Raw genomic sequence first — 144,179 nt, 5'->3', positions numbered from 1 at the left:
CATTATACTGCCTGACTGAAACACAATGTCAATTGAATTGAAACAAAAACTGTTCAACCCTTCACATTTTATTCAATTACACTGCATGCTTTTATAAAGTCCAGTATTATAGGGTGAGATTTTTCTTATTAAAAAACATGTTGGGTTGGATTAAAGATATGTCCATTCATTTTAATGCATAACACCCCCCCCCCCCACACACACACATTAACAAATTTGTTTGTTTATTTTTCTGTCTTACTGTAATCTGTTATTGCTTTGCAATATAAAAAAAGTTTAGAAAATAGCAAGAAGAGGCAGCGAAGGTCCCCAAAACTCGTACTGTAATACCCAACACCAATAATTGTTTTCACAATACAGAGAGAATATATTGTAATTATTGTTGTATGCACTGTTTGCATGTGTTGCTGCTGCTGTGTGCGTTTAAGTAGCACTTGTACTAAGGTTTAGAATTACCTTAACAGCTATCAAATTACGTTAGCCCATCTGTAGCGTTTGCCATTATGTTAGTGTTAAGCTAGCAGACATATTGTAGCCGAAATCATATAGTTTGTTTGAACATTATTTAAAATGGATACTCTAAAAGTGTTTTTTAACACGTTTAAGTGTGTTTTGATCAATTAAAATGGTTCAATGTGTATGAAAACGCTAAAAGTATGACATTTTTTTTTAATGGTGTCTTTAGATTGCAGCTACATAGTAGGTGGGTCTAGAACTGTAGAGCCGAGCTGTTACCATGCAGTTTTGATGTCATCATGCCCTATGCTGTTCGCAACCACCAGGGGGCATATTCGTTCCAGATTAACCCGCGTTCTACTCCTCAGTGAAAAATAAAATCAATATCTTTTGACTTCTCCGATTGGCCAAAGATAGCTGGGATAGGCTCCAGCTATCAGCCGGCGACCCTAGTCAGGATAATCGGTACAGATAATGGATGGAATATCTTTTGACTTTTTTTGCCGAATCAGCACAGTGATGTCAAGGGGTCACTCGGCCATGACAGTCCCAGGCGTGATTTAAAGACAACAAGTTCACAATATCGTTAATCATGCCTGACACTATGTCACAAATCCCGCTGCATGCTAATATTCTGGAGGCTAATACCGTGGTGGGGTCTGTGGTGCTGATATTTTACGTCGGCGATAAAAAATTCTCCACCGCAGGTTTTTACAGGATGTTTCTCGGCTGATCCTAACTTTCTGAGTCATTCCGCTAATCATAAAAGAGCCGCCAAAAAAACGGCACTGCACAAACCACACAAAAAGCTTTTGCAGTGCAAGAATGGAATCTGTACACCAGACAATGAATTCTAAAGAGAAGACATTTGAAGTCAGATTTCCTTGTTGTTGTTTTACATGCGGGCAGTTGGACAGTAGAAACAATGGGGGACATAAAAAGCTTTTTATATGATTAAAAAATGGCAGAGCAAAAGGGATAAGTCAACTCACATGAACAGCTTGGTTTATGTCTTCAGCTTGTCTTTTATTGACCTGCTTTAACCCCGCGCACCTTCTCAGCGGCACAGTCATCAAAGAAAAAAAAAGCAGCCCTGACCTCCAACAACGCTAAACATCACTGTCTAATTGAAAAAGAAATGCTGACTGACTGACTGACTGAATAACCAACCAACCCACTAACCGACGTAGTGACCGATTGATCGACCGACTAACTGACTGACTGACTGACTAATTAACCGACTGACCAACATACTGACAGACTGACCAACCAACCTACTAACTGAATAACTTACTGATCAACCAACTGACTGACTAACCGACCAAGCAATCTACCAACCAACCCACAAACTGATCGACTCACTGAGCGACAGACTGACTGATCATCAACATACCGACCAACTGAACAAATGAGAAACCAACTAACGACTGCTTGACTGACTGACCCACTAATCAATTAACCAACTAATTGTCCAATTACCTGACCGACTGATCAACTTTATGACTGACCAACCGACCGACCAATCTACCAACCAACCAACCAACCAACCAAATAACGGGATTGTTGTACAGTATGACATTTTGCCCCCTACAAATCCTTCCCGGCAACAAGTGACATGTAAAAGGTGGTGTTTGTGGCCTTCCAGCCATCCATTTTCTGAGCCGCTTCTCCTCACGCGGGTCGCTGGCGTGCTGGAGCCTATCCCAGCTGTCATCGGGCAGGAGGCGGGGTACACCCTCAACTGGTTGCCAGCCAATCGCAGGGCACATAGGAACAAACGACCGTTCGCACTCACAGTCATGCCTACGAGCAATTTAGAGTCTCCAATGCATGCATGTTTTTGGGATGTGGCAGAAAACCGGAGTGCCCGTTGAAAACCCACGCAGGCACGGGGAGAACATGCAAACTCCACACGGGCGGGCGGGATTGAACCCGGGTCCTCAGAACTGTGAGGCTGACGCTCTAACCAGTCGGTCACCGTGCCGCTGTTTGTGGCCTTTGTATTGTAATTATTCTGGATTCTGATGCTACATTATTACAATATTACAAAGTCCGCTGCCTGTATTGATGGCGTGGGAGGTTTGAGAACACAGGATTACACTACATTCTTTCATTCCAGCTTTTTTGTTGCCTTTTATTGGGCTGTCATGCGAGCGCCTTGTAAAAGTCATTTTAATACAAGCTGAGTGCACTCAGGCAAAAGAAATCTCAGCTGATAGTTCAAGAGCCTCGCATGAACAAAGGCAAATAATACAAACATACACTCACACACATTCCGCTTTTGAAGAGGAGTGGAGTCACAAAAGCTAAACTGACGACGTGAACTCTGAACTCCACTGTCGCGTCTGTCCAAGTCACCCGGGGACGCTTGCTCGCCTCATGAATATACATGTACTCATTTGCATATTTTACACATCACTGCCACCGGGAGGGAAACATTGGCAATTCCTCCCACAAAATGTTGTATGCAGCATGAGAAATTAATTGCACTACCCAGAGAACCTTTCAAGTTCAGAATAATACAGTGTATCAAACATATGCTGTACATTGGAATATAAAGTAGATTGACTTCTAAAGTAGATTGACTTCCAAAGTAATTTTTCCTCATAGGAAATTTTGTAGTCTGTGTTTTACTTTATTCAAACCATTCACATCTGTACTGGCAATGTTTTAAGTCGCATTTGAACATTCCTCACGGTCATAACTTAAATCATGTAACACTGCCTTTGGAGAAGCAGTAGTAGGAGTTCCCTAAAAGTAAAAGCCCTGGAATTCGCCCCAAAATGGCTGTCTAATTGAAATAGCTGACTTCCTTGAGACCTTGAGACTTTTTCATGCATTCTGTTATGGCAGAGATCTACACCAAATTTTGTATTGATTGGTGAAACTGATGTCCGGGACTCATTTTTTAGAAACTTTCTGTGAAGTCTCAAAGTGGCCTAACACGGCTGCTTCAAACCGAAATAGCTGACCTCCTGTTAAATCTTTGACGGATGGCGGGGGGTGGGGGGGTCCTTGTGAGTTTTCATGTATCCTGTTATGATAGACATGTCCATCCAATTTTGTATTGATTGGTAAAACTGGTGTCCTGGTCTGATTTTTATTTATTTTTTCAAACTCTTCGGGGGGGGGGGCGATACTAGGTGAGCTTTGGGGGAGATCCAAACATCCAAAGACCAGACTGGACTTGTATCTTCCCTGAGGCTGAGTGTTGTAGTTACATGTCATCAGCATGTAGCTTCTGCTGCGTGGACTAGGCTGAAGCCCTCAAAGCTAAGCGATAAATTGCCTTTTAAGAGCTAATAAGAGTTGGGCTGGCTGCAGCTGTTTTTCCTGACAGCTGTGATTCGTTATTTGGGAGGCATGTCACTCTCCCCTTTTCTGCCTTTTGAAACGACAACAACAACAACGACACCGATGAGCCTGGAGGTGCAGTGGTATCAGTCTCCTGGGGGGTGGGGGTCGCACTGCCTTTGCAACTAACACTAGCCCGTCTGTGGTGTTTCACATTATATGTTAGCATTAAGCTAGCAGACTATAATTAGGCAAATTATATGGTTTGTATGTGTTGCTGCTCCGTGTATTAAAGTAGCACTTGTTTGTCCACTTACCCCAATCAGGTAAGGTGACAAACAGACCAGTGAGTGAGGTAATGTTTAAACAGGTCAGGTGATAATAATCACTTATGGTAGTTGATGATTAGTCGCGTGAGGTGATGATAAGGTTTTAGGTTAGGAGTTAAAATTTCACTGGTGAGTTGATGAGGTGATGATGACTAGATGGGTGAATTGACATTTATTTAATTGAGGAGTATATGGGTAAGGTGATTATTAGTTGGGTGAGGTGATGGAGATAGGTCAGATGGGGTGACAATTGGTAGGGTGAGGTGAAGAACAGTCCAGTTAGGTGATTTGATGGGTCGTATGATGACGAGACAGGTGACGAGACAATTAGTTATGACAGGTGATGATTAGTCAAGTGAGATGATGTCTGGACAGGTGAGTTGAGACAGATAACATGATGATTGAATGTGGTAGGCAATTAGTAGATGGGTTGCATGGATTAGCTGTGTTTTGACACGTTTAGAAAAGTATTGGTTGACGATGAGACAAAATAATGATTGAAGGGGTTTGGCAATGTGTTGACGGTTGATTAGTTGTATGTATTGATGAGTAGTAGACAGGTTTCGTGATGGTGAAGTCCAGTGACCTGAGTAGGAGACGTGTGAGTTCGCATTTAGACAAGTATGCTGATTAGATGGATGAGGTAACGAGTAGATAAGTGAGGTGACAAGGAGTTGTGCTACCTGATGATTAGTCGGGTCAGATGAGGAATAGATGGTTGAGTTGATTGTTGTCTGCTGAGTAGTAGTTTGGTGATGATTAGTTGAGTGAGACGTCTGAATAGATGATTAGTCATGAGCCGATTGGACCGGTTTGGTAAGACAAAGATGCTGATTAGATGGATGAGTTGATGAGTAGATGGGAGCGATAACTTGTAGTGATGATTAGTTGAGTAAGATGAGGAATAGATGGGTGAGTTAATTAGGTATGTGAATTGCTGAGTTGTATATGGGTTTGGTGATGATTAGTCGAGTGAAATGAGGCATAGACAGGTATGTTGACCATGATAAGATGGGGTGATTAGCAGAGGTGGGTAGTAACGCGCTACATTTACTCAAGTAACATTTTCCATAACCTTGTACTTTAAATGCATCGTACGTTTTACTTTTACTTGAGTATTCATGTGAAGAAGGATCGATACTTTTACTCCATTCCAATGATCGACATGCCGGTCACTATTCATTCTTGTGTGTGCGCGTCTATTTTTAGACTCCATCTTCGACTTCCGCATAGGGTGCCCGTTGCGCCAATCTAACATGATCACTAATGTCATTTGACTTCAATTCACCAATCAGACGACACAAGGCAGTCACATGACCGAGCATGTAGCCTTCGCGAGCCAATCAAAATGACAAATTTTTCACTAATCAGAGGACAGAAGGCAGTCCCATGACCGCGCACATAGCCTTTGGGAGCCAATCAAAATGACGAATTTTGGGCGGAAAAAACAGCCGTGCGACTTTGTTTATTTTACAGACTCCAAAAAACAACAGCTTGTTCATGCAGCTCTTAAATTGTGACTGCCCAAACTTGTACATTTCAGCCCACTTCTAACTTGAGAAAACACCTTGCTGTAAGTTGCAGATGTTTCTATTGTTGTTTTGGCAGTGGATATGGCAAAATCAGTCCTATACCTATGGTGTCGCACACGCACAGAAAATGCGTCTGGTCAGCGAACAGCTTCTTCATGAAGTCATTTAAGCGAATAAAGCAAATAATGTTTCTGTAGGGCCCAATGCATGTGTTGTTGGTTTTTGGGCAGTTAAAAATTGAAATGGTGGCAGGTGTGTGTCGACTCCCATATATTATTTTATTTTATTTTATTTGATGTTCATTCTCTGATTTAAAAAAACAACAATCAGAAGTTACTCACAAGTTACTCATTACTTGAGTAGTTTTTTTTCATTGAGTACTTTCTTACTGTTTCTCAAGTAAATATTTGAATGACTACTTTTTACTTTTACTTGACTCATATTATTCTAAAGTAACAGTACTCTTTCTTGAGTACAATATTTGGCTACTCTACCCACCTCTGGTGATTCGATTAGGTTAGTTGATCAATTAACCTCTCAATTGATGATTAGTCGTAAGAACTGCTGATTAGACGGGTTTGGTGGGGATCAGTCTAGTGTGGGGAAAAATATGAAATAACCAGATCTATAAATATACACGGGAGACAAAGGGAGGTTGTTGTATTCATGTTGTGTGTTCACAGAAAGGTGAAACAGGCAATTTGTCGTCTATGTGTGTGTGTGAGAGAGAGAGTATGTGTGTGAGTGATGGCTTGTGTCGGCACAGAAGTGTTATGTGCGTGCGCCAGAGTGTGAAATGAACGCCACCTTCTACCCAACTAGGCCCCTCCTCTGAGCCACACAGCACCGCCACTAAGTCAGTCAGCCAGTGTGTGTGTGTGTGCGGGAGGAGGGAAGGGGGAGAATAGCATTTTCTGCAATTTGACATTTAAAGCAGTGTGTGGAGGTCAGCCCTGGTAGCCTGGCTGTGAGAAAAAATATTGTGCGTATTAGTCACTACGACTCATTTGTGCTGTTAGTGTAGCGACAATCATGCTAACGAGCTCAACGTTGTCTGTTTGCCCCGCCGGTGCTGACTCGCATCAACCAACGGATGGAAGTGAAAGCGAGGAGCATTGGCGGAAGTCATCAATCTTGTTTTGCAGTGAACTCCTGATAGCCATCCATCCATCCATCCATCCATCCATCCATCCATTTTCTTCACCGCTTATCCTCACTCGGATCGCTGGCTGCTTGAGCCTATCCTAGCTATCTTCGGGCGCGAGGCGGGGTACACCCTGAACCGGTCACCAGCCAATCGCAGGGCACATAGAGACAAACAACCATTCGCAATAACATTCAATAACAATTTAGAGTCTTCAATCAACCTACCACGCATGTTTTTGGGATGTGGGAGGAAACCGGAGTGCCCGGAGAAAACCCACCCAGGCACGGGGAGAACATGCAAACTCCACACAGGCGGGGCCGGGATTTGAACCCCGGTCCCCAGAACTGTGAGGCAGATGTGTTAACCATTCGGCCTCCTGATATATCGTGAATTTTCTTTTTGTTTTTGTTTGTTTTTTAATATAGGCAAGTCCGAATTTAGAGTTGGGTGCATCCAGTGTAGTATCATGTTGTCGTCTGGTATTTTTACACATTAACCAATTCAGAGATGTTTAAAATAGTTTGATAACAAATATATTCATTTTCATGGTCACTCAAGTGTCTGAGAAGTGTAAAACTCTGCTTCTTCCCTCACTCTGTGGGAGCCGTGTGGTGTTATGTTACCTCAAGATTGAAAGTTTGGATGTTATTTAGGAGATAGCAAATGAAAATAGGTTAGATACAGTTGAGTAAGCCTGTTTTGTTAAAAATGGATAGCTGTAATGCTTCGGTACAAGGAGGAACGGACGGGTCAGCCTCGAAGAAAGTGCGTGAAGATTCGATTCTGTCTATGAAACTGCTTTGTCAGCTCATCACTGTATTGATTGCATCACTCACCTCAGTTTGGCAAGATGATGTAACAACAGTCTTCTGCTTTTGGGAAGTATTAAAGTTTTTTTTGTCTGGTCGGGGAGCACAGACTTTCTTGTGGACAGCTAGCGACATGCATCTCAATCAATGACTGTAATCATTTAGCGATTTTTCAACAAAACTTTCATCTCCCCCCCCCCCCAAATTACCCTCCTAATTGCTTAGTTCATTCATACTAACTTAGAATACCTTAAATACAAATTATGAGCTTTAACCTGAAAACCCGAAAAAAAAACAAATTTGACTAAATTCACAAAATCTTTTGATTTTGCGTTGTAACTCTTGATGTTGTGACCAAGCAAGACTGAGTAACTTGAAAGTTACTTCAACGTTCGTGGGGGCTTGACTTGACTTGGGACTTGCTTTAAACCGGAAGGTTAAGACTTGAGACTGACTTACGTGTTTGACTCACTTCCACCTCCGATCACAACACATTCTGGCACTGCTTTTTAGAGGGCACAAACACAGAGAAAGGACCTCCACAAAGGGTCGAAGGTGCCCACCGTTAATCAGGAAGTCCTCTGAGAAAATGACAAAAAAGTGCAAGCTCTGCAGATGCCGATCTAGGAACCCCAAAATGTGGGCGAGCATCAGCCTGTGTGCCAACAATGTAAACAACCTGATTGGTGTTTTGCGACAGGAGGGGCGAGAGTGACAGCTGGCCGGGTGGGAAGCGACACGCCGCTATAAAAGGTCAGCCCGTCGTCTGCCCGCACGTCACTTTGAAATGGAAAAAAAAGAGCCAAAGACGGGAAGAAGCAAAACAAAACCATGTGTGCTTACTTTCCACAGCTTTTCCACTCGCCACTGATAGCCGCCATTACTGTCAATTAGCTGCTGGAACATGACTAATAACGACACGTTATGTAAGCCTTGGCTAGCTCGCCACATGGCGGTCCGAGGTGGGACTCTAGGTCTGCGCGGTCATTATCAAACTGCAACATTTGAATCTTTTCTTCTTCTTCTTCTTCACTGCAGTACAGGTGGTCTATATGTTTTCTTGTCCCAACAGAAATGACAATCTGATATACTACAAAGAACCGCATCAGTTTTTTGGACGTTTTCACAGTATACAGGGAAGTCTGAATTTAGTTGCATGCCTTAAGTGTAGTACTATGTTGTGTCACAACGTGTCAGGCAGCACTGAGCACTACTGGAAGGGATGCAGCATAATTAACAACATGAAGAAGAGACAGAGAAGGTCCCCAGCTACAGTGGTGTCATTCGGACAATTTTTTGCTTAGACTTAAACGCAAAAATGTGAGGAATAAGCACTATATATGAACTCAACTCACTTCACACTAGCAGCAGATGAACAAATCATCTGAAAAAGAGCTTTCAAGGTGTTTTTATTGCCTCACTTTTGTTGAAGGTTACGGTCGAACAAAACATAAAACAAAAATAATTGCACACTACATATAGCTTCCGCTTCGGCTAACATGTCCATTTAGCTTAATACTAACACAGAATGGGAATTGCTAAAGTTGAGCTAATAAATAGCATTGTATCGCTATGTTATAACCCTTTATACCCTGATATTTGAACACAAATGGTGGCGCAAAACATGTAGACAGACAACTCTCACATGCATATATTATTTAACCTCTCCCAAAAAAAAATTATGAATATTACTGCAATTTACTGAGGGCCCTCTCATGTATCTGTAACTCTGTGTTATACTGCCCACAGGTGGCCAAGGCGCACATACCAGAAGGCGCAGCAATGCCTTAGTCATGATGCAAAAACTGTTCCTTACATTGTATTATGTCATTACTAAATGTTTTTATGAAGTACAATATTACATAATGTTATTTTTCTCATTAAAACAAACAGAAGCAACCAAAACACCTTTTGGTTTGAGTGGGTGCAGACAGCGATGCGAGACAACAAAAAACAATAACAAAACCCCATCCATCCATCCATTTTCTGAGATGCTTCTCCTCACTAGGGTCGCGGGGGTGCTGGAGCCTATCCCAGCTGTCATCGGGCAGGAGGCGGGGTACACCCTGAACTGGTTGCCAGCCAATCGCAGGGCACAGAAACAAACAGCCATTCGTGCTCACAGTCATGCCTACGGGCAATTTAGAGTCTCCAATGAACGCATGTTTTTGGGATGTGGGAGGAAACCGGAGTGCCCGGAGAAAACCCACGCAGGCACGGGGATTGAACCCGGGTCCTCAGAACTGTGAGGCTGACGCTCTAACCAGTCGTCCACCGTGCCGCCATAACAAAACCCAACAACAGCAATTACAACTACGTGCTTCTGGTAGTTTAAGAGGGAACAGAGCGAGAAGAGAGATAGCAGAAACAACAAATCACTAACACCTTTGATTAATTAGTTAGTCAGGGGACCGAGAGAAAACAGAAGTAAATGCAAAGACAGTAGCAGTAATGACCTCTGGTTTGAGAGGGTGCAGGCAAAGAGATAAGTGACAATAAAAGACAAAAAAGCAATAACAACACCTTTTGTTTTGAGAGAGCATGGACAAAGATAAAAGACAGAAAACCCCCTGAGGTGACCGTGTGGTCTTGTGGGAAGCGTTGGGTGCGTGATTGTGTTTCCCTGTAAAGTGAAATACTGTTCGTATGTTGTGTATGGGCAGCACGGAGGCCAAATTGTTAGAGTGTCTGCCTCACAATTCTGAGGACCGGGGTTCAATCCCCGGCCCCGCCTGTGTGGAGTTTGCATGTTCTCCCCGTGCCTGGGTGGGTTTTTCTCCGGGCACTCCGGTTTCCTCCCACATCCCAAAAACATGCGTGGTAGGTTAATTGACAACTCTAAATTGCCTGTCGGTGTGAATGTGAATGCGAATGGTTGTTTGTTTGTATGTGCCGTGCGATTGGCTGGCAACCAGTTCTGGGTGTACCCCGCCTCCTGCCCGATGATAGCTGGGATAGGCTCCAGCACGCCCGCGACCCTAGTGAGGAGAAGCGGATCAGAAAATGGATGGATGGATGTTTTGTATGAGTCATGTTGCTTCGTCTGTACTGATGACATCTCCTCATTTCATTCAATGTGTTTACGCATCCAACTTTTCCATCCATGGCCCTCTTGTCTCTGTGGCTGCCGCTTCTTCCAAGATGCGTACGCATAACGATTGTCTGCGCGTGGGAACTCCGCTCGTCTTTGGGCGACCGATTTGGGCGTTGTGTGAGTGAGCATCAGTTAAAGCATCTGTAAATATGTGAGTGACATTAGCCTTTATAAACAACAAAGGTGTAAAATGTATTCACACTCTGTACTTACAGTAAGTAGAAGTATGGATACTGGTATAAAAAAGATTCGACTCATTCACTCAAGTAAAAGTATAAAAGTGCAGACCGAAAAGTAGAGTACAAAAGTAAAAATAAGTTTTTACTATCGATGGTATGCAGTACCCGTTTAGATAACTTGGCGGTAATATTTTTGAAACCAATAGCTAGTGTTGGCTCAGTCTTTTCCACAACAACAAAACACAAAGTCACTAATAACACCATCTTGCTTGAGAGGGACAAACAAAGAGATAAGACCAACAAAACCAACAATGGCAATAACAACAAGTTGCGGATCTTCGGCCACAATATATTCCCGGTGGCCACGGCAGCCCCGTTTTAGGCCACCGTGGACAAAATAGGATGGTCGTGAGGCAACGCTGGGGGACGGGATGGGCAAAACATGACGGGCTGTGATTGCCGTGGATGCCCTACGAGATTTCTAAATTGTCAAAACATTTGCCACAGCAGTCACAGTGTGGATGAGAAACCTAGTCGAGTCTAGTGGACACAGCTAAACCTGACTGTACGTAAAAAAGGCCTAACATGATTCGGAAGCTGTCTGTAGTGCGACGAGAAGCATTTAAATCTTGCCGCCTACAACTCTTCTGAAGCTAAGCAAGAATAAAAAACAAAACAAATTGGTTTTACTGTTCCACACAAACAAATGCAAGCACCAACAACATCCTGGAACCTGTACCATTGTACATGGCAACTAGGCAGAGCTGAAAATACCTCTTCCTTGACAGAGGTGATACCATTTCCAGTCAATGAAGTAACGGCTCGGCTTTCAGGATCGCTGCTGAGATCCTGAGGTCTTCGACCTTCAGACAAGAAGAAGGAAGGACGTTCAACAACGTCAGGATTGAACCACGGGAACAGAAGCCCGCAGAGGACAACGTGACGGGACGACATAAGTAGTCTGAGGACCGTTGTTCACACCAGGCCATTGTTAGCGCCAGGTAATTTGTTAACACCAGGTCATACCAAGGTGACTCAAATAATGACTGATAATAGGAGACTGATAATAGAGCAGCGTGATAATGGAGCATCATCCTGATTCGCGAACTCGCACTACATGTTTCACGGGGAGAGCATTCATTCTAGAACGGTCATTTTTGACCCGGCGTAGTTTCGGGGGGCCAACGTCAAGGTCGACCAGTTGCTGAATGGACACACTCGGTTAACCTGATACACGTACACATTCGTGCTATAGTGCAGATTTTTCAAGACCCTGTAAAGTGAACTGAAAATAGCACTCCATAATATTGTAATATTGTACACAAACATATAGTTATATTATGATTAAATAGAACGTAAAGTGTGAAACAGTGCATCCTAATTTATTCATCACAGCTCCTTCTGGTGTATGTGACTTGGCCTCCAGGCGGCAGTATACTCATACATATATATCATGCCGACAAATGAAGAGTTTCAGTCAAGTACCATAAGTGACTCGTTGCCGTGCGGCTCCTCAGAAATGATGCCGGCTTTTACGAAAGCTCGAACAACAGCGCAAGCGGACACGTTAGCCGAAAGCATCTACAATCCATTCACGAATTGTGGCGTAACTCGCCTGGCGCTGCCTCCTAGTCTTAGTAAAGCTGTGTTCGCCATCTGTCATCCATCGCTCACACGCCGCTCGCAACTTCACTTTGAACGCCCTGTTTTCCCTGTACCCTTACTCCAGCGGTTGGAGTTCCTTCGTCAAGCCTCCCGGAATGATGGCAAGCTCCGAGTTATTGCACTCAGTCGAATGGCGACTGTAGCGACGCTTCTCCCGGCTGTTCTTTGATCATTAATCCGTTGCTAGAGTCGCTCTTCCAACTCGGGCCACTTCGCAGTTTGTTTCCGCGGAAACTCAGCTTCGTCTTCTTGACTCGGCGAAGCTCGTTTTCCTGCTTCCTCCACTTGCGAACCATGGATTCGTTGATCTTTTATTTTGTCTCGCGGCTGCTCGATTCCCATGTTCCTCCGCGTAACTGATAGCTTGCAGTTTCAACTGTGCCTCGTAAGCGTGTCTCTTCGTAGGTGCCATTTTCGGGGGTCCTCAGCCAAACCGATGCACATACCGGAACTATATACCTACTGGGGGCGTGTCTTTAGCGTCCTCTGTCACGCGTACCCTTCCCCCTTTAACGTCCGCACGCTATCCTCAGTCACGTCCGCCTTTCCTCTATATAAGCAGCGTGTCGGCAGGAAATGCTCCCAGTCAGTCAAGCGGAGCGCTCATCGAAGTCACACAACAACATTTACAGATTTTGGAACTTGTGCACACATAAGGCGCGCCGCATTATAAGGCGCCCCGCCCATTTTGGAGAAAATGTAAGACTTTTAAGTGCGCCTTATGGTCCTGCAAATACGGTATGTTATGCCGTCACATGTATATTTTTACTCCATAAGCCTGAGAGCGGAGAGAAGCTGTAGGCCAGTGAGTATTATTGTATGCTCTGTTTGTATATGTTGCTGCTGTGTGTGTGTGTGTTGAAGTAACAGCTGTTTGAAGGTTTATAATTACCGTAACATTGATGCTAATTTCAATTAATTTGTCTATGGTGTTTAATTAACTGGGAGTGACATACAGCTTGAAGCAAGCACGCTTGCCTCTTATTTGGAAAACTGTCTTCTTTTCGTTTCCTCAAAGTGATGTTGTACGTTGTTCGTCTTCCATTTCCTGACAGCGAGTGAGCAAGAATACTTTAAAAGTCTGTTTTGATATGGTAAGTGTATTTTATATGGTCTCTCTATGTCTTTCTAGGGTGGGTCTGGAACTTATCTCCCGCAATTAACAAGGGTTCAGTGAAGTGGTAAAGTCTTGACTTGTTGGCTGTTATCTGATTGCTCAGCTCCCGGCTTTGGTGTGATTTCCAAACAGCTGACTCTTGTGTTTTGTGGCATAGAGCCCCTCGGGAATCGTCAACCTTTTGATACCGATGAACTGCAGTCTTAAAAAAAATATATTTGTTTTATGGGAAAACAGCTCGGCATCATTCACTTCTCATTGTTTAGCAATTGTTTCCCGGCCTCCGTTTTATATCAAAGATCGTAATCGTTGCCGGGCGATCAACTCTCGCTCTCGCCAGAAGGTTTGGAGCGTAAAAGATTAATCCCCCTCCAGGCTGAAGCTTTTATCACATCAGCTCGGTCATTTAGGATTTTATAGACATCTTTTACTGCAGATAAAAAAAAACAACTTGTTATTGCGCCTCTTGCGCAGCTCAATCATTTTGAACTGAATTCCAAAATAAGTGTTTTGTGATTAGAAAGTGAGTGAATACAGAATATGGTCAGAGACATGGTACAAACTATCAAGCTCAATTCAAACCTTTGACCCTTCTGGAGCAGATCTATTGTTCGGCTTTAGTGGAGATCTGAGTGACATTCTATATTTGGATAGCTGGATGGATGGATGGACGGACTGACAGACAGATGGCTGGGAAAATGATGGATGGATGAAGGATCGATTAAGGAAGGGAATGGAGGAGAGACAGATTTCTCACAATTGTGGCCTTTGGTTGTGTTGAATGGCAGGCAAGAGGGGAACCCAAGTGCAGGGAAGCAGGGAGGCAAGATAGGGGAGCAGGAGTAACCTTATCAAAGGTATTTATTTACAAAAATGGCAAAAAAGGCACATGGAAAACTCAAAATATTCCATTAACAAAATGCCCTCCCCCCAACAAAATAAACACACGTTTTTACCTTTTTAAATATACAAAGTGACTTTAAATAAAAAACACTGCAGCCAAGGCCAACAGCTACAAGTGAACTTTTTCAACATGTTCAAAAGAGCTGTCAGATAACTGATTGTGATTCACACTGCTCCTGGGATCTTCACGTCCGATCAAAGACAAGACTCATCAAAGCTCATTTGGTTTGCTCAATGAACTGAGTCTTGTGCCTGTCTTGTGTTCCTAGGTTTTGTTCGTTAAAATTATGCGGGGGTTCACTGTACTGTTCAAAACCCATAAAAAATGATTGATTCAAAAAAGAGGAGTTGACTGTACACCATCAGGGACACTGTGGAACTGAACAGTTCTTAGGCTATGTTTACACTTTGTTCCCGGCAGCCACGGCAGTCACGTTTCAGGCCACTGTGGACCAAACAAGATGGCCGCAAGAAAACGCGGCGGGACGGCATGGGCAAACGTGACAGGCTGTGATTGCCACAGATTATTCAACTGTCAATAAAATGTATGAGAAACCTAACCAACTGTAGTAAAATGGGGTGAAAGCAGCAAAAAGTGACAGTTGGCCGTAACAAAACATATCATTCCTGTCGGGTGGAAACCTTGTATGTCCACATTCGGTCAATTGAATATTTTTTCACAAATCTGTACTATTGGTCTGTCCTCACGTCGTCTGTTTTTTACATTTGATTTATTGTATTTTTTTTTTTACACATTATTACCAAATACAGTGTTGAAAATAGCTTGACAACAAAACTATTAACTCTTTTGAATGCTCAACTGCCTGAAAATTGTGAGTTGTGAGGGATTATGTTGCATCAAGATTGAAAGTGTGAATGTTTTTTTTCTCCACAATAAGGAGTGAAAATATACACATATACATACATATACAGTACATTTGAGTAAAGCTGCAGATTAATTTCTGCCTGTTTTACCTTTTAGTTAGATCATCGTTTGCATCACTCATGACTCTAAGACCTTTGAAAAGAAGTTTGGGGTAGGTGATATAACAGCAGTCATTTGCTTTTCTTAAGTATTAAATCCTTTCAGCGTGACAGCGTAATAAAGTAGCAACTTTTAGCATTCAATTAGTGATTGAACATCATTTCTGGGTAGTGTTGTTGTGTTGCTGTTGGTGCGCAACAGTATATGATAACAATATATGGTGTAATAACATCTTAATGGATGATGCAGTTTTTGGTTCATCAAGCAAGATGTCTTTTTTGGATGTCTTCTAGTGATTTTGGAGATGTGAGGATTATGCCCGATAGCAAAGATAATGCATTCATATCTGCAAAGGTCATCTCACGGTCCTTTCAGGTTTTGTCATGTTGTGTGTTCTGCTACAATATGACCCAGCAAGGGAGCTTCATTTGAGTTTGGCGTGGCCACGGACGTGCGCCAAAGCTACTCCAATGTCCAAGTTTCAGCCCTTACAAAATTTTAAAAAAACGTGTCAGACCTTGATCAGATAGTGAGAAATGGGAGGGACTTCATCAGCAAGTGACGGGCTGGGAGGGAACATTCTAGCATCCGTGGTAAACCGCAGACCAAACCATAGTGCGCCTTCGAGCTTCAGGAACTCAACAGCCCATTCCCCCTCACAACCCGTCATGGACCGTGAGAATTCTTAGAATACTTCGAAACATGACAGTCAGACAGAGAGAGAGGGACTGCGGAGTGTGTATGAATGTATGAAACTGTCGCTTTTGCGTGTTTCGGCACAAGAGATGGATTACTGAATTAGAATGAAAACGAACATTAGCAAACATTTATTGAGCAGTAGTAAGTTCCCCCAGCGCTGACTGGCTGGCAGGGAAGCTTCGTTTGACTCTGCCGGGGCCACGGACGTGCTCCCGTCAAACATCCCATCAGACCCCATGCGAAACTCAGCATCCGTGGTAAACCACACCTTTAAACCGCCGGGACTCAGCAGCCCCTTGCCCACACGGCCCGCCACGGATACCCTGATAAAATGTTCAAACTTGAACACAGAGAAAAGAATGGCCAAAACCCATGGCGCACTCTGTTTGGGGGCTGCCGTGGCCGCCGGGATCATAATGTAAACGTTATGGGAAGTCTGGCATGTTTCGAGTGTAGGTTAAAGCAGTCGGCGTAGCGAGGAGCCCCTGGGGTGTCCTCAGAGGGTCTATTCGTGACAGCAGCCCTAAAAGCCGTTGGAACCCATTCACCGCTTGATGGGGCTCAATATTGCGTTTTGTTGTTGGAGCTCACATTGTGTCCCTCGGGCTGCGTACGCTCTCGGATTAATTCCAAATGCTCGGTGAAAACCTTATTAACGAGGAGCAGATAAGCAACTCATATCCTTCTGCGTTTTTTTCCCCCCTCGAACGCCCTAATAATAATTACGTGACTAACGAGAAGGATGAGGAGAATGCTGACTCCCGTCCGACACATCAAGTCCAACCTGGAAAAACAAACGGCCCGACAAATGGACGCGGAATGCACACACACACACACACACACACACATCTGCAAGCTCAGGATGGGAAAAAGAAAACAAATGAGAAAAGCTGAACCACGCTGTTATTAATTACCAGAAGATGAGGAGGAGGAGGAGGAAGATGATGGGGAAGGCCCGAGCCTTGGAACGAGATGCGAGGAGGGATGACAAATCAGCTGTGGCCTGAACCAGTCGGCGGGAATTCCAGGAGCTAAAATCCCAAGATGTATGTGCTGTGAGAGACGCACACACTTGAACACACGTGGCGGTTAAAGCTCACTTTTTAAAACATTCCATAGCGCCTGTTCTCACTCTCTTGCTGTCAACAAATAGGAGACTATCGAATAACAACACGTTAACGAAAAACGAAAGGAACAAGCTGTTTATTTGTCACTCCCAGTTGAAATTCAATGTAAAACTGTTCAACCAAACCTTAGCACCTAACCAAAGTCCATCCATCCATCCATTTTCTGAACCGCTTACCCTCATGAGGGTCGCGGGTGTGCTGGTGGCTATCTCAACTGACTCTGGGCGAGAGGCGGGGTACACCAGCAAATCGCAGGCCACATATAAACAAACAACCATTTGCACTCACATTCACACCTACGGACAGTTTGGAGTCTTCAATCAACCTACCATGCATGTTTTGGGGATGCGGGAGGAAAGCGGAGTGCCCGGAGAAAAGCCACGCAGGCACGGGGAGAACATGCAAACTCCACACAGGCGGGGGCGGGGATTGAACCCGGGTACTGATTATCTTCAACAAAAGTATTCTCTCTTCAGGTCATGTATTCTAATCAGTCAGGTCGAAGCAACATTACAACATGACAGAAAAAATGGGTAATTAAATTACTTTATTGTAATTAAATTACTTCACACAGACTGAAACTTTAGAGCATGATTCGACAGAATGACGGTACAACCTTTAGTGCTAGCACTAGCTCGCTAGGCTACATTACGTTTTGTTCCCTGCTATCGTATTAAAAGGAGGTGAACATACCTCAAGCAAGCCTTGGATTATTGTCCTCTCCCGAGCACTGGTGACAACCAGCACACGTTTTCCCCCATTTTGTTTTTATAATATACCTGACGCGATCCATTGTTGTTGTCGGGGCCGTGGTAACGAGTGTATCCGGTCGCGTTTTGAGTTGACAAGATAAAGCCCAGTGATCGCAAAAGACGGGATGCGGTGGTATCGCAATGCAAGATTTTATTGCAGCAATCTGACATAGTGCATTCGTGAAAGACCAAATTTGTCTTGTAGTCTGATCCGGGCAATACGTGTTGTCTGTCCCACACCGCCGACATGTTTTTTGTTGTTGTTTTTTTTAAACTTTATTGGCTGTCAGATATTTACAGTACTACGTCAAAAGACACTCGACGAGGCTAAAAAGAAACCATCTCTTGTATTCAAATATACTGTACACGATGGCGACGCAGAGTGCATGTCTTTTGCTGAATTATGACATTAAAGCCGATCAGCATAAAATGATAATTATCGGCCGATACAGATCGGAGCGATCGGATCGGTGTAAAGTCTAATAAAAACAATACAATGATTTGCAAATCCTTTTCCACCGATATTCAATTGAGACAAGATATTAATGGTCAGACTGACAAACTTTGTTTTTCTGCAAATATTCACTCCTTTTGAATTTGATGCCTGCAACATGTTCCAAAAAAGCTGGGACAGGCGTATGTTTACTCCTGTGTTACTCCACCTTTCCCTTCAGCAACACTCGATAAGCATTTGGGAACTGAGGACACTAATTGCTGAAGCTTTGTAAGTGTAATTCTTTCCCATTCTTACTTGATGTACAACTTTAGTTGCTTGCAATTGTATGTTGAATCATGACACTCACCTGTTTCCAATTAACCTGATCCCCTGCGGAATGTTCCAAACAGGTGTTTTTTTTTTTTAGCATTGTTCAATTTCTAGCTTTTTTTTTTGCCCCTGTCCCAGCTCTTTGAGAACATGTTGCTGGTATCAAATTCAAAATGAGAGAATATTTGCAAAGAACAATAACGTTCCTCAGTTTGAACATAAAATATCTTGCTTTTGTAGTCATTCAATATTGGTTGAAAAGGATTTGCAAACGTTTGACACGTTTTAAACGGGCGGCATGGTGGGCGACTGGTTAGAGTGTCTGCCTCACAGTTCTGAGGACCAGGGTTCAATCCCCGGGGGCCACCTGTGTGGAGTTGGCATGTTCTCCCTGTGCCTGCCTCGGTGTGAAAGTGTGCGCGAATGGTTGTTTGTTTCTATGTGCCCCGCAATTGGCTGGTTTGTAAAAGGGAGTGCAAATTTGTGCTACAAGACTATCTGATTTTTTTTTCCCCTCTCAAAAAGATTAAATACAAGGTTATAGATCACATTAATGGTGGAATGATTGATCTTGGTCTCATTTCTTTATATCACAAAAAACTGGCATGTGAACAGGGGTGTATAGACTTTTTACCTTCACTGTCTTCTAAGTGGGGTATGTTCAAAAAAAGAGCAACTAAGAAGCCAAAAACAAGTGAGCTCATTGTTGCCGTGCTGGTTTTCCAACCCATTACAGCAGATTCGGGTCAGCGAGCTTGACAAACGATCGGCGGTGGCGTGGCGCTGACCCACGAGTCCAGTCAGGCCCATTCAGGTCCGGTCAGGCCTGGGCCGAGTCGTCATGAATTACCGTCCTTCTATCAATATCCAATTATTTGATCTGTCTGTAGGAGCGCACCCCAAGATGAAGGCTGCAAAAGAAGTCTTTAAATGGCCAATAAAACCACCCAGCAGAGATGGAGTCTGCGCTCCAGTGGCTGTGTTTGGGCCGGATCATCATCATCATCATCATCATCATCATCATCAGGTATTTTCCTCACGGGATGTTATGATTTTACCTCAACTACCTGTTTGGGGAGAAAAAAAATGCAGTTGTGTTGAAGCATCTCAAATATATTCCAGCTGCGAATACCTGATTTATTTGTTCTCATTTCACACGTTCTCTTTATTGCATTTTTATTGGTGAACACATTGACAAATATCTCTCCATCAAAGCATAGAAAACTAAAAGCATGTCATGTTTTTAATAGGCATTCACCACAGCAGTGTTCGGAAGTAACAAAGTAAAAATACTACTAAGTAAATCTACTTAAGTACAAATACTTTATTACTGTACTTGAGTAGAATTTTCATTTACCTGTACTTTACTTGAGTATTTATGTTTTTATTTTTACTTTTTACCTTTTACTTTTACTCCCTACAATGGAAACAGATGTCTGCACTTTCTACGACTTACTTTGTCAAAATGAAGGACACTATAAAACATAACAAAAGACAATGTAATGAATAAACTGGTTTTACAAAGTGTACTGTAGTATTTGTGTGTGGGGTGTGTGCCTTTAAGGGGCATGGCCTCGTAAGTGACATCAGGAGCTGGGTCAGTCGGGCTGGCCCGTGAATTCAGTGTGAGCGTCCTTGCGAGTGTTGTCATTTTGTATTTGTGGGCTTTACTGTTGAATAAATGGGTGAAAGCGCATTGGTGACTGTAGCTCCCCTTGCCCACATACGAGGGCATTACACCGCAGTGACACCTCGACTTAGAAGTTTTTCAAGTTATGAGCTGTTGCTTGGTGTGGTTTTTTTTTTAAAATTTGATATGAGTGAAGTCAAACAAAAAGTTGTCGCTGCACTTTCAGGCGTTTATTGAACTGGACGAATGGTCAGACACACGAATACAAAACGAAAACACTCGCAAGGAGCATGGAGCAGATGCTAACCCTGAACTGACCGCGTGATCAGTGGCCAAGCCGACTGACCCCAAGGTCCTGATGTCACTAACTAGGCCACGCCCCTTAAATGTACCAAAGTGTGTGTGAAATTTTTGGCTCAATTACACTTGATAAAACCGGTTTATTTCTTTACTTTCTCTTTTATTATTATTATTATTATTATTATTATCATCTCTCTCTCTCTCTCTGCGCCGCACTCTACGAGACAATAGACAAGAGATATAACTAACCCATCATGACATGCCCGCCACGTCAATGCGCCACCTTCAACATGCCCATCACGTAGGCACGGGAGGCGTGTCTTTTCACATTGGTCATATCTGTGACCCGGAAATACGTCAATTCCATTCTGTGCCTGCAAACAACAACGACCAATTCTGGAACTAACAGACTTTGTCAATGGCAGTTTAAGTGACAAACTATTTTTGATACATTGTTCAGTCCCGATGGTCCCTTTTATCCAATATCCGTTATATTGGGGTCCATTTTTATCAAGGTTCCACTGTACAGTGCTTTTTTTTCTTTGTAAAAAACATGCAACAAACAAATCTTCTTTTTTGGGGGGATGGAACAGATTAATGACATTCGAATTCCTTCCAATCGAGAACATTCCCACACATCCTACTTGTAGGGGGTTTCAGGTATACAAACACTTGATAAATTGATATCTCCAACACCAACCGCAGCCGGTTGTAAAAAGCCGTGTGAAAAGGCCACGTTATCATCAGTGCGCCGTCACGCTCAGATTATTATGGAAGTGATAAGCAACGCTCAGATCAAACAGACAATAAAAGGAAGGGACAAAAATCTTTTGTTATTCCTGTGACGTACCGGTGTTTTCTATTATGTTGCAACTCCACATTCCCAATCCTCCATATGGGTTTTAAAAATATAAATAACATGTCCAAACGTCTTATAAACACATCACATTTTCCCATAAGGGTTTGAGCATGCAGGGTTTTATAGGGGTCGCTGCTGTTGGCTTGGTGGCGGAATTCAAAAAATAAAATAAAAAATTCAGGCCCCAAAGTCAGTTTCACTTAGCAACATGAAATTTGGTAAGCGTGTCTATTATGAGTAGACCGAAAGTCTTAAAAAATAATTACACAGGAATTCTGCCATTTTAGTTTGACGTGGAAATTTGGGCTCAGTCCCCAAAGTCAGTTTCACTTAGCAACGTGGAATTAAGTAGGCTTGTTTGTTGTGAGTAGACCTACAAAAATGTCTGAAGAAACTATGCCAAACAATTTACACAAGTCTGCCGTTTTAGTTTGAAGCATACATTTGGGCTCAGCAGTGCCCCCTCCAGAATGTTTTGAAAGTTCAGCCCCTGAAGTGAGTTTGCCTGTGCAACATTACATTCGGATTAACATATCTACAATGAGTTGATCCACAAAAAAGCCTGAAAACACACAGGAAGCCGGCCATTTTGGTTTGAAGTGGCCATTTTGGTCATTTCCAGATGTCCTTCAAAGGCCTTGTCTTGGAACTTCATCCATCCATTTTCTGAGCCGCTTCTCCTCACTAGGAGCCTATCCCAGCTATCATCGGGCAGGAGGCGGGCTACGCCCTGAACTGGTTGCCAGCCAATCAGTTCAGGGCACATACAAACAAACAAACAAACAAACAACCATTCGCATTCACAGTCACACCTACGGGCAATTTAGAGTCTCCAATTAACGTGCATGTTTTTGGGATGTGGGAGGAAACCGGAGTGCCCGGAGAAAACCCACGCAGGCACGGGGAGAACATGCAAACTCCACACAGGGGGGGCCGGGGATTGAACCCGGGTCCTCAGAACTGTGAGGCTGACGCTCTAACCAGTCGCCCACCGTGCTTGGAACTTGTCTTATAGAATCGCTATCAGATTTCAACCACGTATACTTGACAGATGGACCATGACAAATATAGAACATTTTGAGATTTGTTTTTCAATGTCTGTTGATAGAATATGAAATTTGATGAGTTGCCATAAAACTCCACAAAGTCAGAGCTTGACTCGTGACTCCTTATGTTTGGATTTCCTTCTAACTCTGTATGCCGCCACTTATTTTCTTGACCTGTGTCACATTTTGGTTTGAAGCTTTAATCACTCTATATTTGTGGATGACTCACAACTGATGGTGGCCACGTTATTTGTCAAATTTTCCATGGAGAAGAAGCTGCTCAGGATGGCAAAAGTGGAAGCGGGGAGGCTTGTTTTCCCAAATCAAACAAATGAACGTGCACAAAATGATACCTCTGCATCTTCCTCGCTGATCAAACTCGAGTCACAGGTGTGAGTTTTATCGACACTGCTTCTCTCGTATCTCTGCAGTTTCTTCACCCGCTAAGGATAATTTCTCCTCTATTGATTTGTTCTTTTTCACATTATTTCTTGGGGTAGAGGTGAGAGGGGGTACTTGGGAAAATGATTGATTTCTTCAAAGAACAAGAGCAGCAGAATGTTCCGCGGGCGTCGCTGCTTACACACACCAGGGAGCTTGTAAAGGGACTTTTCTCTTTGTGTTATGATTTGATCATATATAACACATCATTTTTCATGCCATAGTGTCGTTTTCGAAGTGATCATTTTTATGGGTTTATGCAGTGAGCAAGTACAGCAGGCAAGTTTGAATTTAGATTTGCAGGCCTTGGGGTAGTACCACATTGTGCCACAACATGCCTGGCAGCACTGATCCCCACGTGAATAGATGCAGCCCAATTAAAAGAAAGAATAGGCAGAGAAGCTCTCCAGCTAATCTCCAGTAATAGTCACTATCACAGAACAGAGACAATATATGGCTTTGAGTATTGTTCTTTGCTCAGTTTGTATATGTTGCTGCTCCATTGGTGTTAAAGTAGCAGTTGTTTGAACATTTAGAATGACTGTAACATCAATGCTAATTTCTGTTAGCCTGACGATGGCATTTCACGTTTTACGATAGCATTAAGCAAGCGGAATTTTGTTAGACAGAATTGCACGTATATGATTTGGTTGAACATTTTGGTGTTTAAATATACAATCTTTAATTTTCTCTTGTTTCATGTGTTAAGGGAGTGACAAACACACAACTTGAAGCACGCATGATTTGCCTCTAATTTGGAGAACTAAGCGAGCGAGATTGTTCTTTTCGTTTTGTCACAGTGATGTTCTATGATAGTCTTCCAGTTTTTGACAGTGAGAGAGTAAGAACAGGTGCTAAGGAATACTTTAAAACGTGTGTTAGTCCAAATGTATTTCAAATCTATGGTAGGGTTAAATTGCACTGATACGCCACTGTGAAAAATAAGCTTTAAAAATCCTCGTAAAAGATTTGAGTGGGGTTTTCAGAAAAAAAAGAAAAAGTGAAGGTTTGATTGCACCATTCTTCATTTTTTCCCACTGTTTTGTAAACGGTGGTCAAATTACAGCACCCAAGAGTGGAGATGTGTTGAACTCATCCCATCGGACGTCAATAAACAAAAGTTCATATATTCTTGTAGGAAACCGTGTCCCATGTGTTGTCGGATACATGTCACAGATAATTTCTTGAGCGTTTATGCTAAACAGGCCTTGGTTTGCGTGTTTGTCCCGTTGAGTGTCTTCATGTGTTTCTGCTGGAGTTAAGTGTCTGGAATGTGCTGAACTGGAGTCACGCTGCGTTCACAACAGTAGACAGGAAATTACGTTTATTTCCTACTTGTGCCCTCAACATCCCTGCAAAGATGCTGAGTGACGGACATGACCGACTGCTAATCGTAGCAGAGCAGAAAAACACAATCAGACTAGCTGTTTGGTTGCACCAGAATCATCCGAAACATCCACGTTAATGATAAAGACTGGCATGAGGTGGTAATCAGCATGTTTACGAGCTGGCAAATTCAATTGGTAAGTGAGCTCTTGGATGTGGATTTCACACCTTTTACAGTAGATTCCAGCTTGGAATTGTATTTTAGAAAAAACTGAGTTCCACTTTACATATTTGCTTTGAGCCTGCTGAATGGACATGTGATTGTTGGACAGCGTTCAATCTGATGCTGATGCCATCAAAGCTGAACAAGCGCAGCGTGATGTCAGCCACGCAGTCCAAAGACAATCTCCCGCTCTCCGAAGACAAGCCAAGCCAAGACAAGACAAGACAGCTTCAGCCACCTTGTTGTCACTTCAACACTGTTCAATCCCAAACACCTCATGCTCACTCACACCCTCCGTTTCTCGTTCAACTGTCCACACGCCAGGTCGAACTGCCGCAGTGGTGAGAAGTGTTACTCTCGTTGAGTATATTTGTATTATTATATGTATCTGTACTTTTGAGTACAGCGGCACCTCGACTTACGAGTGACCTAACTTCTGAGTTTTTCGAAATACAAACCATTGCTTAGCCAATTTTTGTCTTAAGTTGCGAGCAAAAATTGGAGTTACAAGCGCTAGATGGTGGCAGCGAACTTCACAACAGGTAGCAGAGAGTGAAACATTCCTCAAAAAATTGGCTTCGTGCTGTTTATTGCCACTCGCAATTGACGAAAATTCTGCTAGCTTAATGCTACACATAATGAAAAACGCTACAGATGGGCTAACAAAGTCAAGACGTTATAACCCTTTAAACAACGGATGTTTGAACACAAATGCTCCAGCAATACATGTAAACCGACCAATATAATGATACCCACGGGCCTAAACAGTATTCTTTATCCTCTCCGAAAACCCACAGATATTACTGCAGCTGACTGAGTCACTTGGTTGTGATGCTCTTCTTCGTGTACTATGTATGTCTGTATTATACTGCCCCTAGTGGCCAAAGTGCACACACCAGCAGGAGCGGCACGCCAATGTACTGTAAGCATGAAATCATGATTTAATGCTTTATAGTCCATTTAATTGTTATAACATTGTTATTATAAAGTACAATGCTGTAGAGTGCTACTTTTCTCATTCAAACCACTTTACACATTTTTTTATTGGTGTTTTCTGAGGGCTGAAACGGAGTAATGGCATTTCTATGGGGAACTATGATTTGACATGAGTGTTGTGAGTTATGAGGGTGGTCACAGAACAAATTCGTCTTAAGTCAAGGCATGTACATATACACATAAGTAAGTAAGTGTATTTTTTCAGTTGTTAACATTAGCTAATTTAGCATTTTTTTGTTAGTCAGTTCACAACTTTAGCAAAGCTACGAGAACACATTGTTACGGTAGCATAAATGTTGCGGCAACGCTAACTAGCTATTACTTACAAAAACAACAGATGCAACATTCAATGTCAAATTTTTTTGGGTGACTTTTGGCTTGACCCAATAAAATTGACAGTAAAAATGAATTTGTACGTTTTGCTTTTTGTACGTAAGTACATTTCAGAGACTGTTCTTGTTTTTTACTATTACTTGAGTAAAGGAGGTGAATAATTACTTCTACTTTTATCTGGGTCTTTTTTATATACAGGGTGTGAGTGAGTACCTTTGCCAACTCATTAGTTGTGTTAAAGGCCAGATCTTAAGCTACATCCAAATCTTTTCTTTTTTTTTTTTTTTTTTTCCTTGTCAGGCAGTACAATATTCCAGACAAACGAGGCGTCTCGCACCAAAGTGTTTCCATCGCCAGCAAGACGACGGCGATGAGGTCTCGAGGGAACAAGATGGATAGCGAAGGTCCGCTAATGGATTGTGGAGTGCGGTGTCTCCGGAGCGATGCCAGGTGAATGTTCTCATTTTACCTTTCACCTCCAAATGAATAGCGTTCTTGCTCGGACACATGTCAAGTTCAACCAGGAAGCACCGAACATAATATAGTGGTACCATGACTTAAGAGTTGAATTTGTTCTGTGACCAAGCTGACACTCGTCAAGGTATCAGTGTAGCCGGATATAATCGCTACCTCTTCGTTAGAAAATTGAAGGAGGCTTCTTTAATGATTGACAGGTGAGACCGTCCAATGATTGCAAAGACAGCGACAGAAATGCAGGCCAATCGCGGTCACACTAGGGAGGCGGGATGAAGGAAAAATATGACGTAAATATGGTACAAGAGAGGTGCATGGATATTAAATATGATGTAAACATGATACATTAGAAGTAGACATACCATTATACATTATATAAATTGATAAATAATATGAATACATTGAATATGATGTAAACATGGTACTTTGAATATGATGATAAATATAGTACATTAGAAGTGGTAGTGTAGAAATATTAGAGGTACGTACATAACAATATGATGTAAATATGGTTGAATGGATGTTAAGTATGATCTAAATATGGGACATTAGAGACATCAAGAGATTAAATATGGCATAAATATGGTACATTCAAGATAATGTAGATATACGATAGAGGTGTATAGACATTAAATGTGATCTAAATATGCTACATTAAATTTGAGGCTAATATCCTGCATTAGTGGTGTACAGAACTTTCCAAAAGATGTAAATATGGTACATTCGATGTACATGCTAAACATTTCATATAAAGGTGAGAAAATAGAGGTGTATAGGACATTAAACATGATGTAAATAAGGTAGAGGTCTATTGTTATTAAATGTGATGTAAATAAGGTTACATTGATTTTGCATAGCGGCACGGTGGCCGACTGGTTAGAGCGTCAGCCTCACAGTTCTGAGGACCCGGGTTCAATCCCCGGCCCCTCCTGTGTGGAGTTTGCATGTTCTCCCCGTGCCTGCGTGGGTTTTCTCCGGGTACTCCGGTTTCCTCCCACATCCCAAAAACATGCATGAATTGGAGACTCTAAATTGCCCGTAGGCATGACTGTGAGTGCGAATGGTTGTTTGTTCCTATGTGCCCTGCGATTGGCTGGCAACCAGTTGAGGGTGTACCCCGCCTCCTGCCCGATGACAGCTGGGATAGGCTCCAGCACGCCCGCGACCCGCGTGAGGAGAAGCGGCTCACAAAATGGATGGATGGATGATTTTGCATACCAAGCTCTTACTGAACGTGTCACAGATGTGCGTTTTCCCATGAGGCTTTGCAATCTGTATGCAAAGGGACACGGCGTGCTTGGGGGGGGTCGGGGGCACAAATGAACGAGGCGCCGTGTTGTCAGCTCTTATTTGTCAGGTAAGGGCTGAGCAGGCCTCCTGTACGTCCACCGGGCAGGAAACACTTGTACCACACATTGCATGATTCATATTCACAGAATGGCGACGCGGAAGGGAAAAAAATAAAGGCAGTGTTTAGACGCGTTAGCATGCGTTTGTGTGATAATGGCTGAGGAGCGGCGAGGTGGACGATCAATGGTGCTTCTTCACGTTGCTGTCGATAAGATGGACTTTATTGGGCAGCAGGGGGGATTCATCCATCCATTGCAACACCGATCGTAACTTCAGTATTACCCGCATATTCACGGTTCACTATTCACAAATGTACCTACAGTGAACTGCCATTTATCGCAAGGGATACATTCCAGATCCACTTGGAATAGTTGAAAATCGGCACTATAGAGAGACACGGGGGGAAAAAATCACTACTTCATTACGCCTACCGACTCTCCAACCGGACCAAAAGCTGTTACTACTTCATAAATGCAAACAACCGTGGTTACGTCATCTTCCCAAACTCTTTTTCAAAGGACTTAGAGCCATGATGAACGTATTAAATAAAACTATGATCTGATTAATAGGCGGGAATTAATCTTCATGCAAACGTAACTTTGTGGCTGACCAGTTCCTTCTGCACCAAAGCAGTACAGCTATCCATTTTTAACGAAATAGGCTTACTCAAATGTATCTGACCTAACTGTTTTCACTCGTTATTGTCTAAAACACATCGAGACTTTCAATCTTAATGTGCCCCGGCTCCCACAGCAGTTTTACAACAGTTGAGCATTCAAGAGCATTAGTAGAATAGTTCTCAAGCTATTCTCAAACTCTGACATGAAATTGTTTAAGAACAGACAAAGTGGGGACAGACCAATAGTATCTATTTGTGAAAAAATATGAAATGGACCATATTTGGACAGACGTTTCCGCCCAACAACAAAGATTTGATATTAAAAATCATTATCGGGAAACTGTCGCTCGCACACCTCTCCAAATTAAAGGCAAAATATGTTTGCTTCTACTGTTTATTTGTCGCTCCCAGTTGACGTTTACGTCAACACTGAGACATAAAACAATTCAACATTGTATATTTAAACGCCACAATGTTCAACCAAATCTTAGAATGAATCCAAATCAGAATTTTGTCTAAATAAAAGTCCAATAGGTCAATGGTAACATAATATGTGAAACGCCAAAAACGGGCTAAACAGAATTTAGCACTGATGTTATGTTAGGAAGTATTAAATACATGTTTCAGCTAACACGGAAGTGTTCGTATGTCCGAAATGTTCATAAGGTGAATTTTTGTAAGTAGGGGAACGCCTTCCTACTGTAAAAACCCCTAAAAAAGGTATGATAGATTTTCTTCGAGTGGGGGTAACATTGTAGGGTTTCTTTTTTTGTCTGGAATCTATCTCCAGATATTTGCTGACAAATTTTGCTAATTGCATATTTTGTGGTCTTTGTGATATGCCTCCAGATGTTGCCAAAGCCTTGTCGAAATAAGAAGTGGTGCCAAGGAAGTATGTTGAAGTGACAAGCTTTGGATGATAGGGAGGAGCTAAGTTTTTCCTGGGTTGTTAGTTGAAGTAAAATAAAACAGCCATTCATATTTAAGGTTAGTGTTGTAAGAAGAGTTTTATATTATAGTAATATTCAAATGTTTTAGGATCATAGCTGGTGTTAGATTGTATATGTGTATAGGCAATTGGAAACATTTTTAGGCGGGTGTCAATTAACCTTGGTCCTACTTTCCTACACTTGCTGGATTCGAGGGAGTAGGAAATATCAGTCTAATTTAACAAAATAAGGTGGTCAAATTATAGTATATAAAATAAATATAACTAAATATATCCATCCATCCATTTTCTCCACCGCTTCTCCTCACTAGGGTTGCGGGCATGCTGGAGCCTATCCCAGCTGTCTTCGGACGAGAGGCGGGGTACACCCCGAACTGGTCGCCAGCCTATCGCAGGGCACATAGAAACAAACAACAATTCACACTCACATTCACACCCACGGGCAATTTAGAGTTGTCAATTAACCTACCATGCATGTTTTTGGGATGTGGGAGGAAAACCGGAGTGCCCGGAGAAAACCCACGCAGGCACAGGGAGAACATGCAAACTCCGCACAGGCGGGGCCGGGATTTGAACCCCGGTCCTCAGAACTGTGAGGCAGACGCTCTAACCAGTCGACCGCCGTGCCGCCTAAATAAATATAAATATATAAAAATAAATAAATATAAAATAAGATTAATACCAAAACATAGTGTTATTATGTTCTTATGTAAAGGTAGATTTTGTGAGGCTTTTAAATGTATTTTATTTAATTTCTACTTATTACAAAGTGTCACGTCAGTCCTTACATTAAAATGTAATAAAATAAACCTGTCACGTGTGGGGAGTAGCTGGACCCAAGAGCAGGCGGAGGCAGATGTAAAATGATGAACAGTTTATTGATGCCAGAGTAGCATCTGCTCCATTTGCACACTGATTGAGGAGTATCTGCAACATTTGCACAATCAACATTGTCCCAGATTATCGTCACTTTAAACCGCATACACTCCTTGACGTCTCGGTGCCCTTTGCACAATGCTCATTGCACCGGACTATTGCGATATTAGCCATTCGAACTGCTCTAAGTGCTAGAGGACTCTGCATCTTTTTGCACAATTGTTTTTTGTCAATGTCTTTCTGTCTCCAAAGTGTTCTGTCAATGGACTGTCTGTTGTTGTACTAGAGCGGCTCCAACTACCGGAGACAAATAAATTCCTTGTGTGTTTTGGACATACTTGGCAAATAAAGATGATTCTGATTCTGATTCTGATTGAGGAAAGCTTATGGAGGTGGTCCCGGCGGTGGCGTGGACAGGTGGCAGGCAGTGGACAGAACAGGTGGCAGGAATTATGTGGGTCAGGAACACAGGGGAACACAGGGAACAAGGAGACAAGAGTTAACAAGGGAAGCGAGGAACAGTATAGCTTACTTGACATGAGGTGGGCCACGGTACTGCTAGGAGAGGCTGCAATACTGAGGCGAGGAGTTCCGGGAACAGGCAGACTTATATACACCGGTGGTGATGAGGCTGACTGAAGACAGGTGCTGAAAACAGAGAGGGGAGGGGGGAGAGAGAGGACGCAAGGCGCCCTCCCGGATCCAATAATGGAGCCGCAGGGCAGTATATGACGAAAACCTCTGGAATGCAGATTTTCAGACTTCCTTTTCTTGTTACTTCACACTTTTTGCCTCCCCGGCGCTTTGCATACGCAAAAAGGGGGAGATTATTATTATTATTATTTTTTTTTAAAGTTAAGCTTTATTTGCTTTGCCTGTTGAGCTTTAACCAGGCAATATGATTATTTCCACCGGGCGTGCAGCTGTATTTGTTTAACCAAAACTCCAATCTGTGTTGGAGATATTTCGTCTGGCGTCGGAATGGAAATCAAATCAGGAGGAACATTTTTTTTTATTTACCACCCGCATGCTTATTATGGAATGTTTGCTTCACAGTACAAATGACACGGCAGGCGGAATAAAATACAAAAAAAAATGAAATGGTTTGTACAAAGTGGGAAACATGAGAGGGAATATTAAATTGAGTTTATTAAGATGAGGTGAAAAAAAAGAAAATACATTACATTAATACCTTATATACAGTAAATATTTGTACACCTTTAGGATACAGTATATATAAATATCCATCCATTTTCTTGACCGCTTAGCCTCACTAGGGTCGTGGGCTGCTGGAGCCTATCCCAGCTATCTTCGGGCGGAAGGCGGGGTACACCCGGAACTGGTCGCCAGCCAATTGCAGGGCACATATAAACAAACAACCATTCGCACTCTTCAATCAAACTACCACACATGTTTTTGAGAGGAAACCGGAGTGCCCGGAGAAAACCCACCCAGGCATGGGGAGAACATGCCAACTCCACACTGGCGGGGCCGGGATTTGAACCCCTGTTCTCAGAACCTTGAGGTAGATGTGCTAACCAGTCGGCCACCGGAAAGTATTCAGACCCACTTAAAATTTTCACTCTTTGTTATATTGCAGCCATTCGCTAAAATCCATCCATCCATCCATTTTCTGAGCCGCTTCTCCTCACGAGGGTCGCGGGCATGCTGGAGCCTATCCCAGCTGTCATCGGGCAGGAGGCGGGGTACACCCTCAACTGGTTGCCAGCCAATCGCAGGGCACATACAAACACACAACCATTCTCACAGTCACACCTACGGGCAATTTATAGTCTCCAATTCATGCATGTTTTTGGGATGTGGGAGGAAACCGGAGTGCCTGGAGAAAACCCACGCAGGCACGGGGAGAACATGCAAACTCCACACAGGCGGGGCCGGGGATTGAACCCGTGTCCTCAGAACTGTGAGGCTGACGCTCTACCCAGTTGTCTACCGTGCCGCCCTTCGCTAAAATCATTTAAGTTAATGTTTTCCCTCATTAATGTACACACAGCACCCCATATTGACAGAAAAAAAACGGAATTGTTGATTTTTTTGTCATTGTCGTCCCGCTGTGTTTGATGATACTGATTGGACTTGATGAGGAAAGCCACACCCCTGTCTATAGAAGACCTTACAGCTCACAGTGCATGTCAGTGCAAATGAGAATCATGAGGTCAAAGGAACTGCCTGAAGAGCTCAGAGACAGAATTGTGGCAAAGTACAGATCTGGCCAAGGTTACAAAAAAAGGTCTGCTGCACTTAAGGTTCCTAAGAGCACAGTGGCCTCCATAATCCTGAAATGGAAAACGTTTGGGACGACCAGAACGCTTCCTAGAGCTGGCCGTCTAGCCAAACTGGGGGAGAAGAGCCTTGGTGAGAGAGGTAAAGAAGAACCCAAAGATCACTGTGGCTGAGCTCCAGAGATGCAGTCGGGAGATGGGAGAAAGTTCGAGAAGGTCAACCATCACTGCAGCCCTCCACCACCCTCAGTGCAAGACACATGAAAGCCCGCATGGAGTTTGCTAAAAAAAACCTGAAAGACTCCAAGATGGTGAGAAATAAGATTCTCTGGCCTGATGAGACCAAGATAGAAACTGTTGGCCTTAATTCTAAGTGGCATGTGTGGAGAAAACCAGGCACTGCTCATCACCTGTCCAATACAGTCCCAACAGTGAAGCATGGTGGTGGCAGCATCACGCTGTGGGGGTCTTTTTCAGCTGCAGGGACAGGGAGACTGGTTGCAATCGAAGGAAAGATGAATGCGGCCAAGTACCGAGATATCCTGGACGAAAACATCCTTCAGAGTGCTTAGGACCTCAGACTGGGCCGAAGGTTCACCTTCCAACAAGACAACGACCCTAAGCACACAGCTAAAATACCGAAGGAGTGGCTTCAGAACAACTCCGTGACTGTTCTTGAATGGCCCAGGCAGAGCCCTGACTTAAACCCAATTGAGCATCTATGCAGAGACCTGAAAATAGCTGTCCACCAATGTTCACCATCCAACCTGACAGAACTGGAGAGGATCTGCAAGGGGGAATGGCAGAGGATCCCCAAATCCAGGTGTGAAAAACCTGTTGCATCATTCCCCAAAAGACTCATGGCTGTATTAGCTCAAAAGGGGGCTTCTACTAAATACTGAGCAAAGGGTCTCAATACTTATGCCTGTGTGATATTTCTGTTTTTCTTTTTTAATAAATCTGCAAAAATTTCAATAATTCCATGTTTTTCTGTCAATATGACATTAATGAGGAAAAAAAGAACTTAAATGATTTTAGCATAAGGCTGCAATATAACAAAGAGTGAAAAATTTAAAGGGGTCTGAATACTTTCTTTACCCACTGTGTGTGTGTGTGTGTATATATATATATATATATATATATATATATACACAGTATAGAAATTTAAATAATTGAACAATTACTGAAGTAATGAAATACTGCATGATACATCCATCCATCCGTCCATTTTGTGAGCCGCTTCTCCTCACTCGGGTCGCGGGCGTGCTGGAGCCTATCCCGGCTGTCATCGGGCAGGAGGCGGGGTTCACCCTGAACCGGTTGCCAGCCAATCGCAGGGCACTTAGAAACAAATAACCATTCGCACTCACACCTACGGGCAATTTTAGAGTCTCCAATGAATGCATGTTTTTGGGATGTGGGAGGAAACCGGAGTGCCCGGAGAAAACCCACGCAGGCACGGGGAGAACGTGCAAACTCCACACAGGCGGGGCCGGGGATTGAACCCGGGTCCTCAGAACTGTGAGGCTGACGCTCTAACCAGTCGTCCACCGTGCCACCTGCATGATACATATACTTATTTATTTAATTATGTATTTATTTATTTAATTTTTGCACTCTTGGTCCTCCACAGTATTCAGGTGAATATAGGTTGAGAAGGATTTGCAAATCATTGTATTCAGTTTTTCATTTTTGTCCCAACTTCACACAACGTCCCAACTTCATTGGACTCGGGGTTTGAATATCAATTCCCGGTTCATTCCAATGTGAAACAATTCAAAAATTTCCCAGCTTCACTTCCCATAGAAATTTACCAGCAACTTTTCACTTTGCAGGAAAATTGTCACCCCTTTGAAACCCTAGCCCCCACCTGCCCCCCAAGCAGTAAGTACACAATAGTGTGATCCAGGTGTCCTTCACAAGGGTCATGTTTAAGTACTTGAGGAGGGTGAAAAGATCCGTTAGGCAATGAATGGCTTTGTCCGACCTTGGTGGCGGTCATCGCTAAATGGCGGGAGGAGGGGAAAATAGTTCCAGTGGAGCGGCGGGATTTATGTAGGCGACAAGTTCTTAACGAGCATTACGCCGGTGATGATGGCAGTCGGTGGTCCCCATAAATAACCTGACGATTGCATATTTTATTGACTTACGATTTATGATGGAAGCGCCAACAGGTGTGAAGGCAGAATAAAACTGGAAACGGACGCCACCTTTAAACCAAAATGGCTGACAATCTGGAGGTTTCCCAGCGTGGGTTCCGTATTGGTTTTCATGCGTCCCTTTCATGATGAACATGTGCGTCACATCTCGTGTCAATCAGACACAATAGTGGCCGGTGCTAATATTGTATCACTCTTTGGAGAAGCTAATGAGTGGCTTTACAGGGGATTTACAGGGGTGTCTTCCAGATACAGTAGTACGAGTAGTACCCCCACAAAGGTAATTATTTGCTGTCATGATAATCATCATGTGTTAGGTGCTAAAATTATAATCATTAAATTCCCTAAAAAGGTCATGTAGTTGCTAGTATAATAAGAATTTAAGGTTTTGTTGATGTCATCATCATGGTAATAATTAATAACATTTAAATCTCCCTGAAAGATAATGGATTGCTGGAATAATAATAATTAAAGCCCGTCCAAAAGATTAATTAGTTCCTCGAATATTAATCATGATCATTAAAGCTAATAGAAATTCGATTTTTTGCTAGAAGGATCATAATTAAAGCCCCCAGTAGGTGACATTGGTGCTAGCGTAATAATCATAACAATTGAAGACCCCAGAAAGCTGATTATTTCCTAGAATGATGAAAATTAAAGCAACTAAAAAGGTGATTTCTTTGCTGTAGTAATAATATTTGTCCCCAGAAGGTCATTTAGTTGCTAGAATAATGATTATAATATTTAAAGCCGGCCGACTGGTTAGAGCGTCTGCCTGACAGTTCTGAGGACCCGGGTTCAATCCCCGGCCCCGCCTGTGTGCAGTTTGCATGTTCTCCCCGTGCCTGCGTGGGTTTTCTCCGGGCACTCCGGTTTTCCTCCCACATCCCAAAAAACATACATGGTAGGTTGATTGACAACTCTAAATTGCCCGTAGGTGTGAATGTGAGTGCGAATGGTTGTTTGTTTCTATGTGCCCTGCGATTGGCTGGCAACCAGTTCAGGGTGTACCCCACCTCCTGCCCGATGATAGCTGGGATAGACTCCAGCACGCCCGCAACCCTAGTGAGGAGAAGCGGCTCATACCATGGATAGATAGATATTTAAAGCCCCCAGAGCGACGATTACTCCCTGAAGTGATGATAATTCAAGCTACGAAAATGATGAAGCCCACCAAAAATGTGATGCAGTTGCTGGAGTAATTAAAAAAAATAATAATTTGATTACTTGGTAGAATAATAATCAGAATAATCAAAGCCCCAAGAAAGGCAGGTGGCCGGGCCTGCACCCAAGGGGCCCGGCCGGGCACAGCCCGAAAGGGTAACGTGGGTCCCCCGTATTGTGAGGGTCAGCTGGGACCGTCTGGCAGAATCCCCTTTCAGAAGGAGTTTCAACTCCCACCTCCGACAGAACTTTGCTCATGTTCCGGGGGGGTGGGGGACATCGAGTCCGCGTGGACCATGTTCCGCACCTCCATCGCTGAGGCGGCCGACCGGAGCTGTGGCCGTAAGGTGGTCGGTGCCTGTCGTGGCGGCAATCCCCGAACCCGTTCGTGGACACCAACGGTGAGGGATACCGTCAAGCTGAAGAAGGAGTCATATCTGGCTTTTTTTGCCTGTGGGACTCCTGATGCAGCTGATGGGTACCGGCTGGCCTAGCGGAATCCAGCTTTGGTGGTCGCTGAAGCAAAAACTCGGGTATGGGAGGAGTTCGGTGAGGCCATGGAGAAAGACTTCCGGACGGCTTCGAGGAAATTCTGGTCCACCATCCGGCGTCTCAGGAGAGGAAAGCAGTGCACCACCAACACTGTGTATAGTGGGGATGGGGCGCTGCTGACCTCGACTCGGGACGTTGTGAGTCGTTGGGGAGAATACTTCGAAGACCTCCTTAATTCCACCAACACGCCTTCCCATGAGGAAGCAGAGTCTGGGCTCTCCTATCTCTGGGGTTGAGGTCACCGAGGTGGTTAAAATGCTCCTCGGTGGCAAGGCCCTGGGGGTGGATGAGATTCGCTTGGGGTTGCTAAAGGCTCTGGATGTTGTGGGGCTGTCCTGGTTGACACGCCTCTGCAACATGGCGTGGACATTGGGGACAGTGCCTCTGGATTGGCAGACTGGGGTGGTGGCCCCCCTTTTTAACAAGGGGGACCGGAGGGTGTGTTCCAACTACAGGGGGATCACAGTCCTCAGCCTATCTGGTAAGGTCTATTTAGGGGTGCTGGAGAGGAGGATCCGTCGGGAAGTCGAATCTCAGATTAAGGAGGAGCAGTGTGGTTTTCGTCCTGGCCGTGGAACTTTTGACCAGCTCTCCACCCTCGGCAGGGTAACTTTTATGGAAAGAATTTCAAGGCGCAGCCGAGGCGTAGAGGGGGTCCGGTTTGGTGGCCTCAGTATTGCAGCTCTGCTTTTTGCAGATGATGTGGTTCTGTTGGCTTCATCAAGCTGTGATCTGCAACTCTCACTAGAGCAGTTCGCAGCCGAGTGTGAAGCGGCTGGGATGAGAATCAGCACCTCCAAATCTGAGAACATGGTCCTCAGTCGGAAAAGGGTGGCGTGCCCTCTCCAGGTCGGGCATGAGATCCTGCCCCAAGTGGAGGAGTTCAAGTATCTTGGGGTCTTGTTCACGAGTGAGGGAAGAATGGAACGGGAGATCGACAAGTGGATTGTTGCTGCGTTTGCAGTGTTGCGGACTTTGTATCGGTCCGTTGTGGTTAAGAAGGAGCTAAGCCGAAAGGCGAAGCTCTCAATTTACCGGTCGATCTATATTCCTACCCTCACCTCTGGTCACGAGCTGTGGGTCGTGACCGAAAGAACAAAATCCCGGATACAGGCGGCCGAAGTGAGTTTCCTCCGCAAGGTGTCCGGGCTCTCCCTTAGAGATAGGGTGAGAAGCTCGGTCCTCCGGGAGGATCTCAGAGTCGAGTCGCTGCTACCCCACATCGAGAGGAACCAGATGACGTGGCTGGGGCATCTGATTCGGATGCCTTCCCGACGCCTCCCTGGTGAGGTGTTCCGGTCCTGTCCCACCAGGAGGAGACCCCGGGGACGACCCAGGACACGCTGGGGAGACTATGTCTTTCGGCTGGCCTGGGAACGCCTCGGGATCCCCCCGAAAGAGCTGGATGAAGAGGCTGGGGAGAGGGAAGTCTGGGCGTCCCTGCTAAAGCTACTGCCCCCGCGACCCGACCTCGAATAGGCGGTAGAAAATGGATGGATGCATGGGTGGAGTAATAAATAATACAACAAATATTTGGCCAAAATCCATGGAAAATCAAGGTTTTCAAACTGCATGTTTGTATGGGAAAGTTTTTGTTTGCCAGACAAACATGTTTGCTTGTTCACAGTGTGAGAGCTAGAAAGAGCAAATGTGGATGGATTTTTTTTCCAGACAGAGAGATTTCGCACACTTTAGTTGGATTTGATTTAAAAATCAATCTTTCCACCACTAAGACATCGCTTGTCTCTTTTTTTCTCGCGTGGATCAAGTATCGGCGTGAAACAAGCAATTTGCTTCCCTCGCTGCTCCATCGCAAACATGATTAGATTTTCCCTGTTATTGACTATTTAAATATTCAACCCCGCTTTGACTTTAAAAAAAAAATCATTCATTATTGTGATGACAACATTGATACTTAGTTCGTCATAAAAAAGACTGTGGAAAACTGCACAAAACTGATGTGTCGAATGGTGATTTAGTTGTTGGAATAATAATCATTACTTTGACTTTGTATTTTGTTGTTGGAATGATAAGAATTAAAGCCCCAAAACAGCGATTGTAGTTGCTGGAATAATAATAATAATCAGAATAATAATCATAAAAATAATAATCATCATCATCATCATCGTCATCATCATCATAACAATATTGATAATAATAGTGAAATCAAAAAACACATGCACACACAAAAACACATGCACAAAACACCCTAAAACAGACACACACACAAACAACACACAAAAAAACACCCCAAAACATCCACACACACACACACACACACACAAACACACAAAAATACACGAACGCACAACAATGAACGCACAAACAAATACACGCAAAACACAAACATGAACACTCATGCAGACCAAACACACAGACAGACAGATAGACACACAGACACACACACACACAAACAAACAACGCACACAAACAACACACAAAAAAACACCCCAAAACATGCATATACACACATGCACACACACACAAAAACATAAGCACACTAGCACATTCACACCAACAAAAGACAGAGACGCATACAAACACACACAATGCACACAAACACACACACACACACACGAAACATAAACATGAACATTCACGCAGACCAAACACAGACAGACACACACACACATACACACAAACACTAAGACACACACACATATAAACACAAAAACAGACCCAAACACACACTCCATTCCAGGACCAAATCCGTCTTCATCAACTCCACCACTCGCGGGAATGTCGTCCTCACCACCACCGCCAGGGCGGTGTGAGGCCTGGGCTGGCTGCAAAGGTTTCTGGGCTCCCTTACAAGCTTTACTTTTGTAAACGTATCCCACAAAACCTTTGCTGAGGTTTTATCGCCACTGGATTAGCGAACTGCGGGGGATTTAATGCCGCAGGTCACCAGGATGACACGTTTGAGTCGGTTCACTCAAGGGCTCTGAAAATGATGTACTCAAACAATGAAGCTTGTGGACTACCACGCTCAGGTTTTAGTGGGATAGCGTTGACTAAGGAGATTAACTTACTTGCTTTCCCATCAAAGGCTGGATTTACATGGCTCAAGTCACACAATTCAAATGTTTTTTGCTCTCATATGCGGAAAGAGGAATGAGATTGGAATCAGACCTCTTCCGAATGTGGATGGAAATCGGAAATAGCATGCCAATGAAGGTGCAACGTCTAGGCACAGGGGCTATATACCCCACCAATACCAGTTTGACGTTGACGTGATACGGTGGTGCCTTGAGATAAGAGTTGAATCCGTGACCACGCTTGTAACTCAGAACAGTCATATCTCAAATCATCTTTCCCAATTTAAATGAATGGAAATGCCTTTAATCTGTTCCAGACTCCCCCCCCCCCCCGCAAAAAAAACAATCAAAATGTTTGTAATTTTTAAAATAAGTTGCACTTTACAGTATTATTTATTTGTAAAAAAATACAATATTGACACTTAAATAAAATGTGTAGAAAAAAGTTTTTGACACATATTTTTACTTTAAATAAATAATAATAATAATAATTATTAATGTAATTATTTAATTACAATTAAATAGATGTGCTGCGCGGCACGGTGGCCGACTGGTTAGAGCGTCAGCCTCACAGTTCTGAGGACCCGGGTTCAATCCCCGGCCCCGCCTGTGTGGAGTTTGAGTGCGAATGGCTGTTTGATTGTATGTGCCCTGCGATTGGCTGGCGACCAGTTCAGGGTGTACCCCGCCTCCTGCCCGATGACAGCTGGGATAGGCTCCAGCACGCCCGCGACCCTCGTGAGGAGAAGCGGCTCAGAAAATGGATGGATGGATGGATGTGCTGCTTCTTCTGGTGTGCTTGCTTTGGCCACCTGGGGGCTATATAATACAGACGTATACATGGAGACGTCTCGGCTCCTCAGTAAGCTGCAGTATTATTAGTTGTTCTTCATGGAAAATAGCGAATATATGCTGGTGAGTATTGTTTTATTATTGTCAATGTGAGATACTACCAGATAGTGAACAATTTGTCAAAATGAGGCTTCAAGCTGTTTATTGCTCTTCCCAGTTGAAGTTCACTGTCAAACTAAACATAAGGTCAGTTTAGCTTAATGCTAGCACACAATGCAAAACGCCCTAGACAAGCTAATGAATAGCATCACTAGTTGCTTAAAGGTTAGAAACCGTACCAACGGATATTTGAACACAAACGGTGGAGCAACACATTTAATATAACAATACTCACAGCCATATTATTCCTTATCCGCTGCGAAGAATGACTAATATTACTGCAGCTTTGTGAGGCGCTGAGACCGTCTCTATGTACAATATATCTGTATTAGACTACCTCCGGGTGGGCAAGGTGCGCACAGCAGAATGATCAGCACAATGTCCATTGCATTATGGCAAAACTGTTAATTTATTTACATTCTGTTTGATTATGTCATTGCTGTCCTTTTTTTTTTTTTTTAAAAAAACATACAACATTATAAAGGTCTATTTTTCTCATAAAAAAACAACAACATTACAAACAACACATTTCAGTTGTTTTTCTTTTAGGGGGAGGCTGGAATGGCACAACAGGGAAAGATGATTTACAAGTGTTTTGAGTTACGAGCATGGCCATGGAACAAATTAAACTGGTATCTATCTTAAGGAACCCCTATATCTTTTGTGTGGGAATATGGTAGACCTCTGTACTGTACTGAATGTTCTGTAATGAAATACCTACATGTAATACATGTTCCCATTTCCTCGATGTTGTCACAGGGCTTTTCTGGAAATGACTTTCTTCAGGCAAAAATGTCCTTTAGAGGGTTATAATCTGACAATTCTTTACTTTAGAGCCCAGTATTGGACAAGATTATCTGTGAAGACTTTCGCCAAGTTTTGGAGGGTGTGTGGGAATTTTTGTCCAATCTCTATTCTATTTAATGCCGATGCTGTTCTTCCACACTAAACTCAATTAAGCATGGCTTCAAGGACCTCACTTTGGAACTGAAAAGGAACTTCCCCAAACCGTTCCTAAGAAGTTGGAAGCATACAGTTGTAGGCACAACCAAAAGGCTGTCATCCAAGCCCTGATCCTGATTAATTGACTAATGGATTAAGAGCTGTGTATCGGTCCTTTTGGTGTCTTTGATGATTTGACAGTTTGGACAGCCTCCGTTGTCGGTGGAGGCTCCTTGGAATGGTCTCCTGGTGATGATGTCACTTCTTATTCAGTGGGAACGCCAGACATCGGGATTGCATTTGAACTCCAAAATGCAAGTCAGATGATCAGCCAGGCTCGCTCCCATTCCATACGCGGTGGCAAAAGTACTAACACGCTGTCCTCAAGTAGAAGTACAGAGACTTCCATCCATCCATCCATTTTCTGAGCCGCTTCTCCTCACTAGGGTCGGCTATCATCGGGCAGGAGGCGGGGTACACCCTGAACTGGTGGCCAGCCAATCGCAGGGCACATGCAAACAAACAACCATTCGCACTCACATTCACACCTACGGGCAATTTAGAGTCTTCAATTAACCTAGCCTGCATGTTTTGGGGATGTGGGAGGAAACCGGAGTGCCCGGGGGAAACCCACGCAGGCACGGGGAGAACATGCAACCCCGGTCCTCAGAAGTGTGAGGCAGATGTGCTAACCAGTACGTTGCCGTGCCGCTCATGTAAAAACAATCCCTTTTCAAATAAACTTTCATCATTGAATTGAAATGAAATGAATAGAAATGCCATTACAGGCTCCCCCCCAAAAACAAAGATTTGTGTCATATGTTTTTAACAAGGATAATAGCACTCTGTAATATCGTACTTCACAAAAACATACAGTAATGACATCATTAAATAGAATGTAAACAATGAAATTATTTCCTCAAATTCAATGAACACAGTGCTGCTCCTCCTGGTGTGTGTACCTTGGCCACCTGGGGCAGTATAATGGAGACACACGGATGTACACGGTGCCGGTCAAAACTCCACACTGAGATGCAGTATTATTATTTGTTCTTCGCAGAGGATAAACAATATGTACAGGTAGCTGTGAGGATGGTTATATTATCTGTCTACACGTGTTGCTCCACTGTTTGTGTTCAAATATCCATCGCTTAAAGAGTTGTTAGACTCTGACACAGATGCTATTCATTAGCCCGACTATGGCGATTTGCATTGTTTTCTTAGCATTATGCTAAACAGATTTATCCAAAGCAAAGATATGTGCGTCTTTCAAATACACAAGTAAACATCTGTTTTATGTTTACTTTGACAGTAAACATCAACTGGAAGGGGCAATAAACAAAATCAGACAAATCTGTTCATAAGAATTGTTCACTGTCTATCAAATCTATCAAGCTGTTGCTTATTGTGACTTGAATTCATATAATCCTGGCATCTCAAATTTTTGCTCTCAAGTCAAAGGGAAAAAAATCGGCTGAATGACGGCTTGTATCGTGATAAACTCGTCAGTAAGGAAGGACACTTGTCTCTGGAAACATCACTGTAATGATAGCACGGTATCAAAGTATTTGAAGTGGGTTACTTCAAACCGCTGCGCTCCCATGGCCGGCGTCCCGTGGCCCCCCTTCCGCAAAGAGACAGCGGAGCCCGGAGGACTTCATTTGTCCCTGCACACTTTGTCCCCAACTCCGGTGGAAGCCATTTGCAGCGTGTAGCTGGTCACATTCCAGCGCTAATGCCTGCCTCGGCTTTCAGCGTAACAAGAGTCAGATGATTGGCTGAGTCACAGTGGATCACGTAGAGCCTGTCCTTCGTCTTAATCTGCTCTCCAGCGGCCTTGGGTTGGCTTCGCTGCGGGTTACGAGTTACACCAAACCGCAGTTTACTCTCTGCGTTCCTCGTAAAAAGGGGAGTTGTTTAGTTAGATGCCTTGATTTAACACCAGTGTTGCTTTTCGCCGAGCATTAAGAAAGGAGGTCACCGGGGAACACAGCAGTGTCCAATTAGACTGTCAAACAGGATGGAAGTTGGATCGTCACGAGGGTAGTAGCGCAGGGACCTTTCCACAGGCTCCCAAAGTTGGAATGAGAATCCATTTTTTTGCCAACGATAACGTTAATATCACTATGCAACCGTTATGCGATAATCGAGATTGGAAGAAAAGCTCCAAGGTTGTCCGCACCAAAGTAACAACACTGCTCCATTTTTTACTGACGTCAACGTGATCCCTATAAATATCAATCTGAGCATGAAGTTGCAATCTTCTGTGACTAAAGTCATATTATTTGTCGAGAGAAACGCCAAGGTTGCCTGCAGCTGGTTTGTTTCAATAAACACTCAGTTTACTGTTGTACTACATTTTAATTGTATTGATTTTACACAGCGGCACGGTGGGCGACTGGTTAGAGCGTCAGCCTCACAGTTCTGAGGACCCGGGTTCAATCCCCGGCCCCGCCTGTGTGGAGTTTGCATGTTCTCCCCGTGCCTGCGTGGGTTTTCTCCGGGTACTCCGGTTTCCTCCCACATCCCAAAAACATGCATGAATTGGAGACTCTAAATTGCCCGTAGGCATGACTGTGAGTGTGAATGGTTGTTTGTTCCTATGTGCCCTGCGATTGGCTGGCAACCAGTTGAGGGTGTACCCCGCCTCCTGCCCGATGACAGCTGGGATAGGCTCCAGCACGCCCGCGACCCGCGTGAGGAGAAGCGGCTCAGAAAATGGATGGATGGATGATTTTACACAAGCCGGCACGTCGCACGACTGTTTAGCACATCTGCCTCGCAGTTCTGCGGACTGGGGTTCAAATCCCGGCCCCGCCTGTGTGGCGTTTACATGTTCTCCCGGTGCCTGCGTGGGTTTTCTCCGGGCACTCCGGTTTCCTCCCACGTCCCAAAAACATGCGCGGTAGGTTGATTGAAGACTCTAAATTGCCCGCAGGTGTGAACGTGAGTGCGAATGGTTGTTTGTTTCTATGTGCCCTGCGATTGGCTGGAGACCAGTTCAGGGCGTACCCCGCCTCCTGCCCGATGACAGCTGGGTTAGGCTCCAGCAGCCCGCGACCCGAGTGAGGAGATGAGTGAGTGAGAAGATGGATGGACGGATGGATTTTACACAACCTCCCAACTTTGGAATTGGGGTTTGTAGAAGCATAAAAATAAAATGGATTGCCTTCAGTGGAAACCACAACAAAAACAATTCAAAATTCTACATTTTAGAGCAGTAACTGCAATACAGGGAGACATATTTTTGGAGGTTTCTAAAGCTTGTACTAATTGTAACTTGACGAGATCTTTAGGTTTTGCATTGTAATATTTCGCTCTTTATTTTTCAGTGCTCCTGAAAAAAGTGAACGTGACAATACAAGGTACGGTTGGACTTGCTTCTCTGCTCTTCTTTTAGTTGTCTTTCAGAGTGACAGCACCATGGCAGTTCATACACATTTGAAAGTACGACAACACTCTCCACGTCACCTTTTGTTAGACTTCTCTAATCAGCGCCGAGGAGATTCCAATTATACGCAATGTTTTCCAAGTGAATTCCAACGAGATGGTCTCACCTGGCGGACTAATAATAATAATATGCACATCTCCACTCTGCTAATCTTTAAAAAGAATATTAGCTTGAATTTCCAAAAGGAGAGTCACATGAGTCTTAATCAGTTTGAGGCTTTTTATGACCCAAACATTGAAAACCTCAAGTGGTTTCATGCATGCGCTAATTAAAAGTCCACAAAAAGGACTGAGATGAGGGGGGGGGGGGGGGAAGTCACAGCCCTCGCAATAAAAGCAATTCCAGATTAAACTTGTTGTCATTCCCTGCACAAGTCGTCTCTTTGCAATCTCTCGCTACTTCTTCTTCTTCTTCCTCGTTATCAGTCCCTGCAGCTTGTCGAGCAGAATGCTGCCGAGTGGACGAGCACAGGTATTGATCTCCGGGGAAGGCGCAAATCGGCGCAGTCTAACGAGCACAAATTGGAGGCAAAAGCTCGGCTGCAGACTGCAAAGTGTTTGCGCACAAAGATGTGGAAAGCCCATGTAGTGAAGCGACCGAGACAAAAGGCAGCATCAAAGTTGGGAGACGATTCCAAGCTTGTAGACAGATCGAAACGGCAGTTTTGTGGCTTTGATTGACTTCAGACGCAGCTGTGATTAAATGGAAAACACTTTGACAATATTTGTACACAGAGAAATGATCTAAGACAGGGCTGTCAAACTGAATTTTGTCACGGGCCACATCATAGTTCTGCTTTCCCTCAGAGGGCCAGTTTTGACTGTGTAAAATTGACTAACATACAAAGCAAAACTCCACGCAGGGGCTAACGACACTAGCGTCGGTGTTGCTGTACTTATAAACTTTTAAACAACTTAAATTTGAACACAAACGGTAACAACACATGCAGACAGACAATATAAAAATAGTTATTGACATATATTCTTTATCCTCTGTGAATAACAACTAATATTATTTCAGTTTATTTTTTAAATCCAGACTGGTAATTGCTAGCATGCTAAGGCTAACGGCGAATGCTAACTGTTTAGCAAAGGCTATTTTCGTTATACAGAGTTTATACCATAAACTCAGTACCAACATATGCAGTTTAAGTCCAGCCTTCCTAAATGAAAATAAAATTTTAGTCGTTAAAAAAAAAAAAAAAAAAAAAAGGTGGGGAGCGGGGTTGGTGTTCAGGGGGCGATTACTCGAGTACTCGACGAAATGCCTATAGGACATTCGATTCTCAAAAGATTCGCTAGTGACAGCCCTAATTATGTGAGATGTTTTCAACTCTTGTAACTTAAGACTTTAAATCGTCACATTTTATTTTCATTCCGTGAGACTTTCTCATACCTTTCGATACTTATGCTTACACAAGACTTCCACAAAATCATGCAAGTTGTCACAAGAATTTCACTAAATTAGTTCTACTGCTGGCGGCACGGTGGGTGACTGGTTAGAGCGTCAGCCTCACAGTTCTGAGGACCCGGGTTCAATCCCCGGCCCCGACTGTGTGGAGTTTGCACGTCCTCCCCGTGCCTGCGTGGGTTTTCTCCGGGCACTCCGCTTTCCTCCCACATCCCAAAAACATGCATTCATTGGAGACTCTAAATTGCCCGTAGGTGTGAGTGCGAATGTTTCTATGTGCCCTGAACTGATTGGCCGGCAACCAGTTCAGGGCGTACCCCGCCTCCTGCCCAATGACAGCTGGGATAGGCTCCGGCACGCCCGCGACCCGAGTGAGGAGAAGCGGCTCACAAAATGGATGGATGGATGGATGGATGGATAGTTCTACTGCCAGAAGTCTGATAGAACTTTATAGCTCCTTTGATATTTACTTATATTTACAATGACACATTTTAATCCATGTTTTGGATTTGTATCCACTTTTGGATGAGGCCCGAGACTGATCTGATGATTTCCGATCGGATTTGTGTCACTTACAACGTAAATCCAGTTGCTTTTTATCTGCTTGTAATCACATAATTTTAACATAAACACGGTGAGAGATATTTACAGTCTGTGAAATGCTTTATGAACTGCGAGTTGGCGCGAGGTAATGTGAAACACTTTTTTTTTTTTTTTCAATACGACAACCTCGTTTACATCGTGCTGTCGTGTTCACCGGCTTCTGAGCATTTGAAGGGGCCGCCTGCTCGCAATCATGTCCGCCATTCGGGGCGCTGTGACTGTGTCTGCTTCCAATTATTAGGGTTGGTCCATGTTGAGAAGGGGAAAAAAAGTGAGGACATTTCGCTCTTTTCTGCAAAAAAAAAAAAAAAAAAAAACCCACAAAAAAAACATAAAACAAGCTAGGGGAAGGGTCAAAAGTTTGCAGAGTTTGACAAAGTGCTACTTTTTTTGTGTTCAATCTCACAGCAACTGGACACGTGGTTTCCTGCCTCCGCGGAGCCGCTATCTTCCTGCATTAATAACGTCCTCAGCTGCTCGGTTCCGGATGACTCACAGCTGTGAATGGAAACAGCCAGAATAGTTTGAAGATGCTGCCACTTGTTCCAGTCTTTGGTGATCACCTCCCAGCCTGGAGGCCTGCAGGTACCAGCGCTTATCTGGCCGCCCGCTGATAAGAAACACATGGAGAGGAAGCGGTGGGAAGTCAGGCTTGAGTTGCGACAGGATAAGTGGGGAGTGGCGGGGAGGGGCCACAGGGTTGCAAACAAGGGGACGCTGCGGTGAAAGGTCCCTCCAGTCATAGGTCACCAGAAGAACACTTCATGCTAACACAGTGCTAACTTGAAGTATCCAAGATGATAATCTCACACACATTTCCATGAATTTCTTTTTTTTAATGGCGTACAAACTTTGTCAACTGTCATCATATTTGACAACACGCGAAACTTCCACTAGGTCGCATGAGACTTCCGCAAATCTCATGAGACTTCCACGCTGAATCTCGTCAGACTACCTCGTTGTTTTTGTGACTTCCTCTAAATCACACGTGACATCTTCAAATCTCATTAGCGCCATTAAATCTCGCAAGACCACTTTTTTTAACATGATTTAAAATTGGCAAGGCTCCCACAAAATCACACGAGACTTCCACAAATCTCGCAGACTTCACATGCGATATCCCCTAAATCACATAAAACGTCCTGAAATCTCACATGACTTTTTCCAACTTACCGTATGTGACGTCACTCAAGACTTTCATTTAATCATGTGAGAATTCAGCAGAATGGTGACTTCCTTTAAACCACAGGAGAGTCTCTGAAGACTTACACTCAGTCTTGGAAGAATTCTGCTCAATTACTTCTTCAGATCTTAGCAGGTTTCTACCACATCACGCGAGATTTCAGCTACATCATGCAAGATTCACGCTAAATCACACAAGACTCAAATCACAAGGCTTTCCCCCAATAACACAAGGCTTCTTTTTGTGCAGGACTTCTTAATATCTCACTTGACTTGCTCGAAGTCACGCAAGACTTCCACAAAATCATATGAGACCTCTATCACACTTCTTCTGAATCATGCTAGACTTCCACTAAATCTGGAGAATTCCGAAAAATCATGAGAACTTTGTCTAAATCTCGCAAGACTTCCACAAAATCATGTGAGACTTTAATAAAAAATCATGACACTTCTTCTAAATTGCGCTAGACTCCCACTAAATCTTGTGAGAATTTCATGTGAGACTTTCTCAAAATCACTTCAGGTCACTCCTGTAAGAATTCTTCCAAATCACTTCTTCGAATCTTCTGACGCAAGATTTACATAATTCTTACAAGACTTATGTAAATCCCACTCCAGAAAAATCAACATATTGTGGCGTAACTTGTATTTTTCCTCCATGCAGTCAAGACGAGTGTGTTCTCCCCGCGACGGTCGATTGATAAATCTCAAGCAAACGTGAAGCGACATGTCGGGGCGTTCTTGAGAGGTGAAGCAGTCGCAGCTCTCGCGCAACGTGACATCATTTTGTACTCCGGCCGACTCATCAGTGTGGACAAGTTGACACGAACGCTCAATCCGGAGCACCTGCACGAGAATGAGAACCGACACGAATGTATGCCAAGAAATGTTCTCATGCTGCAGGAGAAAGATTTCTGTTTGAAACAATTTTCCACCCAGCGCAAAGCTTGCGCGTTCTTTTATGTAAGGCTTGCACAGGAATGTATCAAAACAGATTTGGCCGATTTACCGGAATTTCAAAGCCTGTTGTTTGCAAAATGAGATCAATACGGCAGAAACCTTCCACTCACATTCTGTTAACAAGGCTGAGAAGGAACAGAACTAATTTGATGACAAATATGCTAATGATGTACAGTAGCTTACTGTTGCAAGTATCTCCAGAACAATGCAAGGCATTTTCTCACAAATAATACATGAAAGAGGAAATCTTGCACGATTCAGATGTTTTTCTTTTCTTTTTTCTTTTTTTTTTTTTTTTTTTTTATCAAGTGCACTGTCCAAAAAGCTTGTCCAGGGGATATAAAGTCTACACACCCCTGTTCCATTGCCATTTTTTTTTGTATGTAAAAAAAATGAGACCAAGATAAATCATTTCAAAACTTTTTCCACCACTAATGTGACCTATACCTAGTTCAACTCAATTGGGGGGGGGGGGGGGGGGGAAATACATAAATCTTTTCGAGGCAGGAAGTAGAACTAAACAAATCAAATAATGTAGTTGCACAAGTGTGCACGCCCTCTTATAATTGGGATGTGGCTGTGTTTAGAATTCAAACTGCTGTTAAATGGGAGTCAGCACACACCTGCCACCATTTAAAGTACCTCTGATTAAGCCCAAATCAAGTCGAGATGTTCTAATAAGCTTTTGCTGACATTTTTTTTTTTTTTTTGCTTTCTAGCAGAAGCCTGGAGTTTTTCAAACACATTTTCCCACGTGTTTGGGAGATTTTGTTATGGTCCGATTAAACCAAGGGTGAACGATTTTGCCATATTTACAAAAGCTATATTTGGCGCATTATAAAAAAAGAACACTATACCGACAGTGAAGCGTGGTTCTGGCAGCATCGTGCTTTGGGTTTTATGGAGAAAATGTGTTTTGCCATCCAAACAAATGGGATGTTGACCAGCATCTTTGAATAAATTGTGTTCTACTTAATAGCTTCCACTGGAGAAGCACAAAGCATAAAAGCTAACACATGAGTACTGCAATTTTTCCCTTCCAGAATGATTCTGTTAACATGATAGCACTTTATTCCGCCTCGCGGGTCAACAAGCTCCCTCAGGAGGCCGATTTCCCCTCTCTGGCGTCTCCTTTACAAGCGCTGCGCGGATCCTGTCTTCGTCGAACTAATGAAAAGCGTCGTGAAAGTGACATCGAGATTAATGAAGTATCCCGTGGTTCTACGTCACAGCACACTGGGGCCTCGACTCCACTCCACACTGCTTAACCGCAATGACAAATAACGCGTTTCAATAAAGGTTCAAAGAGAATAAATAAGGAATCAGTATACATTTTCGCATGACAAAAAAATGGTCATAGAAGATTTGAGAATCTCTTGCATGATTCAGTTTTTCATGCAGTTTACAAAAGAACATGAAAATAAAAAGAGAATCATGCTTTTCATTGGACAGGACATGTTGACAAGTGCATACTGTCAGTGTCCACTGAAAAGCTACAAAGCTTATCTGATATATTTTTTGAAATAATAAAAAATCAATACAAATAAATTGAAACATTAAAGGTGCAAAAGTAATGTAAAAACCTAAAACATTGAAATTGAATAATTAATTGATAAAAGTTCAATATGACTCCTTGAATTGTTTATAATTTACAATAACATAATTATAAATTAATTAAAACATAAAAATGAATTAATTAAAGATTACAACTAATTAATACAAAAATTCACATAAAAGTAAAATTGAAAATAAATACAAATCCCCCCAGAAATTCTAATACTAATTAATCTCACAAAACTTCCTTGAATTAATTATAATGTCTGTGCAGTACAATAAAAAATATTTTCAAATAAAATGGAAACATTAAAGCATCAAAATAAGCAGTTCAAAAATAAAAATGAAATTAAACATTTGAATAAAAACAAAAATATAAAACACAAAACAAGAAGAAAAGTAAAATGACTGAAAACTTGAAAAATGTGATAATAAAAATGTTTAAAGTCCCTCTAAAGCAAAAATAAATGGCTTGTAAATTTGACACACCACAGAGAAGTGTGTTGTTGACAACCCTGCCAAATTCAATTTAATGATTAAAACAAATGCCCAGTATATAAAATGAAGCTTCAAAAGTGTGAAAAACAAAGCTGTCCTTTGCGGACATGTCTGGTGAATGCGATGGAACCGCGTCCGCTCAACTGTCAATCAAATACGAGTACTATGACCCAGAAAAATGGACGCTACATGCTGCATCTCTCATATGCCAAAACATAACTACGTTTGAGCTGTGAAAATATATCTGCTTAAAGAATATATCCCACAGGTCGTCGCAGAGCTTTTCCACAGTACGACAACGAGGCGCTCTAAAGCGGCCACACCGGCACAAAGCCCTGATCCACACGCTGGCTATCAAGTCGGAGTTAAAAAAAAAAAAAAAAATGTCACCCTCCTCGCTCTTTCGTCTTTCTCTGCGTGATGTGCGCACACTCACGACCGACAATGAGGCGCTCTAAGCGGTCACGCCAGAAGACTATCTGAAGGAAATATCAATTTTTGGGGTCCAGGCATAGCTAGCGAGACTTATGGCGGGCCCAAGTGCATTCCTTTTTAGCCATGCCCCCAAAATCAGGAAAACTAAAATGGTGAAAACCCGTTTAATGTGACTGTATATCTCCACAATTGAGCGCTACGTCCAGTTGTTCTCAGTCTTTGCATGTTTTCAGCAATTATTTTCATCCATCCATTTTCTGAGCCGCTTCTCCTCACGCGGGTCGCGGGCGTGCTGGAGCCCATCCCAGCTGTCATCGGGCAGGAGGCGGGGTACGCCCTGAACTGGTCGCCAGCCAATCGCAGGGCACATACAAACAAACAACCAGTCGCACTCACAGTCACACCTACGGGCAATTTAGAGTCTCAGTTGAATGCATGTTTTTGGGACGTGGGAGGAAACCGTGGGAGTACCCGGAGAAAAGCCACGCAGGCACGGGGAGAACATGCAAATTCCACACAGGCGGGGCCGGGGATTGAACCCGGGTCCTCACAACTGTGAGGCTGACGCTCTAACCAGTCGGCCACCGTGCCCATCAATTATTTTCAAACATGTCTAATGTATTTAGAGGCAAATCTCTGTATTCACTTCATAGGGTCTTTAATAAATAAAGACATGAAACAATTCAAATCGCTAATTTTCAATCCATTTGACCTTGAATGGAAAAGAATGTATTGTTATCGTCTTCAAACTAATGAAAACGTGTAAAAGTGTCAGCATGATTCATGACGTATCCGGGGCTCCTCGATGACAAATAACGCCTGTGAATCAAGGTTAAAAAACACTTATGGAATAAATGTATTTACAGGAGTATGGCTCCATGGGATGGATAGATGGGGGGTGGGAGGGTTGGAGGAAGGCGGGTGAACAGGGGGAATGGGAATTGAGGATTCATTGAAAACGTGTGTGGTGCAAAATGGCTGAAGGGGACGCTAGCTGAGAAGCGCTGAGCTGGCAGAGGACGTTTTATTTCTTATTTTTGATTGGAGCGGACACATCATCGACTGTCCGCTGGACATTTGTGTGTGTGTGTGTGTGTTTGTGTGTGTGTGTCTTCTGTGTGCGTGTATCGCTTTGATTAAAAAAAAAAATCATCTAATTTGTAGTCAATGGCGTCATCCTGGGCTTGAATCGGTCAATTCTGTCTGACCTTCAGAGGTAGCGATACAGTCGACCAATCAGCCCACTCTCTGAATGTCTGTGTGCGTGCACGTGGGAATACCAAGCAACGCCACACAAGCAACACGGCAAATGTGGCGTGAGCAACAAACACGTCTCTATTGATTATTATGGTAACTGATTATTAGCAAAGCGTTGACAAATGGGATTTGATCAAAGAGCAATTGAGTGCCTTTGAAAGGATTCAAATGTCTTCTAATAAACAAATCATTGACGATGCAGTTGTGGAAATGCACCGATGTCTACGTTTGAACTGCAGACGGTGTTTCGAATGGTTGCATATTAAATCTGTCTCCAGACCTCCTTTTCCCCGTCCATTTGAACTACGTTCATGCAAATGTAACGAAGGTTTCCAAGAGTGGGGATTTTTGTCGGACTTTTTCAACTGCAGCTGTGCAAATACGGTGTGTCCTCAAAGTCCCTATCCACTTCTTTTTTTTCTATTTCATTTTCAAGTATCATTCAGACAGATGTGGAACCGTCCGTACGGTATTTGACAGCTTAGCCATGTGACATTGGAGCAGCGTTGCATGAATTCCATCAAAGGTTTTCCGTCCCCGACTACAGTTCAACACCAGTTTGAGAAGATGAATGGCCTTCACAGTGTTTAGTGTTGTACAATTTACGCTATCCATGTCATCCATCCATCCATCCATTTCCCGTACCGCTTCTCCTCACTTGGGTCGGGTTTCTCAAAATAGGATCTGTTCTCGAAAAAGCACGCAGTGGAAAGCCTCCCGCCGCTGACTAAAACACTGAACCTCTAGAGCAGGCATTCACGCAAAGCCGGGAAAGCTTTCTGCAGTGGAACTCGGCAACCCCAAAAGCTTGAGTCAACGGATGCTTCGGAGCGTTCAAAGGCTTCAAAGGTCAAGATTAAAATGCTCAACAACCCGAAGGTGGAACAGGTCAAGTTTGATTACTCCCGGAAGCATCGGTCTGTCCGAATAATACCTGAAATGAAATAGAAAAAAAGCAAGTGTATCATGACTTTTGGGACAGCCTACCCTTTTGGCTCTATCACGGACGGCCGCATTTGGTCAACTGAAACCCATGATCATGAGTTTTTTTTAATTCTTTCATATTTCCTAGAGTCAAGCGTACACTTTGTGTAAAGTGCTTGAAAATGTTATTTCTTTACGTTTTCTTCCAGATTACACCAGTCAATTGTTTATCGTGGCTGTTACGTTCCCGAACGGCAAAAATCTACGAAGTCATATATTTATTTCATTATTTATATATATATATATATTTAAAGCTTTATGCATAATACAAATGCAAAATATGCAAGTGAGTTTGCAGGTATTATTTTTGTCCACCTGGGTTCGCCATCCTTACGTTCTACACTGGAGTATCTGTGACTTTGAATGTGTGTGGCTTTAAAAGGCAGAGCTTGGCCTCGAGTGACGTGGGAGTCAGCGAATTAGAGTGTAGAGTTGGCTGTTGTTGCCTCAGGATAGTCGTGAGCTGTTAATTGGGTGACGATCCTTGACCACCTGTGGAGGAATTACAACTGCTTCTAACTAGCTGTTAAATTAGCTAACAATGTTTACTTTATTGTGACAGTCCTGCATTGCAGTAGCCACAATTGCACTTTATCTTCTTTTTTGAAATGTGAAATGATCCCAAACTTTGGATATTCTCTGTCTTTTACACAGGCTTTCCTCCTGGTCTGCAGTAACATTCCGGGTGGGAAAATGATCACCACAAAATCCCGCCATGCCGCGAAAACTCTGCAATAAAACAGACAGACGACTGTGCATAATTTCTTAATTTTTAGACGAGGGAGCAATTCATGTGATATTCAAATTTTTTGAAAGAGGCGTATAATTGCTTACTGCACTATAGTGGTGCAAATGAATGACAAACTATAAGAAGATAAGGTAGTACTGATATATATATATATATAGTTTTGCAAAGAACTAGTGTTAGTTAAAAACTTTATCCAGTCAAGGAAGTGAAAAACGTTCCAAATATACTCTGACTATTTGACAGGAAGAATGAGTAGCAATAGTAAGCAAATCCCGAGGATTAAATGAATGAACAATAATTTGGTGGATCACTTTCCATCCGGTCACTTCTTTGGCCACCAAGTGACAAATTGAGTTTTGACATACGTCAACATTGTGAATTGACTGAGTCCCATATCGACTAATTTCATTTTTTTTTTTTTAGCTTAGTTTTGGTCTACAGCGACTCGTTAGGGAAATAAGCAGCTGTGCTCCTGATGCTAAGCAGCGAGTTCAACTGTTCCCCCCCCCCCCCCCCCCCCCCTTCTGGAACCAGCCGTCGACTTCTGGCAAACACGATGGATGACGGCGGCGAAGAGCGAGTCCGACGTTACAGGGTTGTGAAATCCAAACTGAGCTGAGTGGCTGTTGAACGATCCGCATCATCATTAGTTCCATTTTGTAGAAGATTAGCTGCCAGCTGCCGCTCGGAGGCGTCAATCCAATGCTGCCCGCATACCCGCTATATTGGCGAGGGAGGGGTTCATATGTGTGTGTGTGTGTGTGTGAATGACCTTGACAAACAAGGCAATTATTAGCATCTCATTATTATCACCAAGATGCTAAAAATGTTGCTAAAATGCACTTGATCCTTTATTAAAGGAACTTTTAAGAAAGTTTAGTTAAAAAGAGAATTTGGTGGGCATGTTTATCGTGAGTAGACCCTCAAAAAAGTCTCAAAAAGCCACGCATGGAAAGACACAGGCAGTCTGCCATTTTGCTCTTCAGCAAGCGTTTTCTTCTCAGTTTGTCCTTTTCCAGGGGTCCTGGAGAGATTTGGTCTGATTTCTACAAAGTTTGAAAAATTCAGCCCTCGAAACCAGTTTCACTTGGCAACTTGAAATTTGCTAGCCACAAAAAAAAGCCCTGAGAAGTAATGACCAACAGTCTGCCATTTTTGTTGGAAGCCTTCATTTTTGGGGGGGGGGGGGCATTTGTCAGTTTGCAGGTGTCCTTCAAAGATGAACTTGTGTTTGAGTGTCATAGGCTCCCCCTATTGGCAATAAATGTGTTTTCTCTGAGAAATTGCTGATATTGCTTACATTGTTTACACTCCTGCTATATTGTGAATGCTATGAGCAATTTTGTGTTTTTTTACTGTATGCCACCAAGTCCGAATTTAGAGTTATGCGTCTTGATTCTAGTACCACGTGATGCCACAATCTACCGGATGAAATGCGGCCTAATTAACAGCAAGAAGAATAATGAGAAACTTGGTGTTTATTGTTCCCACAGAGCAGAGAGACGACACTGGTGAGGATTTTTGCACGCTCTGTTTGTATGTGTCGCTCCTCTATGTGTGTTAAAGTAGCAGTTGTGTGACGGTTTGTAATTACCGTAACATCACGCTTATTTTCAATCGCCCGTCTATGGCGATTAGCATTATATGTTAGCCTCAAGCTAGTGGACTTTTGTTAGGTGAAATGATATGGTTTGGTGTTTACATATACTATGTTTCATTGTCTTTTGTTTTATCTGTCAGTTAACTTGAACTGGGAATGACAAATAACAACTTGAAGCAAGCACGCCGTGCCTCTTAGAGTTTTTGTTTTCATTTCCTCAACGTTCTATGGTAGTGTCCTATTTCTCGACAGCGAGAGAGTGAGTACAGGCACATAAGAACGACTTTTAAAAGTTTGTTTTAAAAAAGTTTGCATGTAAAATGGTGCTTAAATTCAATATGCATAGAGCAGATTTTGACCCTTTGCGGATTGGTCCGGAATGTGCACCACAGTTTAGCAATCCCTGCGCTCGTAATTGCACTTTTGTTGACTCGTATTGTGCATTGGAATACTTCAGAAAATCCAAAGGGATACATTGCACTCATCCACCACTTTGCATATCTAATTTATGACTCAAATGAGATCACAGTTTGGCACAGTTTTTAGGTGTGAGGAATAAGACCCACCTCCCCAAAACAAATAAATAAAATAAACGTAAGAGAGGAGTCGGGGAAGTGAAGATACATCCGACGAATGGAGAGGGGCATTGGGATTAAAAAAAACGGAAGCCAAGGTGAGATGAAATAAAAGGTGAGAGAGCGATAGAGGCTTGGTTGGCACATAAAGAAAAGATGAGAGGACCTCCTCGGAGAGGAGAGGCTGGAAAATGTAGATAGACACTTTGAGAGAAAAAGGAGGAGGAGGAAGAAGAAGAGGAGGCGGCGAGGAGGATGGGGGACGAGCCAGGCCAGGGGAATGCAGGGGGAGAGAGGGAGTGAGGGAGAAACAGATCCTCGTGCAGTTTGCAGACCGAGCGTTGACGCCGGAGTGAACACACGTGTACACACACGGACACACACACACACACACGCACGCGCGCACATGCCTGAGGAGTGTATGACCATGCTGTACAGACACACACACTGACACGGAGTTAAGCGTCAAGCAGCTATGGAGGGAAGCATCTTCTTCGGTGAGTCCCCTTTTTGTTGTCATTTTCGGAAATGTGTCACACACACACACACACACACACACAAACCTCAAATTGTGTACGTGTGCATGTTCCAAATGAAAGTGTACACCGAGTGTGTCGTGTTCAATCTGGCAGGTGATCCACTTGACTTTCCTTTGATTGTAAGCCCACACCAAAAAACAAAAAAAACAAAAAAAAGCTTCCGGATGGTTCATTTACACAAAGGACTTTTTCCCTTTGGATTATGAACACTGACAGCAAAGCGCGAGTCCGATCCCTGGCAGGCGAGGGTGACCTTGTTCGTGGACGTAATCCCCCAGATTAAAGGCATCTGGAGTTGGAAAGGAAAGGAAGCAAGAACTGATGATGTTGCGTGTGGACGAGAAGGTCGGATTGGATGGACACGTCAATGTTCGTGTTTTTAGTCGGGGGAACTAACTTCAAGTGGTACTATTTGGAAAAAAAAATCCAAGAACAATTCTAATACATTTTATTTACTTATTTATTTACATTTTGGGATTTTTTTTTTGTCAGAAAAGCAATTATTTTAAAATGATGACATCTTTAAACTTTAAATCTTTCAAAAAAAATAATAGTGAAATAATTTTCGACATATAATTGTTTTATTTATACTTTTTAGGGTCTTTTTGTCAGAGGAGCACCTTCATTTAAAAATAAATATTTTCCAAATTTCAAAATATATCCTCTTTGCTCATTTTGAAATGGAATTAAAGTCAAAAATGGCATTTAAATGTCTTTTATTTTTGACATGATTGCGAATGTTAAACATATTCTAATTGCATGAAAAAAGTTTGATTGTATTTTTTTTCTCCATTTTTACCAGAGATTATTTAAATATATATATATATATATATATTTGAAAACCTTAACCATATCCTCATTGCACTAAAATGACATCATTAGATTTTTGCCTGACATGCATAATAATTTTCTAACCTTTCCTAAATCTATCCTCATTTCTTATTTTAAAATTAACATTTAATTTAATTTAATTTAAAATTAATTAAATTAACATTTTCTAAATATTTTTTTAACCAGCAAATCACTTTAGTTTTGTTTTATTATTTTAAAACCTTAATTTTATAAAATTAAATGAAGTTAATTATTTTAAAACAAACACATACTCATTTCACTAAGATGTCATTTAATTATTTTAAATTTTTACTTTTACTTTATTTTTTTTCTTTACTTACTGACCCTTTTTCCTTTTTACTTTTTTTCCCCTCTCAAATGGCGCACTTAAGAAAATATTTTCATTGCACAAAAAGCAAATACAGGTTTTGCATTTTAACTTGAAATATTTTTTTACAGACAAGCACATCCATAGAAAATATAGAATGTCACTAAAATTACTAGATTTATTACCTTTTATTTCTGTGATAATTCTGGGCATTTTTGCTGAAAAAGTGCCTTAATTTTCAAAAAGATCATTCAAAAAAAATGTGGAAATTCAGATTTATTTATGTATGTATTTATTCATCATTTTGAACGGGAATTGTCTTTACACTCTGAGAGCAGGGCAATCGGCCTTTCGCACCGGTAGGCGAGCATCTGCATGTATTTAGTAAGGTAATGCACTACAATGATGAGGAAAATGCGGGCATCAGTTGAATAATAATATTTGTTTGTCAAGTGCGTGTAATGAAAGGAAAATGCCGTGGGGAAAAATATTGCGGCTTGGCGGTTTTGCCTCACGCCTACGGGAAGTACTGTATGCTCTGAGGTCGCGTACAGAGACGCCGATGTAAAACAAGTCCTGTTTTTCAACATCGTAGTGCTTGGTATATAAAATATACTCAGTATTTCCGCCTTCTTCTTTAAGGGTGATATACGGTATACAGTGTACAGCTGTTGGGCTGGGTTTGTATACTAGTGTTCCTCCCAACACTCCCGCCAAGTATGTCCTTTTTTGTGATTTTCTGATGAAGTTGTGGCGCTTCAGATTGAGATTTTTCTGTTGTGATTTCCGGGATGTTTTGGGGAAAATACTTAGTTTCTTACATCGTGGTGAGGATCTAGATCAATTGTGAATTCTGAGAGACAAACATTCACGCAAATGGTATTTTGCCACAAAAATACATGGTGAAAATGCTCATGCCATAAAGCATCAAGCATGCTGAGAGACAACCGTTCATCATCATTGGAAATGCTGAGAGCACAAATGCTATTTTTCATTGGCGCTAATGCCACTGAGCGTCAAGCAAGAATGCCGAGAGACCAGCATTCACGCTGATCGGCTGTGTTCACATTCATTGGGAATTCGGTCGCAAATTGGGATCGCTAAGAGACAAGCTTTCGCACTCCAGTAATCTTATCTCGTGTCCGTGTTTGCCTGCACACCAGAAACGACGCGACGGATCAATCTTTTTAACTTATCTGCAATCAAAGCAGAGTGAAACAAGCGCACTTAAAAAAAAAAAAAAAAGACTCAGCCTTTTATGCATCCTGAGTACTCGAGCGCCGAATAGAAAACGTCGACTCTTTTTCAATTATTCATGCAACAGTTTGTCCTGTGGTTTTAAGACGAATGCCAGCCTTCAAAAAAAAAAAAATGGTGCGCATAAACATAAAAAAGTGTGGCGAGCGGAGGTTTCGGACGCAGTGCAGTGATCTTTTCGGTTTCTCTTGCTCTCATTCAAAAGGGCCCGGAGGAAATGGCTTTGCGGTCGCCGTGAAATCGTCTTCTTGGTTAACCTCAGATTACAGGGCGCGTGTGGAGTGACTGTCAGAGGCCGCCGCGTTTATTAGCCAGACGCGCACGCCCGGTAGATGTCGAGATGCTAACAGCAGCACCGCGCGCAGACCAGATGAGTGTCAGGAAGCAGGAAGACTCGATTTTGCTTTCAGAGTAGTACGTTTAAAATCAGATGTACGTACAATAACAAATTACAAGGAACCGACGTTTATTGCGTTCCAGACGCACCCACGATAGGTGAAAATACGCAAAATAGAAAGATGGTCTGAAAGATCTTTTTCAAATCATTTGACCACTGCCGCACACACACACACGACATTTAAGCAACATCAATACAACACCACCCCGAAATCAGGTTCAAATGCTAATTGATTGCACTTTCACTGATTCAAATGATTCAAATCGACTACGTCGATCAGACCCCCCCAAAAACACTTTATTACATCATATTTCCAAACATTTTTTCAAAGGTCTTGAGTGACGCTATTAATAAAGTCTTGATGTGACTACTCCGTGTAATGGACCAAATGCACACAAACTCATCTTTGCGGCTGAACGCTCCCTTCCGCAACAAAGAGTCCCCACTATCCATTTGTACCAAAGAAGGCTTCCTCAAATGTAGCTTCCCTAACTTCACTGCTTATCATCTACAAAAAAACGGAGTGAGGGAAGATGGAGAGTTTTACGACACTGCTCAGACAGTTTAGCATTCAAGAGTTCATAGATTTGCTCTCGAGCTATTTTCAACGAATAGTATCAAATTGTGACAAAATATGAGACTAACCATATTTGGAATGCGAGATTTCTGCTTGTGTACATAAATAGCAAAATATTCAACTTAGCCATATCATTTCTTCCACCGAAAGCGCTCTCGCTTAATGCTAACATATACTGCAAAAGGCCATAGATGGGCTAACTCAAATTAGCATTGCTGTTACTGTAATTCTAAACCGTCAAACAACGGCTACTTTAGCAAGCATGGAGCAGCCACACATACGAGCAGAGCATTCGAAACACTCACATGCGAATAGTCTTTCACAGTCCAGCCCGGCGCTGCCGCGCAGGTTGCGGCGCTTTGTGGAAGTGCACTGACGCCGTGCAACTCTGAACTGGTACTTGCTTTATATAGTGTAAAAACCCAGAAAAAAAAAAAGAGTTTGAAAATATGTGAAATACTGTAGCTGCGGCTCAAATGATGAACTTCATATGTTGCGTCTGTAATAAACGTATGGCAGCGCAGCGCAGCACAGTGGATCAGTTCTTTCGAGCGGGCGTTTGAACGGGGCGGCCTCAAGCATTACAGGGCCAGACGGAGTGACTTCATTGGCTGTCCTCTACCTTACCCTTCAACATCCACTTATCTGGGCTCAGAGCTGAGTCGAGAGCCAGTAAAAAAAAAAATGTCTGGAGGACGGCGACTGCCATTAATAATGAATCACCTCCCGGCGCTCTCTCGCTCTCTTTCCGTGTCGTGGACTGGAGATGGAGGAGGGGGCGCTGAGAGAGTCCGGCGGCCTGGACACCGATGCCCCCGGCAAACAGAAGAAATCCAATTATGATGAATCCAATTTTGATAGTTATTCCAATGTGATTATACTCCCAAGTGGGCTGATTTCCGACAGACGACTGGCCCTTTAGAGGCGCCTCAGAAGACCCGAAAACTAAGATTGTGTAGCCTAGTGATATTGGAAGTATTTCAGGGGTCCTGAACACAACCCCGCGATAACTCACTCAGTAGCCGCCCCTGGAAGGTTAGAAAAAAACATCAGCCCCCGACACCAGTTTGACCGATCAAGCTGGGGGCCCAAAAGTCTCACCGACCCGTTGCCGTCATTGAACACAGCCAGTTTGGTTTGAAGCGGGCGAAATCCAGTTTTTGGTATTTTTTTTTTTAATACCCAAAACAACCCAATATGGCCAAATGAGCCCTCATCAGACACGGCCATGATATCCGCAGTAGCGACACTGAATCGCAATGCTCTTTTAACGAGGGGATCTCATAACCTGTCGACATGATTCATTTTCTAAGAAGATTACAATACAAATGTTGATGTTGCACTTTTGAAGCCGTTATGTAATCATCCCGGTCGTGTTTTCGGCGCACCGTTCGTTGTCCAGTCTCGATCTGCTTGTTTGGTGCGCACCGGGGTCAGAATGACAGCAGTCATACCACACTGGCAGCAGAGTTAGCCAGTTATGTTTATGTATTTTGGGGGGGTTATTTTGGCATCACTAGCGTCTATATCCTCGCTGTAGTGGTCAGGCTGTTTACTGTCTGGTCTGTGGCCCGGCATAAAAATAAGATGTTATTGTAATTTATGGGGACAAATATTTGCACTCTCATTTAGCCGTCGATGTGTCAACAGGAGAAAGCACACAAACATGCTTTCTGTTTATCATATCCTCATTTGGCTTCAACAATTATTGTGCCGAAGAGCAATGATCGTTTTGTATTATTCCGACACTTCTTTGTCCTTCTAAAACGTCCGCATTTCTCAACCGTTTCAAAAATATTGAAACTCAAAGCTCATTCACGACAGCGTAGGAGTACATTTTCCATCTCCCAAATTCCCACTTCTCCGACAATTCCACATTTCCCATGAACGAAATCCCATTGAAATGAATGGAGACATTTTCAAACTTACTCATCCTCCCATATTTCTCTATTGATGCAAAAAATGATTCGAAACATTCTGATGTCAAACTGTTCTGCTCAATGAGGACATTTACATTGATCACATTCCCCAAATTCCCATCTTTGATTATTTGGCATTTTTTCATGACGAAATTCCCAAGTTAATGTAGAAATGAAAAAATCCTTCCACATTTCTAAACCTATTCCAACCATTCCTACTTTTCAAATGTTCAGCTCACTCAGGACATCTTGGGACGAGTAGTTTTTATTTTCCACTTTGTCAGTGTTCCACATTTCCAAATTAAGAGACATTTTCAATATTTACCTCCAGCCTTCCACAATTCTCAACCAACTCAAACCATTCAAAATTCACCCTATTCAGGACATTTTCTTTCCATTTTCAGGGTATTATTGTGCTCTATGTTAGCAGACCTACTGTTAGCATGTTAGCATTTGAGCAATTCTCATTATAAATAGTATTTAAATGCAAGAAAAGATGTACAATCGTCGATCGCACTGATATATATATATATATATATATATATATAGCAGATTCTCATTATACTGTGTTCGTACTGTATTTCAGTACAGTGGTGCCTTGACTTGCGAGTTTAATTTGTGGCGTGTCCACATTCATCAATGCTAACATGGTAAACGCAGCGCACCTACAGTATATCGCGCTTTCTCTACACCATCACGGTGCCCGACGCGCTTTCCAGGGGCTCACATTCACCCACAAAAAAACCGTCCCAACGACAGCTGGTATCTGGAAAAGATTTGCGAGTGGTGTAACTCGCTTCTCAAGGCAGCATTTTTCAAATTCCCAATTCTCCCTTTCAACATTTCCTACATTCCAGTTCAAATAATTCACATGTCATTTCTACAAACATTGCACGATCTCGTTTTTATTATTAGACGCATGAGGAGAAAGTGTATTATTTAGGCCACTTGGAGCTCCCGGGCTTCATGCGAGTAACTCCGTCCTGGCCCACCTGAGTCCTGACAGTCCAAAAGTAGAACTTAAATATTAAATATACCTCCAGCCAAAAAAAGAGAGAGAGAGCGAGAGCATGAAAGTAGTTGTTGTCCTGAATGTCTGTGTGGTGTGTGAGGACACAGGAGATATTTATCAACCCTCATCCGCTGTGATGTAAATAAACGCACTCCATATTAGTTCAAGCTGAACTTGATTACCTCTGCCAAGCGCAAAGACACCAAAAGGGGATGGTTTGGAGAGAAGGAAGAAATGATCCTGACATTTTGGAGAGGATCTGGATGGGTTCACAGTTTTGGATCGTGGTAGGTTTGTACAAGCGTTCAAGCCACTTTCACACCCGGCTGATAAACCACATCTCTCCCCTTTATAAAATACTTTAGCTTTGTCAGAGAATCGAAATGCATAACATACAATAGGTTTGTCGAAGACTGTGATATTTCTAAGTAGGGCTGGGCGACGAACCGGTTTGAATTTAACTTTGTTAGGATGATTTATTGATTGCTTTATTTGCGGCTTCCATCATTGAAAGCGCGTTCTGCTGATGTGCACTGCTAGTTTCAAACAAGTACAGCGTTGCCAAATGAGTAACTTTTCTGACAACTTGAATCCCTCCAATGAAAGAGACGGCCCACACGGAATTATTCGTACTTTTTTTTTTTTTTTTTTCGTATGCCGATAAACGAGCCCGGTGGAAGGCAATTATGGAGTCAACATGTGGTGCCCAATTATACCTTGCAAAAGCAGTAATTTATTGTCAATTACATTTTCTTCTTTTTCTTTTACTTTTTTCGCCAAAGGAGATAAAATGGATTGAAATCGGGGGGGGGGGGGGGGGGGGGGGGGAGAATTGGAGATTTTAAGGCCTGAACTAAAAATAACCAAAAGCCATCATCAAATTTGTCATTTATTGTGTGAAAAATACCTCTCAACATCTCAACATCTTTTAATTGCAAACATTGGCATGATGAATGTATGAATATATGATGTCATTGTGCGAATGAATTTATTTCATTCTTAGTTCTTTTCCTTATTTACTAATTGATTTATTGTAATTATATCGAAAATAAATATATTAAATTATTTATTTACTTATATATATATATATATATATTTACATTTTAAATTTGTGTCATTTGTTACTTGAGTGAGATCAAACATTTAGATTCTTCTCTATGTTCATCATATACGAAGTATTGACAATAATGTTGTTGTGTTTTTTTTTAAATCCTTGAAATTGGCTCGCCCTGATGTTATGTTAATTGAAGACTCAAAATTTCTAAAAATGAAAATTCAACTTTCCCTCCATTCACTATTGTTGTTGTTCCTCGAAGAACTTTTTGACAACAAAGGACTTAGATTTGGATCTTGTGTGACCGGTGTGGCGGAATTCCCTTCCACGCAGAAGGCATCCCGCCCCGCCCCGCCTCGCTTTCAGCTCCGCTGGGCGTAAAATTCATTCCCCTCATTCTGTGGGATCTATAGCGTTACCAATGTGCTGCATCACCAAAGCGAAGGCTGCAAATAAAAATAACCAAGAATGAATTTGCCATCTGTGCTGGATAAACAAGTTTGGCGGCTATGCGGCTACACTGAAAGCTGCACTGCGGGCGGGCTCGGCGGGCTCGGCGGGCTCGTGGCGCTGCAGCAGCCGTGCTTGGAAGCGTATGTCGCGCCAAAATCACTTTGGACCTTCCAGCGTTGAGTGGAGACTTCGCAGATGTGCAGATTACCCATAATGCACTGGGACACTAATAGTCCTACCATCCCCCCCCCCCCCCCCCCCCCCCCGCCTTTGCCCTCCTGCAAATGGCACAGATGCTCTTCGGTATTGACCTGCTGACAATTTGGATGCTTCCTCTTCAGCCTACACGGAGGGCACCATGTCCATCATTTCTATTTTGTCCTGTCATCACGCCAACTCCCTGCCCAGACCGAAGCCTGAAATACGTCACAAAAGCAAATGCTTACATCATCTTCCCTAGCTTTTTTTTGTCAAAGGTCTCAGAGATGGAATCAATAAAATGATGAGCTGACGAAACAGTTTAACATGGGGAAATGAATCTACGCGGACTTACCTTAGTAGCTGACCTGTTCCTTCTGCACCGAAGCATTGCAGCGATCGGTTTTTAACAAAACAGGCTTACTCAAATGCCTTGAACTATTATACCTCATTATTGTCTAAAAAAAACGTCCAGACTTTCAATCTTGAGCTGACAAAATGCCGGACGGGGGAAAAGGCGTCGGTTTACAACACTTCTCAGACAGTGAGCATGAAAGAATGTTCAAAGATTCGATCTTAAATTGGCGAATGATGCATACAAATAACAGACGTCAAAAGTGGCGGTGACAGGATGACTTTTGTCTCGGTTCATTGAAGACCCTGCCGAAAAGGTTTTTGTTCAAACACAGCATGTAGAACAATTGACCACGATGTCACACAATCTTCTGGGTGGCAAACGGTGAAGCATTCTTTGATGGTACCACTAGTAAACAGCAACAAGAGCCACTGAGGAGCAGGGCCAATTGTTGAAATTAGGACTTTCTTCATTTCTGAGGGGTGTTACAGGAAGTCTTATCTACCGCCGTAGTTTCAAAGTTTGCAAAATGTCAGTCAATAAGATGTTGTGTGAGGTAAAGTGCTTGGAAGGGAGCCCAAATGTAATTTGCATTTGAAAAATTGACGTGGTGGAAATGGAGACATACCTACATGATCACTGAGGGACTGGCCAATTCATGCAAGCGAGAGCGAGCGATACATCAAATGTTTGGATTTTTATTTAACCTGTATTTTGCAATTGAGAACTGAGTGTCATGACCAAACATGACCAAACGCAAGTATTCGAGTCATTACAGAAGCAACTTTGGTTTGTATTTATGTATTTACCTTAGCTCGTTTGGGTAATCTAAATTGACAGGGCAGGACAGTTTTGTCAGAAGTCATTTCAAGCTCTTAGCATGTTATCTGATTTGACCTTTTGCGATAAAAGCGACATCCATTCTCTTTACGGCCTTTTCTTTGAGCTTCCTTTTAAAGCGCTTTCAGTTTTGGAATGATGGAGAACTACAGTACATGCTATTGTCAATTTGTATCCTCGTGCGGTATATTTTTAGCAGATTTAATTGACAATAGCTGACCGGACTAATGCTTTGACATGTTGCCAGAGGAGACTGTTGATGAGAGTTAGGAGTTCCAGTAAACATGGCTGACAGTCATTATGGCTGGAATGTAGCGTTTTGTGTCCGGACATGTCGGCTGGGCTCAGTGTGGGTCGCGTTTGCTCATCACAACAGCAGGAAAGAAAAAGAAAGTTCATCTCTTATTCTGGATTCACTGTTCAAAAAGCGGCGGCGTTTATCTTGCCGGGATTCTGGATGATTTCATTGGAAAAGTGAAACATGCGGAAGAGTGGAGAACTGTGGATTGAATCGAACTGCAAAAAGTTGGAGCAAATGGGATGGATGGTATTGCGTTGAATTGGAGTGACTCCTATCGTATTGTAATTGAAATAAATCATATATTGCATTGCATCATATCGCATCAAAAATTGGAGCATATGGAATCAGAATTGTTGTAATTGTGGTGTTTTTGGAAATATGTATCCAATTGTAATTCCAGTGAATTGTATTGTATCGTATTGCATGGAAATTGGAGCAAAGGATACCTATGGGATCGTAAAAGTGGTGAATTTGATCGTATTGCATGCTATTGAAAGGGAACGACCCGTATCACATCGTAATGGAAGTCAATTGGATCGGAATCATATTGCATTGTATCACATCGTGTCGAAATGGAAGTGAATTTGATTGTATTGTAGTTGGACTGAGTTGTATGGCATTATAATTTCCACCTTTGAGTAAACGAGTAAATCTTATCGTAGCATATTGTATTGTATCAATTGGACTCGATTGAAGTGTCTTAAGTGGAGTGAATTGAATTGAATTGTATTGTATCAAATTAGCCGGCACGGTGTACAACTGCTTAGCACATCTGCCTCACAGTTCTGGGGACCGGGGTTCAAATCCCGGACCCGCCTCTGTGGAGTTCGCATGTTCTCCCCGTGCCTGGCTGGGTTTTCTCCGGGTGTTCTGGTTTCCTCCCACATCCCAAAAACATGCGTGCTAGGTTAATTGAAGACTCTAAATTGCCCGTAGGTTTGTTTCTATGTGCCCTGCGATTGGCTGGCGACCGGTTCAGGGTGCACCAAGATAGCTGGGATAGGCTCCAGCACGCCCGTGACCCTCGTGAGGAGAAGTGGTCAAAGAAAATGGGTGGATGGATGGATGTGTCAAATCATATTTGGACTGAACCACATCACATCTTAATTCGAATACATTTGATGCGAATTTTATCGTAACGTATCGCATCATTTTTGATGAATCGCACTGTAATTGTATTGCGTTGTACATTTGAACACCAACATGTTGACCCAAGCCCTGTCATTTGATCCGACCAACGTTCACGAGCTTAATGCTAACCACCATAGACGACTCATTTTAACAGCTGCTTTTGTATAAAAACCCCATAACAACAATCGCTTCGAATCCCATGATATAGCAGGAGAAAACTTCAATAGTCAACATTTTCACAGTGGTTTCTTGTTGTTCTGGAAAGTCACGTGGCGGCGACGCAGCACATTTCATCAACCCGTGGGTATAACACATGTACATTTCGACTCGGTCACGTCGTCCTGCCGCAGACACACCAAAGGAATCCTCACACGGACGGGCGTGCGGCGTGCTTGAGGCCTGACGTGGAACATGGCATCGAACATGGTCTTTTATTGTTTATTGGCGGCACGGCGCATAGAGACGAGCCTCCGCATGAATCCCCGCATACGGCCTCCTGGCAGCAGATGGCGACGCTGTCACTTGCTGGCATCTTTTCTTCCTCCTCACAGCGTTTCAACTTTTCTTTTTTTTTTTTTTTACCACATTTGCTTTATTTTTCTATCGTTTTTATTCCTCCTTTATTTTGCAGTGAGTACTTTAGTTTCACTGGAGAATCTCTATTTGACTGTTTCGAAAATATAATATATATATTTTTTTTAAAGACCTCATTGTCTTTGATGTTTTTGGCAAGATTTATGTTAGGTTTGTTAATTAAGGACACTTATTTATTTATTTTTTTAATGTTTACAAATGCGTGGTCTTTGATGGTTACGATGTATGCGTCTCTTTGGTCACCTGAAGATGAAATAGTTTTGGATGTTTCAGAAAGCCTGCATGTTCGGTTTGCTGCGGACGAAATTGTCATTGGTGTTTCTGAAAACACATTAATTTGGTTGAAGACTAACTCGTCTTCGTGTCCGGGTTGGGTTTCTTTTGGACTCAATTGTCTTTGTTTTTGAAAGCATGTACCTTAGGTCTGCGGATATTTGTCATTAGTTTTTCAAAACAGGTTCGGTAAGACTCTTAATTCTGTTCAGTGCTTATAAATGACACTTTTCTCTAAGGTTTGTTTATTCATTCAATTGTCAGATTTGTTTGGGAAAATGTACATTAGGTACCTTGGAGACAAAATTGCCTATGATGTTGACAAAAAGGTTTGTAGTCTGACTCGCCTTTGCTTTTGTAAACGTGTTAAGAGTTGTCGAGGACTAAATTGACTTTGATGTTAACGAGTATGCGTGCGTGGTTTCTTTTGAACTCAATGAGTGTCCGAACTATGTCGGGATGGTTGAGGACTCATTAGTTTCATTGAAGACTAAATTGCCTTTGATGTTTTTGAAAACATGCTCATCTTTCTTACGGACTCAGTTGCATTTGATGTTTTGCAAAGCCTGTACGTTAGGTTCATTTCGACTTCAGTTGTATTTGACGTGTACGAATATGCATTTGTTAGGTTTGTTTATCCACTCAATTTTCTTCGATGTTTCCAAACGTCTTACGTTTTTTCGACTCGTGTCCGTTTTTGAAAACAATTGTTAAGTTCGTTGAAAGCCTAACCCAAAATTGTTTGGATGTTTTTGAAAACACAACCGATGCCTCCGACCCACCTGCGGTTGATTCGAAATCGTATTTGACGTTAGGTTCATTTCAAACTAAATGGTCTTTGTAGTTGATACATTTGCATACTTTAGGTTCATTGAAGACTAAATTGTCATTGATATTTCTGAAAACAGAATATGTAGTTCAGTACTTTCTGGCCTCCTCCTCCTTTGTCTTTTCACGACGTTTGCTTTTATTTACTCTCGACTGAAACTCCGCCACCGTGGCTTTCCTTGGCCTGTAATTGATGCGACATGCTGGCCGTCGTCGCTTCTCTGCTTTTCATTAGGACTGCGACGGGTTCCTTTAATTCCTTCAAGTTCTGGACGTCCTCCACGGTTTTATCGGCCTTCTCTTTTCTGATCCTGGCACATCCTAGCAACTCCTGTGCTGTTTCCAATTAGCCGTTTATGAAACCTTCAGCCGGCATCACCGACGCGGCGCGAATGTGCTCGCTCGTGACATTTGGATCATGTGATAGGACACAGGTGGTCACCCGAGGCCGCCGGCTCACAATTGTATATTTTTGTATCCTTTTTGGCCTTTTGGTCCGCACGCAAAGCTTCGGGTTTTGGAGTCGCCGAGAGGATTTTGTGGAAAACTGCGGCTGGGATCGAGACGAAACTGAAATCTGATTTGGGATGTTGGTTTCCCCCCTTTTGCATGACGTCGTGACCGTTAAGAGAGAAAAAAAAAAAGGCTAGCAATTGTACTTACCTCACTCCGGAGACTGTTGCTACCCAAAGCAGCAGGACCTACCACATGTGGACATTCAAATGAATTAATTTGTCATTGTGCCCTCTGAGCAGCGACAATATATGCCACTGAATATTGTTCTACCTCTGTATGTGTTGCTGTTCTGTGTGTGTTAAAGTAGCAGAATTACGGTGACATCTATGGTCATTTCCATTCGCCCGTCTATGGTGTTTCGTATCATATGTTAGGATTTAGCTAGCGGACTTTTCGTGAGATGAAATTTGATGGTTCAACATTTGTTTCACGCTTTTGTGCTTTAATATGCAACATGATTTTATATAGTCTTCAATGTTTAACTGTAATAACTTTCTTGAAGACTAATTCTTTGGCGTTTACGGGGGGAAAAAAAGGATTTCAGGCATCTTCTCCATCGGTACGGTTGTAACCCGAAATAACACTTGTTCCTTAGCGGGAATGGCCACTTCGTCGTCGACATTGGACATGATTCTTCTGCCGAGCTCATCGCTTTTGTTCCTATTTTAATGTTTAAAAACAAGCCACTCGATCTCTGATTATACGTGGCCTGGAAAGTAATGAATCTTTAATTACATGCACAGCATTTTGTGTTTGCAAGAGCATTTGAGTGGGATTCATCTCGAGGGGGGAAACCGCGTCTGACTTTGGATGTTGCCAACTTTTTCATTTAAAGCAGATGTTTGGCTCGTAACTTTGCGAATATAGGGAATAAACACAACACGCATACGTCAACCAAAACATGTTTCGATGTGTGGAGCCTTGTGTTCGATAGAAGACAATTGAGTCAACACAACCATGTTTTTTGTCCATCCTCACCACTTAAACGTGACTAATATGCTAAAACCAAAACATTTAGCGCTCACTGTCTGTGCTGGTAAGAAGCGCGAGAGCCGTGTGAAGATTTAAGAGCATTAATAAAGCCATAAAATGAATGGACATGTTGGATGGAAACCGCTGCGTAAAAGCTATGGAAGATTTTTTTTTTTCCTCCTATGTTGGAGCTGCCTGATAAAATGACCAACATCCCCAAAGTGGGATTTCGGTGCTGTCATCCAAAATCAAAAATAAAATGCATCATAGGAAGGATGGATTTGCAGGTTTTTCTTTTTTTTTCCTTTAAAAACTGGGTTGAGACAAAGAAACAGAAAACAAGGGAATGAATGAAATGAGGAATGTATTACTTAATTTAAGCAAGATTATCTGGCAATAGAACAGGTCAATTTGAATTGGCGCTGTGAGTCTTACCTTGCATCCCTGGAGGTTCTATCTGTGACGTGCGGCACAAAAGTGTACCTCGGATTGGAACTTCCGCTTGAGGGACACCAATGACTCGAATAAATTGAAACTACAATTCAAAATGACCAAATATCTTGGCAGGTGAATAACAAGTGTATTTTTGATTCAAGGTATTTAACCTAAATACAGGGGTGCTTCGAGATACAGGCTGTATCTTTTTTTTTTCCACCATAAAACAAAGAGAAAATTACTTTATTGAAAAGAACCAAACACTGTAACTTATGAAAGTCTGCTAGCTTAATGCTAACACACAATTTAAAACGCCACAGATGCCACTAGCATCGATGTTTTGGTAGTTGAAGCAATGGATATTTGAATGCAAACGGTGCACCAGCACATGTAGACGGACAATATAACGATACTCACAGGCATATTTTCTTTATCTTTTGTGAAAAATATTCTTGCGGCTTACTGAGCCACTTATAGAAACTTTTTTGTGTGTGTTTTTATGTCTGTATGGTGCTGCCAAGATGTGCACACCAGAAGGAGCAGCATAATGCCCATTGAATTCAAGAGAATAATTATGCAAAAACTGTTTCATTGTTTTAATTATGTCATTACTTTATGTTTTCATAAAGTAACAACAGTGCTGCGAACATCCATCCATCCATCCATTTTCTGAGCCGCTTCTCCTCACAAGGGTCGCGGCAGTGCTGGAGCCCCTCCCAGCTATCTTCGGGCAGGAGGCGGGGCACACCCTGAACTGGTTGCCAGCCAATCGCAGGGCACATATAAACAAACGCCCAAAAACAAAAAACTCATGAGTTTGACGGCTCATTTTATGATATTTGACATACACACACGCACGCACACACACACACACACACACACATATGTATATATATATCCACATTTCAAATGTTATTCTTTTAAGAATCGTGTTTACAAAAGCAAAGCAAAGCAAATTTATTTATATAGCACATGTCATACACAAGGTAACTCAATGTGCTTTACATGATTCAAAGCATTTCAAAACAAAGTAAAAAAACAGCTTATAAACATTTAAAACAAAGAGAAAAAAACAATGAAAAGAGCGTACAGTGCAAGAAATAACATTTAAAAGTGGAAATGCTCAAAAGCATCAGGGGAAAAAATGTTTGCTTTGGACTCTGTGCTCCACTATTTGACCCGAGTCTGTCAATCTCCGAGCCCTACTGGGTTTTCATCAGTTTATTTTTGAAAGGGGACAATGCAATTTCATAAAACACATCAAGTACACATGGTTAAAAAAAGCCAGAATTAGCCAGAAGGCTAGTTTATATTCCATTAGCATTTCTTTCATGTATTCAGGTCCTAAACCATTTAGTGATTTATAGACCAGTAGCAGAACTTCAAAATCTATTCTAAAGCAGACTGGAAGCCAGTGTAAAGACTTTAGAATGGGAGTAATATGCTCTGACCTCTTTGTTCTGGTCAGAACCCGAGCTGCAGCATTCTGAATGAGCTGCAGCTGTTTAGTTCTCTTTTGGGGGAGTCCAGTCAGAAGACCATTACAATAGTCAAGTCTACTTGAGATAAAAGCATGGATGAGCTTCTCCTGGTCTGCTTGGCACATGCAAGCCTTCACTCTTCAGATGGTAGAATGTAGTTTTAGTAATTGATATGATATGACTGTTGAAAGTCAGGTCGGAATCTATCAGTACACCAAGGTTTCGGACTTGGTCTTTGTTTTTTAAAGAGAGTGAGTCCAGGTATTTGCTAATAGTAATCCTCTTTTCTTTATTGCCAAAAACAATCATCTCAGTTTTGTTGTGGTTCAATTGAAGAAAATTTTGGCTCATCGAGTTATTTATCTGCTTTAGTCAGTGACACAACACCTCAATTGAACTGTAGTCATCTGCTAGATATAACTGTGTGTCATCTGCATAGGTACGATAGTCAAAATTAAAGTTCTGAACAATTTGACCCAAGGGTAGCATACACAGGCTGAACAGGAGGGGTCCAAGCACTGACCCTTGAGGGACCCCATAGGTCATTGCCATTCAATGAGATTGAACACTTCCAGTGGTTACAAAATAACTCCTTTCCTCCAGGTAGGACCTAAACCATTTAAGGAATGTTCCATTTAGTCCTACCCACGTTTCCAACCTGTTCAGCAGTATATTATGAGCTACCGTATCAAAAGCCGCACTGAGGTCCAAGACCAGAATTGACACCTTTCCCGAGTCAGTATTCAACCTTCTATCATTTAGCACTTTGATAAGAGCAGATTCTGTACTGTGATGAGTTCGGAAACCTGGTCGGAATTTGTCAAAAAGTCCATTTAAGTTCAAGAAATTGCTGAGTTGAGGAAAAACAACTTTCTCAACAATCTTAGCTATGAAAGGGAGATTTGAGATGCGTTTATAGCTCGCTAACATGAAAGTGTCGAGTGTTCTATTTTTTAGAAGAGGCTTAATGGCAGCTACTTTAATAAGAGCTTTAGGAAACTCGCCTGACTAAAGTGAGCAATTGATTTGATGCAAATCAGCTAGCACAGACTTCGCAATAGCTTTGAAAAAGTCAGATGGTATTGAGTCAAGACAGCTCGCCAAAAGCGATATTCGGAAACACTTTCGCATTAAATAATATGATATAATATTAATACAGTGGTCTAAACCCTGTATACAGCACAAGCTATGAGCCCAAAAACTTATAACTCATATTTTTTGCCTCATCTTCAACATGAGTCTTGAAAATAAATTGCAAAAAAAAACCTGGAGGAAGAGTCTGCTTTTATTTCTGTGGAAGTCGATGCACATTAAATCATCAAAAGCAAAAGCCAGTCATAGTGGCACTGTCATTTGCATCTTCTCTAAGTGAAAGTGGGAAAAAAAAGACGACAATTTTAAATGAGAAATCAAGATTTCATTTAATTTTAAGGCCATATGACTGCGTGTCCATTTTAGGTGTTTGCTTTGTGTACCCACCCTGCAGGTAACACATGTCACAACGGCCTGGTGCCCCCCGTGGCCCGGTCCGCCTTGCCGTCTGTTCACAGCGCTCTGAGTGTCAAGCACTTTCTTCCCTTCCCGTTGGACAACAACGCCTCGGCCGCCATCAACCTCTTTCCCGGATTCAACGCGGTGAGTGTCAACTTTGTGGCTAAACATCACGCCGAAAGCTAGCCGCTAGCTCTGAGATGTCACACGAAGAAACGTGTGTGTCGCTGTTGATTACTTTGCAAGTGTCATGTTTTGGAGGAATTTCCTCAATTGTCATGTTTACAAAAAAAGTAAGAGTTTCGCGAGTTTTCTCTCGTCAGATTCTAAATTGTCTTTACGAAAACACGTTAGGTTCATTGGAGACTCAATTTCCCTTGATGTTTTGAAAACACTGTGACAGGTTCATGAAAGACTTTGAAATCTTTTTTTTTTTTTACGAAAAAATTGGTTGAAGAATTGAAATCATTATGAAAAGCACATACATTAGGTGCATTGAAAACATGTAGGTTAGGAGTTTAGGTAGGTAGGTTAAAAGTGTCAATTGTCTTTGATGTTTTCGTAAACACGTGCATTAGGTTTATTGATTACTCAATTTTGAAAACATGTTGGGTTCAATGTATACGCAAAATCATCATCGATGTTTACCAAAACATTTTTTTTTTAAATCAACACAAATACAGTCGGTACTTTGAAAACTTAAATGTACTAATTAATGTGCGCAGATTGCTACAGACTTGTTTTGCAAGTCGGACGTGGCTGTTTTGCTTTGACCAGCCAATCCGAGGAAGGCAAAATGCTGATGTCATCGAGGGCCGGCGCTCTGGCCCTGTGAGGAAAAAATGGAAATGTGATTTGCCCTCATTGCTAATGTGGTTTAAATTACATCGGCCGGCGGCACGACTGATTCTGAAGGCCCTGGGCAGATTAGATTGACGTAGCAACACGTAAAAAAAAACCAAAAAAAACAAATCCAACGTCGACATACACGCACTGGAAGCAGTTTTAGCCAGAAGAAATGCTAAGACAATTTCACGGAACAAATATTATAATTTAGGTCGGAAATGTAGGTCAGTGCTCACCACTGCTTCAAAAGAGCGCCTGAACATTTCCAGGCAGAATTTGTTGCTATTCTGCTTGCCTCTCATGGCAAAGTGATTTTTGTTGTTCCTACCCTCAATGTTGGCCGGCACACAAATTAGCGGAGAGACAATGTGGAACTCTCCCACCTTGTCGTGAAGCTCTCATCCGCCTTCCCCGTGGCCTTCTCGCCTCTTCCTTCCACCGCTTCCTCTTTTCCCCAGATGTACTCCACACATCAAACCCTCCGTCCTCATAATTCAAAAGGAACAGACTCCTGAGTTTCTATCCGGCTTTCATCCTTTCCGCCTTTTTGTTTCGCGGCCGTCATCGCAAGGTTTTGATGACAACGCCGATTCTGACCGCGCTCATATTTCCTTGTAATGACTTTCAAAAGGGGAAATCAATAAATCTGTAAGAGTGCGCACGTGAGGGTGTGCATGAGAACTAATGCACTGTACCATGACGATAATATCATCATATAGCCATTATGCAATCATTATATATTGGGAGAGCGAAGCAGGTACTATATCGCAAAATCTATATGCAGTAACTTAAAAGATTTTTGGTTTAGGGCCTCATATACATTTTTTCTATAAATTGTAAACAGTGAAAAGGATTGAAACAAACCTAACACGCGTCTACTGTTAAACCTATGTGACAATTTAGTGATCAACAAAACAGACAAAATCATCAAAGACCCATTTTGTCAACAGTGCAACTAAGGGACATGTTTTAGAAAAAGTCAAATACAATTAAGAGCATTTTGTGAAGCCAATGTTCATGTTTATGTCAACATTAAAAACAATTTGGAGTCTTCAATGAACCTCAAATAAGCTTTTCGTGAACATCCGAAAATTTCAACAAACCTACCATATGCGCATGAGACAAATTTAGTCTTTACGTTTAAAAAAAAAATCAGTACAATTTAAATTATTCGAGGAAACTAAATGCATGTGTTTTTGTAAACATCAAAGACAATTTAGACTTTTAAGGAACTAACATACCTGTTTTTGTAAAATGGATTTCAAAAAAACATTGAGAACAATTTAGATTCTAACCAACGTAATGTATGTTTTTTTTCCGTAAAACATCATGGACAATTTATTCTAATCGCATGTGTTTTTGTATAAATTGAAGACAATTTTAATTAACCTGACATACAGTACGTGTTTTTTGCAAACAAAGACAATTTCGTGTTTGACAATTACAACTGTTGTAACCCTGCAAACAATTCAGTCGACAATGAACGTAATGGGCGTTTCTTTTGAGAAACATGAACAACACTGTGAACTGTGTACAGTGGATATAAAAAGTCTGCACACCCCTGTCCAAATGCCATATTTTGAATATAATCCTTTAATGATCCCCAAAGGGGAACTTCAGGTGTTCCAGCAGCATACAGGACACACCAGTGTGATGTCAAAAACGAGACCAAGATAAATCATTTAAAACCGACCTAACATAGCATTCAGAACTATGGACAAAAAGCCTACTCGAACATCTGAACTGTAGTTGAAGTTTATCAGAAACACTTTGAATGGCATGTGTGTGCTGACTCCCCTTTATCTTGAGTTTGAATGTGATTGGTTAAAACACACAGCCACATCCCCGGTCAATTATAAGAGGGTGTGCACACTTGTGCAACCACTATCCCAGTTGTTTATTTTTATTTTTTTACTTCCCCTCTCAAAAAGCTTCACAAAATCATTTTCATTTGAGTTGTACAGGTTATAGTACAAATTAACTTCAAAAAAATCAACCTGAACAAGGGCGTAGAGGATTGTTACATACACTGTAGTGAGCCAATTATTTAGACAAATAAAATAAAATCAAAAAATACATAGAGTATCTTACAAAAGAAATGGCACTTTGGTACAATTTAAAATAGTCAGCTTGTATAAGTGTAAATTGATTGTCCCCTCAAAATAACTCAACACATAGCTATTAACGTCTAAACTGCTGGTAACAAAAGTGAGTACACCCCTAATTAAAAATTTCCAAATTGGACAAGATTAGTCATTTTTCCTCCCCGGTGCCATGTGACTCGGTAGTCACAAGGCCTAAGGTGTATTTAATTGTTATTCTGTACTCACATTTGCGAGAAACCCTTTTTCAATGCCCAACCCCTTGCGTGCAATGTGCAAACACACCATTTTGTAAACAAGAGAAGTAAATGAGATCACATTTCCTATGGCAACCATCCATCAAACGGCTTCTTTTTCGCGTGCGCTTAAAATTCATTATTTGTAAAACGTGGGAAAGCGCCATCTTGCTTTGCATGTTTCTCAGGTGAGGAGCTTTTCTGGTTCCAAGCTGAGAGGAACCACATGTGAGCTTTAACGAGGAGATGACTCGCGCTTGGCAGCCAGATCCTCAGAAATCATCTCAAGAACATAAATCGTACGAAAATGCAACGCGCAGCGCCACACGCGCACACATACTCGTCTCCCAAATCTGTAAATTGGGATAGAAATTCATCACTTTGATTTTATGATTTCTTTATTTTTGTCTTCCTGCCTCCAAAGGACATTTTCACCCAGCAAAGTTAACAACTGTGGAAGGCATCTTGCCTCCACTGGCGCGGCCTGGTGACAACTCTGACATTCTTTTGTCAAAGCTGCTTTTAATTACGACTTATGGCGTACGAGTTTGTTATGAGTTATGCGCGGCAGATAACGCTTTGCAACGAGGCGCTCTCGGAGGGTTTAAAAAAAAAAAAAAAAGAAAAAAGTCTGCCAAACACTGCTGTAATGTGTGGTTACTATGGTGACTATTCTATTGTACATGAAAGAGAATGATAATGTTTTCCTCCATTCAAGAAGTTGTTTTTTTTGTTGAGCAAGCTTGACCCAATTCACATTATCCTGTCATTCAAGCTTTCAATCGCAGGACTGACACATCGTAAGTGAGCCCCCGTTTATCGCGAGGGATATGTTACAGGCCCACATAGAGAAGAATGTCTGCAACAGAGACCATATGAGCCTTTTTTAACATACATGGACCCTCCCAAACGCTTTAAACGTATTCAAACACAAGTAAACATAGTAAAACACGCACCATATCATTTCATCTAATGAAAGTCCGCAAGCACAATGCTAACATATACAGTAATGATAAACCCATAGACGGGCTAACAGAAATGAGCAAAGATGTTATGGTAATTATATAACCTTCAAATAACTGCTACTCTTGCACACGGAGCAGCAACACATAAAAAGCACATCTACCAAAAATACTAAAGGCGTAAAGTATATTCTTTGTTCTTCTGCTTTGGTCTGAATGAGGCTCCTCAACTCAATTCAACATAGTTCATTGGCACCAAGATTTTTTTTTTTTTTAAATGAACTTTTAATTATCCAGGTAACGCAGTCGAAAACATTCTCATTAGCAATTACAAAAGCAAAATAAAAGCAAATACTAATCACTACTTCCTTGTAAATAAAAATCCTCATCGCACTTCAACATAGTTCTTTGGCAACCAAGATGGTGGCAAAACACTACATTTGTCAAAATGAAGCTCAACAACTCACTTCAGTGTCGTCTCTTGATACCAAGAGGCCACAAAATGGCGGCAAAAGCACCACTTTTGTCGAAATGAAGCGCCTCAACTCACTTTAACATACTTCCCTGGCACACAGATTCCATCAGATTGTGGGAAAGCACTACTTTTGTCTAAATGAAGCTTCTCAGCTCACTTCAACATACAGGAGTTCCTTCGCCACGTGGTGGTGGCTAAACATCACTTTTGTCTCAATAAAGTTGCTCAATTCAGTTCAACCTTTTTCCTTGGCACTAAAATGGCACCAAAACAATACTTTTATTGCGCGAGTATGCATTTACATTACAGAGTCTGCACAATTTCTTTTTTTTTTTTTTTTTTTTTTTTTACAATCACTTAAATGCATGAGTTGTGGCAGTACTTCTACTTTTAATAGTCTTTCTTTTACTCCAATCAATATCTGTCCTACCACTTAAGTACTGAGCGTGAGTACTTTTGCCACATTTGTAGTGAGGTATCAGTCTGGAGTTTTGGCCGGTCACGTGGCTGCTGCTGCTGTTGTTGTTGTTGTTGTTGTTGAGGAGTGAAAAGAAGCAAAGAAAAGACAAAAAGAGCAGTGAAGATTGGAATAAGATGCCAGCTCACAATGGATGAAATCATAAAGGAGAGAACAGCTGCCGTGGAATTGAACCTTTTTTTCCCAAGTGGAATGGAAGAGAAATGTGAACACATGCACACACACATGAAGTGTGTGTGTGTGTGTGTGTGTGTTTTCATCTGTGTGTGTGCGTGTTGTGTCTCTGGAGGTCCGAAAATACGATCTGTCTCGCCATTTGTCTTAGAGAAACAATACAAAGTCCATTTCCCCCTGCAGAGTAATCAAGAGTGTGATTTATTGATTGTGCACGCTGGGAAATTGCTTTCTAGTGCCACATGCGCGCACGCGCGCGCGCGCACACGTACGCACGGACACACTCACAGCAGCGCACGTGGAGGCCGCCATCATTATTGCGTTTGGGGCGGGGACTCACCCTCGCTAAGTCAATGTTAGCGTTTGTGCCGAATGGCGGTGACAGTCGTGTTTATTCAAGTAACTTAGTGTGTCATAAATTCCGACGCTATAATCAAGTCAGGATTTCGGGGGGCTGTTTTTGTGATGGTTGCTGCCCAAAATGCCTGAATTCGCTGCAGCCTTTTACAAAACGTCTTTTTTATTTTGGTCGTTTTTGATATCAGCCCAGGTACACTTTTTCCCTGTTCAAAAACTAACTCTTTTTGGAGCTGTAACAACCTTACAGTAACTAGAGAAACACCTATAATTTGAAAGACAAAAATATATTTCTTTAAAATGATAAAATGTATTCTATGGTAAATATCGAGCGCTTTCCACATTTCCGACTAAAAATCTTTGCGTTTGCGGAGGTCACGACACGGTGAATTGTGACATGAAACGGAACGTAGACAATCGAAGAAGCGAGATTACTGCCGAACAAGAAAGCGGCCATAAATAAAACCAAACAAGTCTGATCCAAAGTCTTTTTTTTTTTTTTTCAAAAGTGGGTTCCCCTGATGACGATAAGTTTTTTCCGAAGCAATCCTTCTTTAACCACATCGCAATTTTACAATGGTCCCGGCTCCAGCAACTTTTGGAAACACTTGGGTACCAACAGCGCATACCCTGAAGTATTTCTTCGTCTTTTGTTTTTATGAGCTCACATGTGATCACGCGACATTTTGAGATCGGCGGGGGAACAGATTTTTTTGGGTGTGCGGTGTTCTGTGTTGAGATTATTGGAGCACGTCACACAAAATACAACCAAAACTGTTAAATGCCATCTTCACGTGGGAGGTCTGTAGACTTTTTAATATAAAAAAAATAAAAATCTTTATTTGTGTACCAGGCATAAGGAGAATTAGAATGACACATTTTAGAGTAGCCGTCAATTATATTTGAACTATCTCCTTGCATGCAAGATTTTATTCAATTGTTTTTAGTCTGCGGCACGGTGGCCGACTGGTTAGAGCGTCAGCCTCACAGTTCTGAGGACCGGGGTTCAATGCCCGGCCCCGCCTGAGTGGAGTTTGCATGTTCTCCCCGTGCCTGCGTGGCTTTTCTCCGGGCACTCCGGTTTCCTCCCGCATCCCAAAAACATGCATGAATTGGCGACTCTAAATTGCCCGTAGTTGTGACTGTGAGTGCGGATGGTTGTTTGTTTGTATGTGCCCTGCGATTGGCTGGCAACCAGTTCTGCCCGGTGATAGCTGGGATAGGCTCCAGCACGCCCGCGACCCTAGTGAGGAGAAGCGGCTCAGAAAATGGATGGATGGATGTTTTTCGACTTTCGAGTTCTTGAGTTCTGAGCTCGGTCACAGAACAAATGGAACTCGCAAGTCGAGGTAGCGCTGTAGGTTTGTGTTTTTCCGTCTTCACCTGGTAATCCTCAAGACACAAGTGCACGTTGTGCTCATTTTGAGATCTTTACAAGACTCACATGTTTTCACTGAATCGTCACTGCCACATTCCTGCTTGATGCCCTAATCCTGACCAGGGCGTCCGCTGAACGACACCAGATCTCTGCTCGGAGCACCGCCCCAAAACAACAAAGCGGACCCCTTTTTTTTCCCACCCCTACGCCGTAAACATTGGACTGCAGTCTTGGAGGCTGAAGAGTTCACATGGCGACAGAAAGAAATGATCAAAGGTGGTGCGAGTGGGAATTGTGCACTGCCCATCTGTGGTGGCACCTGTTACTACCTCCTGTTGCCAAACGTCAAGAGCTTCGTCTTGATATGATGTACCTTCAACCCCCACTAGTAACATCAGTGCTAATTTCCGTTAGCTCATCTATGGTGTCTTGCATTATATGTTAGCTCGAAGCTAACCTCCGGAGCCTCTGGTAGCATTGACACACAGTTTTCCGACTATGATCGTAAAAGACGGGACGCGGTGATATCGTAATAAATGTCGTGTCGCGTTGTCAGTGTTCTGACCGAGACACAGCAGAATTTTATGGCTGTAGACTGACATTGCGCCATTGTGAGAGACCAAATTTGTATTGTACACCGATCCAGGCACAAGCTATGATACATTCTTCGTACTTTGTATCACAACAGCTGCTAACACCATTGAAGTGGGTGAGTGTTGATGAATGTATAAACAGGCGCCATGTCTTTGACAATGATCAGCGCGATCGACTCCGTGATTGCCTTCCAGCTGGCTCCTTTCTTGTCATGCGTCAAACAAAGTGAAATCATTCGAATGAATTTTCTGTTTTCCCTTCAGTGCTACTTTGCAGCGGACTGTTTTGTTGCTCATTTTGTGACGCTGCGAGCCTGAACCAACTCCAAACGTCTTGACGGAATGGTGTCTCTTTCGTTTACTAGCTAGGTAGAAATGTTTTTTTTTAAATGCGGTCTCTCTTTACGGTGGTCTTTCAGCTACCACGGGTGCGTCTGGAACGTATCCCCTGCTATAAAAGGGGGTTCACTCTCTGCTTTTCTTCTACGTTCTACTTTGTCTTTGGTGTTTGTCATGTGGTTCATCTCTTTGACTCGATACCAAAACATGTATGAACCCTGTTGGAGTGAAAGTTTGTGTCCCCCAAAAAAGAAATCACGCCATCGTCGCCATAGACACCAGAAAACGGAGCACCGGCCCTGCGGCAAAATCAAAAGTGAAAATCATTTGAACTTTAGTGCTCTTAAAATTTACGAGCCGCGAGCTCTCCAGCCGTCAAGTTTAGGGATCGGTTGGCTAGGCGACGAGCAGATAAAGTCGCGAGTTTGCAGATAACCTTAATGGCTTCAAGATGCCTGCTCCTCTTCTTCTATCAGATTTTGGGAGGAACCCTCATTCCGAGTCCTGTAGTATGACGTTCACTTGGGCTAAACGCCGTCGTTTGTCTCCCAAAGCTGTGTTTGGAATCATTTACTCATTCCTTACTCTCTACTCTGTTTTATCTCATTGTTTTTGTCTATGTGGTTGCGTCTAGGGCTGAAACAATTCGTCGAATACTCCTTCAGCACTATACAGGGATTTTTACATAGTTGACTCATCAGTCAAATGAAAAATAGTTTTGGGACACTAATTGGGCGCCGTTAATTGCATCACTGTTACATAATGACAATGTACTGGATCAACGTCATCTGTAATAAATATGAAACAAAAAAGTCAATTATAATAACGTTGTATTTGACAAAATGAATGCAAACAAAGCCTATTGTCTCTCCGGCTTGTAGATATTTTCGTGCCACAACTTGTGCGAACAGCAGAAAGGGAAAGTTATTTTTCTGTACGGTTGCAATGCATCATGGGATATGATTGCTTTGCTAGTGACCGTTGGTTGTTAACTACTTTTCAAGATGCATTGCGGGTAACATTTAGGGCACTGCATAGGAGGCAAGGAGGGGTTCTCAGCACTGCACGTTTGTGAACGTTGTCAAGTGTTAAACTAGTGATTCGTTCTCAATCTGTTCAGGCACGCTGTTGTTGTAAATGTCCCGCTTGAGACCCTGAAGGTGACATTTACGATCGCCCAGGAGCCCTGACCGCAAAAATCCTCTCACCCCCAAACAACACTATTGATTAATTGCCTCCTCAAATGCAAACAGCGAGGCATGTCACAAAATAATTCACACGTTATACTTCTTTTTTGAAGGCATATCATTTCAATGCGTCACATTTGCTAACTTGTCTGTCGCACTTTCAACTCTTTGCCGATGCCATTCAGCAAGCTGTCTGGCCAGACTGTAGATTACCGTATATTAGGCTTTGCGGACTTAGTAAACAGGGATGAGTAAAATGTAATACACCTCTACAAGGTGTATTCACAATGCGACGTGGCACAGGTAGTGAAAGCAGTCACACTCTGTATCAGTACAGATACTTGTGTAGAAAAAAGACTGCTAAAAGTACAAATGCTGATTCAACTCCTTGACTTTAGTAGAAGTAAAAAAAAGTCGTAAATATTAATTTTTACCGTCAATCACAGCTCTGGAAAATTTCAAGACCCCTACCGTCATTTGACCGATTGATTTTCTTTTCTTTTCATTTTTTCAAAAGTAGTCGTCAGAATAATAAATATTGAAGCAAAGTACAGATACCTGAAAAATCTACTTAGCGGTAAGCGCAATAACAAAGTATTTGTACCACTGGCGTCAAAACAGTCCCGCGAGGGGGAATGAACCCGATGACTCCTGAGTGACTGACAGGCTGGAGGCGGGGCCTCCGGGGAGGGGGGGGGGGGGGGGGGGGGTCGCTGGTACTGTGCTGGTTTACTCCCTGGTCGACCATAAATTATTTTCTAAGAGACAGCCCGTAGTTAAAAGAGACGCGGCCGGCGGTCGGACCGTGACGACACGCAGCGGCTCGCCTGGAAAAAATAGAGCTCGTTATATTTGTATCTGCAGGAGGCTAATGCGCAGGCACACGCTGGAGCAAAGGGTGCGCATGTTCGCACATCAAACCGGGCCTTCACTATAAAGCAGTTCCGCAGGGGTACCTTGATTTACCACTTGCTTGGTCCATTTTTTATTTTTTTTCCTTTGCATTTTTTTAGTTACGAGCCAGCTTCAGATACGCTGTCGCACGAGTAAAGTGTTTGGGGGGGTGAATGGCGTCGTAAAGTAGTGTCATGGCCTCACATGTGGGTAAGGAAAGCCACAGTCGCTTTCAGCCATTTACTGAATCACTATAGACTGATTCTCACATTGTGGCGCTCGTGTTGCTCGGGGTACGTGGGCCCCCTCTAGTGGTACGCGAAACAATCGTTGCCTAAGTAGCGTTCAGTTGTATTTAACTTTTGAATTCAATCATTAACTTTTTCCCCCCCTACTGTTTGCTCCTATGAACAGTGTTAATGTTCAAATATTGTATAATGTTAAAGTGCCTTACAATAATATTACATATATTTTTAAAGAACACTTACAGCCTGCTAAGCTGCTGTATTTTAATGTTGGTCATGATTTCCATTTTTGTCCCTTTTTGTCATTTTCTTTTTGTTTTTTCATTTGTTTATCCCTGCTTGTTCAAGAAGAAAACAAAATGGAATCTACTGCACTACCAAATAGCAGGGGTCCCCTGTACTCATTCTTCTTTAGGGCTCAACATGAAATCGTTTTAATTGACTTGAATCTGTGACTTAAAAAAAAAAACGGAGTTATTGTTGATTGAGTGAAAAGGTGCACAAGGGTTCAATTGAAAGTAGATGATCATCATTTATTTTGTGTACTTTTGGCATTGTTGCCTTGTTCAGATCAATAATGTATTAAAGTCCTGGCCAGTGAGGACAATGTGATCTACTCACAGAGATTAAATCTATAATATTATTGATCAATTTCTTTCCCTTTCATCAAAGTAGAGCGAGTACAATAGAAAATGGCGTTACACAGATGCATCATAATTTGGAATCCACCCTTTTCGTGATTACTTAGTTACTAGTCGGTGTAGTATACTCTACAAATATAAGAAGATGCAAAATGGATGCCACCATTCCAGGTTTCTTTTCTTAACATTCACCCTTTGTGTGTTCAAGGACGGGAATCAACACCTCCCCCTTTCATTACTGTGTTTGATATTCACGATGGAATATTACAGCAAGATAAATGGTTTCATCTGTCTTTTTATTGAACGCTGTCACTGGCGAGACGCCCCCACCCTTCGTCGGTAGCCGCTGCGGCCAGCCTCTTGATAGTATGATAGAGTAGAAATTACCTTTCAAGGGAATTTTGCAACAAAAAAAAAAAGTTGATCCAACGGGCCAACAGATGAGGATTTATAAGCCTCGCCTGACGTCGCACTTTAGCGGCAAAGGCGCCGCTAAACTCCGAGTTGTGGTTTTCAAAGCTGCTCTTTTTTTTTTGCTGCGCAATCGACGACAGGACAGGAGTAGGTGTAATGTCCCGCTTGTCAATCATAACGACACGAATGGACGACCAAGGTTCTTGCTTTGTGCGGCACGCTGTTGAAATGTTCGCTCTTGCGGGTTTGGCAGGCAAGCGTTTCGCTTGTCGGGGAACAAACGTGTGGTGGTAGATTCGAGGAGACGAGGCAAATAGATGACTGAAATTCGACTTTTAAGCAAGAACGACTGTTGGAAATGAGGGCTTCAAGCCTTGGTTAGGGTTCCAAATGAAGGTAAAGACAGGGTAAGGATTTCAAACTAGGGTTAGGGTTTCAAATAAAGGTGAATGTTTCAAATAAGGGTTTCTGAGTAAGGTTTAACATTAGGGTTTGGTTTTAAAATGAGGGTTTCAAAGTTTCAGCGTTAGGATTCCAATGAGGATTGCAAAGCACAGTTACGAATTCAAAGTAGGAATTACAACCCGGTGTTAGGGTTTCAAATTCGGGTTTTGGCCTCGGGTTGAGCAAGGCTGAGTCAGGGTGAGTGTTTCAATTGAGGGTTTGAAACCAGAACAAAGGCTTCAAGCAAAGGATTGGGCTTGAAATTGAGGAGAATCATCAGCGTGATCAGGTCACATCGCCGGCGGTGATTTGCAGTCTGACGAAGAAGCCAAAGTTGTGTCGGCTTGAGGCCAACGATAGCCCAGAACAGTCGGGCTTCGTCTGAGGGAGGACCAGGTGCGCGCGGAGCTCGGCCAGGTTTCAGGCCGGCGTTAGGGGTTCACATTTGCATTTCAAAACGGGGTTAGGGCTTCAAATCTGGGTGTCAAAATCGGGTTTCAAGCCGGGGTTAGGCTTTTAAATTAGGGTTTCAAGGTGGGGGTTAGGATTTAAAGCAGAGTTTCAAGACTTCGTTCGGCTTTCAAAATAGGGTTTCAAGACAAGGTTAGGGTGTAAATCAAGGTTCTAAGCCTGCGGTAGGGATTCAAAATAAGGTTTCAAGCCAAGGTTAGGATTTAAAGCAGAGTTTCAAGCCTTCATTAGGGTTTCACAATAGGGTTTTAAGCCAAGGTTAGGGTGTAAAGCAGGGTTTTAAGCCTGCGGTAGGGATTTAAAATAGGGTTTTTTTAAGACAAAGTTTGGGTTTGAAATCTGGGTTAGGGATTCAAAATACAATTCCCAACAAGGATTAGAGTTTCAAATTTGGATTTTAAGACAAGTGCTGGAAATTGAAATCAGCATTCTAAAACCTTGTTTAGGGTTTCAAGGTAGAGTTTCAAGCAAAGGGTAAGGTTTAAAGCCCAAGTTAAGGTTTGAAGTTTTTGTTTGAAATCAGGGTTAGTTTTTTAAAAGAGGTGAACAGGCTTAGTTTAGGATTTTAATGAAGAGTTAGGGTTTTAAATGAAGGTTTCAAGCCTTGGTTAGAGTTTCAGACCAGGATTCGGGTTTCAAATTAGTTTAAAGCCCGGGCTGGTTAGGTTTTCAAATTAAGGTTAAATGCCACTTTTAAGCTTTTAAATTAGGGTCTCAAAGCAAAATAAAGGTTTCACATTCTGGATTGAAATTCGAGTCCTAAGCAAGGGTGAGGAGGGTTTCCAAAGGTGAAATATCAGTGCAGCATTGTTCCACTTTTGTGGCTGAGAGTCAATTCTCCATCTTATCATCCCGATGTTTTCTTTCACTTCAGTTGAACGCATAAAGTTGATTTGCCCTTTTTTTTGTTTTGAATCCACTGACATTGTTCCCACTCGCAGGCTCGCACCTCCGTTCTTTCTACATTTATCGATGTATTTATTCTTGAAGTCATATTTTCTGTCGAACGATCCCCAGTCCAAGGAAGCGTTGCTCTCAATCATGTACATGTGTACACGCCGCTTCATAACACGTGGCGTTATTGCACACGCACGCGCACAGTTATTCACAAACCTCCAACAGACAGAAAACAGTAAATCAGTCAAAGTCCATAAGGATTTGTGCTTTATCATCAACACTAACTTTCTCCAGATACGTGTTCAAGACAGGGTTAGGGTTCCACGCCAGGGTTAAGGTTTCAAATTAGGGTTCCAAACAAAGGTTTTCCAACAGGTTAAGGTTTCAAGATAGGGTTAGGAGCTCAAATTAGGATTTCAAGCCTCAATTCGGGTTTCAAGTCAGAGTTAGGGTTTGAAACCATGGTTAGTGTTTTCAAATTAGGTTTCAAGCCTGGGGTTATGGTTGAAAGCCAGAGTTTCCAGACAGGCTTAGGGTTTTAAATTAGAGTTAGGGCAGAGGTGTCAAACTCAATCCCCGATATTTTATGCGGCCCGCAAAAGCATCATCACGCGTCACGCGTCAACTTCCATAGTTATTGCTAAAACTACTATTGCTATTGCTATTGTCAAACTACGGTTTCAAGCCAGGGTTATGGTTTGATAGTAGGGTTTTGAGCCAGGGTTTAATAATTCAAAGAAGGTTTGGTGTTTCAAAAAAGGGCAAATGACGGTTTCAAAGTAGAGTTTCAAGCCAAGGTTAGATGGAGATTGGTAGACAACCGATTTCATATTCATACCTGTGCTACCTCAAATCAGCTATAATCATAAAATCAAATCCACAAGTGATTGCATCATTTTGACCTATAATCAATTCCAATCAATCCTGCTTGACGTGGAACAATACAACTATAATCTCCAATTGTTGAAAAAGAGGTTTTATTCCATCAAGATTTTCCGTCAATGAAAAAGAAGTGCGATCAATGTGTGATAAGTGGTGGAGGGCTTTGTTAAACACACAAACTGTCAAAGTCAATATTGATTAAAAAAAAAAAAAGGAGCAGAAATAAAATAGCCGTCATTTCTTTCATGTGCTTTGAGACTTTATTGATCGCTTGCAATTCAGCAGTAAATGTCACGCCATTGATTTGAAAAGATCACCGCTAGTTTTTTGTCCTTCCCGGCAGTCCTGTCATGTCAAAGTCAGACGTCGCCGTCACCGTCGTCTTACCCCGTCACCATTTCCACGTAATGTTATCCCGCCATAGCGGACAGGTTGTCATATGACATGCGCTGTCCAGATCCCGCCGTCTTCCCTCCCTTGACGAGACGAGCCCAGAGAAACAGATTTCTTGAATGTCGCATTTGTTTGATAATATGTGAACCCATGTTAACTTAGACTAAAATAAACCCCCGCTGCTGCTCAGTGTGTGTAGCAGCATGTATGCTCATTTCCGTTAGCCCGTCTATGGCATTTAGGATTATGTGATAGCATTAGGATAGTGAACCTAGGGTTGTTATATGTTTTGGTTGAACATTTTGGTGGTCAAAGCCTCGTATCTCCTGCATCGTACCTGGAGTGAATCATACGCACTGCGTCGTAAATTGAATGAATCATAGCTCATCGCAACTGGAAAGAAACGTATCGTATCGCGTCGTAATTGCAGTGTGTCGCATCGTAATTAGAGTGAATCGTATCTACCTCATTGTAATGGGAGTGAATCGTGTACTGCATCGTAATTGGAGCGCATCATATCGACTGCATCGTGATTAGAGTGAATCGTGTCTCGTGGCAACGAGAGTGAATTGTATCGTTTGCCGTCGTAATTGCAGTGTATTGCATCTTAATTGGACCGTATCGTTTCTACTGGTAATCTTTGGAGCGCATTGTATCTACTTGATCATAATCGGAGCCAATCGTATCTACTGCATTGTAATTGGAGTGAATTATTTCTACTGCATTGTAATTAGAGTGAATGTATGTGTGAGAAAAATGTATCCTATTGTGTCGTCATTTCAGTGTAGCGCAGCGTATTTAGAGCAAATCGTATCTTCTGCATCGTAATTGGAGTGAATTGTCTCTTCCGCCTAATCATTGGAGTGAATCACATGGATTCATCATTGGAACTGGGGTGCACTATATCATATCACATTGTAATTGGTAGTGTATCATATTGTATTTGGAGTCAATGCAGAGAAGGGAGCATTATGGGATGTTGTCGGAAGCGTGTGGGCGTTCACATTATACGAGCGCGCCGCTTCATTCGGTCCCAGTGACGGCTTTTGCTAACCCTCTGGCGAGCAAAACGCAGAAGATTCCTCGATTCACACAGGGTTAGGTTTTTTCAAATTAGGGTTTCTACCTAGGGGTAGGGTTTCAAACCAGGATTAAGCAGGGTTTCAAAGATATTGGGGTTTTAAGTCTGAGTTAGGGTTTCAAGTTAGGATTTCAAATTTGGATTTCAGGCGAGAGTTAAGGTTTCAAACCAGGATTAGGGTTTCAAATTATGGTTTGCAGGCAAGATTAGGGTTTCAAACAATGGTCAGTATTTCTAAGTAGGGTTTTTAGCGAGGGTTAGGGTTTCAAAACAGAATTAAGGTTTCCAATTAGGGTTTCAAACCATGATTGGGGTTTCAAATGAAGGGAGTTTCGAGAGTTTCAAGTTAAGGGTTCAAATCAAAGTTTTAAGACTTGGTTTGAATTTCAAGCACAGGTTTCAAATTAGGGTTTCAAGCCTAGCTGAGGTTTCAATTTAGGCTTTTGCTTTGAAGCTGGCCTGTGTTAAGGTTTAAAGATACAAATGAAAAAAAAAAGTTGCAATCCCATAAATATCAATCAATCACCACGAGGCAATGAAGCAACATTGAGGAAGATTGACAGCTTGCTGTCAATTGAAGGATGAAGGATGGTTCCCACAGTTGGTCCTGATGCTGCACTTTCAAAGAGCGAAAAAAAAATCCAAATCCAAAATCCAACATGTTCGCAGGCCAGCGCGTGCTTCTAACAGCAGGTCATCCTGCGCTGTCACAGCCCAGATGTTTTTCACTGGCGCCGCTTTCCCAGCATGCCGAGCTGCCAGCGCACGCCGCCAACTCCGTGTGTATCGTCGCCCTCACACACACACACAGAAGTCCTCCCCTTCTTCTACTCGCAGTTTTTGGCCGAGAGCTGCAAGTCTGAGGCCGGTTGTGTAATGTTGATGCTAACACAAGCTGGTCTCGAGTGGTGAATTATGCTGCCGGTGCAGCGGTACCTTGACTTAGAATTAGTCGATTCTTTTGCTTTGTTTGTGAGCCAAAATTTGAGGTACAAGCAAACTAACCGTATGCTGCCACTCGAGTGAAGTGGGGAAAAAAAAATGAAATCCATTAATCAACAGCTAATCCATCATCAAATGAAACTATTTTAATAATCGATTCATCGTTTAGAGACCTCGCTTAATGTCAAATTTTTCCAAATCCTCGGAATTTCAGCCTCTCAACAGTAAATATTCTCTTATTTCTGTAGTCTTCCATGAAAGCAGACTGATGAGCTTAATCAAAATAAGACATTTGAAAACATCTTCTTTTACTCTGTGAATCGATGATCAACTTTTTTGCCGATTTCCTGACGTGTTGCAGACCAAACAGTCACTGAATCATAATCAATTTAAGGCTGTGCATTTTCTGCGCCGTCAGTTTGAAATACTGCACTCTGTTTTAATAGACATGGAAATGAAAACATTTTTTTTTATCCGATTCATCGATGAATCAAAAAAATAATCAACAGATTAATCGATTCATAAAATCATTGTTACTTTGTTAAAAATAATAAAATCTATTTCTTTGTATTTCTAATCAATGTTCCCCATAGAAATGAAGTGGAATGCCATTCATCAGTTCGAGTCCCCACTAAAACATTTTTTTAAATTTTAGTATATTAGCTATATTATGACATCACAATCTATGTGCCCTACGATTGGCTGGGGACCGGTTCAGGGTCTGCCCCGCCTCCTGCCCGAAGATAGCTGGGGTAGGCTCCAGCACTCCCGCGACCCTAGTGTGGAGAAGCGGCTCAGAAAATGAATGGATGACATCACAATTCACTGTTACTCACTTGGTTCATGGTTTTTCCTGGTTCAAACTGAGGCGGAGGCGGGGCAATTCTCCTCCTTCTCACGGGTAAAATGTACACTGTAACTTTAAGCTATTCTAAATTTTAAAAAGTGATTTTTTTTCCACCCCCATAATATTTCCTTTTCTTTTTAATCCGCGTCCACAGATGGACCTGGTGCAGAAGGCCGTCCTCCATCACACGCTGGGCCTCCCACCTGCCGCCGCCGCCGCCGCCAAGAGGAAGCACGTCTCCTGCGGCGTCTGCCGGCTGAGGTTCAACTCGCAGGTACAACTGGTAGGGGGGCGGGGACGGGAACTTAGTCTCAGTAGCGCCCCCTGGAATAATAATAATAAAAAAATCTCCCCCTGAAGCCAGTTTGAAATTGAAATTTGGTAGGCCCATCTGTCATAAGCAGACTCACACAAAAGGTCTCAAAAGAAAACACATTGGAAGTCAAGCGTTTTGGTTTGAAGCAGCCGTTTTAGGGTCATTTTGACCTTTTCCAGGCTTGTTCATGCTCAAGAAAATTTCTGTTTTTGTAGTTTCAGCTAACACAAATGCGTGGAACACGATACCAAATATTTCATGTGAAGCGTTTTCACACACTTTCACCTCCTGCGCAATTTATACAGCCCGATTTAAAATGTATAGGATCAAGTAGCACTAATGCGATTTAAATGTTTTATTGATCAGCAAACACAAAACACAAACACACAGTCACACACACCAAATGTGTAAAACAACCCTTCTCTTGGTTCTTTTTTCTTTCTTTATAAAGATTTATATGTTTATAAATGAGGGCTTATTGTTGCCGTGGCAACAGGGGGTCTAAGGCCACAATTGTCACAGCAGGGGTTTTCTGGCTCAACTTTTCAAGCATAAATTAGCTGTTGTATGACTACAGATGGGTTTGTTTCCATAGTGCCTCACAGGGACCTCGCGTGTTGTTTGAGGTAAACATGCTCCCTGTGTGTTGTCGACGCCGTTCGTCCGCGTTATCTGGTGACCTTCAACGGGCCTCACGACCTTGATAATTCAGGCAAGATTTGAGGATGTCCATCCAGGCTGCGCCACAACTTTAATCATTCATACGAATGAGCAACATTGTATTTTAGGTCGTAATGTTTTTTACATTAACAAGGAACATTTTATTTTTATATCCTGTAGATGCTTTAAATATGTACTTTTCAAATATATTTTTATACTGATAAATTACAGATGATTTATGAATGATGACGTTTGAGTTATATGTTTATTTTCCATAATTTCCATTTATCAATATAACATTATAATAACAATGTACAATGGGAGAAGTCCTGTGTGTTGCTTTTTTTAAGTATGAAAGGTTCTATATAAATAAAGGTTTGATTGATTGGTAACGATTTAATGGTGGGCAAATTCTTCAATATTTAGCCTTGAAATAAATTGCCTTTTTGGGGTTATTATTTTAAACACATGAGTCGTGACATGATTCATTCTTTACAGTGTTTTATTACAGGGCTAAAAAAAAAAAAAAAAAAAAAAAAAAAAGCACCCTAATAGATCTCACAGTTAGTGTTGCATTTGCTTGGATCCACAGAGAATTTATTAACAGGATTTTCGAGTCGCTGAAGAAAAATGCTGCAATGTTAACAAAAGTGACAAAAGGTTGGCATGAGTGTCTGAAAAGTAATCAAATAAATCTGCGCTTTCCAATCGAATAAGTCACTCTTTGGATCACAAAAGCCAGAAAAAAACCTGCTATGAAAGGAGTCAGTGAATCACCCCGTAAGATGGGTTCAAAGCTGGCAAAGGGAAAATCAAACATTAGCGCTTTGCGGCCTGGACTAATTAGCTCTAAGCCGCTTCGCTCGCCCCTGCGCTCGTCTCCGCGCTCGTCTGCTTTTTCATGTTTCATTTCATCCTGGTCCCCGCGGGGACTCAATCCAGCCTGCTGTTTTTTTTCTTCCTCCTGGCAGAACCAAGCGTTGGCCCACTACAAGGGCACAAAGCATGCCAAGAAGCTAAAAGCCCTGGACGCTCCCAAGAGCAAGCTCAAAGGAACGTCGCACGGCAAGGAGCCCGCTCCAGGCAGGAAAGGTTGGTGGAAAGCTCCTCCTTTTTTGTGATGTCACACGTTACTGTTTTAGCTCACGGCAGCATGTGATCACTGCGGTGGTTTGTAGTCCCGAGACGATGTACTGTGTCAGTCAAGAGGGATGACTTTTTGCAGCAAAAAAAAAAAAAAGTAGAATCTGTAGGAAGTCGGCAGCCATTTTTAAGGAACTTCTTAACTGGCATGTCACGCAACATAACTTGCACAGAATTTAGCTGGCCTGTAACGTAACAATTTAAGTAAGTTACATAATTCGCATGTCACATAACCAGTGTGTACCCTAACAACCTTTGCGCAATTGAGCTGGCTTGTATTGTAACTTGGCTGCAACACAATTTGTGTGTATGCTAACTCTTAATTTGCATGTAACGTAACTCATTTGTAAGCTAACTTTTAACTGCCGTAGAACAAAACAGAACTTGCACATAATTTAGCGGTCCTGTAACGTAACAATTTAAGTAAGTTACATAATTCGCATGTCACATAACCAGTGTGTACCCTAACAACCTTTGCGCAATTGAGCTGGCTTGTATTGTAACTTGGGCGCAACGCAATTTGTGTGTATGCTAACTCTTAATTTGCATGTAACGTAACTCATTTGTAAGCTAACTTTTAACTGCCGTAGAACAAAACAGAACTTGCACATAATTTAGCGGTCCTGTAACGTAACAATTTAAGTAAGTTACATAATTCGCATGTCACATAACCAGTGTGTACCCTAACAACCTTTGCGCAATTGAGCTGGCTTGTATTGTAACTTGGCTGCAACACAATTTGTGTGTAAGCTAACTCTTAATTTGCATGTAACGTATGTGTAAGCAAACTCTGAACTGGCGTATAACAAAACAGAACTCGCACATAATTTAGCTGGCCTGTAACGTAACTCAACTGTTAACTTGCTTGTGAATTAACTGTCAACTCCCGTGTATTGAGATAAATTTGCCTGTCGTGTAACTTGCACGCAATGTATCTCGGATGCATTGTAACTCTTAATTCACGTGTCATGTAACTCATACTTAGCACTCTCGTGTAACGTTACATACATGGCATATCATTTGACTTTTACGTTACACGTAAGGCAGTGTCACTCGCACAGTAACTAAACTGCTGCAGTGTAACGTAATTTGCTTGTAACGTGACTGACATGTAACCCAACTCTTAACTGGTGTGCAACAATAACACAATTTGTGCATAATTTAGCTGGTTTGTAATCTAACTCTTCTTTCACATGTAACGTAACTCATGCGTGACGTGACTCTCAACTCAATTCTTTATCTTAACTACAATATTAGTCGGTAAGTAGTTCGGTAGATAGTAGGATCATTGATCCAACTTTTATTTGCATTATTTTTCCGGTGTTGGTGCAACAACCCGATAGTCATCTCGTCGCAGCCAGGTGGGCACTTAAATCCAATGATCTCAGCCAGATGTTAAACAAAAACAAAAACAAAAACATTCAAAAAATAAAACGTGGCGCTATTCCCGCCGGATAACGGACTTAAAGCTGTGACTCAAAGCATCTGAGCGGAATCAAAGAAAGTTTTGATTTTCAAACCGGAGTTTATAATGGCAGCTGGGCGACGTCTTGATATGCGCTTGGCCATCTTGTGAGCCAAAGTCAGAGTTCCAAATGACTGACTTAGTAGTAAGGCAAAGGTACACGATACGTTCGAATGAACCCATCTTCTTTGCACCTCATTCAAGTGTCAATGAATATGTAACATACCTGGCGTGCAACTTTTGCATCATTCGAAATCTTGTATAACGTAACCCGAGTGTATTATAACTTGCCTGTAAGGTAACTCACATCTGACATAACCCGTCCGTAACTTAACTTTCCCGTAACGTAACACACGTATCGAATAACTGGCATGCAACAGACGGTTGTAACATAACAGACGTGTTACAAACTGTAACTAGCATTTAAAAACTACTCATGTCAAACATAATCTGTCTAATTTACTTGCCCGTAATATAGCTCAGATGAACTGGATAAAGTTATGCAAGATTCATTCAACACAACGGGGCAGATGACTAATGAGAGCTAGCCAGCTACCACTAACTAGTAGCTAAGCTAACTAGCCGGTTTACTAGAAGCAGATGTTGCAATTTACGGCAACGAGATGACGCAAAACAGACCACTGCCGAGATGCGGCAACGGATCCTGGTTAAAGTAAGCCAGGGAAAAGCGGTTGCTAAAACGTGCCCAGACAAAATGCGTCAGCTGTCTTCTTGTGTTGTGACAAAATCTGCGACCCCCCCCCAAAAAAATTGCGACCGAGACATAACCAGGGGGCTATAGATAGTTTTCAAACAATCAAATTAGATTTTTGGTTTTGATTTGTTGGACAAATTTGTTGCCATGTTTTTATTTCGTAATAGTACAAGGAGTAACGATTCAATGGTGATTCGCTCGTCATTCGTTACTGTCGATGCCAGTAGCGATTCGGCATTTAGACGGCAAGTCTGAGCTCTCGTCGGTTGCTATATGCTGTAACTAGTGTGTCACGTGACCTGCGTGTAACGTTATCTGTGACATAACGCACTCTTAATGGAACTCGCCTCACATAATTTGCATGCAACGTACTTCACCTGGTACGTCACCAGTGCTACACCTGGTGCGCAACGTAGCTGCCATGTAACGTGTCACGTGGAAGACACACAAGCTTCTTGTTGCGATATTGCAAACACGTCACGCACAAATCGTTGCAGGCGACCTTCGTGCCCGCAGTGGCGCTCGTTAATCATCCTGAAAGACACCTGCGCAATGCTGGCGCCGTCTGACTCTGATTTTCCCACAATGCACCGGTGGCACCTGCTAATGAATATTAATACGCAAGATGGAATTGTCCACTGTGTAGATGCGATGTTGTCTGTGTCCTTTATATTTATATTCTATTTTTTCAAAATGTTTCAATGCACCCAAGAACAGCTCATTTACTAAGTTGGTATAGTCACTTCGTCACTTTGTTATTATTCTATGATTTTGAAGTCACATAAAATGAAAACATTTCACGCATGGACACTAGCCTGAGAGTTTAATGGAGGAATCATTACTAACTTTTTACTTCCTCCATTAACTTAATGTGCGTCAGGGCTAATGGACAGCTGGACTCGTTGTGTGAGCGCACACAATTTCATGTTTCATGTTCATGTTTCAGACTCAGACTCCATACAAAAAATGTTTTGCAATGTTTTAAAACAAAATGTCGAAATTCGAGGAGAAAATAAAATACAATTTCACGAAGATGGGAACATTTTTTTTTAAACACTTTTCCCGAAGATGTCAGCATTTTAAGACAATTTTAAATTCCCCAAAAAATTGAAGGGGGAAAAGTTTACACATAAATTTTCAAAAATTCTCAATCATATGTGAAAAAGGTATTACAAATACAGTTTTACAAGAAACAAAATCTGCGAAATGTCAAGATCTTATAAGGCTATATTGGGGGGAAAAAAGTCTCACTTTTCACATAAAAAGTATATAAAATATCTAGATTTTTGCAGAATAAGGTTACAACACGACAAAAAAACCTGAGTAAAGTCAAAAAAATCAATGGTCCTTCTTCTGCCTGTACTCTTAATTGCATCTTCCCCCATCAATCTTCATCTCCTTCCTCCGCTTGCATCCTCTTCACGTTGTCGTCCGTGATGCCTTCGCTTTTACCTCCCACTGCTGCCGCCTCCTCCTCCTCCTGCGGCGCGAGAATCCTATGGCGAGAGATATGTCTCCAAATTATTTGCACGTGCTTTTCGAATCCACAAATATATCACACGTGTGTTTTGCAAATCCACAATTTGCACGTGTCTCAAAAATAAATGCGCGTGCCAGCTCATCCACAAACGCATCTTTAACAATTAATTCACATGCAAAATTGAATATTTACAAATAATGAGTCATGATAAATATACACACAGCATTCACAAAACACACGTGAATCGCGGCTATATTTGTGGGTTTGAAGAACACGTGCAAATAATTTTGAGACATATCTCTCCGCATAGAATCCAGCCGCTTGGCAGGTGGCCTCCGACGATGATTTTGGCAGCTTCCGGTGATCTCGTTCGAGGAGACTTTGCAACACAAATTAGCCGCGGATCATTTGCTCGCTCTCGGATGAAATTGGAATCCAAGACAAAAAATAAGTGCGAGACTGTGACAAAACGTAAGATCGGAAAGATTGAACGCACACTCGGCCGTATAAGAAGCTTATTGATATTCGACTCGGGGGTTGGCGGTTGGGGGGGGTAGTGAAGAGCCACCAGAGGATTTGTGACTTTTAAATTGCGACGGCGTGTAACGAGCGCCCGTAGCTTTAATGAAAAGCTTTTCACCCGGCTTCCTTCATGAAGGTAATCTCATGTGAGCAGGACATGGGACTGAACGGGAAGGAGGATGGTGGAAAACAGAAGACCAAGAAAAGACCTTTCCCGCCATCGTCTCCCTTGTTGCCGTGGCCTAACTCGTCCATTGCTGCTTGATCAACTTCTCTCCTATACTCCTGTTCCTTGTAATATTTTAACATTATTCTTGTAAAATGACATTACTTTTTCTGACATGCCTTTTTTTTAACCTGATTCTGCTCAAATTAAAGTAACTGTTTTCTTCATACACACACACACACACACACAGTGTATTCAGACCCCTTCAATTTTTCACTTTTTGAAAAAGAATTGTTGAAATTTTTGCTGATTTATTAAAAAAGAAAAACTGAAATATCACACAGCCAGAAGTATTCAGACCCTTTGCTCAGTATGCAGTAGAAGCCCCCTTTTGAGCTAATACAGCCACGAGTGTTTTGGGGAATGATGCAACAAGTTTTTCACACCTGGATTTGGGGAGATGCGCTGCCATTCCTCCTTGCAGATCCTCTTCAGTTCTGTCAGGTTGGATGATGAATGTTGGTGGACAGCCATTTTCAGGTCTCTCCAGAGATGCTCCATTGGGTTTAAGTCAGAACTCTGGCTGGGCCATTCAGAAACAGTCACGGAGTTGTTCTGAAGCCACTCCTTCGGTATTTTAGCCGTGTGCTTAGGGTCATTGTCTTTTTTGAAGGTGAACCTTCGGCCCAGTCTGAGGTTCTGAGCACTCTGGAGAAGGTTTTCGTCCAGCATATCCCTCCTGTACTTGGCCGCATTCATCTTTCCTTCGATTGCCACTAGTCGTCCTTTCCCTGCAGCTGCGAAACACCCCCACAGCGTGATGCTGCCACCACCATGCTTCCCTGTTGGGACTGTATTGGACAGGAGATGAGCAGTGCCTGCTTTTCTCCACACATGCCACTTAGAATGAAGGCCAACAGTTTCTATCTTGGTCTCATCAGGCCAGAGAATCTTATTTCTCACCATCTTGGAGTCCTTCAAGTGTTTTTTAGCAAACTCCATGCGGGCTTTCATGTGTCTTGCACTGAGGGGAGGCTTCCGTCGGGCCACTCTGCCAGGGTCATCCGTTCTGCGAATGAGTGTCCTGCGCTCTTGTTGCGTCCTTCTCTTCATCCTTGTCGTTTGGCTTGAAAGTTTTCTCACTTTTCATTTGACTCATTCCACTCGCTGACTTTCCTGTCCACCGCAGCGAGATGGATGGCGGTTGTTAGCGCCGTTAGCGATAGCTCATTGACTTCCCTGTCCGTCGGGTCAAGGGTGTTAAATACCGCGGGTCAACGTGCACTTTTAATGGCTTTTCATAGACTTTTTTGTGATCGAATACACTCTTTTAATGGTATGGCAAACTCCAACTTTCCTGGCCAAATATCGAGTCGATTGTTCTGTTCCCACCATTGTAACTCCAAACACTCTCAGGTCATCTTTGTCGGTTTAAATGAACAGAAATGCCATTAATCCGTTCCAGCCGCCCAAAAAATACCAACCCAAATGTTTGTAATGTGTTTTTTAATGGGACAAAATAGCACTGTACAGTATTGCACTTCATAAAAACACACAGTAGTTTCAGAATTCAATAGAATGTAAAGAATTCAACGGTTACTGCATCATGATTTCATGCTTCAGTGCCCATTAACATTGTGGTGCTCCTTCTGGTGTTCACACCTTGGTCACCGGGGCGCAGTAAAATACAGATATTCGTAATAAACGAAGAGCTTCACAACTAGGTTACTCAGGAAACTGAAGTAATAATCGTGTTGCTAAGATTTGTGTACAAATATCCGTTGCTTATAACTATCGCAACGTTGATGCTAATTTTGTTAGCCTATCTATGGTGTTTTGCATTGTTTGTTAGCATTAAGCTAAACAGACTTTATTAGTGCAAAGCTATGTGGTTGTTTTCAATACACAACTTTAAGTGCACGTTTATTGCATTTGCACTTTTTTTATGACCAAGTTGTGTTTTGAAAGCAAAATGTTACATTCTCGTCGCATAATTTAGCCCTTTTGTCATCCAAATCAGTTTTTTAATGGCCAAATATGACTTTTGTTCTTTTAAGTACTATATAGCTTTTTGTGGTCATCTGATCAATGCTATCAATCCTTACGATTGCGTGAGTGCAGCAAACTTTAAATGTGAATGAAATTTGTGAGTATGATTACCTCCAGATGGTCTGAAATCAAATATTGCAAACAGCCATATAACAACAAAAAATGGTTATCTCGCTTGCATTAAAAGTGATCACAGCTTGAAATATGATGATTGTAATAAACCCGCATTTCCTCTCAATGTCATGTGGTTGATTTGTTTTTGAGGCATGGTGAAGCAGCATGTGGCTCATCACCAAAGGTTATTTTTCAACAATTGCATATTTGTCATCATGAGGCAGCTCTTGGTTCATACAGTTTATGTGTTAGCATTCGGTATTCCGTTCCATTGTGTCTGCTCAATGCAATTTCTTCCGTTTTAAACTAGAATGCCAACTTGTCGTGGTCTGTCATTTCATTTTGGAATAAGAGAAATGACACTGACCGAATTACATTGAGTTCGCAATTGATTTTCTCTTGCCTTGTTTTTCTTGTTATTCTGGCGGTCGCTTGTATTGATCCCAAGAAATGTGATCGATCGATCACGTTCGTTCTTAGCTACTGACCGTTTGCCTCCCAAATACAAGACTGAGGCTTTGTTTTTTATTTATTCGTTTAAGTCACAAACACAACTTGTCCTGGAAGCGGTCAGAGCAATGAAACTCCTGTGTTTGAAGCCAGTTTCACTTAGCAACATAACATTTGTTCGACATGTCTATCATGAATAGACTCACAAAAACGTCTCACAAGTCATGCTTGAAAAGACACAGGAAGTCGGCCATTTTGCTTTGAAGCGGACATTTTAGCATCCATTTGGCCAGTTCCCGGGATCCTTCGAATTGTTTGAAAGTTTAGCCCCTGAAGTCAGTTGCCGTTTGCGACGTGACTTTTGTTTGGCGTGTGTATCATGAGAAGACCCTCAAAAAAGGGTCAAGCAGTTAGTTAGTCTGCCATTCTGGTTTGAAGCGGCCATTCAAGGCTAATTTTGGCCCTTTCCAGGGGGGAATCGTTTGAACATTATCAAATTATCAATTTTGGAAAGCATGTCTTACAGGAATCGAGCCACAAAAAAGTCTCAAGAATCTATCCTAAAAAAGACACAGAAAGTCGGCAATTTTTGGTCCAACTATCAACAAAAATGCAAACATCTTCAACCGGCTTTAATTCCGATGATGTCTCTACAGATGTGGTTCCAAGCACAGAGCCCCCGCCGCTGTGCCCCGCGCTCCGACTGGCACCCCCCTCGGACTCCACGGCGACCCCCGCGACGCCGACCGACGTTGCCGGACCTTCGTCTCCAGACCCGGATGCCCCGGAGACGACCTCGGAGCTCGAGCTCAACTCGCCCTCGGAACCGGAACCGGAACCGGAACCGGAACCCGACCCTGACGTTGAACCCGACGAGGAAACGGAACCGGAAACGGAGGAGGAGAAAGCTCGGCGTCTGCTCTACTGCTCGCTCTGCAAGGTGGCCGTCAACTCGGCTTCGCAGCTGGAGGCTCACAATAGCGGTGAGAGATTCCAATATCCACTAAGTATTCACGTCGCTTCACTTTTTAGACATTTTGTTATCTTATGGCCTTATTCTAAAATGGATTGAATTCATTTGCGAATGAACACGATATCAGTTCCAAGAGCAGTCTTTGTAATAAGTACAACGAAATCACCTCGCCGACGGCGCTCATCTGAGATTCAAGATTGTAGCTTACTTTCTTCTTTCTGTAGCTAACATTTAAAGATTTGGAAAAACTAGCATAGATGTTTTGGTTATTGTAAACCTTCAAACAGCTGCTACTCTAACAACACGTACAGAGAAGCATTTATTCTGCTGTGACATGGTAGCGTTTTCTGTTTGCTGATGAAAAGGTACCAAGCACAAGACCATGCTGGCGGCCCGCAGCGGCGTGGGCTCTATCAAGTCGTTCCCGCGGCCGGGGGTCAAAGGCAAAATGGCGCCGCCGTCCTTGTCCAAAGCATCCACGGGCCTGCAGAACAAAACGTTTTACTGTGAGACGTGCGACGTGCACATCAACTCCGAGACGCAGCTGAAACAGGTGAGACGCAACGCAAACGTTTGGCGAAAAGCTTTCAAAAAATAGAACAGGAAAATTATTATTTGCACTGGAGGAGTACAAATGAAAGAGTTCTAACGGCACCTTTAAAAAACAAAAAAACATTATGATGAATACCAAAATAATATAAAGACACCGTAATGTATTTGTTTTGTTTTGTTTTGATATTTGATGTAGTTATCTTTTTTATTGTTAAATTGTGTGTTAATTTTGAATACATTTTATTTCTATCATAGCTGTAATTATATTTTATGATTTTTTTAAAAACATTTTTACATATTTATATACAGTAACTAGTTTTTTAGTTATTTATTGTATTACTCATTTATTACTGATTTATTATCTATTGTTACTGATTAATGTTATTTGACATTTCCTTTATTAATTCATCTTTAATATTTGTTTATATTATGCAATCATATGCATTATTTTTTTTTTATACAGAATTCAATTTATTTATATAAATTGGTCATTTCGTGTTTTGTTACAGATTAACATCTTTTTGAAAAAAGTATTTGACATATGTTTTATTAATTAATTTTATTTTGTGTATGTTATATTCATTTCGATTATATGTTGTTGGTTATGGTCATTAGTACTTTAATTGCACATAATTGAATGTATACATAGAGTACTCATATAGTATTCACATTGTACTTATTAAAATCTTTTTAAATAGCTTTGCTTTATTCACGCATTTAATTTTTGTTGATGTAATTTTTAAATCTGAAGTGGTGGTCGTTTGTAGTCATAATGGAATTGATGATTGTATCTTTTATTTTGCCATAATTCATCTGCTTAATTTCTTTGATTATGTTTTACTGGTACCTCGTATACATATATATGTTTTTTTTTTTAAATGTAGGTATCTTAACGGTGATCGTAAGGAGAGCGGATGTTTGGTGGCTGTCATAATGCGGTGGCTGTGGCTCGTCAGTTGCCATAGCGACGTTCCACTTGCATCATTATCGGACAGCTTGTCAAAAAAAGAATCAGCGCAACAGGAATCTTTGTCAGTCTTTGGAAATGAACGTGTTACCGTGGCGACAGAGCACCTTACAAACACAAACGCTGAACGACATGTTCAGAGGGCGGGTTGACTTGTCAAATAGTTCGATAAAAAGGATTTTGGTTTTTTACATTGCTCAAGCAAACTCACAATAGGACTTGATTGTCATATCAACAAAAACATAATCTAAAGTATACTATTATGAGGACGATAGCGAGCGATTCATTTAGCAATTTATCATTGTGCTTGCCAAATCCTAACCAATGCTAACTTTTATCGATGAGAAGAACAACTTTATTCCATAATAAAACAAAATGAGCAGTGAAATGAAAGGCTAAACTTTACCGATTGGTGTTCAAACTTTATAGCTTTAGACTTGCAACAACTGACAGAGTAATTATTATTATTAGAACGACATTACATTGATTTAAGAACACCCGTCTTTTTCGAATGTGGGAAGTCCCGCACCGGTCTTGTCCGGAATGAATTGCTGTCACAGCTTTGTTGATAGAACGTATTGACAGAGCAAATGGTGCTGACCCACTAACATGCACTTCTTGCGCAACAGTACAAAGGCAAAAGTGCAGAATGGTCAAGACATAAACCGCGTCCTAGCAACCATTTGAGTTGCACAATTTACGTGCTCTCCTTCAAATACAAATATCAGCTACATCTATAAACATACAGGAATATATGTGAAAGTGAAAAATAACTACAAATCTACAGCTAAAAAATTCAATTGTTGAATTAAATATTCAGATTCAATATATATATAATAATAATAATACGCATGGAATAAAAATCTTTCATAAGAATGTGTTTATGAAAATAACAATATATCAACAGATATATTGCATAAAATAGGAATAAAATATAACTAAATTACAAAAATGAAAATATAACATATTCTGTAGGCAATTAACATAAAACAATCAAAACAGTTTAAGAGTGCACACTGCTGCCTCACCAAAATGGTACCCATTTTGGGAATTATCATCGGATGCATGATAAAGCTGTATGCTAATCAGCCAATTTAGCCCACCTGAACAAAAGTAATCCTAATGACTACTATCAGAAGGGTACTAAGATCACATTTGGAGGTATTTAAGCAGCAATTTTATCTTGCCCTAATCATGTCAAATGTCAATGTCATCACTGGATGGAAGCTAAACGTCAATTCGTGCGTTGCTTCAAGCTTCCAAAAATATCCTTTTCTTGTTTCGGTGTGTGCGCTTGTAAGGCTTGTAAGTGTGTGGCTTTTGTCGGCGCTCAAGCTGAGATTTCCCGCCCAGACGTGACGCATCAATTTTTCATGCCGACGAAAAAGAACAAGCACCAGTAGCAGCGGTTGTGTGCATGACTAATCAAACCGTGCAGAGTCTGATTTAAAAAAACAACAAAATGCTCTCTTTTTTTATGGTAACACTGACTGATATTTGGAACTGTTCACAATTCCCTCATCCTTGATTAAGGCCTAACTGTCATCATCTCAGTTCACAAGCTCGAGTTCTTTTTTATTAACCCCAAAGAACTTTCAGCTGTTCCAGTAGGCTTTTCAGAAGCCTAGATTTGTGCTAACACTGACTCCAATTTGGAACTGTTCATAATTCCCTCCACCTTGACTAAGAGCTGTCATCATCTCAGTTCACAAGCTCGAGTTCTTTTTTATTAACCCCAAAGAACTTTCAGCTGTTCCAGTAGGCTTTTCAGAAGCCTAGATTTGTGCTAGCACTGACTCCTATTTGGAACTGTTCATAATTCCCTCCACCTTGACTAAGAGCTGTCATCATCTCAGTTCACAAAATAGCATTCTTTACGGATTAACACCAAATAAAGTGCACAGTGTGTTTTTTTTTCTCGGCTCTGTACAATCTCCCCTATACTTTTGTTTGCCGTAATTTAGATATAGTTCTTGCTTTGCGTCCTGTCCTCAGCACATCAGCAGTCGTCGTCATAAAGACAGAGCGGCAGGGAAACCGGCCAAGCCTAAGTACACTCCCTACAGCAAAGGAGCCACCAAGCAGACGGTGAGCTACCAACACACTCCAAGGGGAAACAGCACACACCGGGAGAGGTTGCTGCATACCGAGCTTTGATTCCGTCACAAAACCTAATTGACATTGACCTGAATCATCTTTATCGAGGTTGCATTGAACAGGACTTACATAAGGCACTTGCGTATCACAGCACTTTACAATAGGGGAATAGAGTTGTATTCAAGTTAGCATGTGTGGTATGTTATACAAGGGGCAACCTCTTTTTCATGTTACTTTCTGCCGTCCACGTACTTATTTACGTCTTTATTCAAAATGTCACATACTAGACTGTAGGACTGAATTGTCTTTGTTTTACAAAAACATGTCGGTCAGGGCTAAATAGTTTGTTCGTACATTGGGTTCATAAAGCAAATTGACCTTAAAAAAACCTCCAAAAACTTAAGTTTGATAAATACACACATTAAGTTTTATAAAATTAAGTTCTTAGAGAACCCCCGGAGGGGTGGTTGGTACCAGTTGTGAGGAAAATGTCTTTTCTCCGCCACCCGTCATTGAGCATGTTAACGGAGAGGAGCTCAGACTGGTGAGACTGCCTCCTTCCTCCCCCTCCTCGTCTTCCAGCAGTGATTGATAAGCCGTGACATGCCGATGCCGCCGGAGCGCCGCTTTCCCATTACGGATACAGAAGATTAAGCCGGATAACTTTGGTCACCTTTTCACACTATTAGCCTCGCTATGTGTGTGAGGCGAGGGCTGGATCCGCAAACACAAACTCACACCAACACCATCCACCATCATCTCGATTTTGTTGCGCACTGTAAAGCTTTACTGAGTGCCAAAAAAAACACACACAAAAAAAACATATGTACGTAAGATTAAATAAAGACAGCGTTCACTAAAAAACACGTACGTAAGGTTCATTAGACAATGTTTACCAAAAATCACGCACGTAAGGTTAACGATGACGTTTACCCAAAAACATTCATGTCATTTTAAACAGACGACACGTATGTAAGGTGACGTTTAGTAAAGACTAGATTGTCTTTGAAACTTTGTTGATGTTGAGAAAAATCACGTCCATTGGTCTCATGGCAATGTGCATCGATTCTAATTGACCTGAAAGTTGTTATCCAACAGCTATGGTAAAAGATTTCAATACATCTGCACACTTAAAAAGGACCAAAAAGCAATGCATTTCCTTCAATACCTGTTGGATTTTATGAAACAAGCTTAGCATCCATGTGAGTGATGTTGGGCATGTGAGTCGAGTCCACCCAGGAGAAACTTTCCACATTCCCAGCAGTTGAAAATTGACAAATGAAAGGGAAAAGGTTCGGCGTATGGCCGCCTGCTCATCATCGTCGGCGTGGCTTGTTGGTCGCGGGAAAAAAAAGCTTGTCAAACGTCTCTGGAGGGATGAACGCCATTCTTCCAGAATCCATTTCCTCTTCTGAGTGTCGGTGACGCGATTATTCTATTCATCGATTGAACCGCACACCCTTTTTTTTTTTTTTTTTCATTTGAATGGTCAGTAGGGCCACTGTTTGTTTTAGTTCTAAAAATTGCACATATCAGCCAGTTTAATGAGATGCAAAAGACTAAAGACTCAATTGTTATGTCCAACACAGATCAAATGTGTTTTATGTTCTGTAACGACCACATTGTCTGTGTACAAAAATATGTTATGGTCAACGAAGTTTATGAAAACACGTACATTGTAGACACACGTACTTGTTTACAGAAACACGTGCATTACAAGACAAGTCTTTGGTAAAGCGAAAATATGTATATGAAAACAAAGCCATGAGCTTCAACGAAGACTCAATTGTGTTTGATGTTTACAAAAGACTCGTTCGATTCAGCAGACTAAATTGTCTGATGTTTCCGAAAACATGCACGCTAGGTCTGGCAAAGACTCAATTCTTTATTTTTATTTTTGAAATGTTTAAACCAACGTGCTGTAGGTCAGAGAAAATAACGATGTTTCAAAAGACGTGAAGCTTCAACAAAGACAAAATAGTCCAACATTTTCGTCAATAGCACGTTAGGTTCGTTAAATTGATGTTTAGGAAAACGTTAACAAACATGTGCCAGGCGTTGTTGTCTACAAAAACACATTAGACATTGTCTTTGATGTTTACAAAAATACACGTTATCGCCAGCGAAGACACTAATACGTACGTTGGGTTCAGCGAAGACAAATGTGTCTTTGATGTTTAGGAAAATGTTAAAAAACAGACTTTGTTGTTCAGGTTTAGTAACTACATTGTCTTTGACATTGTTTACAAAAACATGTATAGTATTTCTAGCCAAGACTGAGATTCTTTAGTGTTTCTCAAAACACGTGTGTTAAGAGACTTGACTGAAAAAAACCAACCACAAAAATGTTTTTTCAGTGAAGACAAAATTGGATTTGATATTGCCGTCAATACGTAACACAAATGTCTCTTTTGTTATTTGGGGAAAACACGTTAAAATTAATTTAAGCTCTGAGTTTGACAAAAACAGATAGTTAGCTTGTGCGGGTGTACCTAATAAAGTGACCAGTGCATGTGTGTTTGTCTGACTTTGTTTTTGTGCGCCAGCAGATCAAGTTGAGTTTGGGCAAGGAGCCTCCGTGCCCCCCGCTGACCACCCACCTACTTCCCGCTCAGCTGATGGCCGCCGCCCTCGGCAACACGTTCTCTCAGCGGCACGGCCACGCCCCCAACCCCGCCCTCTTCCCGACGACGCCCCTCCCGCTCCCCCTGCTCCGCCCCGCCCCCGGCCCCATCAGGACCGCCCACCCGCAAGTCCTCTTTGCGCCGTACTGACCCCCTTGAGTGGGCGGCGGAGCAAATGGAGCGACCAGCCTATGCATCCAGGACTCATCATGATTGACAGCTGTCGATCGACGTGTACAGCGAAATGAGGGCAATAACGTAACACGCACACACACACACACACACACACGTGAACTATGCAGTGTCAGTACTTCGTGAGGGTCCCCAGGTGATGCTCACATTCCTGTTTGCACTTTAACTTCTGTTGACGTGCACGTTCGACGCTAGACTGTGTTTGATGGTTAGACGATGTGTCGCTTTTTTGGTTTTTGTTTTTCTCTTTTCGTTATTGCAGCGAACTCCCAAAACGTTAGCGATGTGGGGTTTGGGTGTGACGTTTCCACATGAACCACAACAGGTGAATTTTATCTTTTGCAATTGAATCCCTTCTATAAACCATTGAACTCAGCAAATTTGAACCTTTTGTATCATTTTCAGTTTCCCCACTTTAATGTTGAAGATAATCAAAGAAATGTAAATATCAGACATATATATAACCCAAGTGGGAAAAACAACAACTTATCAGTTAGCTGTGTGCCCTGTGTGAAAAAAGTAATGGCCCCCCTCAACCTAATAAGTTATGCCACCCTCAGCAGCAACAACTGAAATCAAGCCTTTTTTATAACTGGCAATGAGTCTCATAAGCCATGTTACTTTTCGATGTCCATTTTGGTCAGCAGTGGTTTTCGCCTTGGAACTCTGCCATGGATGCCATTTTTGCCCAGTCTCTTCCTTATTGTTGTATCATGGACACTACCTTAACTGAGGCGAGTTCTGCAGTTCTTTGTGGCCTCCTGGATGAGTCATTGCTGTTCTCTTGGGGTAATCTTTGTAGACCGGCCACTCCTGGGATAGTTCACCACTGTTCTCTGTTTTCTCCATGTGACGATAATGGCTCTCCCTATGGTTCGCTGGAATCCTAAAGCTTTAGAAATGACTGATCGATAACAACTACTTTATGTCTTGACTGTTCTTGAATTTTTGGGGATTTTGTCATTTTCTCGCAGTTCATGTAGATCATGTGATTATTATTTTTCCTTAATAAATGAAATCACCATTTAAAAACAGCGTTTGAAGTTCACTTGGGTTATATTTGTCTGATATTAAAATGTTTTCATTAAAGTAGGGAAACTGCAAAAATATAAGAATTTGAGAAGGGGGCGAATACTTTTTCACGGCACTGTCGTCCCTCAAAGTTCTTTCGGTCTGTTGCCACGAAAAAGCACATTAATAATCCCATAAAACTTAGAAGTTGAAATTGCTGGGAAGAAAATTGCTCCGGATTTAGAAGAAAATAAATTGTGAGAAGCAACAATTTAGTCTCTTAAATTGACCACAAAACTCCATGACTTTCACCATGCCAACCATTTAAAATCATTACATTTTATGATGTGATGAAGGACATTAACAATCCCATAAAGACTGGAAGAAAATGAGTAAATGACCATTGATTTTTCCAACTTTGTGTCATCGGCAGGTTGCAACATTCAGCATTTTATCGAACAAGATGAAGTTGGACCGAAAGGACGGAAATTTACAGGTAGTCAAATTAAAATCAAGTGTAAAGTTCATCGTAGGTTCATCCAGAAATTTCACCCCAAACCCCAATATCGTCAAACTTTTTGTGAGGCGTGTGTGTGCTCGTGTGTATGCGGTGTGTGTGTGTGTGTATGTATGTATGTATGTGTGTTTGTTGTCTGGAGCTTTTGGTGTGTTTCGTGTCCAATGTGTTCAAAGTGTTCATTTGGAATAAAACAAGAGTTAACTTTGTTAAAACGGGCTTGTTTTGGTGATTTTTGGTGAAGTCACTTCATTAGGTACAAGCCCAGTAATAATCCCATAAAAGTTGCACATTACACCAAAGGCCTGCACAGGCCAAATAGCCAATCGCTCAATGTGCGGGGGAGAGTCGCCGACTGTCATGTACCTTCCTTTACGTCTGTTGCCATGAAAACGCACATTACCAATTCCGTTACATTTAGATTTGGAAGAAAATGAGCTGAATCTTTGTGGGAAGGGACAATTTCATCCCTTGATTACCTTCGAAGTCAGTTGACATTGACCATCTGGTGTCATTTCATCACTCCAAAAGCCGATTAATAATGCCATCAAAATTGGAAGAGAAGACATTTCTGGGAAGAAACAATTTCATGGCTTAAATTGCCTTTCGAACTCAGTGACTTTGGCCTTGCCAAAGCGTTCCAATCAAATTTCTTGCTGTGACAAAAGGACGTTAATAATGTCCTAAATTTGGAAACATTTGTACCTTCGATTTGAACACGCTCAACATTCTTACTTATGGATTCAAATAATTGCACAACACAAAAAGGACCCATTGATGTTTTTTTCTTTTTTTAATGATTATATCCATATACACACACACACACACACACATATATATATATATGTGTCCTAGCATTGTGGTTGCGCGCATGAACATCTGTAGGTGGAGTGTTTTGGTTTTACAGCCAAGAGCCCAAAATAGCACACAAGTCGAAAGGTCAGCGCGCAAACACACAAAGTGCATGTACGCAACACACACGCGAATAAACACACGCGTTTTTTTTATTTCACAAGTGAGACTTTGTCGCCCCCTCTTGGTCCTGTTTGTCTTTATGCTCCTTCATTAGCCAAGAACAAGAATACTATTGATTTTGAGGGACGGCCTCGCCAGGATTCGAGAGGTTATTTATTATATGCAGCTCAACTTCTTTAAGAGCAAGAACCCTGTTGAATTTCACTGACGCTGTTGATGTGGTGTCACAAATGCAGGAACGCTATTCATTTTTAAATCAAATTTGCACAACTGCCTACAGTTTCCAAGTGACATTATTCAAACGTCGGGTGGTATTTGCTGTATATTCGGTTGATGTTTCACTCTTAGGTCAGCGTTAGCAGCAAGAATACTCTTCATTTTTCATGCAATTCGGCAAAAGCCCAGCTCAAACTTCAAATGTTGCGTGCAAAATATTGATTCGACAGTCTTCAAACTTCCTGGCATGTTTGGCACATCTTTGAGCAAGAACCCTGTTGATTTCGAATCATACAACATAGCGCGGCTACGCTAGCCGACGTTAAAAGTCCGAGAATCCTGAAGATCCACCAAATCCGATTGCTTTTGAGGCTTTTTGTCCAATATGTGTTGATGCAAGAACTCTTTTGATTTTGAGGAATATCTTACCCAAGCTAGCAGAGGCTCAAGTCCAAGAATCCTGCTGATCTTATTTCCTATCATGCAAGAATCCTGTTGGTTCTAGAATGTTGTCTGACACAAGATGGACACGCTACGCAGAATACTGATGATTTTGATCAAAGTCAGTGCTTCAGCACGTGCAACTTTCGTTTCATTTCTTCCCCTTTGTGAGTTATTGCAAGGACCATGTTGATTTTGTATCCTCAAGAATCCCTGAGAGCTCGCCTTCCTGTGTAAAAGACATTAGCGTGAGCATTATTCATTGACAAGACAGCGGCTGACTGCTCACCACAACAAAAGGAAAAATCTGGAAGCTTCTCCGGCACGGACATCATCACCATAATCACACCGTTGCCGTTCGGTGGTGCGCTAACACAAACTGACGTTAAAGAACGTAGTTTTCATGCATCCGCCACGAGCAGATGCTTTCTGTCCGCTAAATGTTCTTTGAGGTTGGCACAAAAGCGGTCGGGCCTGATTTCTTGGAGCACGGTACGCTAGCATCTGGGTTTTTAAAGCAAATTCAATTAATCTGACAGTTATGAATGTGGACAGCACAGCCGGGCGCATTTATAATAGGTCGCCACATTTCATTTATTAATCTCGCTTGATGTTTACTAAGACATCAATTCCTGTTTCTCCGCCTTCTGGGCTCTATTTGTGTCTACCTTACTTCCTTTTTCTCAACCTTTTGAAATGTGTAAATGCCAATGTAATGAAACATCCCAAATGTGGGGATTTTTGTCTTGATTTTGTCATTTGCAACGTGGGGTCTTGAAAGACTCCTATTTCAGCGGGGTGTGTCCTGTCTAGAACTCAACACCTCAATTCCTCTCTCAGGTTCAGTCATCAGTTCGGCATTATTATTATTTGTTCTACGCAGAGGACAACAGATACAATATATGAATATGCGTACTCTTATATTGTCATTCTACATGTTGCTGCACCGTGTTTTCAATCCATTGCTTAAAGATTTAACGCAATGCAACATTGATGCTCATTAGCGTTAACATTAAGTTAGCAGATTGAAAGGCTAAACTGCGGTTGTTTTACATAGACAAGGTGTAATTCTCCGTGTTTTATGTTTAGTTTGACAGTAAATTTCTACTGGGAGGGGCATTAAACAGCTGAAGCCTCTTTTTGTAAAACATTGCGCACTATTTGCCAAACTGCTGCTTATTGTAAAGTGTGTTGACCTGAGTTCTCCTGCCACCGTACAGTGCTCAAATCTCAAGTTAAAACGGAAACAAATCGGCCGTGTAACGAATAGCGGCGTCATGGTGTTACAGCCCTTTAAACAGTGGTAATATAACAATAGTCACAGGCGTATTTTCTGCAAAAAATTACTTATGTTACTGTAGCTTACTGAGGAGCTGTGACCGTCTCCGTGTATATCTGTGTGCCTGTATTATACTGCCCCCAGGTGGCCAAGCCAAGTCGTACACACCAGGAAGGAGCAGCGTTATGTCCATTGAAATGAAACAAGAAAATGCAGCAAAAACTAAATATTTTTTCATTCTAATTAATTGCCACTACTGTGTGTTTTTATAAAGTACAATAGTACAGTGTTATTTTTATTTTTAAAAAAGATTACAAAAAATGGGGCCTTTTTTTTGTGAGGCTGGAACGGATTGATGGCATTTCCATTCATTTCCATAGGAAATATGATTTGAGATATGAGTGTTTTGGGTTTCAAGCGTAGTCACAGAACCAATTAAGCAACCACTGTGTTATGTCTCAGGTCTCAAAATTAAAAAAATGGTCCACCAGGAAAAAATGGCACGGCGACATTGAAGTTTGAGTTACGCAGCAGGCAATATTTTAAGTCACATTGTTACTGTAATAAAAGTGCAAAGAAACGTTCACCAAAGAAAACAATACAACCGTTAACTTGAATAACGACATCTACTTTTTGAACATTCTTATCCGTCTTAAGTGTGCAATACCCCAAGATGCCACTTCAAAAGCAATTTTCCCCAAAACATTTCATGGAATTCCACAATGTACGATATACAGAAAGTGTCAATCAAACTTAAAGGCTATCATCATTATAATGGTTGGATACAGCTCTTGTATTGGCTCTCATTAGCTACGGCGGGTGACCTCGACTTCATCACGCCTCCCTGATGATTGAAGCCTCCATCCATAATGGACTTATTCATTAGCGGCTCAGACAGGTGAGACGGACTCTTCGACTTGCACGCTTCCAAACACTTTTGGCTTTGCCCAAAAGATGGAGAACAAGTACATTTAGTACAGTACAGTGCAAAATCCTTTTCACAGCAGTCATTTTGGCATTGCACACCAGCTAATGAAAGGACATACAGTGAAAAGATTACACGCACACAAAAAACCCAAATCAATTCCCAATTTCCATAAACAAGAAAAAAAGAATGATATTTGGAATAGCTTATTTATTTTAAGCAAATAGAATTGAAGATTTGGCAAGATTTCTTAAAACTAGCAATAGCAACCCTCAAAAACAATACAAATACAATAAACACTGACGTCTTAATGCTAGCGTCTTTGAACTAGCTACACTTCCAGAATGTTTTGTTTTAAGCTAAATTCACTCATAATGAGTCCTAAAATTATATGACTACATTATAGTGCCTTATCATACTTGTTTTAGGGGGGAAACACTTGAAGCAAGTGAAATGCTTTTACACAAAAAGTGTACGAGAAATATCTTGGCAGACAAAAGAACAGCATATTTCCCCTTGATTGGCGAGATTTCATCTTGGTTAGACTTTACTTTTTGCAGTTGTTGTTTTTTTTCACCTCCTGAGAATTACAACAGCACTTTCCATCTGTTTGTCATCCTCTATGAATAAGGAACTAACAAACAGAAATCAGTCTGATGGGTTCCACCACCATTTTGAACAGAGGAGGTTTGCAAGCTACTTATGTGCATTGTAGTCATACAGTATATGCACATTACCTCCCAAACATAATTATATTCTTTATCCTCGGTGACAAATGACTCGTATTATTGCAACTTACTTGCGATGGTTTTCTTCTGTTTCATCACAGTATACTTCCCCCTGGTGGCCAAGGCGCACAAACCAGAAGGAGCAGAACAATGCCCATTGACTGTTTTCATTGTTTAGATTCTACTTATGTTAGAACTGTGTGTTTTTATACAATACAGTAGTGTGCTATATTTCTTTCATTACAAAACTTTTTGGGGGGTGTTTTTTGGGAGTTCTGATCAGATTAATGACATTTCCATGCATTTCAATTGGGAAAGATGATACAAGTTTTTTTTGTTTGTTTTTTTTAGTTACAAGCGCTCTCGTGAAACAAAATAAACTCATAAGTCAAGGTATCACTGTACAGTCAAATGGGAATTTAGACTTGCATGCCTTCGGTATCGTCCAAAAATGTGCTGGAAATGTTGCTCCTTGGGGTACCTTGACGAAAGAACGTTATTAAGAAAGACGCCTGGGAACTTTTTGTGCAGAAAAGCATAATGTTGTGAAAAAAAAAAAAAAAAAAAAGCATAAATGTGTCCAACTTGCCGACCCACTCCAGGGAGCGTAAGGGACATGCTGTCACCATGGTAACGGCGAGGTGCGATCAAAGCCTTAAATTATGGGAGGGTCAGAACGTGTCAAATACAAGCTGACAACATTTCTAAGTACAGTGGGGCAAAAAAGTTTTTGTCAGCAACCAATTGTGCAGGTTCTCCCACTTCAAAAGATGAGTGGGGCCTGTCATTTTCGTCATAGGCATACCTCACCTATGAGAGGCAATATGAGAAAAAACAAATTCAGAAAATCACATTGTCTGATTTGTAAAGAATTTATGAGCAAATTATGGTGGAAAATAAGTATTTAGTCAATAACAAAAGTTCATCTCAATACTTTGTTGGCAATGACCGAGGTCAAACGTTTTTCTGTAAGTCTTCGCACACTGTTGCTGCTATTTTGGCCCATTCCTCCATGCAGACCTCCTCTCGAGGAGTGATGTTTCGGGGCTGTCGCTGGGCAACACAGACTTTCAACTCCCTCCCAACATTTTCTATGGCGTTGAGATCTGGAGACTGGCTAGGCCACTCCAGGACCTTGAAATGCTACTTCCGAAGCCACTCTTCGGTAGCCAGGGTGGTGTGTTTGGGATCATTGTCGTGCTGAAAGCCATGTTTCATCTTCAATGCCCTTGGCGATGGTAGGAGGTTTTCACACGATACACGGCCCCATGCATTCTTTCCTTTACCCCACAGGTGTCAAACTCAAGGCCCGGGGGCCACATCCGGCCCGCCACATCAATTTATGTGGCCCGCGAAAGCAAATCAAGTGTGTCGACTTCATGTTAAAATAACAACATTGCAAATAGTCTTCCCTTTTATATAACGTTGATTGCAAACATTTTTATTACCAATCCCCATTTCAAAATAAACTGAATTAACAACTTTTTACTGGCTTCTGGTTTCAAATATAGTTATTCATCGATTTGTTTGTGTATATGTAATAACATGAGGCAATTGTACATTCACTGTATATGTGTTTGCGCTCATGACGGCCCTCTGAGGGAAACCATAACTACGATGTGGCCCGCAGCAAAAATGAGTTTGACATCCCTGCTTTACACGATCAGTCGTTGCAGAAAAACAGCCCCAAAGCATGATGTTTCCACTCCCATCCTTCACAGTAGGAATGGTGTTCTTTGGATGCAACTCAGCATTTTTTCTCCTCCAAACATGACATGTTGAGTTCTTTACAACAAACAAAAACAAATCTATTTTGGTTTCATCTGACCATATGACATTCTCCCAATCCTCTTCGGGATCATCCAAATGCGCTCGAGCAAACTTCTGACGGGCCTGGCCATGTACTGGCTTAAGCAGGGGCACACATATGGCACTGCAGGATTTGAGTCCCTGGCGACGTGGTGTGTTACTGATGTTAGCCTTTGTTAGTTTGGTCCCAGCTCTCTGCAGGTCATTCACTAGGTCCCCCCGTGTGGCTCTGGGATTTTTGTTCACTGTTCTTATGATCATTTTGACCCCACGGGTTGAGATCTTGCATGGAGCCCCAGATCGAGGGAGATTATCAGTGGGCTTGTGTGTCTTCTATTTTCTAAGAATTGCTCCCACAGTTGATTTCTTCACAGCAAGCTGCTTACTTGGTGTAGGTCTACAATTTTGTTTCTGGTGTCCTTTGACAGCTCTTTGGTCTTGGCCATAGTGAAGTTCGGAGTGTGACTGTTTGAGGTTGTGGACAGGTGTCTTTTATACTGAGAACGAGTTCAAACAGGTGCCATTAAGTTGGAATGTCAAACGTAGTTTGAAGCAAGAGTGAGTTGTGACAGTACACTACTGCCCCCGCGTGGCCGTTCCGGAGAACTGGACGAGTGGGCCACACAACACAGTACAGAGACGCCTCGGTTTCCATCATCCTCGACATACGACGTTTTGAGGTTACGAACGCCTCGTAATGAAAGGTCCGGAGTGGACTTACTGGTTTGATTGGTTTATAGTTAGGCAACACGGTGGTCTACTGGTTTACAGGACCCTGCTTCTCTCACCAAGTCATTTGTCAATCACTTTTTATTTCTACCGATAAGTCAATTGGTGCTGTGTTTGTGAGTGCGTGTCGATGTGTTGTGTTCGCACTTATATGTGAGTGTGGGAAGGCTGGGTTTTTGTATATTTCCTATTTTCATTGTCTTGTTTTTTTTTTTATCTGAGTGAAGCACTTTGGGTTGCATTTTTTGATGTACGAAAAGTGCTGTATAAATAACATTTGAGAGTGTACTTCACTTTTCTCGCCAAAAGGCAACTTAGGTTAATTTTATAGTCCAAATTGTTCATATCAGGGGTGTCGGATAAGTTTCAGGAGTGGCGTCACAGACGATGTACAGTGGACCCCCGTTATTCGCTGGGGATATGGACCGATTTTTTTTTACCCCAAAACTTTTTTAATAAGCGGGGATAAACTGACAAACATTTTCCGGGGTTGCTAATTGTGAAAAGCGTTAAGCTGAATTCACTGCCACCATACAGTGCGCCCATCTCAAAATGTTGCTTGGAAGTCAAAGCACAAAAACTGTCCAAACTACAGCATCTTGCAAAACTCTTTTGTCGCTTGTATCTCAAGGAACCAGGGGATGGCCTACAAGCGTTTTCATACAAACATCATAACTATAAATGAGACTTGACTTTTGCATTTCAGTTCAGCAAAGCCACTTACCCTGCGAAAGAGCAAAGAAGGCGTACAAGAGAGTCAATCTTTATTGAATTTATTACGTCGTATTCAGACACTCAAAAACCAATCGGGCCCGTCGTGCGGTTAAAACCCATCGAGCCGTTAGCGGGTCACAAGCACTCGCTCGTATAAAATGAAGACATGATGATCAACACTGTGTGCAATGCCATTAAAAGTTCCTTTCCAACATGACACCAGAGAGTTGATTTTGTTTTTTGTTTTGTTAATAACACTACACAGAGCTAATTAGAATAATCTTTAAAAAAAAAAAAAAAATTTAAATTAAAAAAAAAAAAGAAACACCACAGCTTTACCAGTTGGAGACGAGAAGAGAATTAATAAAAAAAAAATAAAAAGCATAACGAACTGTACAATTGTTCGGAATCTCTTGTTGTGTGGTCGTTTCTACACGTGCGGTGTTGACTCGGTGGGGGAGTGGGAGGGAATGATCCACATACCCTCCAGGAAGTAGAAAAAAAAAACATCCCTCCTGATGGGTTTTCTCGTGACAGAACTGGAAAATGAGGGGAAACAGGCGGGGACGTGTAAGGATGAGAGCCATTTTGTGGGCGAGGGGCGTTAGTTTCACGACGAGAGGGTGAAAAGGGGTTTGCCTCAGGCATTGTAGTGATAACATGCATCCACTATACTGACATACACTTCTTAAAAAACCTTTGCAAAAAGAAAGAGGAGGAACATCAACAACAACAACACAAAAAATAGGTTTTAGAAATGCAGCTATACAAAGTCTTTCGCTATTCCGGACTGGGTAGGGAGGTGAGGAGCAAGGTAAGGAAGCTGATGTGTGTGTGTTTTTGTGGCCGGGGTGGGGGTGGGGAACCGCCGCGGCCCTCCTAGTTACTGCAGCAGGTGCGGCTGCTGGGCTGGGCCGTTTCGGTCAGGTCCACTCCCCGGTTCCGCCCGCCGCCGCCGCCGCCGGCCGCCTGTGGCTCGTTCTTGGGGAGCTTCTTGGCTGCGATGACATCACCAAACAGCGGCCGTCACCATCAGCTCGAGCGGGGACGGAACGCCGCGTTTTATAGTTTTTGCGCTTCATCTCATATTAGGGGTTGTGATAAATCAGTGGATCAAAGCACATTTGACAACCGGGGTGGATAATGACCCGTGGGCCATCCATTATTATATTACAAGACTCCTGTAATATTTGAAATCATTCATTTTTTACATGTATTTTGAATTACTGCATCTCTTAAAATAATTGGATAATTGAATTACTGCAAACAAAAAAAGAAAAAATATTTAAAATTAAATTGATTTACTTTGTTAAATATGCTTAGGCCTAATTCCTTCTAATTCAATGAATTATGAATGAAATGTTTTAATTATATTATCAAAATAAACTTAAATTCACATTGACGTTATCCATTCTTAATTAAACTATAATTTAGACATTTCCCTAAAATTGTTCCATTAAAATGTCATTTGTCTCTTTAAATGATGGGTCAACTGATTTATTTTAAATAATACCATAATAATCCATCCATCCATTTTGTGAGCCGCTTCTCCTCACTCGGGTCGCGGGCGTGCTGGAGCCTATCCCGGCTGTCATCGGGCAGGAGGCGGGGTACGCCCTGAACTGGTTGCCAGCCAATCGCAGGGCACATAGGAACAAACAACCATTCGCACTCACAGTCACGCCTACGGGCAGTTTAGAGTCCTCAATCAACCTACCATGCATGTTTTTGGGATGCGGGAGGAAACCGGAGTGCCCGGAGAAAACGCACGCGGGTACGGGGAGAACACGCAAACTCCACACAGGCGGGGCCGGGGATTGAACCCGGGTCCTCAGAACTGTGAGGCTGACGCTCTAACCAGTCGCCACCGTGCCGCCCCATAATAATTATTTGAAAAAATATGTTACATATACATATATCAAATAATATTTCATTAAAATGTGAGATATTATACATACACATTTGGGTGTAATTAAATCAATTCACTTTTTTATTTGCTTCATTTTGCCATTTTACTTTGATTAAAATTGATTACTTGAAATGTATTTAATATTTTTTTTATTTTCTAATTTCATCTCATTAAATAATTGGGTAAAAGATTTACTGTTAATGAAAAAACAATAAAATAATTACATTTAATAAACTATAATAGCACTAACAAAATAAACATTTCATTAAAATAAAACTTGACATTTTACGTATATTTTATTATTTTTTAGAATGTTTTTAATTACTTTTCCGATTTTCCCCCAAAGCTAGTTCATTAAAAGGTTTTCACTCATTTTTCAGTCATTTACCACATTAAATGATTGGTTAATTTAATAATTGAATATGATAAAATACAAATAGTTTTCAAATCCACATATTTAATCATTTGTTTATTTTTTAATCAAATAATTGGTTGATAATTACGTTCATCATAAGAAAATACAGTAAAAAAAATAATGAGAATGACTTATTTTATGATTTAAAATAAACTCTTTTGACATACACATTAGAAATGTTTTATGAGCTGGCCCGCTTCTTTTGTTTTTAAAGCTCCAATGTTGCCCTTGAGCACACTATCTGAGAATCTTATGTTATGTGGAGATGATGAATGACAGAATTTCTATATTTCTTGACATTTCAGCACCATTTCCCCATTTGTTTTTTCAAACTTCACTTTCACATAATGTACTTTTAACATTGTTTAATGTTATTCACCCAAAAAAAAGACACCTGCGCATATCTGCATTGAAGCTATTTACGAAAATACGGTATTGCCAAAAAAAGCTAAGCTATGTTGCATATGCTATCCTTGCCTGTGGAGTTAAAAAAAAAAAAAACCCCAAAAAAAAGATGCTCACCGATGGCCATGAAGATCTCATTGACATTCATCGACGTCTTCGCCGACGTCTCCATGAAGAGCAGGCTGTTGTCGTCGGCATACGATTGCGCGTCCTGCACAACATGGGGTCCTTTACATCAGCTTCATAGCGCACGTCTACACATCACTAAAGAGCTGCATTCAAAAGCGCTCTCCAAAAAGCCAGCAACATGTTAAGACACTCAGGGGCAACTTCATTAGGGACACAGTGCAGAGAGATACAAAACAAGTTGAAACAATTAAAAACTCAGTGTGAAATGTATTAGAGTAGCACAAAGTACAATTTTTATCATGGACAGACTAAAGTGTGGGCAAACCTTTGTACTCTAGGTTTGTACATTTGTTTATTAACACGGACAGAGAGGCTAGGTCATTCGGAAATGGGGTGGGGGGGGAAAAAATAAAGTTAAAACATATACATACAATAATTTACTAAGGATAATTCATTCTTATGTTTGATTGTTTTATTTTTTAATAATGTAATATAACTAATGAACCAATTATTTAATACATTTTAAAAAAATATCAATAATTTCCTTTGTTTAAGCAGATAAGGCAATCGAGAACAGATTCTCATTGACAATTCCAACTTGGAGGCCATTTTGGGTTCAAGAAATGAATGAATGCATTGAAATGACTCAATTTGAGCAAAATAGGACTCTTGGTAATGTTAATGCTCGGTGAGCCGGATTAAAGGCGCAGGCCGTACTTTGCATGCACAAAGAAAAAGGGTTTGAGGTCCAAAAATATATGACACAGTAAAGGACTTCAAATATATAAAATAGAAATGAGCGTGGTTCTTTTTTCACCCACCTGGAAGTCGAGCGCTCGCTTGCTGGCCAGGTCGGCTTTGTTTCCGGCCAGCGCGATGACGATGTTGGGACTGGCTTGTCTCTGGAGCTCCTTCACCCAGTTCTTTGCCCGCACGAACGACTCCTGCGCAGGAAACAACGTCAACAAAAACAACAAGTTACCCATGATGCCCAATTAGTAAGGCTTATATAACAGGGGCGAACAAACTTTTGTGTTCAAGGTCACATTTGATTTTATTTTTTTTTTTTAAATGGGCAAATGAGCCAAATCCTTTGTAGATGTTGTTTGTCGACACTGCGTAGCTATACTCTGCCGTGCCACTGACTGGCAACCAGTCTATGGTGTGCCCCGCTTCTCTCGCCCAGAGTCAGCTGGGACTCATCCAGGACCCTAATGAGCAAACACGTCATAGAAAACGGATGGATGTTTACGACGTACCTCGTTGGTGATGTCATAGACCACGATGGCGGCCTGGGCGCCTCTGTAGTACATGGGGGCCAGACTGTGATAGCGTTCCTGACCGGCCGTGTCCCAGATTTCAAACTTGACCGTCGTGTCGTCCAAGCATACCGTCTGAGTCAGGAAGGCGGCTGTGAGACGCGCAATATGGACAGTGGCGCTATGGTCAGCCATTTTAAAACGGTAGCGTGTTCATAAACTCGCGGTATTTGCCAGCAAACTTCAACAATACTTCCTTGTATGGCTGCACAATTGTGGCCAAAATGATCATCGGGATTATTTTGATCAATATTGTACTCACGATTATCAATCACAATTATGAATCATGTTAGGGAAAAGCGGCATGGTGGGTGACTGGTGAGAGCGTCAACCTCACAGTTCTGAGGACCGGGGTTCAATCCCAGGCCCCGCCTGTGTGGAGTTTGCATGTTCTCCCCGTGCCTGCGTGGGTTTTCTCCGGGCACTGCGGTTCAAAGCGGTTCAGAAAATGGATGGCTGGATCGATGTTAGGGAAAACATTTATATTTTTATTGCACTACTTTTCAACAATATGTTCAGTTTTCAGTGCCAAATGACACTTTAAAATACATTGATTATAATTTTTAATAAATGCATCCGCTCTGACCCGCTTTATCAGTTATTATAAAAAAAAATATTTACCCAAGAATTTAAACTTTACCAAGGGCTAACTGAATAAATATGATAACTCTGCCCTGAATCCAAAACAACTCCACCCAACGGATGCTGATCCCTTTCGAAGCACTCGCTCCTCTCCATCATGCTCCTCATCTCCAGTTTTTTCTGTACTTTCTTCTCTCCCCTTGACTCAGCAGGGTGCGCTCGCTTGTTATTTAGCTTAATGAAGCTGTAACCATGCTTTCGCCCCCTGATGGTGGGCTGACGACTAGTTGAGAAAGTGCTTGATTAGATATACAGTATACCACATTTTAAATGATGAGTTTAATTTCATCGTGGCAGCCAAAAATGGTGATCCGATTATAATTTGATTCATTGTCCAGCCCTACTTCCTTGACATCAATTACTACTTTACGATTTGACAGTGCTTTTTGCGTCATGTTGTGACATGTTAGGAGGTTACAGAAAGAGCACAAAAATATGCTAATGTGTGAGTTATAGGTGAGGTTAGGTTGAACAGAAAAAAACGTCACAATGTGAATTTGTAAACAGGCAGGGGTTCACTGTTCCGTGACATATTTACTACCTCCCCAGTGATCGCCAGACCAGTTAAATTCCTGCTCTATTCAGAACAGTGTGTAAAAAAAAAAAGACAGAAAAACCTGAGCACTTTAACTGCCAGAAAAAAATTGTACATTGAATTTGTTACATGGAAACCTAGTTTATGCAGTCAACTTCAGCATTTCTTCTTTTCTTGTGGTGTCGAACTCTCAAACGTACTTCATGGCGTCACCACTATTGGCATAGCTGTTCCATTCAGACAATGGATGGTACGGCATTTGTGACTAAAGCATGTCTAGCTTTAGCATTATAATGAATTGGATTTTTGCTGAAATGTCTACTTGCTAGATGCCCTTGTGTGCCAAGTAACAACAAACCCCCTCCTTAGTATTTTGTTTTCACTGCTTGTGGAGCACTGCGTCTTAAGGAAAACGGTGGAAGCTAATTTTGCTATTATAGTGCCTCAATCCAGTGCAAAGTGGCAAATTTTATTTTCCATTTTATGGAACTTAAAAGTATCCTTCACGTTATATTATTCATTTTTGTGGCGGTTAAAGCACTCAAGTTTTCCTGTCTGTTCATTTGGGTTAGGGTTAGAACGCTAGCCCCTAATTCTGCTGTTGTCAATGGAGCAGGAAGTTCACCCAAAACTAATTTGCTGATCAATGGGGAGATCAGAAGTATGTCACAGACCCGGTGCAAGTATCCCATCGGGACAAGACGTGACCCAAACCTCCGATGGTGCTCTCCTGGAATTCATGGAACTGTCCCTTGACGAAGCGGAGCACCAGACTCGACTTCCCCACCGCTGACTCCCCCAGCAGCACCAGCTTGAACTGGCAGATCTTGTTGCCGGCGTTGGGCCCATTGGGTCGGGTAGCTCCGCCTCTACTTGCCATGTCCCTTTCTCCGGACGCTTCCTGTGGTGGATGCTGCGTAAACGCATGGAAAATGCAAACTCAACAACACATAAACATTGAAATGACCTGCACAATCTTAGGCACAGGTTTCAAACGTCATTGTAGTTGTGGTTCCCCTCAGGGGGCTGGTTATAACTGTGAAGCCAGGTGAGGTGGTAATGGCGAGGTTAACAGCATGCCAAAAAAAAAAAAAAACATTACTTGGGTTTTAAGGTCACGGTTCTGTTCACATTGGGGACAGTAAAGCAACAAATGGCAAAACAATCAAATGATTATCTTTTGTGTAAACAGGAACAGATTGAATGACATTTAAAATTAAACAACAACAGTAAATATATTTTCTTTTTAGGGAAGAGCAACGTAAAGGAGTTAGACAAGAGGAATAGTAACTGTTGGAATAGTCTCGCATAATCATTCAATGTTTGGCGTTGCTAGCCATGACCTCCGCTAGCCAGTGGCTGAGCTGCACTGTTTACAAACTACGTGTGCGGCTAGTACGCCTGTCCCATAGCAAATACGTTCTGTGTGGGAACGTCAATAATCTCCCCATCGCATTCTATAATTTCCCCTGCAGTTGATGATTGTCATTTTTATCAGGTTTTGAACAGAAGCTGAGGGGAAAAACTACATCAGGGGCGTGGCAGAAAATGACCTGGACGGCCGGATCTGGCCCGTCGGCCTTAAATTTGAAACCGGTTATCTAAGGGTAGCCAATACAACAGCAACGATAATTACCCTTTTTATTGACGCTGTCAGATTTAATCATGTTAATTACTGTGCATTACATCATCAAGCAACACTTACAAGCCCACACACCTCACCTTGTGTCTTTTGTGCATTTACATTTTGGTTTTCCAAGCATATTAGACATAGCACTGCCGATTATGCTGGCTAACCGAGGTTCATTGTCACTAGCTAACAGCCAAGACATTTCCGCTCAGTGTTTGGTAATGACTATTGAACAGGGAGCTGAACATATTTCCGACAGAGGAAAGTGGTACATGCAAATTAGCTAAAGAAACTACGTTTGGTTTTTTTTTCATATTAAATCAATAACAACAGTGGCAAGGTGACAAATTTTAATGCACCGACTTAGAGAACCCCTCGGAATTCCAGTCCATGTCAGCTTACTGGTGGATATTTTTTTACTTAATCTTGTCAGCCAATTGGAGAAGGGGTTCCCTGAGTAGCAGATGAAATGAAACGATTGGGGTAGATATGTTGAGAAATAATCAAGTCACACTGTTTTACTCAAATTTAAAGGAGACTTTTGGACCAGATTTTCTACATGTGATGTCACACAAAAAAAGCCTCCCAAAAAGGCAATTTTTTAAAACTTGAACTCAATTTCTCCAGAACCAGTCATCCAATTTTCAAAGTTCTTGGTGTGTTGTACTCAGGTTGAAGTAGGCATATATCAATATTAGCAAATACATGCTACTTAAACAGCTATAACTCCATTTCAGATGACTTTATCTCAGGTGCATTGTCATTTTTGTTGAGAAGCAGCGACTCTTCACACCGACTGAATCATCGGAATGGTTTGGTATTCCGTTGTGACACGCCAAACAAACACTGGTTGCTTTGACAAACTCAACAAATAGTTGTGCCAGTTATGACAACATCCATGATAAGACCTGACATTAATATTCTCATTTACAGCCTGACATCATCATCATCATCATTTTAGGCCACAGGTCCGGAACAATGGTCATAAAATAGATTCCTGGAAAATAATAAGGGAATATTTAGGCAGTTTCCCTGGCAGTTTTTAACATTAAATTACATAATCAGACAGACACGTCACATGATTAATTATCGCAACTGACTGCTAATTGCCGTCGTCTGCGTGGAACTCGCGTAACAAGAGCAAGTTTAAGCAACGTGCCCGGTTGTTGTTGTTGTTGATTAGCATGAATTAGCACAATGGTGGCTAGGGTTAGCCGCGCGGCTAACTTCTAAGTTACTGAGGGGCAAATATTTGCCGGGGACAAAGTCTACTTGACGGCGTGTGGTGTCATTTGGAGACGCCGACACACCATGCGTGTGCGTACATTTGTCTGTTTTAAGTTTCGCTTTGGCGAACATAGATAGTATGTGCGGTAGATTTGGGTGTGTACGGCTAGTGACAGCTATGACGTTAGCCGTCACTGGCTAACAGCTGGCTAACGTCACAGCTATCTTTGGGGGGGGGGGGGGAACAACAACGTGGTCAAAATGCTTCACAAGCGTCCATGATTAACAACCGAACACAAGAAGTGCCACCATTCCAACCGGTCGTAACCGCCCGAGTCACCACGCTGGCGGGTTAGCTCGTCCCACTCCAGCGGTGTGGTCAGCGGCGGGCTACGGCTAGGCTATACCGCTAAGGAGGCGCTGCGCTCGGGGTTGGACATTTGTAGCCGCGGCCGAGTCGGGAGGAGCCCCGCGTCCGGTTAGCCGCTAGCTAGCTAATCGGCTCGCTTACTCACCCAGCCAAGAGACGACGACGACGACGACGACGCTGCTGCTGCTGAATGTTGCTCACAGACTCCCCCCCCCCAAAAAAAAAAAAAAAAAACTAGGCACTTTAATGTCTGCCGGGCTTATGAAACATTAGATTAGTTTTTTCTTTCCAGCAGGCTCCGCCGCTGGCACTTGCCTCAACTTCCCTGTTGGCTTTGAACGAGCGATGATGACAGATCGTATGACTGCAACTGGCAATCCTCCTACGTCTCGCCGAGCGCCGCCAATCATACGCTCGACTCCATTCTTATCATTTGGAGGATATTTTACACTGCGTGTATGATATTCCCAGTGGGATAAAGCACCAAACTAGACTCGGAAATCGACACAAAATAATACAGTAGAAATGTAACTCTTCTGCTTTCGACTACACGTCATTCAAATTGGCCTTTTTTTTTCCTTTTGGGGGGTACAGTTTTACCCACACGTTTTTTCTAATGTCGCGTTTATTAGCAAGCGCTCTAATTTTGTGTTGCAATGAAAAGTATTTTAAATATATCACCTTGTCGGCGTTTGAAATGTTGCTAGGCAACGACAAACGGTTAGGAAGCTAGCACTCGTGTTTTCCCCTCAGGGAACATTTAGTTTTATTTTGAGTTGCAAATAATTGTAAATATCGAAAGTCAATTCAAGGTGAAAATGTCAGACGGAGTGAGGCTCACACACATGGCGGGGGTAAGTCAACCTTTACGCGTTGTTGTCCGATTTTAGCCACAGAACGCCACGTTAGCCTCTAGCTTCTGACTTTGATGTTGTGTGAAGACTGTATAACAAATATAAATACTGTATCCCCTTTTCCACACACCAGGCTGGAAAACGAGTCCCTATTGGGGACAGAGCGTCGACTTGTCTCCAAGAAATAAAAAGAGTAAGTTCTAATAAACCTTTTTGAGGCACCCCAAAAGTCTGGTTTTAAGTTTAAGACGTTATAAGTAAGTAAGAAAGTAAGTGAGCTTTTATTTCTAGGGCACAGTTACAAAGCTCTTCACATACATATTGAGACAAAATTGCGACCGATAGGTTAGAACAGAAAACACGCCGATAAAGCAGACAAAGAGGCAAACATGACACCAAAAGAAATCAAGAAAGAAGAAAATGAAACAATAAAAACAGGGCATGGGAACAAAAGGGGGGTTTCTAAAAAGGCTAAAAACTGTAATTTAATATTTAACATGCACACTTTTGAAATACGTTAAATAGCAACATTTTAAAAGGAATAAGTACCAGGCAGCTGGCAGTTTGTAAATATATGGATTCACTTGAAATCCAAATAATAGTTTAGAAAAATAAAGATAATTGACATTGTGTTCCTGAAGGTTCAAAAGATGTAATTTTCCCACATTTTATAAGACGGCAACTGACTTAGTGTGGGGTTACAAAGCTGACCCATCAACTGCCTTTTGGGAGGTGTCATTTTTCCACATTTTTTCCCCAGGAAACTAACTGCTTTGTATCATTAACGCTGATAGACATGGAATGGGTCAACAAAGTTTTCCAGGCCATTTTTTTATTTTCAATGTGTGTTAGTGATGAGAACGGCAGTTCTTTTGACTGTTCTGACTGAATCATGCGGCCACACATAATGCACATACCAGAAACTGTCTGTCAATGACTGTTAAACGACACTGACACGGAATGCAGGTACAGAGATTGTCTGGCAATTTAGTGGCGTCTGAAGTAGTATAGGAGCCGTAACAGAGTTGCTAAAGCACCTGTGCACACAGTCGTGGCAAAAATCCTGCCTTTACTGGGTTCTGGTTAAGAACTAAATGTGAATAATTTCTGTATCGTCGTTATGACTCATGCTCTTGAAGGATCTCCACAAAGGAGGCTACTGCCTGTAAAAGGTGGCATTTTCCCACAATTACAATTTCCCCCTTGTGTAGATAGTAGGGGTGTAAGGGAACACCATAAAGCCAGAATAGGGGAGTGAAGTTTATCACTCAACACTTACTGTACTTCCCCTTCCATGTCACGTTGAAAGCAATTGTCGCTGTCAGACGACTATTTTATACGTCGCAGTAGATGCTGGCAATTATATTTATTATCCAATTATTGGATGACAGGATGCAATGTCACGAGGCACTTATTCATGGGTTTGGGTCGCTGCGTGAAATAATACTTTTTTGATGGTCTATGGAGGCTCCCTATACTGTAAATTAGACTATACGCTGTACCCTCCTTTCCCCCCCAAAACATGATCCATTTTTAAAAGAAGTGTCATTTCTACTTTTTTTTGTGTTTGTTTTTTTCTCCTCAGGCCCCGACGCCACCTGCGGTTCGAAAGTATCACAACAGCATCCGACCGGGGCCCGGCATGATCCGAGTGCACCACGGGAAGGCCAACGATCCCAAAGTGGCCGACACGCTCGTTCACGGCCTCTGCAGCAAGTCTTCGCTAACGGTCAGCTGGCATTAGTCCATCCATCCATTTTCTATAGCGCTTGTCCTCACTAGGGTTGCAGGTGAGCTGGAGCCCATCCCAGCTGACCTTGGGAAAGAGGCAGGGTACAATTGCAGGACGCATGTAGACAAACAAGCATTTGCACTCATATTCACACCTGTGGATGTGTAGGAAGGTGGTACTTTAACAGAAACCCAAGTCACAAAGAGACGAGTAACACCTGCGTCAATGGAAACGTGGATTATTTTAAAATGCCAGCAAGACATTTTTTACAAGTGGCCAAAATGTATTGTGACTCATCTTGCCGAGATCATAATATGTCAAATATTGGCTACACGGTGGACGACTGGTTAGAGCGTCAGCCTCACAGTTCTGAGGGCCCGGGTTCAATCCCCGGCCCCGCCCGTGTGGAGTTTGCATGTTCTCCCCGTGCCTGCGTGGGTTTACTCCGGGCACTTCGGTTTCCTCCCACATCCCAAATACATGCATGAATTGGAGACTCTAAATTGCCCGTAGGTGCGAATGGTTGTTTGTTTGTATGTGCCCTGCGATTGGCTGGCAACCAGTTCAGGGTGCACCCCGCCTCCTGCCCGATGATAGCTGGGATAGGCTCCAGCACCCCCGCGACCCTAGTGAGGAGAAGCGGCTCAGAAAATGGATGGATGGATGGATTCTAGGAGTAATGCCTTGTTTCCCATCGTTGTGTTCGCGACAGGCCGCAGTCACGCTCAACCCGCCACCTCTCACCAAGTTCCAACAGAAGCTGCAGGAGGTTAGCGAGGCCGTGTACGCCTCGCAACAGAAGGCGCCACTTGGCTCTACGCCCAACAGATGTGGACTTCCCGCCTGGTACAACGAGCAAACCACGTTTGGAATTAAAACTCATCGAAGTATGTTAGGTGAAATTGTTTCTTTGTGTTTTGAGTTTGGTTGGTTTCGCATTTGTCCTTTTTCTCGGTTTGTGTGCAGATGTGGATGCCGTCAATGTGATTTATCCTCCAAAAACTGCGGAGGAGTTGGACAAGGAGGAACAGGAGTCACATCAGGCTTATGTTCGCAGTCACAACAGATACTTTGTTGGTAACAACGCTGCATGTCTTAAAAAAAAAAACAAGTAAACAAACAAGTAAAGCTGTATTGTCAAAGCCAGTTTTAATGCATATCCAAAGATTAGTCAAATTGAATATGCATCCATCCATTTTCTGTACCACTTCTCCTCACGTGGGTCGCGGGCGTGCTAGAGCCTATCCCAGCTATCTTCGGTCAAGAGGCGGGGTACACCCTCAACTGGTTGCTAGCCAATCGCACGGCACATATAAACAAACAACCATCCGCACTCACAGTCATGCCTACGGGCAATTTAGAGTCTTCAATCAACCTACCACAAATGTTTTTGGGATGTGGGAGGAAACCGGATGCCCGGAGAAAACCCACGCAGGCACGGGGAGAACATGCCAACTCCTCACAGGCGAGGCCGGCATTTGAACCCCGGTCCTCAGAACTGTGAGGCAGATGTGCTAAGCAGTCGTCCACCGTGCTACCTCAAATGGAATAAACAAAACACATTTGAATCTAATCTCATTCATTCCGTTGTTATATGCACAGTGAATGGGGATTTGATAAATAGTCAGCAGAGTTTGATGTAGGTCTGAGCTGCATTGCCTGTTGGGCAGCAATGTCAATTTAACAACAAAACTAAAATACAAGCAGAAAAAAATATCAACCACTGAATTGTTCAATGAGTTTTTCGTCAACCACATTTTTGACAGCAATGTAAATATAGCATAAGAAATGACATCAAAACATGAAAAAAAAATGTAAATAAACAAAACTAAAGAAGTTGTTTAATGTCAACAACTGAACTGTTAAATGTATGTGGAATTTTAGAGTGTAGTGTCAACCAAATTTAATCCAGAGCTGATCCAGATTTCATGTTTGGCAGCAACGTGAATGTAACATAAGAAATGACTTTCAATAATAATAAAAAAATCTTTCAAAAGTTGGAATTGTTCAATGTATGTTGGGTCTTAAAGTGTAATGTGAACCAAGTTTAATCTCGATCTGATTCAGATTGCATGGCAGCAGTGTAGATGTAACGAAAGGACTTCAAAACAACAACAAAAAAAGTCTAATCTCTTCTCAATGGATGAATTTGTGAATGTATGTGAACCTTCTGTCAACAGTTTGTGAAATATCCCCCTTCGGATGTAATGTCAACTGAGTTTAAGCCATATTTGATCCAGATTGCCTGTTTGGCAGCACTGTCAAATAAAATTTAACAAATACTGTACATAAAAAGTTGTATTTGTTTGGGACTGTGATATATGGGTATTGATTAAAGAATTATCTAATGTGATTTGAATTCATTATTAAAATAAAAATAGCATTTTTTTAATTATAAAATTAGTACAATACAGTTTTACTAAATTGTAATTGTGTTCCAGGTGAGCAAATAGACAGGAAATACAACTACAATAAAGACAGTTGCTTCGGGATCAAGACGCCTTATTACAAGGACGGACGTTCCGTCGGGAGAAGTCTGCATTGGCTGGGGGAATCCACAAGGTGACACGACAGAAAATGTTATTATTTGTTATTATTATTATTATTTTTTTTGTATCACTTTTTCACCAACTTCTCTGTGCTAAGCCTGGTTCTAAGATTAGCCAGGTCAAAATGGCAAATAAGATTTTCTTCTTCTGGCTTATCTTCGTTTTTTTCGAAAGTCGCCACTGGATAAATAAGGGTTTAAATTAATAAAAAAAAATAAAACATTAACGGCTCTATACTGATATAAGATCATGTGACTGTGGCGTTTGCCAAGCAACAGTTACTTGGAAACACCGCCTTCTGCTAATTTACAGAAAATTAGTCATCATTTATCGATGATAATTGTGATGAAAAAAACAATTGAAAAATGTATTTTAAATAGCATTTACCAAACTCAACCATTGAAAAAAAGTTTTATATAAAACATTATAATATAGCTTTATTTTTTATTTATATATATATTTCTATATTGTTAATATATTAATTTTATTTATAATTCAATATTATTAGCTATTATTTTATGTAGATTATGTTATATGATGTATTTATTTCCTTTTATTTCTTGTCATGTATATCTTATTGGTGGTTTTATTTCTTCATTTTTGATGATATATTATTTGATATTTATAGATTTATTTCTATTTTTGTAATGAATTACCATTCAATAAAAAAAATAATAATTTTCTACTAAACTTAAATAAAAAGACAATGAATGAATTAAAGTGCCACATTGCTTTTTGTACCAAAACTTTGTGGTTCATATTCAACCATGTTGATTTTGTCACTTACAGTATGAGTGTTGCGTTAAAATAACTATTTTCTATACTGAAGGCTCCACAATCCAAACCCCGAGTGGCAGAGATCTCCTGGCAGCAGGGAAAAGTTGGAACGACAAATTGGCAACGTGAAGAAAAACAAGTATGTTTCTTATATTTCACAACCAACATGTAGAAACATGGAGCTTTTATAACTTGTCATGTGATTCTCCCAGGAGAGGAAACAATGTCGAGGTTTCATCAGACCACACTTTTGGAATCATCATACCTCAAGATGAATGCAGTGAGTTTTCTTTTATCTGAGCCGATGGCAACGTGACGCTCGCCTGGGTTTGCTTCCACAGGTGTCGGGGACCTGATCCACTCGGGGCAGCAGCCGGCGGGCAAGCGAGCGCGAGCCGCCGAGCGCCAGCGTTGCCTGGCCAACGCCGTGCGGACCCGCCTCAAGATCATCAATTCACAGAATTTCCCGTCGTTGCTGGAGGCCTTCAGACACTATGACAAGGTGGGTGGAATGGGTCAAAATTCCTGCCAAACTTGTGGAAGGATATCCAAAATGTTTGCCCTACATCATACAGTTAAAAGGCAATGGTACTAAATACTAATGAAATTTAAGTAAACTTCTGACTTTGAAGAAAGTAATGAAAAATTGTCTAAAAGGAAATGCTTATTTCACTAACAGGAAAAGTTGAGTCTGATTTCATGTCAGACGAGAAAAAAAAGTGTATGTCTTTTTATATAGTTTATATAAATCTTATGTTAGCAAAATGCTAATGTGACACTACTAACTTGAGGCCTAGTTGTTCAATCTATGCAGCACTGATTTACATTTACAACCTAAATTGTAATATTTGTCCCATGAAATTGTATTTATTCCCCACAGTCTATTCTCTGCATTTTGTCGTGTTTTTCTTGGTTGCTGTTTAAGTGGATGTTGGATTAAAAATTTGTTCTGTCCAATCACATTTCAGCCTCTACATGCTTCCCTGTCAATCTATTCTGCCGCAGGGCCTTCTCAATAGTGCTGGCCCACGTAATTTAAACCATTCGGATTTGAAATTTGCCCACGATAACGTGAGCGTTTTTCCACCCTCTGAGTGGTTGATCAGAGCAAAACCTGTCACAGCCAAGTTCAAACTAGGAAAAAACATGTCCCGAGCAATCTGCACACATTAACACGTTCGATAATCAGTGTTGTATTTAAATGCTCATGTTCCTGTCATGTTATTTGATAAATACTAATTGTGAACTGCTCCAGATGATGTTCATGGCACAGTTGAGTGCTGTTATATTGCGTTATTGTATAATATCAAAGGTTTTTATAATTTATTCACAACTGTGTTGGGTATTTAATAGTGCTACTAAATGAGAAAATGTGTCCAAACTTTTGACTGGTAGTGCGTGTGTAAAATGAAATAGGAACGGACCCACAAACCAGGAACTAGTCTGCTAACGAGATGGCCCAGCAGATGGATTGATTTAGAAAACGGCGTTTTTGTCTCCAGAAAGGTCAAGGACGCATCGACAAGGAGGACCTGCAGGAAGTGTGCCGACACTTCGAGGTGGTCGCCAGCGAGGCCGTTCTGGATGACGTGGTGGATGACTGCGACACTGACCGAGACGGATTCATCAACTTCCTGGAGTTCGCCAACTTCCTCACCTTGAAGGAGACGATGCCGCTGGACAGACGGGAGCAGCACCTAGTCATGGACGGTGAGTTGCAAGAGTGCAGAATTTGTCGATAGAACCATGACAATTCTGAACTTTTGCATGCAGCCCAGTTCCAAACCGGCTCAGACCGCCCCAGATCGCGATCGTCCGGACTTCCTGGTCCAGGCGCTTTGTTAAAAACTGATGACTTAGAGCCGTTCAAGATTGGCAGCTCAAAGAGGACCGTGAGGACCCTCAGAAGACCCGACCCGGTCTCGGACCGCTTCATCACCACCGCCTCCTTCATTGGGGCGGCCGCCGGGGAGCCGCAAGCATCCAGTAAGTCACCAAGTCAAGTTAAGTCACTTTTATTTATATTGCGCCAATTCACAACAGAAGTTTTTTCAAGGCACTTTACAAATTGAGCAAGTCAAAAACCACATTCCTCTTTTATTATTATTTACAAACTCCAATGCCAATGAAGTCAGGACATTGTGTAAAACATAAATAAATACAGAATACAATGATTTGCAAATCCTTTTCAACTATATTCAATTGAATACACCACAAAGACAAGATATTTTTTTGTTAAAACTCATGAACGTTATTGTTTTTTTGCAAATATTCTCTCATTTTGAATTTGATGCCTGCAACACATTCCCAAAAAGCTGGGGCAGGGGCAACACATGAATGGGAAAGTTGAGGAATGCAAAAAAAAAAAAAAAAAAAACATTGTTTGTAACATTCCACAGGAGAACAGGTTAATTAGAAACAGGTGAGTATCATGATTAGTATATTATAAACTCCCTAAAACATTGCTTAAAAATGTATAATATAGCAGGGACGGAATGATAAACTGCTATATAGCGGGTGGAACAGTGTATTGGCATATATTCCATCCATATTATCTCTCCGCAGACACTCGCACGTTTGGGGTCCCGTCGGTCCGGACCGACAAAGCGCCGCCGCGCAACCGGAGGATCACCGACAACGTCAACTACAGCGACATGACCACGGCGGTGGACCTTTTGCTGCCGTCGGTGTACGGACGCCAGGGAGTCTACCAGGAGCACTTTATCTGCCCACGCTCCAAGGAAGAGGTACAGTATGTGCAGTTGATATGACAGACTGAAAGAAAGTAGCGCACACACACACACACACGCTTTACAATTCGTCGAGTGTCTAGTATTCCGCATTTGGCGTGTTCGCCGCCAGTATTTCTTGTCAATTGTTGACAAAATGTAAGTTAAATGTTAAAGACACAAACGTGATTGGTCCTCACGTCGAATGTTTTTTAAAGCACGTGGTGCTTACGGAGCAGTTGTGGACTTGGCTTTTTCAGATGTAAAATCAGCTTGTTCTAGTGTTGTGATAAAAAAGACGCTTCCGAATGTTTTTCACGACTTATGCATTCGGCAAACTTGCCGTCAACAATTCTTGTCCGTCATTGGTCACATGTTGAAAACGTTGAGCATCCGCAACAATGATTGGTCAAGAATGTTTAAAGTTTTCAACAGGCCTCATTAGGGCCTCCATTTTGGTGCATGCTAACTTTAATCTTCACTGTACAACGGTACCTTGACTTGACCCGATTTAGAGTTTTTTTCAGTCTTGAGTTTTTGTGTCTTTAGTTGCGTGTAAAAATTTGAGTTATGAGCACTAGACTGTGACAGCGAACTCACAACAAGCAGCAAGATAGTGAACAATTCTTCCAAAATTATGTGAAGTGCTTGCTTCAAGCAGTTTTCCACTCCCAGTTGAAGTTTACTGTAAAACTAAACAAAACAAAGAATTACACATTGCCTGTTTAAGCAAACAACATAACTTTGCCTCATGAAATTCCGCTAGCTTAATGCTAACACATAATGGTAAACACCATAGATGGGCTAATGAAACTGGCATCAATAAAGTTATTTAAACACAAACTTTAGCAACACATGTAGTCCGACAATACTATGTATAGTCTTTATCCTCTAAAAAAAACAACTTATATTACTACAGCTTACCGAGCAGTTGTGACTGTATTCTTTACGTATAAATAGACCTGCATGTATTATACTGCCTCTGGTGGCCAAGGTGCCACACCAGACGTTAGCAGCACAATAAACTAAAGCGGGATACTGTTTGATTCTTTATGTTATTACTGTATGTTTGTAGAACGTACTATACTGAAGAGTACTATTTTGCTTCTTTAAAAAAAAATTTACAATCAGTTTTGCGGGGCTGGAACGGATATTTGGCATTACCATTCATTTCAATGGGGAAAGATGATTTGAGATAGAGTGTTTTCAGTTACAAGCGCGGTCGCGGAACGAATTCAACTCGTAAGTCAAGGCACCACCGTATTTGAGTGTCAATGTCAAATCCAACAAAGATCGTAATTTTAGTACATACCATATACTGTTTATTTTTAGTCAAGTATTTTCCTCTCTATCATTAGTTGTTGATTTTCCCACAGTTACCTTGTTTCCCTTGGCACGGCTTTTTCGTTGCGTGACAAGTACTGTATTCCAATTGCCGCTGACAGATGGCTGAGATCTTCGGGAACGTGGGTGCGAACATTCCCGAGGAAACTTTCGAGGAGGCCTGGAAGCTAGCGTCCACGCGGCATCCCGACGGTGACGTCTGCGTGGAAGCTTTCCGAACGGTACTCGAGGAAATCAATGCTTTGTAGTGAGAACAAAATTAGCAATAGCAAAATAATAAAAGAAAAAACTACATACGAAAATAAAATAGCAGTAGTTTTTATATTGGTACTAAATCTGGCATTTTATGTCACCATATAATCATTAAAAAATGGCATAAGTCAAGAAGAAATTAGCTTTTTTGTTTTTTTTAGCCTGGGAACAAAAATGTGTGGTGCGATGATGTGAAAGTATAATTGGGTCATGCAAATTATTTGATGTGTTTTTATCATTTGTTCTGTGTGAATATTATAGTTAATGAAATTCCATCAAAGAGACAAAACAATTTATGGCTTCACGGAGCTATTTTGCCATCACTTTCGCTAAGCAGATTAATTAAGCGTCTTCTTGGCACGCTGCCTCGACTCGTTGACACTGTGAAATAGTTTTAAATAAATCAAAATATGAATTAATAACATGTGCTGTCTTTGTGTTTAAGGGAGTGACGCGGCAGCGTGGCAAATACTTTAAACGCCGCGTCCGCCGTCATCGCCTCGCTAAGATAAAGTCGGTACGCTAACGTCACTACGCTAATCTCATTAGAACGCCGCAGAAAAATTAATCCTCTCGTTCATGAACTGATTGTCAACATGAAGAATTACAGAGAAGTGTCGACATGCCGCTTTTATGTGCATGGTGTGTTTTTTCTGCTGCATTCAAGTGAATGTTTCAATGTGGGTCTTGTGTTTTTTGTACGACGACTTGCGTAGAGAAAAAAAAAAGGGAAAAATTGGTGTAGTACCAATTTATCCCTTGAGAAGTGGCAATTGGGCACTTTGAGATCAAAGCGTTAATTGGCTACTTACTGCTTCATGGCATGTGCCATGTTTTATTCCAGGGGGGTGGTAAATAACAACGGGCTAAATTTAGCTATTATGATTCCACTATCGATCCAATTCCTTGTTTATTCTCTCGTCGACTCATTGGGTGAGGGAATGACAATACAAATGATATATGATGTGACTGATGTACTTAGCATTCGATCTTTTTATGATAATACAAATGATGTTTCTGCATATTGGAAGTATTCCCGACCTTTGATGCAATTAAAGCTTTGCAAGAGTTATCTTTTCACGTGAAATAGAGGTAGCTCTAAAAATACAGGTACTTCTCAATAAATTAGAATAGTGTCAAAGCTTATTAGGATCCAAGAAGGCTACTAGTGCGTGAAACATGCCTAAATGTTGGGCCTACTAGTGTTACTAGGGCAGCACAGTAGTTCACTAGTAAGGTTAATTGCTTAGTAGTAAGTCAAAAATGGCACAAGAAGTGGGACAGAAAAATGTGACTAATGATGGAGATGTAAAGGATGATGTGGGGGGGGGGGAAATGACATCGCACACCTATTGAGTTTTTGATCTTTCATTGAGCAAAATACAATAAAGAAGATGCAATTGTTTATTTAAAAAAAAAAAAGGTGAATGGAGTTTTCAATACATTTAAAAAGTGATGGAATCATATAAATAAGTTCATGAGAATTTAAAGGGCTGAGAGGGCATTCGTGTATGCGTAGTGGGTCGAGACCACAGCATCGTTGGGTTCTGGTTTAAAAGTTTTCAAATCCTCCATTGGCTTTTTTTCCGATGATGTTCAGTCAGTTGTTTTCCAGTTCCAAAGGCTGAGACGCTCCCTTTGTCAAGTCACGATGGAACCCAACAAATAAATGTTCTAAAATGAATTATAGACATTCAATGAAATCCTGATGCATCTTGTGAGTCGGCGATATCTGCCACGTAAAAAAAACCGAAACAATTCAACAAATCGTGATGTATCTTGTGTGTGTAGCTACGATCAGCTAGGTTATTGAAACATTAAATGAAATGAGAATAAAAATACAATAAATTGAGTGTTTGTAGGTGGGATAAATTACATAATTTTAAAAAATGTAAATATGAGTGTGTACAGTGGACCGCGCATATTCAAGGTTTGTTTTTTTTTCCATTTTTTAAACTAATGTAATTCTTTTTAAAAAATATTGTATTTTTTTGTCTTATGTGAGTAGGAAGGCCCAATTTAAAAAAAATCAAATTGCCTTCAGTCATGCATGCACTGTAGTTGTTGTCTCACCTTGAAAATTTCAAAATGTTTCAACTTGACGTTTTCAACATGACATTCCTCATCCCGCTTGCGCTTCTTTGGGATTTAGCACGTTGGCACAGTAAAAAGCTTTGCAGCGAGTGTGCTTGACGTGATACGCTTCCAGCAAGCGACGCGATTAGCCAGTGGAAACGCAATAGAAGCTTGGGACTCTTTTTTTCCCCCCTTAGGAAAATCACCTTTGAGCTTCTTATACACAACAACACAACTCTCAATTCTTTAGGCAAAAATTATGCAGAAAATTCAAAATAGACAAAGGCAATTAAAATGTGAATTCATTCATTAAAATGTGAAATAATTATTCACTACGTCCATTAATCGAATTGGGAAATATCTAATAATGATATTCAACCGATTCAATAATCTTAATTTGTTTCATGACCTTTTAACTATTTGTCACTTTAAATGTAATTGACCAGTAATAAGACATTTAATGGTATCTATTTGTTGACATTTGTATTCATTTAATAGCCTTTTTATGTATTAATGACTTATTTATTCATCCATCAAGGAGAAGGTGGTCAGGATCAACAATTTGATTGGCTACACTGCAATGCATCCATCCGTCCATCCATCCATCCACTGCAATGTAGGCCAGTCCAATTAAATTAAGTACCGTATATAAAATTGAGATTCAATATTCAAAAAGGGTCCTGAAATACAGAAAGCAGTCCTGAAATGAATTAAATAAATGACCAATAAAAAAAATAGGTCATTAAATATATTAAATCACATGAAATACATAAAACCTCTGAGTAAATACATATTAAATAAAAATGTGATTACATTAATAACATGTCATTAAATAATTAAAAAGGTTCTGAAATGACCATTTAAAAATAGGTTCTTCAAATAAATTAAATGCCATTAAATATTTAAACAAATTAAATGCCGTTAAATACATAAAAAATCAATTAAGTACACACAAATTCAATTCTATAGATAATGGTGCCAATAAATAATTAATAAGGCCATGAAATATATAAATCAAACCTGAAATCAAATTTTAAAACGCCATTCAATAAATAAGCCATGAATTAATAAAATGCCATTAAATAAATACACATTGCATCAAGTAAATACATATTCCGTGAAATGAATTCCATTGAAATAAAAAGGTCATGAAATATACAAGTCAGTCCTGACATGGTTTCATATGGTTAGCCTAACAGGACAATTGCCTCAATCATTTTTGAACGCTTTTGAAAAACAAGTTCAGAGTCCAAATGCCTCGATTCAACCTTTGGGTTAAAATGACTTCGGCAATTATGCTACGAGACTAACAATATTCTGAAATACGATTGCATTTCACAATTGAATGATTACACATTTTAATTCGGATCATTTAAAAAAATGTGCTACAAACAATCTTCCACAACATACCAAATTTTCTAAAATGACGTGAATAAATGCGTGGCCACTTTCTTCCGCGGGATGGCGTCTGGTCCGGGGGATACTCGGAATATCCCGGTGCCTTCAGGGTCGTCGGGACCATCCAGTCGTCGTCAGATGCCAAAGCCTCATGATGATAGTGCAAAACTTTCTACCTACACAAACAAAACAATACAAGGAACCCTGTTTTTCGTTGGGGAGATGTTCCAGAAAACCCCCGCAGTAGATGAAATTAGCAAACTAGCAACCAATTATTTACTGTATTATTTATATACATTTTCAAGTTTATGCAATTCAATGTCAATATTTGATACTTTAGAGAGGTGCAGGTATACATTTGTCCACTTGAGGTCGCCGTCCACACACTTGACACAAGCACATGCCTTTAAAAGCCGCGCTCTGCTCGAGTGACATCAAAGTTGACCCACGTGGGTGTGCGACGGACGGCGCGATGCACGTCAACAATCTTACCATGCGTATCAACGACGACGGAGACGTCCTCCGGTAACACAAATATGATGTCGTCCGTGAAGACAGCCAGATGCTGCCTGTGACGCCGCGAGAGAGGCTTGACACCACTCGTATGTATCGGATCATCTGAAAACCAAAACAAACACACAGAAACGCCAATAAAACTACGACGTATACACAGAAATCCTGCAAAATTTGTGCATCCTCATCACAATTATAGTAATTTTAAATGTATTAACACATTCACTGCCATTGACGACTTTAGAAGTCACTTATCTATGTTAACTGGGAAGGCTGGCAGTGAATGAGTTCAATGTAATTAATGATTTATTTTCATTTACGCATTTAGTTCGCATTTACAAAGGTGGTGCAACTCGAAAAAAATAGATTTTAACTTGTTGGTGTTTTGAGTCACCATTATTGGATTTAAAATAGTACGGTTCTGTCCCCACATTCCCTTTTTCTTCACCAAGGATGAAGACATTACATGTTGGTGAGGATGTGGATAGTATAAGGATTCGGATTCAGATTCACACGTGTTGTATTTGATATCTCACCTCAGTGGAAACCACGCCAATGAGTTCACAGTATTTTCCTTTGGACATCAAGCTGGAAACGTGCACGCCTGACACACACAGACAGATACGGCTTTCAAATTCGGGTTTCAAAACCTGGGTTAAGCTTGAACCTGGGTTAGGGTTTTAAATTACATTTTGAAGTCAGGATTAAGGTTTCAAGGCAGGGTTAGGGTTTTGAGGTAGGGGTTCAAGTCTGAGTTGAGTTTCAAACAAGGGTTAGGGTTTCAAGTTAGGGTCTGAAGTAAGGGTTACGGTTTCAAGTTGTGGTTTCAAATTGAGATTTCAAGGCAGGGTTAGGATTTTGAGCCTGGATAAGGGTTTCAAGTCACGGTTAGAGTTTCAATATAAAGTTAGGCTTTCAAATTATGGTTTCAAGACAGGGCTAAGGTTTTAAAGTAAGGTCCCATGCCACGTTTAGAATTTCAGACCAGGGCTGGGGTTCCAAGGTGAGGTTTCAAGCAAGGCTTAGAGTTTCTAAGTAGGCTTTCAAACCAGGGTTAGGGTTTCAAGTAAAGATTTCAAATTAGGGTCACAAGCCAGGGTTAGTTTTTCAAGACAGAGTTTGTTAGGTTTGTGAACAGAGTTAAAGATTTCAGACCAGAGTGACTGTTTCAAAATCAGGTCTCAATTTTAACCAGTGTTAGGATTTCTCTGCAGGCTTTCAAAGCAAGGTTTCAAGTCATCGAACGTTACCACCGCGTGTTAAGCCTCGCAGGGTCCAAGTGACTTTCACTTAGAACAAAAGTGTTAAATGAGTTCAAATGAGGTCATCTAAATCAATGTAATGTAATCTGTTGTTGTAATCTGCATTAGCTGCTTCACTCCTCTTTCAAAGTCATTCGAATTGACGTCCAGGTCAAAGCAGAGCTCAACGTGGAGCAAGATCACTTTACACCGGATCCATGTGATCGGGTCCGGGATGCCCACCACCGAGACGTCGGGTTGCCGGCCAGAGCTAGCTCCCTCCCTCCCTCCGGACTCTCAGCTCCGGTCGGCGAGCAGAACGTTTTGTGCCCGTCGAACGCGAGTTCGTTACCTGCGTCTGCCGGTCGAATGATCCCCGAGCGGGACACCGGGGCTTGCTGCACATCAGGCCGTTCCCCCGGCCGCACATCCCGGGTGAGCTCGCCGCGAGTCCCCGCCAAACTGCGAGGCGACTGATCCGCAGCATGGCGGCGTCCGGTAAGAGGGTTGAACCCGACGCCTTTGACAACCTTTCACAAGTAAGCCCCCCCCCCCTTTCCCCTTTTTTATTTTTTACCCACAATGCCCCAGTGCCAATACATGCGACTGCTGCGTTCACAACAGTTGGACACCAGAAAACTACATGTAAAAAGTGCTCTTTTAAAAAATAACGTTTGGACTCATTTGTAAGAATTATTATGAAAATCAAGGATTAACACTGATGCCATTGAATTTCACAAAAAACGATTTAAAATATACTGCTATTACTACTGTTATTGTTATTATAGTTTATTATATAGACTTGCATATTTTATTGTTATTATATGTTATTTTAATTACTGGGAAATTATTCTTTCATACCGTTTATAGTGAGGTTGTAAAATAAATAAAACACAAATATGTTACGTAAAATACATTTCAGTGCATATTTTTCCCTTTTTCTAATTAATTACAATTTTTAATTTCATCATTGATCAATCATTGACTTTATAATTATTTAATACATATTTTAAATCAAGTGTCTGTCCGTTTAAATTCATTTTTGTTTTAATTATTTACCTTACAGCCTGGTTTCATAATAGCAAACAAACAAAGAAAAATATGAGGCTGAGTTATGGGTGACTTATTTATTTTTTATGAGGCGTTAAAATGAAATAATTCACGAATATCAGACTGTTTAGCGAGATGTTCAACGCTTACGAATAGTAATTCATAACATCAGACTTGTAAGTGAAATATTCAAGGGTAAAGACCACAGAGAATAATAATACCAAGGACAATTTATTTTGGATGTAACTGACATATATAGGTGTCTAAAAGAATAGTTTGATCAAATATATATGAATATTTCCAACTTCATAACCAATAATAGATGAGCAATGAACTTGTACATGCGTGTCGTTACTTAACACGTCCAGCAGAGAGCGCTATGTATCCATTTTTAATCTCCAATGATGATGATGAAAATGATGCACTAATTAGCAAGTTTATCGTGTAGGTTTATCATATGTTTTTGTGTATTTAATATATTTCATATTTGACACGGGAGTGTTACTGTAGAATAAGATGAATTGTTAAAAAGTGTACTTTTTGTGCTATAACTGTATTAACAGATTAAACTGGCACACACATTCGCACGCACCTAACACCTAACATTCACTATTCACTATTATTTTGGTCATTTGTGCATTTATAAAAACAATCATTCAGAAATGCATATAAAATAATTGCATATTTTAAAGAAATGCAATGAATTTTACAGGTGTCATTTTATCATTTGTTGTAATGTTAACATTTTAAAATGGTCAACTCTGGAGAAATTGAACAAAAACAATATGAGTGATCATTATTGTACTCGTAAAAAAATCAAATATTTTTTCTTCACTATTCTGAAACGTTAGATGACAAAAATATACAGAGTTAAATAACATCTAAATGAGGTTATGTGAGCAAACAGCCACTGAAAGGCACTGTTGTCTGAAATGTGTGTGTATGTGTGTGTGTGAGAGAGAGAGAGAGAGAGAGACTGTAATACTTAACCTAATTTTATCCATATATTCGATGCCATATAGTGAGCAAAGTGTGATAAAAAGCAGCGTGACAGAACGAGCGAGCGAGGGAGCCATTTGCAATTGGCAATTCTCGCAATTTTGACACCTAATGGGACATCGAAAATGTTTTCATTGAGCCCAAATAAGAAATAAAACTGTCTGACAGCCTTTTGCGTGTTAATTAAGACAGTTCAGTGGCCAAAATGGCGAAATATTTATTAAATCTGATAATATACCGTACATGCACTGACCAATTTCATAGGCACAAATTAAATGATGATAATGCTCACTTTTGATGGACATTCAGTGCGATATTAAATCAAATAATAGGTTTTCAATGGGCAATTAATACGTTTTAAATAATTTTCTGAGCAATTTATCACACAACACTGGAGGGGTAAGTGTGCCTAATAAAGTGACTCCACCGTATAATGTACATTTTGACTAAATTATGACAATTGTGTTCTCGGGTGTTAATAACTCATCAAAACGTCACTCATCTTTGACGCTAATGAGAGAAATGAGCAAGTCATTTATTTATTTTTTTATATTTCTTTATCTGTGCATAAATAAAAAAATAAAAAAATGTCATCTGCCCCAAATTGATTATT

General features: G+C 41.6%; 3 protein-coding genes and 1 pseudogene across 5 annotated transcripts; 2 read left to right on the top strand and 2 right to left on the bottom strand.

Annotated features, from left to right (window-relative positions):
- Positions 1–26,324: 26,324 nt before the first annotated feature.
- On the top strand, positions 26,325–109,870 carry znf385d (zinc finger protein 385D). Of its 3 annotated transcripts, none has more exons than XM_061777517.1 (10): positions 26,325–26,458; positions 44,658–44,690; positions 47,198–47,374; positions 74,360–74,508; positions 91,797–91,916; positions 93,590–93,710; positions 101,379–101,705; positions 102,061–102,248; positions 105,210–105,302; positions 107,861–109,870. In XM_061777517.1, exons 3-10 carry the CDS (start codon positions 47,320–47,322, stop codon positions 108,083–108,085), a joined length of 1,278 nt encoding a protein of 425 aa, XP_061633501.1. In that variant the 5' UTR covers positions 26,325–26,458; positions 44,658–44,690; positions 47,198–47,319; the 3' UTR covers positions 108,086–109,870. The 3 variants fall into 3 exon arrangements, with proteins under 3 accessions (XP_061633501.1, XP_061633500.1, XP_061633502.1); XM_061777516.1 differs by having other exon boundaries at positions 107,858–109,870; XM_061777518.1 differs by lacking the exons at positions 26,325–26,458; positions 44,658–44,690; positions 47,198–47,374 and adding an exon at positions 56,893–57,079 and having other exon boundaries at positions 107,858–109,870.
- A 7,634-nt stretch (positions 109,871–117,504) lies between these two features.
- LOC133479251 (ras-related protein Rab-5A) lies at positions 117,505–126,344 on the bottom strand. The gene is made up of 6 exons (XM_061775941.1): positions 126,198–126,344; positions 123,540–123,738; positions 121,589–121,740; positions 121,151–121,273; positions 120,318–120,411; positions 117,505–118,469 (listed from the first exon to the last, which is right to left on the bottom strand). The coding sequence occupies exons 2-6, from the start codon at positions 123,703–123,705 to the stop codon at positions 118,351–118,353; spliced, it is 654 nt and encodes a 217-aa protein (XP_061631925.1). The 5' UTR covers positions 123,706–123,738; positions 126,198–126,344; the 3' UTR covers positions 117,505–118,350.
- Positions 126,345–126,453: 109 nt separating this feature from the next.
- Positions 126,454–136,711, top strand: efhb (EF-hand domain family, member B). Its single transcript, XM_061775940.1, has 13 exons — positions 126,454–126,906; positions 127,040–127,099; positions 128,492–128,635; positions 129,351–129,525; positions 129,605–129,715; positions 131,080–131,200; positions 132,017–132,103; positions 132,177–132,244; positions 132,306–132,466; positions 133,467–133,674; positions 133,738–133,950; positions 134,530–134,711; positions 136,139–136,711. The coding sequence occupies exons 1-13, from the start codon at positions 126,871–126,873 to the stop codon at positions 136,283–136,285; spliced, it is 1,713 nt and encodes a 570-aa protein (XP_061631924.1). The 5' UTR covers positions 126,454–126,870; the 3' UTR covers positions 136,286–136,711.
- Positions 136,712–137,679: 968 nt separating this feature from the next.
- LOC133479425 (m-AAA protease-interacting protein 1, mitochondrial-like) lies at positions 137,680–142,050 on the bottom strand (annotated as a pseudogene).
- Between the last annotated feature and the right edge of the window lie 2,129 nt (positions 142,051–144,179).

Source organism: Phyllopteryx taeniolatus, chromosome 6, assembly GCF_024500385.1.
Source record: "Phyllopteryx taeniolatus isolate TA_2022b chromosome 6, UOR_Ptae_1.2, whole genome shotgun sequence".
NCBI lineage: Eukaryota > Metazoa > Chordata > Actinopteri > Syngnathiformes > Syngnathidae > Phyllopteryx > Phyllopteryx taeniolatus.
The sequence above is the reverse complement of the archived record's forward strand: the minus strand, read 5'-3'. Positions and strand labels throughout refer to the sequence as shown.

Coding starts and splice junctions, on each gene's coding strand:
- znf385d (XM_061777516.1), top strand. CDS start 47,320: ATGCTGCCACTTGTTCCAGTCTTTGGTGATCACCTCCCAGCCTGGAGG. Junction 102,249..105,209: donor CCGAGACGCAGCTGAAACAG/GTGAGACGCAAC, acceptor TCCTGTCCTCAG/CACATCAGCAGTCGTCGTCA. Junction 105,303..107,857: donor AAGGAGCCACCAAGCAGACG/GTGAGCTACCAA, acceptor TTTGTGCGCCAG/CAGATCAAGTTGAGTTTGGG.
- LOC133479251 (XM_061775941.1), bottom strand. CDS start 123,705: ATGGCAAGTAGAGGCGGAGCTACCCGACCCAATGGGCCCAACGCCGGC. Junction 121,274..121,588: donor TCTATGACATCACCAACGAG/GTACGTCGTAAA, acceptor TTTCCTGCGCAG/GAGTCGTTCGTGCGGGCAAA. Junction 118,470..120,317: donor TGAGATCTTCATGGCCATCG/GTGAGCATCTTT, acceptor ATGTCATCGCAG/CCAAGAAGCTCCCCAAGAAC.
- efhb (XM_061775940.1), top strand. CDS start 126,871: ATGTCAGACGGAGTGAGGCTCACACACATGGCGGGG. Junction 129,526..129,604: donor TGGAATTAAAACTCATCGAA/GTATGTTAGGTG, acceptor GTTTGTGTGCAG/ATGTGGATGCCGTCAATGTG. Junction 129,716..131,079: donor TCACAACAGATACTTTGTTG/GTAACAACGCTG, acceptor ATTGTGTTCCAG/GTGAGCAAATAGACAGGAAA.